General features: G+C 43.6%; 2 protein-coding genes across 6 annotated transcripts; both read right to left on the bottom strand.

Moving 5' to 3' along the window:
• Nucleotides 1–8,472: 8,472 nt before the first annotated feature.
• On the bottom strand, nucleotides 8,473–54,410 carry CCDC169 (coiled-coil domain containing 169). Of its 2 annotated transcripts, XM_090031729.1 has the most exons (8): nucleotides 54,311–54,410; nucleotides 44,625–44,707; nucleotides 44,006–44,116; nucleotides 43,873–43,913; nucleotides 23,060–23,158; nucleotides 22,782–22,835; nucleotides 14,857–14,933; nucleotides 8,473–11,790 (listed from the first exon to the last, which is right to left on the bottom strand). In XM_090031729.1, exons 1-8 carry the CDS (start codon nucleotides 54,379–54,381, stop codon nucleotides 11,688–11,690), a joined length of 639 nt encoding a protein of 212 aa, XP_089887855.1. In that variant the 5' UTR covers nucleotides 54,382–54,410; the 3' UTR covers nucleotides 8,473–11,687. The 2 variants fall into 2 exon arrangements, with proteins under 2 accessions (XP_089887855.1, XP_089887856.1); XM_090031730.1 differs by lacking the exon at nucleotides 44,006–44,116.
• A 2,055-nt stretch (nucleotides 54,411–56,465) lies between these two features.
• Nucleotides 56,466–78,522, bottom strand: SPART (spartin). 4 transcript variants are annotated; one of them, XM_090027456.1, is made up of 10 exons: nucleotides 78,434–78,522; nucleotides 71,690–72,522; nucleotides 68,955–69,152; nucleotides 67,979–68,074; nucleotides 64,006–64,135; nucleotides 63,016–63,210; nucleotides 61,921–62,079; nucleotides 61,727–61,817; nucleotides 59,409–59,469; nucleotides 56,729–56,868 (listed from the first exon to the last, which is right to left on the bottom strand). In XM_090027456.1, exons 2-9 carry the CDS (start codon nucleotides 72,518–72,520, stop codon nucleotides 59,409–59,411), a joined length of 1,761 nt encoding a protein of 586 aa, XP_089883582.1. In that variant the 5' UTR covers nucleotides 72,521–72,522; nucleotides 78,434–78,522; the 3' UTR covers nucleotides 56,729–56,868. The 4 variants fall into 4 exon arrangements, with proteins under 4 accessions (XP_089883552.1, XP_089883563.1, XP_089883582.1 ...); XM_090027426.1 differs by lacking the exon at nucleotides 59,409–59,469 and having other exon boundaries at nucleotides 56,466–56,868; XM_090027447.1 differs by having other exon boundaries at nucleotides 56,731–59,469.
• Nucleotides 78,523–129,660: the final 51,138 nt, after the last annotated feature.

Here is a 129,660-nt window from a genome sequence, read left to right as displayed (position 1 = left end):
ATTGCTCTGATGGATCTGCACTGATATTACGAAAACATACAGATTTTTTTAAAAACTAAACCTCAGTGAAGACACAAGCCTGAAGTTGTCTATGTGGTCAGAATTTGTAACCCATTATCATGTTTGTTGTTGACACGAATGATAGAAGTTGTAGAGTAGGCAAGGCCAAGAGTTTTTACTTTAATTGCTTTGTCTAATTCTCCATCACTCTTGTAAAAATGCCCACACAGCAGCTTCTAGTTTTGCTGCCATCAGTGGAGCTGCTGCTGGGGTGAATTATACATCTTATCTTTCCTAATGCAGATAAGGTCTCAAAAGGACAGGAGAAGCAGGAAGGCAGTGAACCACGTCACCCACTTGCTGATTTATACTCTGAGCCCATCTTCAAATTAAGTGCACAAACAATCAAATACCTTGACTCTTACTAATAATATCCTGAATATGTGCATACTTATCATCAGGGCCCCCTGGATTCTGTGTTAATGCTACCTGATTGCACGCTAATCAAATATGCAATCAATACTTAACTACTTTAATGAGCTGAGACGCTCATCATATTTCAAAAAATAATATAGTAGAGTCTTCCTCTTTTCTGTGTTTAGATCTTTTCTTCACATTGTCAAGCTTCCCTCAGCAGACTAAATTTTTGTAAAGCTACACACAATGTGATTTCACTGAAGTCATTGGAGATATATCTATGTAACAATGTCCTAAAGATACTTAGGTCCCAAGAATCAGGAGAGCTGGCTCTTGTGTTATACCTGTTGTTAACTTATGCTATGAATTAATGATGCTTACACTAGTTCCACCATACCTGGGTTCTAATTACTGCACGGTTCCATTTTGCAGTGCAGACACAACCTTGACCACAGTCAAGACTGAATTGTGATCCTGTTTTCCCCTGACCCTCAGTTCGACTCCCTACCTACTAGCAGTTATCAGTAACAATTCAGATTCCACATCCAGTGGCCAGTTCTGAATCGCAAAGATTTGGTATGTTCAGATAGTATAGTCATGGAACAAATCTTAAAGCATTCAGTTACACCACAAAATTGAACCATGCAGCAGCTCAGCTCACGGGAATGGCTGTGTTGTAAACCAGACTTTATCAGTTCTATCATTAGTGTAAATGGGCCCTAAATCTGTCTTTTGCAGTGCCTTCTTTGTAAAACAGAGAAGTATCACTGCTTGTATTGTCAGAAATAATTACTGCTAACGCTTTGAAATTCTCACATGGAAGATACTCATGAGGCGTGTTTTCCTTATATTGCATATAAATGCGAGCAATGTAAATCCCACTTAAAAAAGGAAAACTCTTGTAAATGAGTGGAAGAGTAAAGAGAAAACAGCCAGACAAATTAACCACCCCCCCACCCCCATTCAGGAAAAGTATTAGAAAAATAAAATGGTACAAAGATCAAATAAAAAAACAAAACCATATTTGCTGCCAGATTTAAAAGGAATCTGTAGTTTGATTTCAAGGTGTTCTTGTAGCAAAACCCCCAGTGTTTCTTTTTTAAAAAAATTTAAAATGCATTCCCTCCCCTTCCCCAACCATTTCTGACTTTTTCTCTCCCTCTCTATTCCCTATAGATAAGTCAGCTAAGACATAGGATAAGCTTCAGCATTTTATTTTGATAGCAAGCTGTATTTGTTTACTTTTTTCTCCTTCTTTATACGGTATAATTATTATTTTTATATTGATTGTTACTGTTCTATATTATTGTTTTACTGATACTATATGCTAACTTACATATACCTAAATCATAAGTCACGTCAAGTTTCCGTTTTGTTTGTCAAGTCTGCATCTTGTCCCCAGGCCTGGTTGTGTAAGTATGTTGTAACCTATGACTCACACCTACCCCTCTTATGTAACTTGGTTCCTGAATGAATGGGGATGAATGAGGGTACTTGAGAAACAAGGGCAGTAGGTCTAAAAATAGCTCCCTCTGAATGACCGAACCATCAACATCAATACTTGGACCAACGACCCAACCATTGGACCTACCCTTGGCATTTAAGAAACAAAAAATGAGGCAACCCACCATTGTGCCAAGGCTGTACATGCTCAGTAAGAACACCTGGAACCCTCTGGAACAGGACTGACATTGCCTGGACAGGCCCACCCATAGGAGATCAGAGGTAGTCTGCCCCATAAAAAGATGGACTCCTTGGGATGCCCTCTCCATCTGGACCAGCACCACGCCACATCACCTATCCACCCAGAGGCCCTGGCGGCAACTTCCCTCCGGACAATACCTGCTGGACAAAGACCCCTTTCCAGCCTGGATAGGTAGCTATCACCCCCCACCCTCTCTTCAACCAAGGACTTGGACTCTGTTTCTCTTCCCTACCTGGACTCCAGCCCTTCCACTGAGTGTCTTTCTCCTGCTGCCATTGTGAGTGCTTGTGTGTGTGTGTGTGTGAACCAATAACTTCATGGGGCTGTGTAGTGTGTTGTCTGTTTAATAAACCTGTTATTTGGAAACCCCGAGTTGGGTTTTTGCCTGTTTTCGGACTGTTTCCTCCTTGCCGCCACTTACCTGCCCCCCCCCCCCCAAGCTCCCAGCTTCCTGCTTCAGTTTCCAGCCCCAAGCTCCCAGGTTTCTGCCTCAGTTTCTTTCCTGGCTGTCTCCTTCTTGCCACTGGGCTTTTTCCCTTGCACCAGTGATCTCGAGTAACCTCACTTCTTCAGCCCAGCTTCTCTCTAGTCTACCATTTCTAATCCTGGTTCCAGCAACTTTCACTCTTTACACTCTCTCTCTCACCTTAACCTTCCGCCAGGTATCCCAAGTACCCCAAACACACACATACATACCGTACCATCCAAGTTAGGAACTCACCTGTGTGTATTTGTAGGTGGGTGGTATGTGTGTGAACTGGTGAATATACATACACACACACACATACACGTCATTGTGTGCGTCATATATGAATTAGTGATCTGCATATGTGTATGGAGTGCATGGGTACTGACAACTGACTGTTATTTAATTTTTGGTGTGTGTAGTATGAATGTGCTTGAATTGGTGATAGGTATGCATGTGCCTAGGCTGGTTTGGATGTGTATATGCCTGAGTTGGTAGTGTGTGTGTATGCATCTAACTGATTTGTGTGTTTGTATATGTGCAATTGTGTCACACCCTCCTGTCTAACAGAGCAATACTGAGATCCTGAGAGTTGGCCTGACCCCACAGGACAACATTTTTAGGTCCAAAAAGGCTGGGAAAAGAAAAAGAACTTGAAGAAACTTCTCTGCATTTTAGAAACCAGATTAAAAAAACAATCAGAATGTGCAAGCTCCAATGATTTAATGCTTAAAAAACAGCTTAATCTTAGACAACCTTTCTGTTTTAAACCTTTGTTCCCTGGATAGCTGTGGCAGAGACTGAGACCCCCTGGCAGATGTTATATTTAGCACGTGATTAACATGACCAGGGAATACATCAACCAGTTTATCACACCAGAAAATGGCAAACCATCCACAAAGATGTTAACAGGGAACATCTTTGTAGATAGCGTATATAGTGCTTTAAATTGAATGTGTGACAGAGATGATGGGCTCCTACCATGTGAAACAATGTGTGCAGGGTTAGAGGTGCTGTGTGGGTGGAGTCGCTGGGCTCCTTCACTTGCTAAGTTGAAATCCATGTGCTAGGAAGCCCTGCATGTGTGGCAGGAAAGAAGCACAGTTGTTGGGATCAGAGCTCACTGTGCCATTAAATTAACTGGTCCAAGAGCGTTCTACACGGCTTCTCCTCCTACATCATCAGAAAAGACAGAAAGCTAAACTCAGTAATTGGCAGAACCCTTAAACTTCAAACATCTGTTCTCAGTGGGTGTGTCTACATATGCATTTGATGTGGGACCCGTTTACTTGTGAGTAAACTACTTGGAAGTAAACGCTCCCAGGCAGGTGTCTACATGTGCAGAGATGTGGGAGCAGACTTGTTGCTCCTAGCAGCCAACTGCTCCTGCTTCCCGAGGCCCTGCAGTGGGCCCCTACCACTACCAGGGGGAACTGGAGGCTTCAGCTGCAGCTGCCTGGATCCAGAGGGCATCTTTCAAAGGCAGCTCTGCCCCTGCTCCCTGGTCAGCTACACTTCTGGCCAGGAGCAGCATGCAGAGCACAGGGGCAGCATGCAACAGCTCTTGCACCACAGCCCCTGCATTCACATTCCAGGGCCAGGAGCTGCGCCCTGAACTCCTGGTCCATCCAGTCCTGTGTGTCCTTGCACCACTCCTGTGTGTCCTTATGGGCCATGTCCTCCGCACACCACCTGTCCTGCTAGGCAACATTCTCTACCCACCACATCCACGTGTCTGCCTGCCAACCCTCTGAAGTCATTACCAGCCAGTCCAGGAGGAGGGTCTGACCCTGGATCCTCCTCCCCAGCGCTCCAGCTGTGGGTGGTGGTGACCTTGAGGCTGTATTCTGGCTGCCAACTGTGGCCTCTCCCTGACTTACAGCTGTAGGGCCTTCAGATCCATGACAAAGAAGCTTTGTGAGAATTTGCAGCATTTCTGAGATAAGAAATGCTGCAACCCCTGTACCAGGGCCTGTGTGCTGCCCAGGCTCACAGTGGAGGTCAGGCATGCATAGGTGCCTAGAGACCATGGTAAGTTGGCCGGGTCCCTGCTCACTCCCCAAGACCAGGTGGGCTGCTAGGTTCCCCGTTCCCAGGATTGGACAGGCCAGGCTCCTGGCAGCACCTCCTGCCATGGCTCTAGACCCCACTACCTTGTCTCCTCACAGAGGCCTGCCAGTCTTCTGTGCTGCTGCCCAGCCTATAATGCCCAGGCTCGGGGGGGGGGGGGGCGTGCAGGGCTGCCATACAACTCCATACAACTCCTCCTCCAGCAGGCTTTAAACTAGGCTTGTGGGGGGAAGGGGAAGATGAGTGCGGAGGAAACACCAGACTGCCAGACCAAACAGCACCCACAACTATAGCCCAGCCCAGACCAACGAGTGAAGCGAATAAACAGGTAACAGATAGGGGCGAGGGTAACGCTGGGACTAGGGGGTCAGTACACACACCCACAGGAGGCCTCAAATGCCTCTACACAAACGCTCCTAGTATGGGTAACAAGCAGGAGAAACTCACCCTCCTGCTGGCTGACACCAGCCCGGACATAGTGGGGTTTATGGAAACATGGTGGGACACTACGCATGATTGGGCGGTGAATGTCAAGGGCTATAGGCTGTACAGGAGGGACAGGATAGGAAAGAGAGGTAGGGGCGTGGCACTCTATATTAAGGAGGAATACACATCCTCGTCATTTAGCAAGGAGTCAGGGGAGGGCACTCTGAAGTGCTTTGGGTTAGAGTACAAGGCAGTCGAGGGGAAAGAGACTTAATGGTGGGAGTCTACTATAGACCTCCCAACCAGGGAGAAGAGCTTGACCAGGAATTCTTGGGTCAGCTCACAGAGGTAGTGAAGGCTAAGGATGTGGTAGTCATGGGGGACCTGAACTTCCCAGACATCTGCTGGGAAGAGCAGTCAGCCAGGTCTGACCGCTCACGTAGGTTCTTGGCCAGAGTGCAGGACCTCCATCTAACCCAGGAGGTGCACAGCCCCACCAGGGGGGACGCCTCGTTGGACCTAGTGCTGGCCACGGGTGATGACCTGGTGAGGGGGCTGCGGGTGCTCGACCACCTGGGCGACAACGATCATCGCCTGCTGGAATTCACCATCCAGCGCAAGGTGGCAAAGGCATGAAGTAAGGCAGCGGCCCTAGATTTTAGGAGGGCAAACTTCAACGAGCTAAGGAGGATAGTTGGAGAAGCGCTGAGGTCCCGGAGGGGAGGGGAGCCAGGTGTCCAAGGAGAGTGGTCGCTCCTTAAGGAGACGATCCTCCAAGCCTAAAGGAAGGTAATCCCAACGAGGATCAAAGGGAGCAGGAGAGCACACAAGCCTCCGTGGCTTACCAAAAGCATCCAGGAATGTCTCCTTGCTGAAAAGGAGGCTTACACTCAATGGAAAAAGGGGTCATCACCAGGGAGGACTATTCTGTAGTTGCTCAGGGATGTAGGGGAGTAGTTAGGAAGGCCAAGGCAGAGATGGAACTGGGACTAGCTTCTCAGATTAAGGACAACAAGAAGTCCTTTTTTAAATACACAGGGGGCAAAAAGAAGGTCCCAGGTAATGTGGGGCCCTCGCAGGACGCGATGGGAAACTTGGTCGTCACACCAGATGGCAAAGCTAACATGTTCAACGATTTCTTCGCCTCCGTCTTCCTAAGTAGGGACCAGAACAGCCACCTCCCTGCTGGGTCCCCCTCGGGCCCCGGGGGAGGCACACCTGGGCCACGGGTTAGCGAGGATTTAGTTAGGGAGCTTCTGGAGGGGTTGGACGTATTCAAATCAGCCGGTCCGGATGATCTCCACCCTAGAGTTCTAAAGGAACTGGCCGAGGTCATTGCAAGTCCCCTGGCATGGCTTTACGAGCACTCATGGTGCTCTGGTGAGGTACCGGAGGACTGGAAGAGGGCCAACGTGGTCCCCATCTTCAAAAAAGGCAGGAAGGAGGACCCGGGAAACTATAGGCCTTTTAGTCTTACCTCGATCCCAGGCAAGCTGTTCGAGAAAATTATGCTGCCACACTTCCAGGAGGGGCCAGCAGGGGACTGCATGCTTAGGGGCAACCAACATGGGTTCATCAGTGGCAGGTCCTGTCAGACCAACCTGGTGGCCTTTTACGATCAGATCACCAGATCATTAGATGCAGGGGTAGCAGTGGATATAGTCTTCCTGGACTTCCGGAAGGCTTTCGACACTGTCTCTCACCCCGTTCTCATTAAGAAACTGGGGGGCTGTGGTGTAGACACCCGCACAGTCAAATGGGTCGCCAACTGGCTGGAGGGCTGCACACAAAGGGTGGTAGTGGATGGGTCCTTCTCAACCTGGAAGGACGTGGGCGGTGGGGTTCCGCAGGGCTCGGTCCTCGGGCCCGCACTGTTCACCATCTTCATCAGTGATTTGGAGGGGGTAAAAAGCACCCTGTTCAAATTTGCTGATGACACTAAGATGTGGGGGGACGTGGGCACACTGGAAGGATGCAACAGGCTACAATCAGACCTAGACAGGTTACAAGGGTGGGCGGACGAGAATAGGATGGGTTTTAACACAGACAAGTGGAAGGTGATGCACCTTGGGAGGAACAACCGGCACCATACCTACAGGTTAGGGAACTCCCCTCTTGTCAGCACAGAGGCGGAAAAGGATCTGGGGGTCATCATTGACTCCAAGATGAACATGGGTCAGCAGTGTGGGGAGGCAGTCAAGAAGGCCAACCGCACCTTGGCATGCATCCACAGATGCATCTCGAGCAGGTCCAAAGAGGTGATCCTCCCCCTCTATGCGGCACTGGTCAGGCCGCAGCTGGAGTATCACGTCCAGTTCTGGGCGCCGGACTTCAAGAGGGATGTCGACAACATGGAGAGGGTCCAGAGGAGGGCCACTCGCATGATCGGGGGACAACAGGGCAGGCCCTAGGAGGAGAGGCTACAGGACCTGAATCTGTTCAGCCTCCAAAAGAGAAGGCTGAGGGGGGATCTTGTGGCCTGTTATAAACTAGTCAGCGGGGATCAGCAGGCATTGGGGGAGTCACTGTTCCCATGAGCACTGCCAGGAGTGACCAGGAATAACAGTCACAAGCTGGCAGAGGGTAGGTTTAGGCTAGATATCAGGAGGCGCTACTTCACGGTCAGGGCAGCTAGGATCTGGAACCAACTTCCAAGAGAAGTGGTGCAGGCTTCTACCCTGGGGGTGTTTAAGAGGAGGTTAGATGAACATCTTGCTGGGGTCATCTGACCCCAGTATTCTTTCCTGCCATGGCAGGGGGTCGGACTAGATGATCTGCTCAGGTCCCTTCCGACCCTAGAAACTATGAAACTAGGATGAAGAGTTGTCCATGACCCTGCCCTCCCCACAAGGGTCTTTTCCCCAGAGGCACGCCAAGGTCAGCCCTCCACCCCCCACCCCACACTGGCTGTGCCATGCCCCAAACAAGCCACTGATGTCTCAGGTCCTGAATGAGAAGCTTTTTGCATGGACCAAAGAACACCTAAATACTACACTCTGCCGCTGCTGATTGCCATGGTGCCCCAGGAAAACCTGGGCACCTAGCATGGGATGCTGAGCGTTAATGGTACAAGCAGCAAGCCCGGGCTGTCTTACTACACCTGCTGCCACCTGAAGGGCTACCTGTGACTGCATTAGACATCCATGCCCCCTGCATCAGAGGGCATCAACATGTTTCTTGGTGTGTGAGGCCTGTGCCTGCCTACCTGTGGGGACATGGGCTGCTTAATAGAGGTTTGCACTGACTCCTGCTCCCTGCATGGTATAGGGGGCAGAAACTGGGGCCCAGGGGAGTACGGGTGGGGTGGGGCAAGGCCCTCCCTCCTCCAGTGCAGGGCTTACCATATGGGTGGGGCTGGTACGAACAGTGGCTCCAGTCAGTGCATTGTGTAGGGGCAGCAGAGGCCAAGAGTCCCCCCCAGGCTCCCTGCTGTTATGCTCCAGGGCTCAAAATGCCTGCAGACTTTTAAGAGGCCTGGGGCTGCCATAAAGGTGGCCCAGCCCTGGGGCTGAGCTTAGGCTGCCTCCCTAGTGGCAGGGCTTACCAGGAGCAAATCTGCTCCTGGTTTGCATCTACACGTGCATTACTGTGCTGTAAGTACTTGCAAGTAAATTTGTTACTTGCATTTGCAGGTAGCAAATTTATTCATAAGTAGAGTGGTTTATTGCGTACTAAGTGTAGTAGTAGTGTTCGCAAGTAGGAAAGTTTACTGCACAGTAAAGTGTCTCGTGTAGATGCACCCACTGTGGACCAGTTGCAAACTTGGTGTGGAAAAAGTCTGTTGCTGAGAATAATTAAGTGATTAGTAACTGCCTTACCTGCATCAATATACAAGGTTCTAATTGTTTCAAGCCTGTTAGAATGATTGCCCTTGACTACATCAATAAAAGCCTGATATTGCAGAGACGCCTATCTTCTGTGAAGATCCAAGAATTGAATCATCCTTACTAATACGGATGTTCTTTGTCTTTTGTGCCAATGGGAGCATTATGGGGATTTTTTCTCACACTTGGCAATGAGACATAGCAACACTATGAAAATCTGGACTGTTTCCATACAAAAACCAAGAACAGACTAGTGCTAGCCTAATCAGCAGTACTAGGTTTTTAACTACTGTTATGGGCAAGAATGCTCAAACAGACTGCTCTGCTTATTTAAAAAGACCATACCAGCTGTATCATGGAAAAAATATAAGTATGTCCTACATACTTCAGCCAAGATAATAGAAGATGGTGTTTCTATAGTGACCACGCTGTACATCATTACAATTCTTGTTTTCTTGCATTACTGCAATGACATCATTGTTTTTGGTAAGAGTTTAATTGCAACTTTTAGTGCTGGCGGTAATAAGGCATTACTGTATTAGTATTGTTCTTAACGAGACGAAGAGCTTTACTAAATAATGTGAAGAGCTACAGAAGCTCTTAAAATAATAAAAGACAGCATATCAATCACAGTTACTCTGGAGAGTGCTTTTGAAATGTAACCTAAAGGGCTTTAAGTTTAAATACCAAAACATTCTCCCCATTGCTCTCCAGTTAAAAGAAAAGCCTGCCAAAGTTTAATTACTGAAATACTGTTAGTAATGAAATTGCAGGAGTAATTGCAATTCTTAAGATTAAAGATACAATTCAAAATAGCTCAAATGATTCCTCAGAGGTACATTAAAGTTCAAGAGTAAGAGGTTGGTGCTACCTCAATCCACAGGTCTGCAAGGAGCATGGGTAGAGTCCTACCACAGAACACAGACAAGTTTTTGTAGGATCAGGATCTTAGATGACAGCATCAATTTGTGAGTTCAGATTTCAGATACTAAAATACACACACTAGGAATCAATCTATGTACAGAGGAGTTTAAAATAACATTTCCTATACAGTATTCTCTCATAGTGAGATATTCTGTGAAAAGTCAGTCTGGAAGGTCCATCAGGCTACTGCTGGTAAGATGCACCAGTTTCCATAGCCAATGGCACGCAAGGGAACCTTCAGCTGCCTCCAACCATGTACCCATTTACAGGTGGGTTGAATACGGGCAGCCTGCAGCACAAGTCATGAGTAAGGCTTGAACTTATGCAGGTGGAGCTGTAGCAAGATGCCTTATTGACTCTAACACTTCACCCTTACATGCAGAATATAATATTTTTCTAAACCAAATTTTAGTTTTAGTTTCTCTGCACAGTAAAGGAGAACTGCAGCTGGAAATAACTATGGAGTCCCAAGGCATGCAAATAACAGAAGCAAAGAATGACAAAACTGCAACAAGGCAATGTTTGGGTGCTGACAGACATACAGCTTCCCACTGTAATTCATGGCACTTCACAGAAAGCACCATGAATTCCAGTGACACCCCCCACCCCCCCAGAATTTCTCTGGAGAGATCTAGTTTGGAGCCAATTTAGGGGAGAAAGACTACAGACACACATCCTTTCTCCCCCAGTCGGGCCATCCTGCCCCCCTGCCCCAGCTCAGGTGCTGTCTATAGGATGGGAGTGGGGATGTGGGGAGAGGAAGGAGCTCTAGTCTGGGGTTTACCCAGCCTGCACTGAAAGGCAGGGGGGTGGACTGGAGTCCTTCACCTCAGGAGGGTTCCAATCCAAACACCCCCCCACCAGTGCAAGATGGGTAAACCCCATACCAGAGCTCCTTCACCTCCAACATCCCCCTGCTCCCATGCTGCAGAAAGCACTGGGGTGGGGCTGGGCTATATCAACCCAGCTCTGCTCACGCACACAAACAGAAGTTAATGAAGGTGTTCTGCTTTGGGGCACCTTCATCTGTACCTATGTTAAATGAAGGTCAATTTGTCAAGCTATCAGGCACTTTTAAAGCATTCAGCAACCATACGTTTCTGTCAAAGCCTCTACAGCCATGCCATCAAGGGGCCAAATGTGCAACAAATATCACTTCTTTCAGTGCCCTTTAGTGTGGCCAGTGACAGTCCTAGAGTCAATCCGAAAGAACCAGGCAGCTTGGAAAATCTAACACAACCTGACAGAAAAACTCTTCTTTGAGGCTGTAGGTGGAATGACAGACTGGCTCCAACCTTGATCTCACTTAAGTAGTGCTCAGTTAAGAGCTACAAGGGCTGTGAAGGAAACTTCTGCCATCCTATGACTAAGATAGAGGGGACACACTCTGATTACTCCTATGCAAAATAAGGATTCTTCTCATAGGCTAACTGGGTTTAGGTGGTAAAATTATTCTTTGAAGCCCCATAGATCCTCTTAATCTCCCTAACAGAGAGCTCAGAAAGGAGCTATTTTTTGTAACTGACTGTACAGTCAAGGGGAGAAAAATCTACTGTTCTTATGATGATTAACTGATTCTCTGAGCCACCTGACTTGATTTTGTAGGAGCTAACTTTTCATGTACAGCAATCAGTTTGTCAAGGGCCACAGCTGAGAATTCAGAGATATACTACTACACAGGGAGCACTTTTTCCTTAGAACAGCAACTGATGAAGTTACTGGGAAACATAAAGATCCATTAGTGGCTATTTTAGTTTGAATTTGCCCAAAATAATTCTGTTCAGTTTCAATGACGGTAGTTTCAGATTAAAAGCAACAAAAGAAGCAATTGGAAGTTCTTATTAAGAATATCTGTTCACTGTTTTAGTTTTGGAAGTTTCTTCACTCCTGCTGTCTTTTTAATTGGTCCTTTCTTAGGATCCAATATTCTCTTGTTTCCTTGAACATTGTATCTTCCTCTGAAATAAAAAGTTAAAGAATTTAAGTCATTAAATGTCAGTTACCTTTGATGCTGTAAAAATTTTTGCTGCTGGAAATGTGTGTGCTTTTTATATCACCATAACTGATTATCATGTTTAATTAATAAATCTGAGGGGAAAAATAACAGTCTCTTGGTGTATGGTTGTTTATTCTGTGTACAAAACCCAATCCTCATCTCATCATTTCTGAATGACTTCATGTCATTTAAATGATGAAATTTAAAGCAGCACAAACAGAATACTAAATGTTTGTAAAAACAGAAAAACAGACAGAGAAGACCCTTTCACCAAGTATACTCTCCATATCAAGGCACTGAAAAATGATTCTTGTACCTGTAATTATAGTTCTCCTCAGGTAGCTTCCTCCAAGAGCCATGCTCTTAAGTCCCATGCTTTTACACATGAAACTTGGGCACCTGGCTAGGGAGTTTATATTCACTTCATGGGAATACATAGCATTTGTACATAAAGCCTAGGAGAGTTATTATATTTGGATCTGAAAGGCAACATCAGTGGAAGTACAGAACAGAATTTACAAGGGAAGAAGGGGGAAATCCCCGAAGTAGGAGAGTCGGTCTCAGGAGAATGCAGTTTGTATTATGCAAAATGGCTACATCTATCTTGGTGTTCATCAGTTCAGTACATGGGCACTTTACATATTCTAGCAGAGATATATAGGTGTCTAGTTTCTCTCTTACCCAGTTGGAAGGCAGAGGAAAAGAGACTATACCAAAATTTACATGTTTATTTGCATACTGACAGATGAAGGAATATTTTGCATTTTGCTTTATAGTGAAAGTTGTGGTCATCTGATACATTCTGGGAACACATTTCGGGTTTCTGGGTAAGTTGCCAAGAAAGCTATCTCCACCCTTGAGATTGACAGCTCCATTGTTCCTGCTATCACAATCAGTCATGGTCATGAGGGGAGTTTTGACCCCTGAGGTATGTAGGGCTGCTTCCTCTGAAGGCTTTGAAAATCAGGACCAAAGCCTTTACTTTACTCAGTAATCAATAAAAAGCCATTGTAGAGCCAAGCTGAGTGGACAGGCACATCAATATCCCTCCTTTTCTCAACCGCCAGTTCTTACTGTCCCGCAGGCCCCATCTGATCTGGTGCAGAAACCATGATAAGGGAGTTTATATAAGCTGGTGGACACATTCAAATGGTCAGTGAAGACAAACTGTGTTAGGTCAGTGTTTTAAAAAGTCTTTATCGACTTGCTTATACAAACATAATTATACCATGGCTTGGGCTATCCACACCTACAGCAGCAATTATATCAAAATGTAAGTATTGTTTCTTAACTTGACTGGAACCCAGAGAAGACAAGAGCTCTTGAAGTGCAAGCTAAAGTAAGATGGAATAACTAGCAGGAAATTACAAGGTTATTTTCAGGGCCCAGTCTCATTTTACTACATAGAATTTACTGCACTGACCGAAATAAAGCTATTTTGATTAGTATTAATGTAAGTAGGAACAGAATTAGGCCCTCTGTCTTCAGAGCATTAGGTGAGTATTCATGCAGGAATACTGTGACAACTACCCTCTGTGTAACTTGGCATACGCTGGAAAAGACAGACAATTCCTTATGTGTGCTTGTTTTTCCCCAAAGATACAGATTGTGACAGATGACCATGCTAAAGTCTGTGATGCCATCTTAGACTAAGGTAGAAAACTCACCAGACTCAAAGCTCTAAGCTACTGGCTGTGGAAGCTAATGAAACACAACCTACTTGTTCCCTAGTGACTCCAAATGCCAGTTTGAAAAGTGAAGAGTTCCCATCATGCACAACATACAGAAATTTTGAGAACAGCAATTACAAGCAAATAATTCTTTTTCCTAATAAGAAAATCAGATCAACTATCATTCCACTCAACGAGACACACTGGTCTCACAAAACAAAAACTGAGTGATTAATAACTATAGAGCAGGGCTCCTGTACAGCCAATATTCAATATCTGGCTGTGGATACTTGCTTCTTTAGTCCTCCACTGGAAACAAGGCAAAAGTACATTAACTCTGACAGCCCAGCTCCTACACCTGAACTGTGTAAAACATAGCAAGGGCCAGAAGCAGCCTCTGGGTTGTCTACTGAGTACTGAAGACCCAAGCAATGCTAATCTTAACTTAAGAACACACATTAAACTTCACTGTAATAAAGTTATCTCCTGAACTCTCATCAGGAGACCCAAGAATGACAATTTATGGTATAACATTCCAAAAATTTACAAATGTATAGGATGAAGTTAAAATAGAAAATAAATGGGGGAAATTGTATGTTTCATATCAGTTCACTTTTATAATCTATTAATGGGTTAGCTGTTCTCAATTTCTATCTTGTGTCAACGGTAATAATATACTGGCAGTTAGTATTCTATTAGTATTTAGTTCTGTTTCTAGTTCAGTTTAAAATAGTGCTCCAATATGAAACATGGCTTAACAACTTCCCAGAAATACATCATTATTTCTAAATTACACAAAAATCTTATGTTCTCTTCAGACTGAAACAGTTCGAGGAAATATGTTTACACTCATATAACTACGAGGTGGCTTTGATTTAAGCACAGAAAATTTTAAAGAAACAGGTCTTGATAGTCTGTCATCTATAATGATTCATATTATCTTACATCAAACAGCTCTACTGACTGAAAAGAATCAGGCTGAGTATTAAAACTCATTACTTTTAATCTATCGGAAAATGTAAGAACTATTGAAACAGCTCAGTGTTTCAGGAAAAAAGGCCTAATTTTAACAGGTTTAAATGAGAGGGATCCCAAATCATCAAGGTTTCTCAAAGACCACTCAAAATCAGTAGGTACTGTACATTCATTTGGTAATATTCATAATATTAGGTTATGAACTGATCCGAATCCCAACATCAAGAGCGAGAGAGAGAGAGAGAGAGAGAGGCATCAATATTTTGTTAGTGGATTATAAGTAGTGATATTTATCATAAATAGAGAACAAAGTACTCAAGAAACAATATTTAGCAAAATAATATATTAAGTCAGAAAACACAGGGCACATGAAAAATATTTACCTTAGGATCTGATTCTCTCTTTTGCTGGGTACTGCATCCAGTTTCTGTCTTTCAGCAACTTTAAGTACAGCTGATGTCTGCAATTGTCAATTTTTTATAAAGTTAGGCCTTAATTATATTCACATCTAAGAGAGGAAATGTTCATACATTAATTTGGAAATGCATCAGTATGACCCTGATGCAACCAGGTGCTCTAAATGCATGTTTAATATTAAGCAAATACTCTGTTTCTGTCTTACTGATTTCAATGACATAAACATATGTATATATGTTTTGCTGAACAAGGATATCATTACGCATATTCACTACCATTTAGGACAGGAATCCTATATCACCAATGTGTGAGCAGTTCTTTCCCATATACTATCCTGTATGGAGGAGTTGGCAACACACAGTCCATGGGATGAATTCAGCCTGGGAAGTGATTTCATCCAGCCTGCAAGTGCATGTGCATTGGCACATCAACAGAAGAGGGAATTAGCAGCAAAAGCAGCAGTAGTGACGGCACTTGACAGCTTCCTCTAAGAGCACCAAAGATGAAGCAGCATAACATTCTGCAGGCCTATGACTTCTGTGGCCTGGGGCCTGTGTGTGGAGTTAGTCTGTGTGTGTCAAAAGTTGACAGGATCCTCTTGTCTTCCTGCCTTCACTGGTCTCAAGCGTAGCATGCCCCATGGAGGGGGGTTATGGAAACATGAGGCATAGCTATGCTTAAGGAGGCAATGGTGATATTTTATGAGCTGTATCTTTAAGATCATTTAAACAAATTACACCAATCTACTGTGCCTATGGGACAAATGCTACTTTTGTGAGACCTTTTATTTTAAAATATATTGTAAGAATTATTAGCTTCTTATAGACCTAAACAATACAAATATATCAGAACACTTGGAAGATAAATATATCCTTAAAAAATACATGATAACAAGAAAGATATTTGAAAAGACAAACAAACCAAAACAACTCTTGCTTCACATAATTGTTTCATCTTTGTTTCTACCAAAGACTTCAGGAATGACTCCAAAAAAAAAAAAAGAAAAAGAAAGAAAGAAAAGCGTTCTTCACAGTGATAATTTAAATATCAATAAGAAAAAAGCCCTATTGCATTTGATTTACTAAGCACTACTAAAGATAGAATGAGAAAATGTACATAAAAGTAGGGGTGCACCAATATACTGGTCCACATCATACTGGCACTGATAATAGGAAAATTGACTTTATCAGCAATTGGCTTTTTTTGGCCAGTGTAGCTGATAATGTCTCCAATAAATGCCGCATGCATGCATGCAGGCACTGCATGCACACGGCCAGGAATGTAGCCTGGTAGCTTGGAGAGCAGCATCCAGCTGGTAAGTCTGTGGGGGGGAAGGGGCAAGGGGGAGCAGGACAGCGAGGGAGGGAGTGGGGCTGGAGAAGAGGTAGGTGCTGCCCAGCTGGGGGAGGCGGAGTGGCGTGGGGGCAGGGCATGGGACAGAGGTGCTGGATCAGGCACTGGGCCAGGCAGCAGACAGCTTGTCTGTAGGGTGTGGGGACAGAGGTGGCTCCCACTGCTACGTGCACCCCCAGGGGAGGTATGGGGAGCATGTGACCCCCCAGATTTGTGTGTGGGGTGAGGACAGACTGGGGCCATAGGCTGTACCAGCTTATTCCTGGCAGGGGGGTGGACCAGGGCTGTGCTTGGGGCAGGCAGTGGCAGTGCTGGAAGGGCTACAGCCTCCCAAAATTCCCCATAGCCCCCCCTCCCAGTGCCACTGCATGCTTCAAATGCAGCCCTGGCCCAGCCCCTGCCAGGAAGATGCCAGCACTGCCCCCAGCCTCAGCCCACAGTGGGCAGCCTGCCCATGCCCTGCACACAAATCTGGGAGGCACGTACCCCATCCCCCTTGCCTCCCCAGGAATTCATATAGTGGCATGAGCCGCCCCCCTTCCCACACCCCAGACAAGCCACCTGCAGCTCCATCCCATGCCCTACCCCTGTCCCAGCTGGGCAGTGCCTGTCCCTGCCCCTGCCCCAGGCCCATTCTCTCCCTCACCATGGGGGCCTCAATCTGCCTCCCTCCATAGCCCTTTCCTCCCGTGCGCTCCTTCCCCTCCTGCAGACTTACCAGCCAGACACTGCTCTCAAATCTGCCAGGCTGCATATCAGCAATCAGATTGGTATATCAGCAAAATATCTTTATTGGTGCACCCATACATAAAAATAGAAATATGCATATCCATATACTGCAATTAAGAGCTACTATAAATGGAACAGATTGTTGTCATAGGATAATGGTCTCCTGTTGCTATATTTGCCTTGGTATATATGGAAAATACAAGCCATGAGTGGTATAGCTTCCCTTTCATGGCAGGCTCTGTCAATTTAATGTAGTAGACTTTAATATTGTGGGTTTTTAATAAAGTTGAAAAAAGTGTGCTAAACATAAATGTACTTTTGCCTCCAGTATTCAATTAATATTCTACTGGAGATGGCTTGCACATGCAGATTTTGGGAGGGAGGAGAAAAAAAAAACATCAAACTGCATGTTGCAGTATCCCATAAGGCCATATAGTCTTCTGTTTGAGAGTAGTTTTGAAATTGGTTGGATTACTTAAGTATGTACTATTCTCTGTGAGTAGCAAAAACCAAGACCCAATGCAATGTGTTTAAAGCATATATATCTAAAGCATCATCTTCCTTACCATATGCAAAAAACAGAGCAATGGGCTGTTCATGGTCTTAAAGTTGGAAATATCTTAAGCATGTTGCTTTACTATAGACTAAGTGTTTTAAGTACAAAAGACTATTTAAGTCATCAGCTGAACTCAGTCATAACACTTATATTATAATTTCCTGCTCTCCTCTTCCCACATAACATTCATATTACTGGTGATTGTCTGCCTTCATTGGTATAACATTGCAAACTTCTGCCCATCAATTTTCCCTGATCACTTACAGCAACAATGACCACACACCATGAGCCACCTACCCACTGTGCAAGCAAATGGAAACATTGCTAATTACAACCTCTCACCCCAGTTAGCTATACCAGGGATTCTATGACAGTCACTCCATTATAGAGTTCATAGGATCATAGGAAAGTTCTTATGTGTCATGCTAAGCTACTACTTTTACACAATTAGAAAATTAAGAGTGCTTTCAGAATAAGAAGTGCTATAATAAAATGCTTTAAAAGTGCTATATTTTCAACTGATTTATATGATCCCGTTCATTACACAATTTCACAGTGACAAAATAAACCCAAGAGTGCCATAAAAATTAATAATTCATTTTATTAAAAAAAGATATTTAGGCCAGGACTCAAATTGCTTCCTAAAGTGCTGCAAGGCCTAAATATTAGGCTTCTTGTTCTAGGTGACTTGGTCTGACCTGGTTAGATACCTATATAGTCTATCAAGAGACTCTGGGGGCACCAACAACCTCAAGTTTCAGTGCTCTACACAAAGAATAGGGAGCACTGTGTGCCTCCAAAGAGCAATTTAAAAGGGCTCGAGGGCAGATCATGCCTAACAAACCTGGTGTCCTTTTATGACCAGGTAACTAACTAATCAGCTGGACAAGGGGCATGAGGTTGACATTCTTTACCTAGACTTCAGCAAGGCCTTTGATACCGTTTCCCATGAGATCCTTTCAATTAAGCTGGAGGGTACTGGCCTAGACCAGTCTACAGTGAGGTGGGTAGACAACTGGTTCAGAGGTTGATCCCAGAGAGTTGTAACTGATGGGATGGCCTCATCCTGGAAGGCTCTCTACAGTAGTGTCCCCCAGGGATCAGTGCTTGGGCTCATGCTTTTTAACATCTTTATCAATGACTTGGATGAGGGGTGGAAAACGCAATGATTAAGTTTGCAGATGACACCAAGCTGCGGGGAAAAGTGGACACATCTGAGGACAGGGTAAGGATTCAAGATGACCTCGACAGACTGGTCCTGTGGGCTGAATGCAATCAGATGAGGTTCAACAGGGACAAGTGCCGAGTCCTTCATCTAGGTAGGAAGAACCTTCACCATATCTATACAATGGGTGGTGGTCCACTGGCTGGCACAGCATCTGAAAGCGACCTGGGGGTGACAATCAACCAGAAGTTGAATATGACCCAACAGCGCAATGAAGTCACTAGCAGGGCAAATAGGACTCTGGCATGTATCAGCCAATGTGTTGCAAACAAATACAGGTGCTCCTCCCACTCTATTCGGCATTGGTGAGGCCACAGCTGGAGTACTGTGTCTAGTTCTGGGCACTGCACTTCAGGAAGGATGTGTATAAACTCAAAAGGGTGCAGAGAAGGGCCACCCAGATGATCGGGGCCTGGAGGATAGGCCTCCTGAGGAGAGACTCCAGGAACTGGGTTTGTTCAGTCTGAACAAGAGAAGACTGAAAGGTGACTTGATAGCCACCTACAAGTATGTTAAGGGTGAACACCAAGATCTAGGGGAGCAACTCCTCAGAAAGGCACCTCCAGGGAGGACGAGGACCAGTAGGGACAAGCTAACCGAGGAAAGATTTAAGTTAGACATTAGGAAAAACTTCTTTCCCATAAGGGTATCTAGAATCTGGAACATGCTCCCAGAAGCGGTGGTGCAGTCACCATCCTTGGAATTGTTCAAGAGGAGGCTGGACAAGCACCTCGTTGAGCTCATTTGAGCCCAATAACTTCCTACCCAGAACAGGGTATCAAACTTGATCTTACAGGTCCCTTCTAGTCCTTTGATTCTATGTCCTCATGGTAAAATTGGGGAATTGTGGCCTCGACAACCTTACGGTCTGATGGCTGGGGAACTGGTTCATGGTTGGACCCAGAGAGTGACAGTTGATGGAACTGAGTCAATATGGCGCATGGTGACCAGTAGCATTCCCCAAGCCTCAGTACTCGGACCAGTACTCTTTAATATATTCATAAATTATCTGGATTTGGGTGTCAGAAGTGGATTGGCCAAGTTTGCAGATGACATCGAATTCTGGGGAAGTGCAGTCATGCCAGATAATAGGCTGGCAATTCAGGGTGACCTGGACAGGCTTGTAAGGTGGGCAGATCAAAACCAGATTCAACATGGAGAAATGCAAGATGCCCCGCCTTGGGATAAAAAAACCCCCATATCATACTTACAGGCTCAGCAGTGCTACACTCACTAGCATCATGACTGAAAGAGACTTGGGGGTCATAACTGACCACAAGATGAGCATGAGCCACCAATGCAATGCCGCAGCCAGAAAAGCAAATAAGTCATCCTCCCACTTTACTTGGCCTTGGTGAGACCACAGCTGGAGTACTGCATCCAATTCTGGGCTCCACACTTTAGAAAGGATGTAGAGAAGCTTGGTCCAGAGGAGAGTCATACGCATGATCAGAGGGCAAGAGAACAGGCCTTATGAGGAGAGGCTGAGAGGCATGGGACTCTAGCCTGGAGAAGTAAAGGCTCAAGGGTGAGTTGGTAGCAGCCTATAAGTATATAAGGGATGTGCATCAGGAACTGAGAGAATGTCTGTTCACCAGGGCACGCCAAAAGAAGACAAGGTCTAATGGTCACAAACTGCTGGAAGATTGTTTTACACTGTACATAAGGAAAAGCTTTTTTACTGCCCAAGTCTCCAGATTCTGGAATAGACTCCTCCCAGAAGTGGTGCAAGCACCTATTCTGGATACCTGTAAGAAACACTTGGATGCTTATCTTGAGGGGGGATCTGACCCCAGCTGACTTCCTGCCCCTTGGGCAGGGGGTTGGACCTGATGATCTCGTGAGGTCCCTTCTAGCCCTTATGTCTATGAAATCTATGAATGCACTTCTGGTTAGACTTAAGGCATCCTCAGATGATACCAGCTCTTAGTTTTCACTTTTTTTTTTTATTACAAAAAATAATAAAGCAATTCTTCTGTTGCAACAAATTCAGAAAGACCACAACAAATCAGAAGGTTTTTAGCACTATGGATTCCTATTTGAAATCCCTGCGGCTATCTTAGGATCATAGGAAAGCAGAGCTGGAAGTAGGGCTGGACTAGATAACCTTATGAGGCCCTAATCAGGGTAGGATTGTCCCTGACTAAACCATCCCACCCAAATGCCCATCTAACCTTGAAAAGTTTCCAAGGATGGAGATTCCACAATCCCTTTATAGATAGCCAGCTCCAATGTTTGATGATCCTCATTGTCAGAAAGTTCCTCCTACTCTCCAATCTAAATTTCCTCTGCTGCAGCTTGAAGTCATTGCTTCTAGTCCTGTCCCTCACGGACAAAGAGAAAAGCCCATCTCAATCCTCTCTATAAACTGCTTTTCAGGTATTTAAATCAAATCCCCCCTCAGATTTCTCTTCTCCACAATAAATAACCCTAGTCCTCCATAAGTCTTGCTTCCCAGGATCCTAATCATTTTTGTTTCTCTCTGATGGAATCTTTCCAATCTGTCCACATCTTTCTTGAAGTGTGGGGCCCAAAACTGAACACAGTACTCCAGGTGACATCTCACCATGCTGGATAGAATGGAAGACTCATTTCTTGTGATGTACAATTGACACTCCTGGAAATACAACAGAGGATGCTGTTGGCATTTTTTGCTACAAGAGCATACTGTTGACCCATATTCAGCTTATGGTGCACCATAACCACCAAATCCCTCACTGTAGTACTGCAGCCTACCCAGTCATTCCTCAGTCTTTATTTGTGCGTGTGGTTATTCTGTCCCAAGAGCAGTACTTTGCACTTGTCTTTATTGAATTTCATCTGGTTAATCATGGATCATTTTTCCAGTCTATCCAGGCCATTCCAGATCCCAGCTCTGCCCTCTGGAGTGTTTACAATTCCACTCAACTTGGTGTCATCTGCAAATTAGCTAAACATGCACTTGGATCCCATCATCCAAATGCTGTAAATCACATTTGTACACCTAACAGTGCTAACATTGTATGGCACTCCATAGCCTCTTAAAAGGATCTCAAAGCATCCCAGGGTACAACAGCACCATAGCTGAGAAACACTGCCCTGTAGGAACCCAACAGCAATATGTAGCCAAATTACACCACATTTTTACTCTAATGAAAACACACTTAACAGTGGCTTCACATGCCTTTATATAAATTAAATCAACAGATCAACACCTTCAACTGTACCACATTTCTTTTAGGTAAGTTATTTTGCTTTTAAGATGCTGAGGCCATCTCCTGCACAGATAAAGGCAGTGGTTTTAATAATACATTAACTGAATCTAGTCACAGTTAACCACTCTAATGCTCTAACAGAGTTAGGTGGCACAGTGGTCTTTCTAGTGTTGACTATAACTAACAAACATGGCATAGTCTCTAAAAACTGCAGCTTAGTGATATTTTCCTTCTAAAGGTTGAAACAAGTCTCAATCCCATTTCCTTACTTACTCAATTCACCACACACGGGGAAATTTTCCTATGGTGTTAACAACACAGGTGGTCACATGGTAGTGGGGATCTCAGTTTTTCTGTGCAAAGTGACAAACCTTTGGCCAAAACAATGCTTTGGCTGAATATGCAGTAATAGTTTAAGGAAAAAAACAGTCAGACAGTTATTTTAGGAACAGCATGAGCTGCAGCAATGCAGACTATAAAACTCGAGTTAGGTTCTTACATTTGGACCACCAGGGACCAGCAGCTATGCAGGGACAGTGCTGCCTGTCCTTTAAGGCAGCATGTCTGCTGGACTTTTATTCCTAAGACTTTCCACCATTGCTTCTCACAGCATAATTTTTGGTAGCAATAATGGATGTGTTAGCACGGACTGTGTCATTCAGCTCTGCCCAAAACAAAGATTAGATGATACAGTATCAATGGCTTTTTAAGGAAATTTTAACTTAAAAAGTGTATTATAAAGACAGAGATAGGATTGGCTTGCTTTGCTTTTCAGCAATTGCTTCACCTGACTCAGACCTGGAGCTGAACTAGGTCAAAGTTTTTGTTGCTTACCTGTGAAATCTCTGCTATGTATTTACGTCTCTCATCATTGGCCTTGTGGTAAGCCTGCATTTGAAATAATGGATAAGCAGTTACAATTAAAATATTTAGCAAGGTTCCACCAAAAAGCAAGAGGAAACAAGTATATCCCAAAATTTTTTACCTTTAAATTTTACAGAACCATTACATTCCCTACATCAGTACTGGAGAAAGTATGTCAGATGCCACAGTGGCATTTAAAAAAATACAAAAATCAAAAAACTTGCTAGATAGATACAGCAGTAACCAACCTTTGCTTCTTGTTCCAGTCTGAGCTCATAATCTTTCAGTTGGCTTTGGAGACTTTTCTTCTCTTTTTCTAGTTGTTTAACAAACTGATTTAAGGAGCCCTGCAGTTGTATATAAAATAAATCAATGCATTACAAATATTCCCACTCTGTCCAAAGATAGTTAGAAATGTTTATTACAATCTGGAATCTGAGTTACATGCTTCAAGATCTGTGTGATTATCTTTGCTGTTTGTTTCCTTGTTGTTTACATAGCTCCTGCTGATTTACTCAGAGAGACAGACATTATGGACCATATGTTGTAATCATTTATGCAGAGCAAATTTTCTCCATCCTTAAATGAGACACAGTTATTGCTGGCTTAGCTTGTCTCCGCAGTGAAGCAGAATGGAATTGCTAGTGACCACAGAGAGCTGACCTTTACATGTACCTTTCTAATTCTCCTCCTCCAAGCTGCTATTCAATAGGCTGGACATTCTAAGTCTTCACTGGACTCATACGTGGACACTAAATGCGAAGGCAGCATTTAGCTTACTTGAAGAACTGCACAGCATGATTGAGGTCAGAACAACCTCACTGTGAAGGCGATAGTGCAGGGGGAAGGCTGTCTCTTTTTCCTGAACTTGAAATTACTTTCTACCATCTAAGAATAGGATGAAGTGGGGGCTGATGGTTTCATCTCAATTAGCTGACATTTACTAGTTATTTTTCACTCTGTGCTGCCTGTGAAACATGGGACTAGAAGGGACCTCCTGAGTCAGCAAGTCCATCCCCCTGCTACTGCAGGCAAACATGTCATATTGTCCCTTTCTGGAAAATTGTTCCAAAACTGCTCTCATGATTAGAAACCATGTAATTTCCAGCTTTATTTCATTCATGGCTAGTTTTATCTATTTATTCTTATGCCAATACTGTCTTTAATCTGAAATAGTCCTTGTCCTTCCTTGATAGGAACCCTCCCTTTCCATATTTCTACAAAACAATTAGATCCACTCTCAGCCTCTGTTTGTCTAGGCTAAGCAAGCCAAGCTTTTTTAGCCTACTTTCCATATGAGAAGCTTCCATTTCTATGACCATCCCAGGAGTCCTTCTCTACTCTTATTACAGTCTGAGTTTACCTTCTTTGAATCTGGCTGACCAGAACTGTACACATTGTTTCAGATGAGGACTGATGAGTATGTTGTACAAAGGAATAAACATTTTCCTGTCTCTACTGGAAAGTTCACAGAAAATACATCCTAGAATCCCACTTCTTTCTTTCACAGCTATACAAAATGGAAAGTTTCTCTTCACTGTGTGATCAACTAATACATTAAGGTCTTTCTTATTGCTGTTTCTAAAAAACTTGCTCTCCGTTTATAGCAGAAATTCTTGTTACTAGTCCCTAGCTCTATGGCCTTGTACTTCCTAGGATTACATTTCATACCTTTTCAATTTAAATAGTCCTCAACATCATCCAACTTTTCCTGCATAGCATTCCAACCCTCTTCTGTATTAGCATACTTCCTAATTTTGTGTCATCAAAGTTCCTTAGCACACTCCAATTTTCCATGCTCAGTCTATTAGTGAAAACATGAAATATTATGGATTTTAACACTGATCCTGTCAGGTACTTCACAAATAGTCCCTCCCCACCCCAGTTCTCTCTTTCAAATCTTGTTCTTTTTGCCCCTTTAACCAGCTCCTTACCTACCTAACAATTCTTCTATTAATCCACTCTTCTTCAGTTTAATTAATAATTTCCTATGTGTCACTTTACCAAATGCACAGATATTAGATCCAAGGCATTTCCTTTGTCTAGAAAATTAGCTGTCTTCTCAAAGAGAGATATTGTGTAAGTCTAGCATAGATCATCTTTGGTAAACCCATGATGCATTTTATCCCATTGTTCATTTACCTCCTTCTGTGGACCGAATTGCATTTCCCCTTCTTAAATATAGGTACCAACATTAGCTATTCTCCAGTCACAGGACAGTATCCTAAACACTACCCTCAATTCATTAAACTTTTTTGCTATTGGACCTGTGATTTCATGTGCCAGATCCTTCAGAATTCTAGGATAACTTTAACGTAGGTGAATTTACCTCTTTGAGTTTAGCTTCCACAACAGTTGTGGTAATTTTCATTTTCATTTCCTCATCCCATCACCCAACCAGCCTTTGTCTATTTGTTGAACATAAACTGTCATTAATGAAACATAGGGCAAAATATTATTTTATACCTGGATTATCTTTAATGACTACATCATCATCACTGTGCAGTAGCCCAACTACTTCTTTCCTTGTCCTCTTTCCACGTATATGTCTAAAGAACCATGTTGCTATGTAGGAACACACAACTAAAATGGACCTTCTGAGCCATCCAGTCCTCTTCTCTGTATTCACAGGCAACTATTTACCCAGAGAAGACTAAATCTGGCCCACTCCAAACCCACACACACAGCCACAAGGCTCATAACTAGAAACAGCCAGAACATGCTATAAACACATCATAGATAAAACCAGATTAGATGAGGATGCTGCCAAAGCCCTGTCACAGCAAAAACAGAGAAGCAGTTGATTTAGATAAACTCAGAGGAAGAGAACCACTGCCACATGAAAACCCCCCACAGTCTGTGCCAACCTGACCCAGGGAAAAAAATCCTTCCTGACCCCAATTTGGTGATTGGTCTGACTGAGTAGAAGAGCAAACCCTTAATCAGGAAACTATGCATTTTCTAAATATTGGAAGGAACACTGGCACACCCCAGTCAAAACTTCCCGGCCTCAGCTGTAGCCAATATCTAATGCTTCAGAAAGAGAAAAATAAACCCCTCCGAAGTCAGTAGCAGTCACAAGGGGAAAATAAATCCTTCCTGGGAATACAAAGATTTAATCCTACTATCGTGTTTATTAAAGAACTCCCTATCCTAGAATATTATCCTTTCTATAAATTTTATCAAGTTCAATGTTAAAACAAAGTTATTTGCCCAAGCTCCTTTCTGCAGATGCCCACTTTAAAACTTCATTCTTTTGATGGTTAGAAATCTTCTCATTTCCAATCTAAATTTGTTCAATACTAGTTTATGCCAGTACTATTCTTTAGCCTGTTCTCCTCCTGCCCCAAATTTTAATTTCCTTTGCAAGCATAACTCAGTTTGACTTCTGATAATTTTCACTCTATCCCAAGAGTGATCTTGACTTCTATGACAACTTTCTTCACTGATCAGTACTATTATATTAGTGTTATTTGATCTCAGATCTGTATCTGGGAAATTAAATCCTCCAAAATGACACATAACTCATATTACACAGAAAGATCTATAGGGCTAGGGACAGACATTCAAAAAGCCCGAGCCTGAATTGATTCAGTCTCGGCAGGTGAGTCTAACCTGCAGAGAGTGAACTGGTTTGCGAGTGGATAGACATTTGGCACATGCCTGCAGTGACTCAACCCGAAGCCTGGGGGCGCTAGAGCAGCCCCTGAGCTGAGGGGAGGGCGGTGTGGCCAGGCCCCGGCAGACGCCCCAGCAGCTCCCTGACAGCTGGGAGCAAGCCCGGCACACAGGGCTGGCCAGCACCAGAGGGGAACTCTTCCCCCTTCCCCCTCTCCCTTACAACCATGGGGCCAGGAGGGGGGCCCTGTTAGGCGCTGTGGGGACTCTACCTCCTCCTCTCCCTCCTGCAGCAGGGTGGGGAGGGATGCTCTGTTAGGCTGCCTGGCCCCAGGTGGGACTCTTCCAGTCTTCCCTCTGCTTCTCCCCCATTGCTGTGGGGTGGGGAGGGGAGGCTCTATGAAACTGTGCCCAGCCCCAGAGGAAGACTCTTCCCCCCACTCCTCCCTCTCCCCCGCCCAGGCTCTGTTCCATGCTGGGGGGAACTCTTTCCCCTCCTCCTCCTCCCCCCAGAGGGGCAGTGAGAGCACGGAGCTCAGCTGGGGGCACGGTGTGGGTGTGTGGGGACCTCCACACACTCCCAGCATAGCACGCAGCCCCCACTGCCTGGCAGCAGCAGCAGGCAGGGAGGTCAGGGCACTTGTGCCTGGCGCAGGCATGATTCTGGCTAGTGCTGCACAGGGGGATGGGGTGGAGCCTGCCTTATCCCGCGACTGCTCCCTGAGCCTGAGCCTGCAGCAGGAGAAGCCCTACACTGGAGCTAGCTGCTTCCCCCACTCCCTGCTATGCAGGGGGTTGCACTCTGTCAGGAGTGGAGGAAGCCCTGCCCCCTGCTTTCCTGCAGAGTCCAGCATGGGGCTTCCCCATCAAGTACCTCACAGAGTCCTTCTCCCCACCCTGGAAGGAGGAAGAGGGGGAAGAGTCCCCCCCCAGCATGGAACAGAGTCCCTCTCCCCACCCTGTGGGACGACCAACGCAGCATAGCCCCATTAAGGAGAAGGGGAAGGGTTAATTTCTCCCTCTGTCCCTTCCCTGCTGCCAGCTCCAGGAGCCACCACTGCAGCCCCCTCCCCTCTGCTTCCCGGCAGACAGGCTGACCCAGGTTGTGGTGGGGGAAGAGAGGAAGGAAGGAAGAATTAACCCCCTCCCTGCCCAGTTTGCCTTAAGGGGTCATGCCAGCTGTTGTCTCTGCTAGGGGTGGTCCCTGCTCTGGCTAGAGAGTAGAGGTGCAGGGTCAGCCCTGTGGCTGGAGCAGAGACCCCAGTCCAGAGAGCATGCCAGGATGCTGGGGGTGTCTAGTTTATCTTAAACCAGCAAGGGGTCTAGGACAGACGTTGAATAAACTGGTTTGAGCCAAATCAGTTAAGTCTGATACTACATTCAACCAGGTTTATCTCATACCAGTTTTGGGCATTTTGAAACTGGTTTATTTGCACTGAATGTCTGTTCTGTTACAGGTTTAAACCAGATCCCGATCACTTAAACCAGTTTGTGTGTAATGTCTGTCCCTAGCCAAATAGACTCTTAGCTGTACTCCACTAAAACCTCTTTTACCAACCTTCCCAAGAGTGATTCTGGGCCACACAGATTCTATTTTATCCATACCATCCCTTTTAATGCTCTTACAGTCTAGTACGTCTTAAATATAAAAGGTTGCCCTATCACCTTTATATTTATTTCTGTTTCCTGAAGGGTACATGCTCTCTAATAATTGTATCCCTGTCATGTTTGCTTTTCACTCGATTTCTGTTCAGGATATATCTGGCTTTACCTTCTGCAGCAGCAGTTCAATTTCCTCCATTCTGCTGTGCAGTCTCCTTGCATTAATATGCAAATAGTTTTTTTTAATTAACCACACCTTTATTATTAAGTAATCTTCCTACTTGCTATTCATTTAGCAGATTTTGTTATTTCTGTGTACTAAAACCAGCTCTGCATTTCACACAAGTCTCTCTCAACCTTCTTCCTTCATTTATTAGTTTAAAACTCTTATCGGTCAAGCCAGTCTTGACCTCAGAAGACCAGCGCCTTAGCTACAGTCTTCTGTCAAGGGGAGTCCTTTTTCTGAGAATGCCTCCCACTGGTTGAACAGCCCCAAAGTTTCCCACTACCTCAGTCCTTGAGAATGATTGTAATGATGTTGTCATATTTTCACTCTCTTTCTCTAAGGACCAGAAGAATTTTTTTAAAACCAGGACCCCCCATGTCTTCTAGTGTTTTCCCCAGCATGGTACAAGTTTCTGTTTCTATCCCACACAGAATCTTTCAGCGTTATCTTTAAATGAAGTTTGATCACTATTCTTCTTTAAATGAAGTTTGATCCTTTCAGGATCCCTTTCAAGCTCATATCTACATCTTGTTTGCTCCTCTGGCCAACAACACACCCTTCAATTGTCTGTATCTTCTCTGGGAACTGGCCCATTGATTCATCTTAACAAAGAATCCCCTGTCACTTCGATCTACCTCTTTCTGGTGACAGTGTGACTTTCCAATCCTTTCTCTTCTATTGTTCCTTCTTTTCTGCCTTCTGTTCTCTCTCACTACCCCCTTCATATTATCCTCATTCTTTCTAAAGCTCTGGTTCTGTGCCTTCTCCATTGCCTTTTCTTCTCTTTTTGCATGTTAGCTGTTACCCCTTCTTCCCTGTGGTTTCATCATCGATTCCTGTTCGTTTCTCTTGCCAATGCAGCAGACATGTTTATCAATTCTATTTCTCCTCTACAATTCAACTTCTTTTTCTGGCTATCCTCTGGCTCTCCATTCCTCCTCAAAGCCCATATGAACTCCAACACCATCTCCGGCCTTAGCCTTTGAAATTTCTTTTACTTGAGCTCAGTCAAGTGACCCTGCATGCATAAAAAAGTTCTGGAAGGTAACCACTCAAGGTCAAGAAAGTACTCCAACTCCTGCATCCAATAATCCTCCTTGCCTGTACAATACATTGTCCCCACTATGTAAGAAGCCACCCTTATGTCCCTTTTTAAAAAAATGTAGAGACATGGAGGAAAGAAGACCCCTCCCACTGCATTGGTAAGCTTTCCTGACCTCTCTGAGCTCTGTTAAATCATTGGCTGCCTCTTCACTACTCACAACAAAAAAGCCCTGCAAACAGATCCCGCAAACTCCAAAATTTAATCCAAGACACAAAGCAATAGAGAAACAAAGCAGGCTCATGGTGGGAAGGGGTTAACTCCTCGCTCCCTGGGAGGAGGCCGCTGCCTGGAGCCGGCCGGGTCAAGCCCCCGCCCAGGCCCCTACTTGGTCCAGCCCCCCAGGGAGCCCCGCGACCGGAGCCGCGCGAACAGGCTGCGTAAACAGGCGCTCGAGTTAGCGCGGAGTTGGTGCAGGAGAGGGTGTGGGAGGGCATGAGACCCTGCCTGCGACCCCCCCAGAGTAGTCAGCCCCAGCCGTAGCCAGCCTACCAGAGGCATGACATGGATGGGCACACGCCGCACCCCTCGGGTCCCCTCGGGCTCTGCGGCCCCCCCCATTGGGCACCTCAGAGACAGCCAGCCAGACGGAGCTCATGGTCCCGGGCTCCACGCAGACGGAGCCCCTGGCTCTTGGCTGCGGGGGCTGCCTGTCCCTTTTTCAGGCACTGGGGCCCAGGAGCATGGCCCCCTCCCCTTGCGGGGTCTGCTCCCTACTGGGGTCTCTGGCGCACCAGCTGGAGGAGCTCCAGGCCACAGTCCAGAGACTGCGTGCCATCAGGGACTGCGAGCAGGAGATAGACTCCTACTGCCAGGCCCTTCTCCCCTAGGAGCCGCAGGGTAGAGCACCGTCTCCCTCCACAACTAAGGAGGACTCTGGGACTTCCTGCTCTGCCCAGTCAGGGGCATGGACCAAGGTGGTCAAGGGCCCGAAGGCCCGCCGCACCAAGGCCCCTCTCTCGCCAGAGCTTAGCAACAGGTTCGCACCTCTTGCAGCCCCAGCAGAGCCTGCTCAGTTGCCGGCTCCCGCAGGCAACCCAGGCTCAACCACAGCTACTGGCCCCGCTCTCCCTAAGTCAAAGCGAAAGGTGTTTGTTGTGGGAGACTCCATCCTGCGGGGCACTGAGGGGGCAATCTGCCGCCCCGACCCCTTAGCCTGGGAAGTCTGCTGCTTCCCGGGGGCCCGCATCCGAGACATTGCAGAGAGGATCCCGCAGCTCCTCCAGCCCACAGACCACTACCCCATGCTCCTTATTCACATGGGCACCAATGACATGGCTCAGGGCACCCCCAGCCAGGTCATGAGGCACTACAGAGAGTTGGGAGCGGGGCTTAGGGGTCTGGGAGCTCAGGTGGTGTTTTCCTCGATCCTCCCAGTCTTGGGCTGTGGGCTGAGGAGGGAGAGGATGATCCACGCAGTGAACCAAAGACTGCGGAGCTGGTGTCATCGGGAAGGCTTTGGCTTCTATGACCACAGCCCGCTCTTTGGCGAGAGAGGCAGCGAGCTGCTGGGAAGAGATGGCCTCCACCTCTCTCCCCTGGGGAGGAGGCTCTTCTCAGCCAGGCTGGCTGACCTGCTCCACTGGGCTTTAAACTAAGCCCGCTGGGGGATGGGGGGACTACTGCCACTGCTGGCCCGCTGAGCGACCCTTGCAAAGCCAGCAGACCAAGGCACTTAAGGGAGCCCACCCCTGCCCCAGCCCTGGCACAATCTGTGGGCAAGGCAAGAGCCCCTAAGGGCACACTTGCCTGCCTGTACACTAATGCCAGGAGCCTGGGTAACAAGCAGGAGGAGCTTGTCCTCCTGCTCAGTGCAAAGAATTATGATGTCATTGGGATAACGGAGACCTGGTGGGACTCCACCCATGACTGGACCACGGGTATAGAGGGCTATACCCTGTACAGGAGGGGTCGTGTTGACAAAAGGGGTGGGGGTGTAGCTCTCTACGTGAAGGAAAGCTACATGTCCCTGCAAGCTGATGTTGGCGACCGGCATGGACAGCTAGAGACCCTCTGGGTAAAAATTCGTGGGAAAAACAGCACAGGGGACACAACGGTGGGAGTCTACTACAGACCTCCCACTCAAAGTCCTGAGCTTGACCAGGAGTTCGCCCGGGAACTGACTGAGGCCGTTTGCTCCAGGACCTTGGTTGTCATGGGTGACTTCAATTACCTGGACATCTCCTGGGAAGATCCCTCAGCAAAATCCGAGTGGTCGGAAAGCTTTCTCTCGTGCGTGGATGACCTCTACCTGACTCAAGAAGTCTATGGGCCAACGAGAGGCAAAGCGCTGCTCGACCTGGTACTGGCTACGGGGGACGACCTAATCGGCGACCTAGTGATCGATGGGAAGCTGGGTGACAGTGACCACGAGCTGATCACCATCAGCATCCGCCATAAAGCTGGCAAGTCAGTCAGCAACACAGAAGTCCTTGACTTCAGAAAAGCCGACTTGGACAAGCTCAAGAGGCTTGTCGGTCAGGCCCTCAGGGACCATGACCCCAGGGAGATGGGAGTTCAAGAAGAGTGGTTGCTTCTCAAGGAAGTGATCCTCAATGCACAAGCGAAATCTATTCCAACACGGAGGAAAGGCAGCAAGAAGGCACAGCAGCCCTCCTGGCTCTCCAGGGACCTAGCGGACTTCCTGCGGCTAAAAAGGAAAGCCTACAAAGGATGGAGGACGGGATTCACCTCCAAGGAGGATTATTCTGCACTGGTCCGGTCCTGCAGGGACCAAACCAGGAAAGCCAAGGCTGCAACTGAACTCCAACTAGCTTCAGGCATCAAGGACAACAAAAAGTCCTTTTTCAGATATGTGGGGAGCCGGAGGAAAAGCAAGGGCAACGTTGGACCCCTGCTAAACCAGATGGGGCAACTGACAACTGACGCCCAGGAAAAAGCCAGCCTATTAAATAGGTACTTTGCGTCAGTCTTTCATCAGTCACACGGGATGCCCATGCCTGCTATGGGACAGGGAAATCTGGGTGAGGGGGATCCCCTACCCTCCATCAATTCTGACCTCGTGAAGGAACACCTTGAGAAGCTGGATACCTTCAAGTCAGCTGGCCCTGACAACCTGCACCCCAGGGTACTCAAGGAGCTGGCGAGCGTCATAGCCCAGCCCCTGGCACGGATCTTTGAAAACTCCTGGCGCTCTGGTGTAGTGCCCGAAGACTGGAAGAAGGCCAATGTGGTGCCGATCTTCAAGAAAGGGAGGAGAGTGGATCCAGCTAACTACAGGCCCATTAGCCTGACTTCTATCCTGGGGAAGATCTTAGAAAAGTCTATAAAGGAGGCCATCCTTGAGGGACTGGCCCAGGCTAACATCCTAAGGGATAGCCAGCACGGGTTTGTTGCGGGTAGGTCTTGCTTGACCAATCTCATTTCCTTCTATGACCAGGTGACCTATCACCTGGACAAGGGAGAAGAGATTGATGTCATATATCTTGACTTCAAAAAAGCCTTTGATCTGGTATCCCATGATCACTTCTTGGCCAAACTGGCCAGTTGTGGCCTTGGCTCCACCACGATCCGCTGGCTGGGAAATTGGCTCCGTAGTCAGACCCAGGGGGTTGTAATTAATGGCAGTCACTCATCGTGGTGCCCTGTGACCAGTGGGGTCCCTTAAGGCTCTGTCCTTGGACCCATATTGTTCAACATCTTCATTAACGATGTGGACATTGGAGTCAGGAGTGGACTGGCCAAGTTCGCCGATGACACCAAACTTTGGGGCAAAGCATCCACGCCAGAAGATAGGCGGGTGATCCAGGCTGACCTGGACAAGCTCAGCAAATGGGCGGACGAGAACCTGATGGTGTTTAACACCGAAAAATGCAAGGTTCTCCAGCTTGGGAGGAAACACCTGCAGCTTCCTTATAGGCTCGGCAGTGCTATGTTGGATAGCACTACAGAAGAAAGAGACTTGGGGGTCGTCATTGACCACAAGACGAACATGAGCCTGCAATGCGATGCTGCGGCTAGTAAAGCGACCAAAACGCTGGCTTGCATCCATAGATGCTTCTTGAGCAAATCCCGGGACGTCATTCTCCCCTTGTACTCGGCCTTGGTGAGGCCCCAGCTGGAGTACTGCATCCAGTTTTGGGCTCCACAATTCAAAAAGGATGTGGAGAAGCTTGAGAGAGTCCAGAGGAGAGCCACGTGCATAATCAGGGGTCAGGAAAACAGATCTTACGATGATAGGCTGAGAGCCATGGGTCTCTTTAGCCTGGAAAAGCGCAGGCTCGGGGTGATCTGATGGCCACCTATAAGTTTATCAAGGGTGACCACCAGGATCTGGGGGAACGTCTGTTCACCAGAGCGCCCCAAGGGATGACGAGGTCGAACGGTCACAAACTCCTGCAAGTCCGTTTCAGGCTGGACATAAGGAAGAATTTCTTTACTGTCCGAGCCCCCAAGGTCTGGAACAGTCTGCCAGCAGAGGTGGTTCAAGCACCTACATTGAACACCTTCAAGAGTAAATTGGATGCTTATCTTGCTGGGATCCTATGACCCCAGCTGACTTCCCGCCCTTTGGGCAGGGGCCTGGATTTGATGATCTCCCGAGGTCCCTTCCAGCCCTAATGTCTATGAAATCTATGAAATAAATTCACTTATCCCAACAAACATGGATTTGCTCCTTCCTCACCAAAGGGTAAATCCCATGTAAATTCTCCTGTTTACTGTCCTTGATTCACTGGGCTGCTTCTGCAATATAATTCTGATACAGTGGATAAGTCATTGGACTAGGGATCAGAAGACTTTGGTTCTATTTTCAGTCTTACAACCAACCTGCAATATGACCTAGGGAGAGTCACTTTGGGCATCTATACGTGGCTCCAAGAGCCACTCTAAAGAGCCCGCAGTGTCACATGTATTGTCCCATGCTTCAAAATGGTGGTGGGGGTGCTTTAACTAAAGCTTGTTCAACTAATTGAATCTGCTCCCACATATGTCAATTAGCACACATCGCAGCAGACATCCTTCATGTGTATAGGTGCCTTTATTTCTCTCTACTTCCTTTTACATACTTTGTCTGTCTCACCTACCTAGTCCATAAAGCACTTATGTGCACATACTATGTTTATGGGGCCCCAATCTCAGTTAGGTCTTCTTGTTGTTACTGTAATACACAAAATACTGATAAAATTTCCTATATTTTGCATATCGTTAGCTGTGTGTCTTCCTTGCTAGTGGCACCCTTTGCTGTCCTTGCAGCAGATAGTCCTGAGGATTTCAAGGGAACAGAAACATTGGTATAGGTTACTCCTCTCTGTATTCATAGAGCAGGCAGCTTAAAGGTACAATTAAAGCCTCATAATTTCCAAAGGACATGATAATGATTAAATTTAACACAAGGCTGACCTATGGAAGAGAAAAAATAAGAACTGATGGAGAGCCAACTCCTAGTACCTGACAAACACAGCCCACAGGTCAAGCCACTACAGGAAGCAAAGTTATAGATAATGAATAAAAAAATTCTCCTATAATTTGGTCAGTTCTGTTTTGAGGTTGTGGTAGAGGTATCAACTTTACTGCCCCCGCAGGCTATAGATGGACTGCAAAGCTACTTACAGGCCAGATCTTGGCCCAGCTGCAAGTAGGACAAGAGGTAAACACAGATGTCACTTGCTCCCCTGCCTATCACGGTTCCATTGCTGCACCCAAATTTCCAGTCCTCTACCAGTCCTGTAGGCCAGAGTATCTTTTGACATCCCTGGCTTATGGCACTTAAGCAGGCAACTGGCTTAGATTGACAAAGACTTCTGGGCCTCATGATATTGTTAATAAAGCTGTGTTCTTTGTTTTTCCTTGTATTTCTGGCTGTTACTGAGCTCTCCCTGCAAATGATTTTCATTGCAGTAAAGAATTTACAGTGTGGTGGCAAAGGTGAAGTGCTATTAAAAGCTGCTGGCAAGCTGGAAAGCCCCCCATGCTGACTTAAAAACCAGAAACTGACAGCACAGTCTTGACTCTCAACAATGCTTCACCCATGGATGAGCTGCTATTAACTTTAATTTTCTGTTATAACAGATGCACAGGAGACATGAAAAGCATCGTTTCTGCTGTGTGAAATGAAATGGAAAGCAAAAATACATGAGATGCCACTGGAGCTCTGTTGCTTATTACAAAGCTCTCCCCTATTGTTCGGATGTAAGAGCTGCTCATTTTGAAGAGAAAAAGAAAACTGCAGAATGTGTCTTGCATTCAAAAGCTTGTTTAACTCTATCCAAACTATGCAAGTGGTCCAATAAAAGATATCACCCAAAGAAATCTTTGTCTTCAGAATAAGAAGGTAACTTGACAAATCCTACTAGTGGCCAAGTGGGCTCTGCAGGACAAACGGTCTGGGTGTGGGGGCACCCCACTGAAAGTGCTATCCTGCACAACCAAGGGCTTGTGCTACATTGTCAACATTGTCGCTGAAGTTACAGAATGTGCAGTCTCAAGCAAAGGCCAATCTGATTCTCACCCTGAATCCATCACTTGCATAGGCACTGAAGAGCACTCTCTCCATCTCCTTGATATGACAGCTGTGAAACTCAGTAGCTTGCCCTCATCCAAACTCTCACAGCATAACCAGACCCCACAATTTTAGCAGCGGTTATTACTAAGCACGGTCCACATCCAAGTTACCATCATGGGGACATGGATTCTGACAGCCTCCCAAGAGGTGCAGAATAAAGTTCAGAGGCTCTGTTCCTACTCTTTAGTGACCTTCATGCTCTAATGAAGTAGCAGCCACTGCTATCTCCACAGCAGACAACTGGCTCTGCATTCTCAAGCACACATTTGGCTCTCTGGACAAAGATACAATTCTCTCATCCTCTACTGTGCTCTCTATTTTAGGGTCAGATGCTGTTATATATACAGAGGCAACTACAAAATATTGCAGTTGCTGTGAACGAAGAGATTTGGCCCCATCTCTTATAATTCTCATTCCTAATGCCTTGCATAGATGGCCATAATCTTTCACTGCAGAGAGCTGTGGAATGGGGGCCTCAAACGATGCCTATACATGAGCAGTGAGGCTGCTCCGATATGCTGTAATTATAGCATGTCAGAGCAGAATCGATTAATCCAGTCTGCCGGTGTGTGGGTAATTACTGCGCTCCAGCAGACTCCAGTGTTTTGTGTATCAGCACCCTACGTTGAAAAATGGTGGTGGGGTGCTTCAACTAAGGCTCATCAATCGAGCTTTAGTTAAAGCACCCCCATTGCCATTTTTCACCATGGAGACACTAATACATGAGATGCACCAGGTGCTTTAATTACAGAGGCTCTTGGAGCCACTCTAATTAAAGCATGTTCCCCCCTCCCCTTCCCACACCCACACACCCCCAGAGCACGTGTATAAATGCCCAAAGAAGTGTCATAGTTTCACGGTTTCTAGAGTTGGAAGGGACCTGAGCAGATCATCAAGTCTGACCCCCTGTCATGGCAGGAAAGATTACTTGGGTCAAACGACCCCAACAAGGTGTACATCTAGCCTCCTCTTAAACACCCCCAGGGTAGGAGCCAGCACCACTTCTCTTGGAAGTTGGTTGCAGATCCTAGCTGCCCTGACTGTGAAGTAGCGCCTCCTGATATCTAGCCTAAATCTACCCTCTGCCAGCTTGTGATTGTTATGCCTGGTCACTCCTGGTAGTGCACGGGGGAACAGGGACTTCCCCAGTGCCTGCTGGTCCCCTCTGAATAATGTGTAACAGGCCACTAGATCCCCCCTCAGCCTTCTCTTGTGGAGACTGAACAGTACCATGTAGATGTTGGGTGGCACTGCATCCACATTGGCATAGTGCAGTACCAGCAGTCCGCCATGTGTCAAGCAGACTTAATGATTCATAAACAAACTTAAAATTTGGCATTTCTGACTTTTGGGTAAGTAAATTTGCTTTGCAAAGCTGACATTTGTTTAACGTGCTCGGAAAGAGCAGCATTTGAAAGACTTCTCCCAGCATTCAAACACTGAGGTGAGTGAAATAATATTTCAGACAATGGACTGAGGGAAATGTTAACTGGCAAGACTTCAAAGAACTTCTAAATGGCCATGTTTGCTAGGAAGGTAACTTATGACCTGTCAACTCCTACTGGAAAGATAGTAACTGAAGATGGAGACCTTATCTACCATGGGTATTTGCCTCTAGTATAGCTGAACCCATCAAGAAGCAAGAAGCAAGAAGCGGTATTTGAATCTAATCAAATCCCTGAGGGGCTTGTTCACCTTCAGAGAACTCTGTGAGACACACAGATAAAACTTCACTGGAATCCATTTGAGATTCTCAAAGCAACAGGTATATTTTATAATAAAAGGAAACAGCCCCAAAATAGAAGCTGCCAGAAAGCCGAGCTCAGAGAATACAGGAGGGCAGACAGCCAACAGAAAGCTAACTGCACAGAATTGTCTTAGCAGAAGAACCAGCAAGAGACCAAAGAGCTGAAGGGGTCCCCTCTGTTGTTCAGTACTGGCCTGGTTGAAGATGCTTCCACCAAGTCTCAGGACTAAGGTGGTAGAATAAATTCTGACCTATGGAATGAAAGAAGTGAGGGTAGCTTTGTTACTGCAGTTGGTTTAATTGAATATTGAAATATTGTTCTAAGTTAATGTTTATTAACAGCATCTTCTGCTAAGCCCTGAATAGCTGCACAATGTATTCCCGGAAAGGAGACATAAGCTGACTAAGGGATTTAACTCAAATTTAAGATTCTTAGTTTTCATTAAACGGTCTGTGTCAAGCCACTCTGAGCGAGCTGGTGAGTGAAAGACGCACTGAGATTTCAAATGAATACTTTCAGCAGCAGCTTTATGTAACTGAATTTCACAGGCCTTGGCAAGATACAGTCGGCTCAATGATCCATCATGTCTGGTTTCCAGCAGTGACCAATGCCCAGTTTCCAAGAGAAAGGGAAACCCTCTATAATTAATCATTTCTTCTCTTATTTACATGCTTTTTCTCTCTCCCCTCCCCAAATTACACTAACTTAACACCTGCTAGCAAATTAAATTATGCAGATTTATATTGCAGCTGAATTTTAAACCCCCCCACATAAGCTGGATCACAACTGGATTTTTCCATGCATTTCTGTTATTGGCAATGCCACTGACAATTTCTATCAAACCCTTCTTAGTATCCCAGGTGACAAATTGATGACATCATGAAGCACGCCAAACTTGCTTTTCACTAGAGCCTGACTTGTAGTGCCCATTGATCTCATGGCAATTCACTCCCACTCTAATCCTCTTTGATTTTTCTCCATGAAGTAGCCACAGAAACAATGCAATTGTCTGGGATGTAAAACAAACAAGAACGCCTTTGCAATTCATTCTATTTGACATTTGAAATAAAATAGCTTCATGTAAAAAATAAATTGCTTCCCACCCATTTCAACGCAAGGCGTTGGTGTCTATCAAGTGATTTAATTAAATGCTTAATGTCATTTTAGGTTCAGCGTGTGCAAAAAGTAATGCTATGTTTTTACAGGTACTGAAATCAAGGTCCATTTTTAACTAACTGATAAACTGTCTCTAATTTCATACTGCAATAATTACAGAAACAAACCCTAAAATTCTTTAGCAAAGCATGTTTCTACCTATCTTGTCTATTTGAATCTTGTCCATTTAAATCTTGTGCTATAAACACCATAAAGGTTTCAGTACACAAATGAACCCAGAAGCACTATATATGTTTTAATACCAAGTGCCCCCTTGTGGCTGATGTAATCATTCATTTAAAATCTATATTGAAAAAGGGTGTGAACATTGTGAGTCAGGCTGCTTGTTAAGTTTGTTTGGACTAGATGCTGATACAGATCTTGGTAACAGGACAACTCCGCTTGAAAGTTCAGGGCCATCTGGTATCACTTACTGCCCCTGAAGTCTTGCAGATTCTTCAGCAGAAGTGCATATAATTAATCCCAAAGCAGTAGATAGGGAGCCCCCAGATTTTCTGTCCAGTCACAAACTAGGAAACAGAAGATCCATAAAACCTAGTTTCTGACAATAAAGCAAGCTGCTTGCAGGCTTTCCCTTTGGTATTATTGCTTTACTGGCAAAAGGCAAGAGCACCCTACCCCACTGATAACCAAAAAAAAAAAGATGAGGGAAACAGTCATTTGGTGAGTCTGAAGATACCAGAAAGAACTGTCCAGACCTGGGTGGCAATGAAGAGGGGAAAGGCAGATCAACAAAATGTCTAGAGACATCTAAGGTATGTTATGCGAGTCAAGAATAGCTAAGAGAACCTGTGAGGAAGACAGAGTGAGGGATAGGGCTGCAGGACAAACAACATCAGTCCAGATGGCAGACTGTTGTCCATGCCAACAGCAACATTCCCTAAATTGACTCGGACCCATTTTTCAAGCACCCCTATTTGTGACTTATGCCAAGGAATGCATCTGTTTCAATTAAAGGTCACTAGCTAAGGGAACTGTCAACTTTTCTACTGCCTTAGTAAAATGTTGATGTCCCCTGTGGACAAGCTCATAGAAACCTTCAACATGTATTACAAAAATTCCCACCTATCTGCCTTCCTAAAGACCGGATATCCTGTCATTGTTGTGTTGCCAGCTTCTTCTACAATGTGACATTGTCACAGGCAATGGGTGGTATGTATAACCATCAAACCTTAAACCCCAAAGAGCTGATGTGGTGGTGCTCAAGACAGAGCCCAATGTTGTCACTATTTTGCAAAGCAAATGCCTGAACCTTAATTTCAAAATCTCCTCAATCATGTTGCTGGGTAATCTTGAACACAGTGGTTTATAATAGAAACTCTGGTTCCTCAGCTAATCTTAACTAGAGCGTTGCTAAGGCAATGCTATCAGAAGTGTGCTCCCCTGAACTGATTCTACAGTATGCCTCCCTGTATTTGCATACTAAAGCCTCTATTTGGGAATGGCTTCTTGCAGTAACTATAAGGAGAAAAGGAAAAAAAGGATTACGATTTCTCTCAGCTATTACAGGGAAATGATAATTAGGAGACAACCTATATGTTTCACACAATATTGCTTAATGAAAAAAGATGTGAATAAATGCTGGCAGGTTTACTGAAAAATAAATAAAATTCACACCAGACTAGCTTTTATAAAGACTGAATTTCAGTTTCCTCATAAGTACTGAATGAATTACAGTGCAGCATGTATATTATTCACTGGTACACAAAGGACATTATCCACTAAGCATTCTTCACTGTAGGAGTTTTCTATCTGCAAGACCTTCTATCCAATCTCAACATGCAAAACTGATTTTTTTTAATCTTTAATGGTAAAGATGTAAATATTTGTATTACTGGTTCCACACTGTTGTGCTTTCTGAAGGGTAAAACATCACCCACATTTCTGGAAACAAAAAGAAATACAGATCTCAGGTATGAATGAGAACCTGAGATTAAATACCTCTTTGTTTAAATATGAATGGTCTATATGTTTTTCACAGCAAGGCACAATTCCTCAGCATGATTCTACTTCTATGGGGCAAAAGGTACTAACTTTCTCCAACAATTCTTTCAGTTTCTGGGAACACAAATTCCTATGCTTCCTTATAAATCATTAAAGATCTCATTGGAGTAAATTATGTTCGGTTCAGGCCCTTATCATGTCTATTGCCCTGGTAACTGAATGCTTACGTATTTTCCATTGCCACATTGGTGAAATCAAGACCTTTCACTTGTAATGCTATATAGTGCAATACAGAGAAAGTAGCCTTTCCCCAAACATCTTCTTGGTTGTCTGGAAAGCATCCATTTTCAGACATCAATTTATCCTTTGAATCTTTTTGTCCTGTGTTTATACAGTGTACAGCACAACAAAGTCCTGATCAATAACTGGGCTTGCAGATCCTATCAAATACTATTAAGAAATAAAAACAGTAATATGAAATAAAGGTAATTTGTCCCTTTGTCTCTTCATTCTCTCCATCTTCTATATCCACAATGTTAATTCTTACACTGACTTCCAGCTCGAAATGTGCTGAGTTGGAGGACAGACTTATGCAACTAAGAAATAGCAAGAATTTGCAGAGACAAAATCAGGAAGGCAAGACAAAGAATGAACTGCACCTACCAAAGGAGGTCAAGCACAACAAGAAGAGGTTTTTTTAAGTATGTCAGCCAGAACAGAAGGAGCAAGGAAGCTGTGGCTCCTCTGTTAACAAACCAGGGGGAACTCTTCACAGAAGATGCAAAGGTGAATCTACTCAACAGCTACTTTGCCTCAGCCTTCCCCAAAAAATTAATCTGCAGCCAGACACTTAATAAGGATAATCTGGAGGTAAGCTTGGGGAAGAGATAACAAAAGAGATGGTCAGAGAGCTTTTGTTGGGTCTGAATGAATTCAAGTCAGCAGGACTGGATTAACTTCATCCCATGGTCCTAACAAAACTGGCAGAGGAGATCTCAAAGCCCTTAGCAATGATCTTTATTAAGCTGTGAGAGACAGACCAGGTACCAGAGGACTGGAAAAGAAGCAGGGTAGTGCCCCTCTCTAAAAAGGTGAAAAGTATGATCTGGGGACCAGTTATCCTCACCTCAATACCTGGTAAATCACTGAAGTGTATCCTAAGGAAGGCCATTTGCAAGCATCTGGAGAAAAGGCTGACTGCAAGCAGCCAGCATGAATTTATGAAAAACAAATTGTGTCAAACAAACCTGATCTCCTTCTTTGACAAAGCATTCCCTGCATTGGGTGGATGAAGGGAATGGTGTGGGTATAGTGAATCTCAACTTCAGCAATGCTTTTGACAAGGGCCTGCATAACCTTCTCATCATAAACAAATTGGAGAAACTATTTGGGCAAGACAAAACTATTATAAGGTGAACAGATAACTGGCTCAATGGCCATAAATAAAGGGTAATTATTAACAGGTCCATGTCAGAATGGCAGGAGGTGTTGAGTGGAGTCCCACAAAGGTCTGTCCTGGGCCTGGTGCTGTTCAGTGTATTTATTACTGATTTAGATGCTAACATAGAAAGCTTCTTGAGCAATTCTACAGATGACACAAAACTGGGAAGGACTGCAAACAGGTTGGAGGATATGAGCACAATTCAAAAAGATCTTGATAGGTTGGAAAACTGGGCTAGAGCTAATAGGATGAAGTTCAATGTGCACAAATGCAAGGTGCTACACCTCAGGAGGAATACATAAAAAATACATATATAAAATGGGTTATACCTAACTGGATGGCAGTGCTATGGAAAATGACTTGGGAGTCTTTGTAGATCACAGACTCAATATGAGCCTGCAGTGTGATGCAGCTGCACAAAAGGTGAATGCAGTTTTGGGATGCATCAATAGAAGCATCAGGTGCAAGACACAGGTGGTCTTTAAATACCTGAAGGACTGCCATAAAGAAAGAAATCTCCTTTTCTCTCTTGTTGCAGAGAGGAAGACATGGAGCAATGGCTTGAAGTTGCAGCAAAATAAGTTTAGACTGTATATCCGGAAAAGGTTCTTCACTGTTGGAATAGTGAACAGTGGAACAGACTGCCTAGGGAAGTTGTGGCAGACAAGGTTCTTTGGGTAAATATGATACCTTTTATTAGACCAACTCAAATAGTTGGGAAAAATCTCCTTATTTGAGTTGGTCTAATAAAAGATATCAGATTTACCCAAAGAACCTTGTATGCCTAAGTCCACAGACCAATACACTTACAATTTATACCTCTGTAATAGGGAAGCTGTGGACTCTCCATCGCTGGAGGTGTTCAAGAAGCTGGACAGTTACTGGAGATGATCTGGGCATAGCTATACCTATGTTCTGCTATGGGTACTTCCCATGCTTCTGTGCTTTACTGGTTGCTCCCACCTCCCTTTTCTACTACATGTATCAGGGTGCTTTTAAGCCTCCCTCAGAGGTACGGGGTGTTGGCTACAACCAAGAATGGGGACTCTGACTGGGGTGTGCTAATGTTCCTGCTGGGAACAAAGCCAGAGGTTCCTAACTAGAGCACTCCACTCCCCCCCACCTCCCAGTTACACTAATCCCCATATTTGGGATTAGGAAGGAGTTTTACTCCATGGTCAGATTGGTATGGACTTGGGGCGGTGGGGGAGGGTTGCCTTCCTCTACAGTGTGGGGAGCATGGCCCTCTACCCAAGATTTGTTAAGCATATACTGACAACATTTCATAGAAGTAGGACCTTGGCTGCCATGGTTCCCCTGTGGCAGGTTAGGGTGTTAGGTCTGTGTTGTGTCAGGGTTGACAGATGTCTTATATAGAGTTTATATTATGAATTGTATAGGATGTTTTGAATAGGGCTGATCCTGCCTCAGGCAGAGGGTTGACCTCTGGAGGTCCCTTCCAGCCCTACTTTTCTAGGATTCTATTTACCCATTTTGTTAAATGCCTTAAGTTTTTAAACAGCTGCATAGGTAACACAATTAAAAAACTAAAGCAGGTAACAGTTACAGATTATGGAATAGGCCACTGTTTTTTCTGACTGGCACTGGCTAACATTATTATATATGTTTTAGTTGCAGTGCTTTTCTAGATGCTTGTGCAATTAAATGAGACTGTACTCACCACAGGCATTTGATCAAAGAAGCGAATGGAGGACAATCTATCTACAAACAAACAAAATATGTAACTCAGTGATATAATTTAATATAGAATGATGAAAACTAGAGAGAGAAAATCAATGAATGCCTATTTCTACCTGTTGGATTTCCATGAATATGGTCCATCTTTTCCTGAAGGAGACCAATTTGCCTTTCTAGCTGTCCATTTAGTTCAACTTGTGTTTCATATCTAGTTTTCCATTCATTGCCTTCAAAGAAATACAGGATTATTATATTTCATTCTAAATGTAATTAATGATTCTGATATTAGAACCTTGCTAATTCAAATAAACTCCAACTTTCTTCAAAAAAATATCCTTTTACATGCAAAAGAATGAGAAAAAGGTAACAGGTGAAATCCTCCTGTGAAATCTCACTACCTTCAATGGGCTTCAGGTTGAGATTCACCAAGGAACTCTAACAAATGTTTTATATGAATTCCATCAGTAATAAATATATGAAAAAAGTACAAAATAAGTGACTAAAGGATTTCCACAGCTTTTATTGCTATTTTTTCCAATGTTAAATGCTAAAACAACACTAAAAACAGGTTAGCTCTATGTGAAAAGTATTCTGTTTTATGTGACAAAGCCTAAATCTGTATACAAGAATTTATAGTACTGAGTCTGTCCCTCGGCATTTGGTTGGCAGCACACCGAGCAGGTCACTGCCTGTGTTTTCTACTGTTTTAACAGGAGTTTGCTATAATTTACTTACCTTCATCCTCAACACTGCCAAGTTGTTTTTCCAGCTCCATTACTGTGTTTTTCAATTCAAATATTGAGAGTTCCAGCATTTCCCTGTGATATTTAGAGAAATGAGTGAAATAGTTATATGAGTCGTTATTAACAGTAAGAAATAATTTGGATTGTATGCACCAATGAAATGTCCTTTATGTCTCTATTATTATATTATATTCTCTAGGAGTGCATGCCCCAACCTTCACTTATCCATAGAGAACAATCCTGAGCAAAAATTGTGCTGCTGGTAACCTACCACTTTGCTTTTTCTGTCAACCTCAGCTTTAATTTCCTGTGGCCGTAAGCAACAGCAAAGGGTCTCATAGGTAATGTGCGAGTCATGGGTTGGAGATCACTAATGTAGACTGTGATATTACTGTACGTGTTCTGTAGGGTTTCTACAGTGTTTGGGAAAGGAGTGAGGTAGTTCTGAAATTCTGTGAACCAAATCACTTTCATAGTAAAACAACATACACTAAACATCAGTATCTGGCAGAACATCAGGTGTTAAGCTCATGCAGGGGTTTTCAACCTTTTTTAAGGAATGTACCCCTTTTGGTGTCAGTGGCCAGATGTGGAGCAGTGGGGAGGTGGGGGTGGCGGTGGATGGACGCACAGCCGGCGGGTGTGGGGAGGCAGGGCTTGCATGTAGTGGCATGGGGTGGTGGATGGAGGCAGCAGCCGCCACGTGAGAGCTACACCCCCACCCCCCCCAGCCAGATGGCCAGATGGCACCTGTGCAGCACTCAGAAGGGAGCCGCTACCGTTGCCTCCTCCTGGCCCTGCTCCTGGGAGCCAGTGGCATGGGGTGGTGGGTGGCAGTGCTCCGTACCTGCCAACCCATGTGTATCCCCTAGCATCTCTTCTACAGCATTACCCTAAGCTAATGGACAAATGATGACCATAGTTTTGGATGCTTAAGAGAACACCCGAGAAATGTGCTGCTGGAAATTCTCTTATTTTTAATTTAGGACTCAATGCTTAGTGACTAATCACTCTTTCAGAAGCTTTTTTTTGGCCACAATGACTCAGATTTCATTCAGAAATGTATTGTTGTAGTATATCATAACTGTTATCTCAAGCCATTGATTAAAATAACATGAGGAATAGAAAACTTCCCCTGGAAAAAATTCTGGAGATAAGCAAACATTTTTTCCCCATGACCTACAGCTTTAATTGGGGGAAGAATGTTTTACACACTAATGGCAAAGGTAAATTTCAGAACCTCTGGTAGGCAACAATGAAACTGCCAGGTACCACCACAATTTCAATCTCCTGCTACCTTGGAGAGAGACTAGAACTATTCACAGGGGAGGAGGACTCATCTGCATCCACCAAATAAAAAAAATGGAAGTCTGGGAAAGGGGAAGACCCTATGCCCTTGTAGGTGACCAGAAGGATGGAGAGCAGTAACAGATGGGAAAGGGCAACATACATTCCCTCCTACTCCACAAAAAAGTCCAACAGTCACAATGCTGTGAAGTGGGATAGAGGAAAAGAAATCTTCTCTCTAGAAGTCATGAGCATTGTAGATGGGGAACATTATATGTGATCAATAAGCATATTCAAAAGGTATAGAAGCATGGTTTAAAGGCAGCACTCTGACAGAAATGCAAGAAGATGGGAGTTGGGAGTTAGCTGGAATGCTTCCCAGTGCTTTCTAGCATCATGAACTAACTAGTAAATAACCATCCATGCTTATGACAGCAGCCTGATTGTTCCTGGAGATTTCCTTTGATCTGATGAGGAAGTCTGACCTGCTTTGTTTTACAAGAATTAAGATCATAATCTAAAACAATACAACTGCAAACACAAAACTGGGTACCACAACATGAGCATGCTATTTTGTCCTGCTACTGACTAAGAATTTACAGTGTTTGTTTTTGTGACCAGTTTGAGGAGGACATTCTAATGGCCACATGAGTATTTAGATGAGATTTCAGGAAGGTAGAATAAAAAACCCCCTCCATACTCCAAAACATGTATAGCAAAAGCTCCAGTTGAAATTAGTTAGAACCAGAGCTGAACTGGTAAAGCCTACAAAGTCTAGTTTCCCTTCTATGACAAATCCCAACTTCAGCATTCATATCACTAGGAGAACGATAACTATAACTAAAACGGATATGCTTGCAGCTTGCAATCAAAGTAATTTTTATGCCTGTTAATATGCAAAAATCATATACAGTAGCTCCTAAAGGTCAAATAAGATCACATTCTTCCTTTTGCAACATTAGCAAAAATGCTAGCCAAGTCGCAGTTACATTTACTCTTGACGAGAATACGCACAGAAAAAGCAGGTGGCATTGGGTGTTAAGGCTGAATTTGCTACACTGGTAGTTAGAGAAAAAAGTCTTCCTTCTCACTTGTCAGCTGAAATTGACAGCAATTTTGAAAAACAAAAATCATATTGTTATTAAACATTTCCACTGCCAACAGACATGTCGGGCTCGCATTATGTATGACTATCACTGGTGTGTGAACATCTGCAAAACACAGTCCCTGCTCTGGAGGAGAGAAAATACGGAATTAAATCATTCTACTTGACTGTATAAATACTGCAAGTATTTCATCACATTGGAGTACTTAGTATTTTTTACTTGGATTTATTTGTGCTAAGAATTAATGTCACAGGCCACATCTGAGCTCCATGCTGTACAGGTACCTGACCATGTAGAACAGCTTGTGGGATCAGTGTCTTGGTTTTCACTTGGAGGGATTGTGGTGTGCTTTAACATGGTCTTAATCTCAAAGTATTTAAGGTTTTGAAATTTCCCCACATCAGAGGACAATTTAGAACCCTTACAGTGGAAACACTTAAACGTGTGCTTAAATCTCATGGATTTCAGTGGAAAATAACCATATCTTTAGTGGTCCTGAATAAGAAAGCTTTCCTGAATCACAGCCTCTATGCAAAAAACACCACTCAGATAACCAAGTGCTGGCTGAAAGCATGAAAAGATGAAAACTGGCTGGGTTTCTGGTTTAAGATTGTCCTTTCTTTTCTTTCTTTTTTTTTTTTTAAGTTACTTGTCTCTGATCTTTAGTGGCAGCCCTACAACACCTTGCCCTGATCGTGGGCACAATAACTGTCACTAAAACCATAACAAGTCTTACTAGACATTTATTCTTACTAGACATTAGACAAGTACAAACATGACTTTTAAGCCTTCTTAGTCGTATACCATTATACACACTTCTCTCCCTTTCAAAAACATTTCACGTGATATTTGCCAGACAAGCATTTTGCTGACTTCTGTCTATAGTAACATAACCGTTAACATAACAAGTTAAGTTCTTCTTCTTTAACTTCTTTGAATTTGTTTAAACATTTCACGGCAATATATCAACAATCATCCAAAATGAGTAGGTACTGTCTGGCAGGTGAGAGTGTAAATCCCTTGCTTAAAGGAGAAGCCTCTTCGGTAGACTCATACAAGTAGAAGTCATGGTTCATCAGTGTAAGAGGCAGTCAATGTCTGGTCTATTGGGCTTGATCCAAAGCCCATTAAATTAAGTTTGTGGAGAAACTCCCATTGATTTCAGTGGGTTTTGGATCAATTCCTAAGTGAACAGTATGTACAGCAATGGTATACACATATAAAAATGATGTGGAATGGCCTATGAGTATACTATATAGATAGCATACACAGGGAAATCATTGTTTAAGATTCCAGATGGTAACACAAGATTTATACTTGACCGTGTCATATGACATCATTGATAAAGTTAAATTTACATGCAGTATCTTCCATTGGTCAGCAAAAGAACAAAAAAACCTAGGGAATAGCACGTATATTCTAACTGTGAATGTTGCTGTCAGAGAAGCAGGTAAAGTGCATTATACATTAGAATAGACAATAAATGTTAATTACAGCATGAAAAGGAGACCGCCTGTCTTGGTTCAAATAAGAAGGTCTACTGGTACCAGACACAACCTGTGTTAAAGCTCATGCCTGGTACAAACGGGAAGAATAGAAAATCAATGGACTGATGGATTAGAGTCAGAAATTAGACCTGGTAGGTGAATGAAACAATGAGATATAATTTTTGATGTTCCAATGTTCCTTTTTTGGTTTCAGGTTCCACTTTTCCCTCTTTTACCCCTCTCAAGAGCTTTAGAAAGAGAAGCTATGGGGTCTAAAATGGCCTATCTCAAGTACTTACCCTGGGTAAAACCAACAGACTTCAGTTTCTCTCCAAACAATCATTTGCTGGTAAGCCTTAATGGGATTTGCAAACAATGTCTTTTGACCAATAATTTTCTGACCAAATATATCTGCATCATATAGAACTAGCAGGAATGGACCACCTACCTCACACTGGCTTGAGAAAGACTGGACCAGACAAGCTAAATGGCATCACAACAGCAAGAAATACAGCAGGGTCCAGAGCAAAAGCTGTCATGGCCAAATTCCCAGCCCAGAGCATCCACTCATGACTGACAATGAAATCTTTGCTGAGACCATCTACAAAAGCCATACTTCAGCTGCGTGCATACATCGTTGTCCAGCACTACAAAGCACCTTTTGTGGAATCAGCATTTTGAAGCATTACAAAAATAGAGTGCTACAGTGTACATACATTCATAAAACTGTGGCTGGAGTGCTACAAAGTCCCACCAAAGTCACACTTTCTAGCAACAAGGTAGCAACAGCTAATCTGGGCAGCAACAGCTGCTTGGGCTGCCTCATCTACTTCATTAGCTGTTGCCACCATCACTAAGGAGCAAGGCAGCAGAGACCTGTGACAGCCCCTGAAGCAAGCAGAGACGCAGCTCTGCTCCCCACAGGTTGCTAGGGATCCAGTTGCTCTCGCTCCCTCCCTTTTGGGTGTGTGTGGGGAAAGCAGAGCACTCAAGAATGCTAAAGAACTAAGAAATCCCGAGTAGCACTAAGGTAACCGTCTACACATTAAGTGTGGCACTACAAAAGGTGCTATAAACAGCCTGAACACATAGACATTATTTTTTGTAGTGCTACAAGGGCATATATAGTACAAAAGTAAAGCATGCACATAGTCTTGTCCCCCCCTGCCCCTTTACTATCCTATCACTTCTTGCCCTTGCATCTCTCTGATTTGTCAGACACAGAAAAGGTAACTATCATGCACAGCAGTCCACTTGAAATTCAACAATAGGACTAATCCTTCTTAATCCTTTCCTCGCCTCTAAGAAGGATTTATTTGACAAAACGAGAGACTTTAGCTCTTCTCTCTATCCTCTCTTTGACAAAGGGATTTTGATCAATTCTGATTAAGTATGTTTTGCATAACCAACCTAATCAAATTTCATAATGTTGTATATGTATTTTTTTATTCTGTCTCACACACATCCTAATGATACAATCCCATGCCTTGGTACAACTTTTCTAAGATGTCTCTCATGGGACTAAGTAGACTGAAATCTACTCAAAACCATAAATGATGCTTAACTATTTAGCATAAGGTAACAGGGTCATGTCAAACACCTTTGACTCTGGGAGTGCTCATTCCATCCAAATTAGCAAACCAGTGTCAGTTTTCTAAGCTGATGCCCAGTTCTTTGAAAGATAAAACTCTAGTGGAGTTGGAGCAGTATATGGGGCACTGCTGTAAATAAATTAAATGCTAGGTAACAAATACATTACATAGCAACAAAGCTTTAGTGGAATAAACAAACCGTGAAAGATAACTGCCTTTGCATCTCCTTTCTTATTTAGAACCACACACACACACACAGGTAAAAGTAGCCCTGTAAGTTTATATCAGTGGATCTCTTTTTCCTTCCTCTCTCTAATTCTAATTCTCGATAACACTGAAAGACTGGGGCGTGGGGGGGAGGATTGTATTCTACAGACCAGATTTTGAGAGGTGCTAAGCACAATGTTACTGTTCATCCTCTGTGCCTTTGAAGATCACGTTTTTAATTAAAACTAGCATCCAATATCACTCAATAGCCTATCCCATTTTGACCTGCACTTCTGTTACGTACTAATACTTCCCCCAACTTTGCCCAACCAAATGGAATGACTTAAAAGCAACTTGCCAGGAGCTGGATGGCCACAGCTCATTAGCACAAAACAAAGCAGGTTCTAGTGATCTTCATCTTGGATATAGTGCAGAAATATGAATGTGCAGGGGTAAGCAAGATGGAAGAATTCATGGCCACTCAGAGAGAAGTTTCCAGCATGAGCTGTGCCCTTTGAACCTCAGAGAAAGTCATCAGAAGCCATCTGGGTTCTACAAAAAGAAGAGGTCAAATCTGGCAAGTTACTTCTAAATCAGAAGTGCCATGCTCCAACCCACATGGTGCAGGGATGGAAAGAATAATGCGTCTTCTATATGCCGCAAAGAGAAACATTATGTATAGGGACCTACCTAATTTGCGGGGGCTGCCCTCTGATTTTACAGGCACAACTCAGACCTGGGCCGCCATTTCGTGGGTGGAGTGTGCCCCCTTTGATTGGCCAAAAGGCCCTGGTGGCCCTGCCCCTGGGCACTGATTGGCTGTGGAGGCTGCCTGTCATGTGGTCCCACCCCTCCCCGCTGACTGGTTGCAAGGGCTGCGTGCTATGTAGCCCCGCCTCTTGCCGCCAATTGGTGGAGAAGGATGGGGCCACATGACAGGCAGCCCTTGCAGCACATCAGTGGCAAAGGGCAGGGGTGGCAGCCGCCTTGCCGGCAATCCTTAGAGCAGGCAGCCCACCCTCGCTACCAAGCTGCTGCAGCACTCAATAAATTTGAGGGTTTTTTCCATGGATTTCGTGGGCATTGCCTGGATTTTCTGGAATCTGCGAAAACATAAATTTGGTATGTTCCTAATTGTGCCACACCACAGCATTCCACTGTCATTCCTTCCTACAAAACGAATGTGTATATAACATGTATACATTAGACACACTACTGTATTTTCTTATATATAATATGCCCCAAAATAAGATACATGCCTGAATTTTAAAGGGTAGAATGAAAAAAAAGATCTTTCCTTATAGTAACTGAGTAGCAGCAGCTAGGGAGCTGAACCTGCTCACTGCTATGCTCTCTTTAGATCAGTGTTTCTCAACTGGTGGGTTGCAACCCAAACGTGGGTCACAAGAATATGTGAACAGGTTGCGAGGAAGTCCCAGAAAAACCTGTGGAAGTGCGGGTTTTCCCTTGCAGGCTGGATGTGTTGCAGCCTGCAAGCGCTGCTTGAGATGACTGGTGGTTGCAGGCACAAGTGCATCAGCGTGCAAATGCACATGGCCAGCATACAGCAAGGCCAAGTTGTGGGAGCAGTCCCAGCCACTGGACATAGGTAAGTGTATGGGGAGCGGGGGATGGAAGTCCAGGGGACTGTCTGGAGTGCTGGGGGGGATGTGTGTCTGTATGCACAGGTGCTGGGGACTGTGGCCAGGCATAGGGCTGTGGCAGGGCAGGGGAAGTCGGGGGGAGTAGATGCCTGGCCCTTTAGCTGGGGAAGAAGGCAGGAGAGCTCCTTCACAGTGGGGAGCTGCATGCCTGGGCCAGTGGCACAGGGCCAGTGCCCATATACACAGGGGCTTGCACTCGCTGCTTGTGCTCTGGCCCAAGCAGGACAGAGGCGGCTGGGGGTCCCCGCCAGCAGAACTGGGGGGTGGGGGGGCAGGGGACTGTGGATCAGGAATGAGGGAAACCAACATGGCCAAAAAATCAGGGGGCTGTGGCTTGGGGATGAGGGGCACTGGCAGGGGACTGTGGGTTGGGCACTGGCAGGGCCAGGGGGTTGCGGGTCTGGACAAGCCAAGGTCGGAATAAAAAAGGTTGAGAACCCCGCTTTAGATCATAGATTTTACTTTTCCTTTTGCTCAGTAAGCGGCAAATTGCTCTTACTGTATTTGTCACATATAATGCACACTTCAGATTCACTTCAGTGTTTTGAAGAGGTCCGTGTGTATACAATATGTGAGCATACTGTGGCCACGTACTTACATTCTCACAGACATTCAACTCCATTAAAAGAAAAGTCCTAAGATTCCAAAGTCAAACATTCAAGTTAGGAAACGTCAGTAATCTCTGACATCCTAACTCAGCTCCCTGGTATGTATGCTTTACAACAAAGGGTTTAATTACATGATCACATACTTCTCACTACTCTTTCCCCCAGGACCCCGTCTCAGTGCACAGAAAGGATGGCGCATACTGAATCAGGCTTAACCAGGAGACCATCCTATCTCTGTCACTGCACATTTTCCAATTTCTGCAACAAATTAAATGGGGGTCCTGCATATGCTGCTCTCCTTCACCAACCATCTCCAATTCACCTTCAACCGAAATACTGAATGCAACAAAGGTCCTACAGAAAAAAACATAGTACGTGCTCATGTAATCAAAAGACTGTAGTGTAACGCACCAGCACACAGGAGGCACATTCAATTGCACAGACGTTTTGGGCATTTCCTGACTCCTAAATGCTTGGTTTCCAGAGTCCACCAATGATTTTTTTAAATACAGCTTCTCATGTTCTTAGTTCTTGATATATATGATGTTTGAGAGCAGGCCCAAAAGCCAACAAAGAAAAATACTGCTGAGAGGCCATAAACAGGATAATCATGAACTCTCGGTATGCAGGATGACATTTGGAATATGAGTTGATAAATAGGGATGGTACAAACTAAACCTACCTTGAACTCACTAGCATAAGTAACAGTGCTGAAAAGAAGTTGCATGTTTGATGATAAGGAAGATGCTTATGCGTAAGAACTGCTCAAAGCCTATTATTGTGTAGCTGTAGAAATTAACAAGACCACAGATAAATCTACAAAGCAGACTCAGTGCTTCAAAGACACAGCTGAAACAATCAGGGATGCAATCCTCCTCCCTGATTTAACATATCAAAACCAGTATGTAGCCAAAAGACAGTTTGAACTAATTAGTTTTCTCACACTAACCTGATATCTTGCTTTCTCTTACAGTGGGAAATTCCCACCTACTGTATCGTGTCATGCGCACTAAAAGTTTTTAACTAGCCATAGAGGTTGAGTCAATTAAGTGTAGAATTTGTGACGCAAAACTGTCTATATAAACTTGCTTACTTCTTATCAAGGGGGGCTGGTTCTTAGAGGAGACGGGCTGCTCTTTGTTGTTGTATGCATGCTTCAATAAAGAGCTTTGAGATAAGACCTTGCTGGTGTTGCCTGTCTCTTGCAGTCAGACAACGGACCTGGGAAGTTGGGGTTTGAGTCCCTGACATTCTTAAAAGTTTTCGAGGGGGAGGGGGGCGTTATTTATCCTTCTCCTTTGGGCAAACTGAAAACCCAGCGAGCCTCATCTTGGGCCTGAACGGTGACCTCTACGTGGGCCGGTGGCAGGTCACAACTGTGAGATGGCTCACAGGGGCCTCTGCTGAGAGAGTTGCTGACACAAGTGGCAGGATGCACCCCCTGGGAGTGAGCACGCTTCCCAGGAAGGTCCCCAGCCAGTGGCTGCAGAGGAAGAAGGCCGGGCGCTGGGTGTTGCTGGAGGAGGCCATATCCCGCAGGCAGTGATGCTCCCTGCCCCTTTCCTGTGCGCCCAGCAGGGCGGCCCCCCTCTGCCCCTCCCTGGCTCCCACTGCCTGCCCTTGCCTCCTGGCCCAGCCAGGCACCTCCCCCTCCTGCCCCCCGGCTCCTGGCTCAGCCTGACCCCGCCCACAGGACCCTCAGCCTGAGGCTCCGCCCTGCCACTTACGTCATCCGCTCCTCCTGCCCCAGCTCCAGCCGCAGGTGTTCGGGGTCGCGCTCGCCGCCCGCCTCCCCCATGGCCCCGCCCGCCGGCCGTCGCCCTTGGAGACGCGAACGCCGTCGCCCGGAGTGACGCTCACGTGACGCGCCACCAGCAACAGCAGGTGTCGGGTCACGTGACTACCCTCCAGTGCGGCAGGCCGGCTGGCCACGTGACAGCTCCGTCAGGTTCCTCTCCCCTGCGAGTCAAGCTGCAGGACCAGGGCTGCTCACCCTCTACCGTATTTGCATGCATACCCACGCGGCTACCCCCGCCCCCACAAGAATCGGCTGCTGGGGACAGTAACAGCGGAGTACGCTGTAAACAAGGAAACACGGTCTGAGCAGCTTCCGCGGGATGCGCCAGTGCAGGCGCTGTGGGGAGCAGAGCTGCAGAATTTGCAGGCACGAGCTGCAGAAGCAGACCGGGCCTGTGCTCCTCTATACCTGAAGAAAAGCATTCGTGCCCAGAACAATCTTTGCAGAGCCTTAGTTGGTCTGATAAAAGATGTCACATCTTCCCAAGGAACCTGGTGTTATACTTTCTGCGGCACCCTAATCGCATCCACTCCCCAGCTTTCTCTAGTATAAAAATGTCAGGGAAAAAACCTTGCTGAACAGATGTTGTACGAGCCAGGGCTCCTGGGGACACGACTGAAGATAGAGGTCTAGTCTGTCACGGAGGAAGCTGCCCACATTTTCTCTTTGACTCCCAACTGAAAGCTTGTCCCTAGCTCTGAATCATAAATCAAGCCAAACACACAAGTCTCTGACCAATTTTATTTCAATTCAATAAGACACTCCATAAATTGGGCTTCATGTGGTGATGAGGAGCTGAGGACAAAGGAGTAACCACCAGGTGCATGCATGCAACAGACACCCAAAAATGCTCCACTTCTTCCTTCTGTATATATATATTATTTATTTTTTTAATAGCTGTATATGTTGAAGTCTGATCAGTATGTATCACTTAACAGCCAGTTATGTATAAAAGTCGCAGCTCCCATTAGGATGGACTGTTGATGGATTATAAACACGGCACTTTTGTTCGCAGTGCAGACTCAGTCAAGGTTAGAGCATATCAGGGTTGTGAAACCCACCACACAACTTTTAAGCCAGTAGCTGTGCACAGTCTCTCATAGATTGTTCACAAAACCCAATGTATGGAGTTGCCATACAGCAAACTGTACAAGAAATGTCAATTTCTTCTCCCATTAGAAACCTGGCAAAATAAAGCAAGTTACTTTTCCTGTGTTTCTCTCCCTCCTCCAGCGCTTAAATTGTGTGGTCATGTCCTAACCCTGTACTCTTAACAAGACTGAAAAGTTCCCTGTTAGTAAGGATACTGCCCTTCAGTATTTGCTTCAGTATCTAGCACTAAACAATTTAAATGAAATTCATTTACATTCCATTAGAGGGCAACACTATCCATTGTTACACTATTACAGATCCTTCTGAAGACACTGCCATTATAGTAGCTTAATTGTAAAGCAGAGCGTGTATAAGGTCAATCAAAGCCTTTATTCAGAACAGTTTTCTAGCTGGAGTCTACAGTCTTATGATCAAAGGAAATATAGTCTGGTTTATATAGGACTGAATTTGAAAAGGAAACAAAAATTCAGCTGTCACAAAATGATTAATGTTCCTTCTATTGACTATTTCTGGGTTTTCAAGTATTTCTCTTTCAAAGGTGACTTGTAACTTTAAACAATGTAGTCAAATCTTTGGTTTGTAAATCTGATAAGCTTTTAATTCAAAAAGGGGTGGCTACAGTTACCTGAGCCTCATCTTTCATTTCCTTATGAGTTTTGGTCTTATATAAATATATGTACTGCTGAAATTAGCTCTGGATTCTATTCCTTGGGTTCTAGAGAATAGTCTTTTGTCCTGCTAATACTCATGTAATTGTTGATCTTATGCCCTTTCTGGCTTGCTGAAATTAATTAAAACCAAAATGAAAAATATAATTATAAACTCTAATAGCTTTAACTCAGTGCCATCTCTGCAACTATGAATTTACAAAAATAGTCAGAATAAATTAAGATTATATTATTTATCTTAGTGCTGCATTTTAATATTTTGAAAAAAGTGCATCTGGAAATTTCTTTTTAAAGGTAGCACAATTCACTGCAAATATATAGTCTTCTAGTGGTTAGACTGCCACATCACTGGAGGAAAGGCTAAAGAAAGAGAAAAGTACTACATCTCAAGTGCAAGTTTCAATAACAGTTAAAAAAATAAAAAGATAAATTTATGTTAAATTACAGGTTAGCAATATTTAAGTAAGTTAACTCTATACTGTAAGGCTTTAAGAAATTAATTCGGTGCTTTCATGTTTCATCCTTTTTTTCCTTCTTTTCCTTTTCCAGTACTTTATATTCATCCAACACAGCATGGCCAGTCTCCTTTGCAGTTTTTTTCACCATAGCCTTGATGCCAATGTTGTCAATGTTAAATGCTGTCACTCCTACGTTGATTGCAGAATTCACAGCGTTATCTGTAGCATGGCCGGCATCATCTCCATACCTTAAAAATACAGTGGTTGTATAGGTGAGAAAAGTAGTCCAATTCATTTTAAGGAAAGGAGAACTGAGCTCATTCCAAAGAATATGCACACAAAAGAATATGAAAGAACATAGCCTTGGTTCTTTAATGAGCTTTGTTAAAATATTTAAGACAGGAATACTGAAAGTTGCTAAAATTAATTTATCGTAGTGCTCATTAATTTCAGAACATTTACCAGTGTCAGAATATCAATGATTCCTCAATCCTGTTCCATACATTCTTCAGGACCTAGACATAAATGATGCTGGGGGATGGAAAACTTGCCAGTACTCCCCCTCTCCTTTTTATTTTTATTTACAACTGTAGGAAACAATGGGAAATGAGACCTCATACAAATCCCTGGGAAAACTTAGTGTGTAGCTCCCTCTGCACTTCCTTGTTGCATTAGGGCAGGGATGGCCAACCTCTGGCATTCATGTCTGGTGGCACAGGCAGTCTGTGTAGTATGCAGCAGATCAGAGAGAGACCAGGGAACACAGCAACAGACAGGGCTGACACCATAAAGCAAAAGAACAGATCAGGAAGCACAGGGCAGAGAGAAGGAAACAAAGCAACAAGTCAAGCAGGGAACGTACAGTACAGTGCAGCAGACTAAGCTGAAATCAAAGCGGTACTCAGGGAGCATGTGGAGCTTACCTGTGGCACACCTGCCAGAAAAGGTGGCCCCCACTGTATTAAAAGACTTGCACAAGAGGCGAGATTAGCCAAATATTAAGGCATAGGCCCCGATGATGGTCTGTGGTCTGCCCTATTTATATTAATGTGATAGCTTAAACAGGTAGGCAAGTTAGATCTTTCCATTCAGAAGTTTCCCTAGCATGTAGGGTCAGCTAGTTTACAGAAGAGTTTGATATGGTTAAAGAACACCGCAGTCCACATAAGGCAAGCTGCTAGACAGTGCTTTAGCAAACTCTGGAATTTCACCTAGCTGACTACTGGAATTACAGCCTATAAGCCATGCTCGCTGCTGCCTCCTTTGAGGCCTGGCTCATCAGGGACAGAATTTTTTGCTGCCTTTAGTAATTTGATCAAAAGTTATATTTCTCATCATACTCCTGAGTACCAGAGAAGCATACCTGCTACCCAACCTGGTAGTTGGACAGTGAAGCTGTGTTAAGGGTGCCCTCCCATCACTGCTCTTGATAACTTTCTCTAATGTACCTGGCAAAAATGGCAGGGGTTTATTTTTAATCCATAAATATACCCTTAGGATATCAGGGTCAGGTTTGTTTTTTTTTTTTGCTCGTTTGTTTTGAGAATAAAAGGTAAATGTGTGTCAAATACAAAAATCCAGGTCCTTATTTAATATTAGCGGATCAGCCCTTGGAGCTGAAAGCTGAAACCAACATTAAAATTCAATAGGAAAAGCCTGTAGTATGTTTCTTTCAAATTCTTTGTTGATACAGTAGCAGCCTTAATTATGAAGGCAGATCACAGAATTAGTTTCACAGCAAAAAGCAATACATATTCACCAGCTTGATTAGTTATTTCCACCTTTGAAACATTAAGTCAGTTTGCTAGAGCTTCAACAGTCATAGCTGCACTTACATCATCATCCAGTGCACAAGATTATAATTGATTTATTTTTGTTCCTAAGCCTTACTATTTGAAGTACTGAATATTCACCCCGCTCAAATAAAAAAAATAAACAAAAAAAGCACTGAAAAAAGCACACTAGTATATAGTGTAGTGATATCCAAACAGCTACTACTTCTGTAGGTATACTTGAACGTATTGTAAATTTAATTCCAATGTCAGAATTATTAATTCACCTACATAATGATTTTGCCTTTATGGAATTACAGTGGCAAGTGAAGTGCTAGATGCAAGTTAAGGTCATTTTCCCACTAACCTGCAGGCTTTCTGGACTTAACATTCCAAGATCTCTCCCTTTTTTTAAAAAAGGGTTCTAGAGAATGGGGTACCAAGGGAGTATTACAGTCCAAGATGCTAAATCCAATGTTTTAGCTGAGTGGAAACATGGTTTTCTCTTAACTTTGCATCGATTATGCTTAATTTGCCCAATTTAGCAATGAAATTAACTGAATTTATCATGGCCTTAAAAATAAAATAAAAAACTCCTGAAGGGTGATACAAAAGAAAAATAATCTGTTCTGCCATCTAAATCACTGGTGCACAACCTTTTGGCCTCTGGGCTGAATGAGTGGTGTGGGGCTGGTCTGCAGGATCAGGCATTGCAAACCCTCAATGCCAGGCCAGCGCTGCAATATAGCACGAAGAGCCAGGTTATGCAGCATATGGGAGTCCTCCAGGGGTCTGGAATTTTGATACTAGGACTCCTAATTAATATTAGCTCCCCTGCTGCCAAATTTTCAGACCTGCTGGGAGCCCAAAGGTCTGGATGACCGCTCCACTGGCCAGGGTTGAGGACCCCTCATCTACACTGAAACTCCACGAAGTGTTTTAAAAGTCCTGTAGAAGAAATAATCTTCAATCATCAAATAATGCAAGCTGTAGCTAACCGCAAGATTTAAAGTTACTTAGTGCTTTTCACTCTTAGTAGCCGTTGATTGTTGATCTCCATGTTTCCTATTTTTATATCTAAAATAGAAACAAACATTAGTATGATTTTAAAGGGCAACAGGATACAACCCCTCTAGCCATTTCTTGTTAGAAATAATTATCATTCCATTTGGAGCAAGTGGAGTGATTACCACTCCATTAGATTGGCAGAGATGAGAGATGAAGTTTTGATAGGTCAGACTCTTCTAGTGATATATGGAAGAGAAACAGACCTCAGTGAGAAGCAGGATGGTTACTCTCACATTTATATAATGTTACTTGGACATGTCTAGTTCACAAAGGGACAAAGAACCAGTTTGCCCACTGCCAATATTTTAAGTATACCTACTACAGATGCTTCCTATACAGAGGGAGGCCAACAAAACATCTTTTAAAACTAAGTACCCTAGACATAAGGATATTACAAAGACATCAATTATTTTCTTTCCAGGCCACTTACAAGTATTCTACCCAGCTTTCCACTGGGTATTCTTGGGTCTACTTATAAAAAGAGACCTGTCGCTATGAAGTAGCACTCCCAGCAATGCAGGAGTACCTTTTCAGTCATCAGTCTGTAATGCATCACAACAGAAACTTCCCACTTTCAATCTTATCCACTGCACCTGGATACCTCCTGCATGCTTTCATCTCTGCCATCTGCTCAAACAGTTCTCTTCAATATCTCCTCATCTCCAATTTCTACCATCTGTCTTCCCATCAGTTTAGTAAGCAATGCTCCCAAATCCTTCACCCTTCCCCACCACTCCATTCTATTTGCTTCTGCAATATCTATTTCTATGCCCAACATAAATGAAAAAGCTCTAGTCACACTCTCCCTTGTTCACCCAACTGCTACTGCCTATAATTGAAGTTTCCTCCTTCAAAACCCTTCCAAGGTTTTCTTTAACACTTCCAAGTACAGGTAGGTGGGAAAAGGAATACCCTTCCTTATATAGTCATATTATTTCTACTTCCTCAGAACTTCGGTAGCTTTACGAAACTGAAGCGGTAACTAGAGTTAAGTAATTAAAAAAACAGTGAAGTATTTGTGGACTAAGTACTTTAAAAAAAGAAAGAAAAGAAAAATGATGCTATGTTGTAACATCCAGATCAAAATCTGAATAGGATTTCTAACACCTCGTGAAAATATTTTAGAACACAGCAGTAATGACAACTGTTGCAAAACCATCACAAGACTCAGGATTTCAAAGTCAAAATAACTCCAGCTCACAATCTCTCAATCCAACCCTCAAATCTCAGGATTTTCTCAGCTAGTAAGTGGAGGGAAAGGGCTTGGGGGAGTGGGGAAGAGGAAACAGATCGGGCCTCTGCAGTGAAGGAGGGAGTGGGGTAGGGCTGAATGAAGCCTTGGGTCAGGACAGGTCCTCCAGAGGCACAGAGGAAGGGTGCGGCTCCCTCACAGCAATGCACACCCCTGGGGGAGACATGGAGGTATGTGCCCCCCACAGGGCAGAGACGGGTTGCCCACTACAGGCTGGGGCTCTACACCCTGCTGCCCTGCCCCGGTAACTCAGCCATGCAACCCTAGTGTGCCTCCTGCCACCAGGTGGGCAGGGGATGTGCTGCGCAGCCAGCACGCCTCATGTCCCCTGCCTGTCTGGTAGGCAGCAATGGCACTGCATGGCTGAGCTCAGGGGCTTGATCTTCCCCCTCCTACCCTCTTCCCCCATCCTTTTCCCTCCACTTACCAGCTATATTTCTGTCAATGTTTCTGTGTGTAATTGTCAGTCTGCCACTCACCCCCAAGCCACAGCCATCCAGCCCTGCTGCAGCTTCTCACTCCTGCCCCACAGTACCCCACATCCTGCCAGTGTGTGGGGACCCCCCTCTCCAGGCTCCAACCCCACCCCCACAGCCCCCAACACTTTCACAAATAACATCCCCCCCACACACACTTCAAAAATAGCATCTCAATATTTACGTGCCAGTCTCCTGATTTTTTTAAAAGTTTCTCTCATGATTTCTGGCATGGTGGAACAGAAATATTGACACAGGGATTAAAATAAAACAAAACACCATCCAACAGGAACATTTGTTCAGTTTCATGATTTAGGTAAAGGGCATGTCTGCTACTATTCACACACTAGGGGGGACAAAAAACAAAACAAGCAAAAAAAACCACAACCAACCATTCACTGCATGGCTAAAGCAAAGTACAGCGAGGCTTCCTAAACTACTAGCCTGTGAGAAGTCTGTGTATTTGCCAAGATCCTTATATAAACCATAGCGTAATCCAGGGTATAGACCAATTTTAAACCTGATAGAACCAACTTACTTGTGTTTGACAGTGTCTACAGTCTCAGAAGAAACACTTTTAGCAATGCATTTTGCTGCAGATTCCAAACCTTGCCACACCGTTGAAAATCCTGTAAGAGTAAGCAAACATCTTACTTTAGGCTAGCACACTGATAAATTAAAGTTAGTTATATAGTTTATGATACGTATTTAGGAAAATTCTTTTCTTGTTACCTTGAATTCCACTTGCTGCTACCACCAAGGCACCATCAAAAGTGGATTTCCCATCTTTGTCCTTCTTAAGGGACTCTGGAACTAATTTGCTTCCGTGTTTCTTCACATGTGGGGCTAACTCTTTTCCAACACAACTTGCTATAGAACACACCCCTTCAACTAACAAAATATACAAATACATTTTCAAATTAAGTCTCTTTAAAGCTCTTATAAAACTTTAGGGAAAACTGTTGGTTCACTGGAGTTCTATTGAGCCCCCCAAACCTACTGCACTCTTATTCCATTTAAGTTAATGATAGCCTTCTACATTCAAATTTAAGTACAGAAATAGCCTACTTTCCAGAGTTTCCAAGCAATCCCCTCTTTTAAAAAAAAAATAAATAAAAGCTGACCTTGTACTTAAGGAACTAGGCATAAAATAGAAGTCAAAAATGAACCTGGATATCTAATACAGATTTTTCTGCATCTTTTCTATGTAAATGCAATGCCATATGTTGTCTCTTACTAGGACTGACTCCTCCAGGTGCACCACAAGGTATATCAGTTTGGCCCCAGGAGACTACTAAGTTACAAACAAACAAAGAGAATGAAATTACTGGCAGCTAGGGTTGCTCAGCACTTCTAAATACCAGGCCCTTTCTTACCAAGATGTCTAAATACTGACATATTGGTCTAATTTTAAATAGCAAGATTTGAAGACATTTTCTACACTGGTCCAGATGTGTTGACAGCTACAGGCTAAATGCTGCATTATGACTATAACCTTTAAAATGCAGGTAATTGCCAAATAAGTAAAACTTGACAACTTTCAACAATAATGAGACTAGTCAGTTTTTGAATTCAATGCAGCCAAGTTGATTCCAACCTGTATATTTGAAAGTGAATTTAAGGCTGCATGAAATATCAGAGCAACATGCTTGACCTATGGGTTTAGAAGAGACCATCTAAGGGCCAGATACAGTAAAAAAAATAGGGATAACTGATCTAACAGGTGATAGACAGGAACAACTAGCTGACCTGCAAATCAGGTCATTTCTGTCCCTCATCTAGTTCCTGCAAAAAGTCCATGTTTTATTCAAATGCAGAATGAATTACCTAAAAATTGGCTGACTTTCACAGCTCCCCCAGTAGCTTGCTTTGCCACATGAAGCCCTTTTGCTACAGTTGGATTGATTTCCAGAGGTTTTTCTTCTGGTTGAATGTGTTCTCGCAATTTAGAAGCTCCTTTGTGGATGGCTTTGCCAGTGTATTCAGCTCCTTTTATTAGGCCCCAGCTTACCCAGGATGCCCCTTCAAAACAAAAATAAATTTGTTTAAGATATGTAATATTTATAGGCTTGTCAAAAAAGCTTTTGACAAGCTCTTTTCTCTCTCTCCTTCCAGCCCTTGATCTAGTAACATTAAGTTATATACCTATACTACAGATGGAAGTTATACTCCCTCTCAGAGGTGCTAATACAAATTAGTTACAGCAGTACTATTTTCTGGTTCCTCTCACCCACTTCCCCTCCAGCCCATCTTCATCTTGTTTGATTTAAGACAGAACTAGCAAGTCCTCATCCAGCTTAATTTTCATACAGATCCAGGTTACTCATTTCACTGTATTAGCAAGGTCAAGGATAATAGCGACACATTCCTAGGTGTTAGTTGCTTTCCAAATGTCACATTCCAGTCTCCTTATATACACAGCAACAAGGTATGATCAGTTGGAGAAAGCTCTTGAGAAAGAAGAGCATTTGCACACAAGCAGTGTTGGTCTAAATATTACTTTTCTGATAACCCATTCAAATTGAACCCCATTAAGACCCATGGTCACAACACAGGCAACACAGGCCTTAAGGTTGTGCTGGAGGTGTAAATCTGACAAATTCGTGCTTTTGCCATGACAAATTAAGGACCGAATCAAGGATATTTATCTTTAAGAAAAAACAGGACAGACATTTTTCATTAACATAAGCATCTCACAGGGACTATAACAAGTGGCCTGAATTAGGGCTTATTAGCAGCTGTGAGTTTAAACAATATGGTTTAAAACACTACTGGAAGGAAGTTTACAAAAACAGGAATCCTTTATTTTGGCAATACCTGATAAGATTCCATGGGCTACTTTCTCACTCCATTCTGGCAATACTCTCTCTCTCTCCCCACTTTCAGGCTGTGGTTGAATATGGACAGTTTGGGCCAGGTTAATCACATCACTTGAAGCTTCCGAAGGCTGAAGGAAAAAAAATACATCAAATTAGTTAGCGCAACCTACTGGTATGCTATGTAGCTGGATACAGAGTATATTATTTTTCAGGTAAATTGACTGAGGGCCTTGTTGTACGAGACAGTCCATCTTAAATCTATACAGTATTAAATTTAGAATGCATTCTGAACAGTCATACAGTAATGTTTACTACAATCTCCAACATGCACAACTTGCTGATTATTGGTCCCAGCCCTGGCATTGCATCAGAGACTTGGACTGGTTCTGGCGTGATCCCATGGCTGTGGGCAGCCGGCTTTCAACTTGATCCTGGAGGATCCTGAAAAGTGAAAGATCCCAGATCTTTCTTCCTGACATGCATGGCTTTCCTTGTCCTATGTAGGATGTGATACAGCAGAGGGAACCCTGGCTGATGTCACAATTGCGTGAAGACCACAAATTGTTCAAATTATTTCCATGGAACAGCTACATGACAGCTGAACACATTACTCAATACAAACTAGACAAACTGCTTATATCAGAGTTTTAACTTTCTGCACGAGTACACTTAGCATGCATTATTGCTTAAGCGAGTGGCTGCTTGCATTTTAAATGCCCATAACACATACTAAGTGTAATGTGCAGCAAGAGATTCAGTGGCTTTCGCACAGAAAGACGGCTTTAAAAAAAATAAAGAGTTTTACAAACAATTTAAAACAATGTTTCCTGCAGAATTACTTGGTCCAGCAGCAAGGTAAACAATTTACTTCCCAACAGAAGTAACTCAGCTTAACTACTTTATCAAATGCATCTCAGCACATATTAAAAAGCATGAAAAATGAGAAACATGTCCACCTATTCATTTTGTTTTCTAAGAGCAGAACTAAATTTTTGCTGATGTCCAGTATGTAAGCAGAAGTCTCCGATATTCTATCTTTATTCAGAAAGTCCAGCTGCAACAAAAGAATGCAGCTTTTTCTAGGAAGTTGCTCTCATCCTCCCCACTCAAATTTATTTATAAGAGGAGTTATTCACACCATGTTCTCCTGATGTTTTTATAGCCAGAAAATCTCCACAGTTGTGCATGATGGTGCCTTCCTTTTCAGGCTGAGTAGGTTAACCATTTGCCTTCATCCCCAATTTGCTAAAGCCCTTGGATTAGAGAGCAATGCCCATCACTCAAAGGTAGCAGTTACCAACTCGATGACTGTTTTTCATAGAAGCAACTTTGCTGCATTTATTAAGGGTACATACGCACTGTATAATGGACTCTAGTTCCAAGTAGAGGACAGAGGAATGCTCTCCTGGACTAATTTGCCAGTCCCAAGAGAAAAATCATACTAGTACAACTTAAGTACCCAGAAGGTCAAATACAAGTAGCTGAAAAGTGGATTGGTTGATGTTGTGAAAGAAGATTTGTCTAGGAGAAATGGAAAAGAGCCAATATAGTTATCATCTAGAAATGCAAACATAAATAAAGAGTCAAAAATACAGAACAGCACAAGGAAATTAATTTCAATACCTAGAGCCACTTAAGTACTTTTAGAAAAAAGAAAAAGGGGGAGAAGAGAGAAGGCCACAAACAGGACTGTTTATTAAAGAAATATGACAGAGAGGGATTAAAAAAAAAAATAGATGAGACCCTATTTATTGCCATTCAACAACTCGAGACATTAAGTAACACGCTACAGACAGTTAACAAGACATCTATAATGATTTGTAGGCAGAGATTTACCCAGTCTTGCCACACTATTTTGATGTCAGTAAATTCAGCATATTAATTAGTACAGTAACAGAATGACCAAAGGTCCAAGTTTTTTATTATTTAACAATATAGGTTTCTACTCAATTTTCCCCTAAAAAGGTATATACACAAACCTTAATATATACATAGTTGGATGCCTTATTTGTATCACCAACTAATTTTCAATGCTATAAACTGCTTAAGGTGATTTGCTATGCAGCAAAAGTAGGTTATTTTGCAATGTAAAATAAAATGTATGTCACTATCAGTCAAGTCACTATGTACAACTAGTAAATGGATTTTTACCAGCACTATATAAAAAATGGGATTAGCTGAACAACTGTAGGCCAACAAATAATGTTTCTATATGGCTTTCCACCATCTCTTGCTAAACACGTGTTCGGAGAATTAGTTAGTTCTGATGAAGTAGGCTGTCACATCTAAAATCTATCACATCTAAAACCTTATACCTCACTGAATGAATTAAATCTCTGGTGCCACTCTGCCCTTCATTCTGCCTTAATACCTGTTAAAGTAGCATGAATACCTGGCTGCCAGAGTGCAACTTTAAAAGAAAAAAAAAATCAGAATTCTTGAAACTGAAAAAGCAATCTTTTATCAGTAAAAGAAACAACACAGAACTTTAAAAATTGGTGTCATCAGCCAATCACTTGTAAAGAATGGAACATCTACAACTTTTGCAAAATTGACCATGATCATGTGGCAAGTGTAATCTCAACAGAAATATTAACGACAATATATACAAAGGGTTTAATTCCTACTGCTTTCTGGCTAACAGTTAAAAAAAAAAAAAAGCCATGTATTTCTACTATTTAAAAATACCACCAGAATTCATATTGATTTAAAACAGAAAACTATACTCTCCTAGTAAATACTGACAAAGTTAGTTTTCAACTAAAATGAAGTTACTGAACCATAAGTGGACATGTATGATTCTAAGAGGAAATGTCCTATTAGAAGTGTGCCCACGCGTCAGGTCGCTTTTTGTTCCCACGTGACTTTCAAACCCAAGATGCACATCAGTTTTCTCAATTATTCGTTTCCTTCCCTTCTTCCCCTTCCTTTTCAATAAATTTCCTAACATTACTTTCTGTAAAGTGAAACAAATCACTGCACCTACAACTTCATAAAAAGTCTCCAAGGCTCACAGAAGTTGACATTTCTAATTTTAACCCCCCCCCCCAAAGAAAAAAATGGCATGTTATATTTTATCTTTGAAGTTACCCTCATCTCTGGACTTCTCAGAACCTATCATATTCTGCAAAGCATTCTGTTAGATCATTATGGCATTTTGTTAGATCACAGCTCTTCAAAGCTGTGACTGATGACTTGTATGCATTGCACAGGGCTGAGTATATAGTAGGCACTAAACACTATGCAACTTTTTCCACAGTAATATTGCCAATTTGGTAACTGATTTTTTTTTAAAGATATAGTCTTTTCAGTTTGTATTACAAACATTAAAACCTAGTACAAGTTCTAAAGAGAATATTGCCTATAAAAGAAACACTTTTAGAAGATAGGCATTTTGGAAACAACAATAATAATAATAATTTTAAAAAACTTGAATAGGATTATCCTTTAATTCATAGGTGTGTTTTTGTTCCATTTAATCTCTCTCACGATAAATACTTTCAATATGAAAGTCTAAAATTTAGAAGTCTTAAAAAAATTCCCCATTATTCCTTCAGTGGCCTTCTGTACCCATCATGGCCAACTCGCTGTTAGCACCAAACAGAAAAAAATACATTGCAGAACCTTGGGGATTTCCAGTGTTTTGAAATACTACTACTAAAATGCTTAGACTGTGTTTAATAGTGCCCCATCATCACATGGAGACAGATTATGGCAGAGAGGTTCCCCCACCACCACCACAGAGTAGAAGATTCTCCTTTCCAAATGCAAAACTGCAACATTTCATGCTGCCATTAGATTAGAGACAAGTCAAGATTCATATTTGGATTTTCTTTGTGGAAGAGCATGCCCCAACTACCAGTCTACTGCCAAAACCTGAGACACTTTTATAAAAGCTGTTTAAACAGCTGTTATTCAGTGACAATTTACATCTTTTACTTTAAATTTAAAATCATAACCCTGGAATTTACCTGAACTGTGAGGTCAGACATCTGTTTTAATATATCCTCAAAATGATCTGCTGGGAGCTCTGAAGATAACCCTACCCTCTCATGGGATCCTGGCACCTGCGACATTATATGAGGGAACAGTAAGAGATTTCTGGAATGTTTAAGCCACAAAGGGAAACTCCTGCAAAGAGTTTCACCCAGTAATTTATGTACTGGATGGAATTACTTTGCCTATTAAGTAAAATCAATCTTACAATCTGTTGGTAAACAATCTATTGTGCCAGCAAAGGTAATCCACTGTAGTCAAAACAGGATTCTTCCTGACTACAGGAGTCTGTCAATGCACAGTACATTACAAAACTGGGTTCTGCTTGAATAGTACTGAGCTCAGGTCAGGTCTTGGTGGTTAAAAAGGGCAGGTGGTCTTGTTTCCTTAAGATACTACTCCAATGCCCACTTGCTTCTGCAAGTTCAAATTATTCAACTTCAAATTTCCAATCCCCGGATACAGTTATATTTTTATCTGCTAGACAAGAGGACTTTCTAATATTAGACCTTCTGTCTCTACAAATTCTCACAGATCAGTCATGTCACCTTCTCTCCAATCAGCTAACAGATGGGAGTTCTTTATCTCTCTCATTTTAAAGGCATATTTTTAGACCAATCATTTTGGTTTATTTTCTGAACTCTTTCCATATTTTTAAAGCTGTAAACAGTAGTCCTGCAACAATACTACTTTTGAATCTGGTGTTGGCGAGACTGCTTTTCTATTCCATATCATTTAAATGATCATCTTAAAAAAAAGGCCTATGATCTGTGTTTCTAAATGTATGACCTGACCTTACATTTGGCTGTACTGAAATGAATATTCTTCTGTCCAGTTTACCAACCATTCAGATAACTTAGTAAGATAAGTCCCCCAAAGTCATACTTTTAGGCAGTGACAATATGTAACTTTCATTATTGGTTTAAAAAAAACCACAGCCCTAGAGTTTACCTGGATTCTTAGATCGGACATCTGTTTCAACAGATCTTCAAAGAGCTCTCTGTCAGCTGCTGGGAGCTCTGAAGACAACACTACTCCCACGTGCGATCCTGGCACCTGTGACATCATGTCAGGGAACATGTAGACTCCAGAACTGCAGCAGAGAACAGGAGACTGATCACACATAAGAGGATATAGCCAGTCACAAACCTGCAAGGGACAAGAACATAAAGGAATGTGTATACTGGTCCAGACCTTTTTCAATGAGTCAGGCGTAACAGTAAACTAAAATATATAAAACTAATTTTATGAAAGCAAGCTAGCAAAAATAGAAAGAGAGGAACAGAAAGAACCACATGAACCTAAAAACTGCATTGTTGGGGACATCATTCCTGATAAACAACCAAAGATGTATAGGGAAAAAGATCAAGATAGCTTTTACAGGACAATGTTTTAGCACTGCAGCCTTTTAAGTGAGACCCCCTCTACACAAGCAGGGAAAGGGACAGGGACAATTGAATCTAATGTGTGATCCAAGCAATTGTGCTTCCTCCCATGCCACATGCAAATCAAAGCTGGAGAGAGACCAGTTCAAGTCATTACTGGGGATCCTTGTTTTCTCCGATTTAAAAAAATCCCCAATTTTCAGTTAAAAAAAAAAAGAAATTACCCCAAATCCACATTTTTCTAGGACTAAAATGAAACACTATATACATATATAGATATTACTGGTGTTACATTTAAATCACAGAAAAAAATGTGGATTTGGGGTTACTTTTTTTAACCAAAAGTTGGGATTTAAAAAAAGAAAGATGGGGATCTCTGGTCATTACACATTTTTAAGCAATAACTTTAAGGTGCAATAGTTAATTTGCACATGTAGCCAGTTTACATTTATGATGCAATTACTAGGCCTGTGCAAAGTAGCAAATATTCACTTTAGATTCAGATTTGGCCAATTCAGAGGGACAGCGATTTGATTTGGCCAAATCAGATCCGACGATTCGGAGCCACTTCAGAGATTCAACAGATTCAACTACAGACTAAGCAGGCAGCAGTCCTTGACGATGGACACAACTGCTTCCACTGGCAAGTCTTTTGTGGTGGGCGGAGGGAAGCAGCGGGAGGGGGTGGGGGGGGAGGGGAGAGGGAGGGATTGGGGTTGAGGCTAGGACAAATTGCCCAGCTGGGGCAGTGGGGCATGGGATGTGGGCATGGCAGTGCTGGGAGCGGGGGCTATGCCCTGCTGCCGCTTGCCTAGCCAGGGCAGGAGCGTGTGATGCAGGTACGGCTTGGTCCGGGCAGAAGGGGGAAAAGCGACAGCGTAGCATAGCCTACACTCAGCACTGCCACACCCGCACCCCACTTTCCTCCCACCCTGGCTGGGCAAACAGAGGCTGCGCTCACATCCCGCTTCCTCCCTGACCCGGTGGCCAGGGTGGGGAAGCACGATGCAGGCACAGCTCACTGCAGGTAGAAGGGGGCAAGCAGCAGTAGGGCATAGCCCACTCCTAGTATTACCACGCCTGCATTCCACACCCCTCCCCACCCCCTTCCGCCCCGTTACCCGAGTCCCACACACCTCTACCCTGGCTGGGCAGCTTGTCCCAGTCCCTCCCTTCTCCACACTCCTTCCCTACCCCCCCCCCCCCCACTATAACAGATTTACCACTGGAGGCTGCCGTGTCCAATGTGGTGAGGACTGCTGCCTGTTTACTCTGTGGTTGAATCTTTGAAGCAGCGCCGAATCTTTTCCGAATCAATTTGGAGGCTTCTGATTCTATTCAAACCTTTTAAATTGGTCTCCCAATTCGATTCGGATTCAGAGATTCAGCTGCTGAAACTGGAATGAATCTTCTCCAAATCAAATCAGCTACCAAACTTCACACAGCCCTAGCAATTACCTTGTCAATGCACAACAAATGTAACCCATGGGGGGGTCTGAGATACAGAAACCCAGCTCTGCAAGTAGATTGAGTCTAGTGCCAAACAGGTGTTGGATTTATAATGCTTTTACCTTTCTACTCCACTCAGAGCAGTTCACATGACAAACACTGGGCATGTCTGCCAATGGACCATCTAATCCCCTTACACAGACTCCCCACTACCAGTGTAACTGAAGGCAGAGAGTTGTTTTGTTTTGTTTTTTTTACAAAGTTTCTCACTTATAGACAAGGCTGTAAAACATACAGAATTTCCCAACAAGACAAGAGTGAAGTTGGAAACTACACTGGAACATACAATATGAAATAATCCTTCATTGATGGGGGAGGGAGTATCCCTTTTTTAAGTAACTGAGACAAATGTATATACGTTTTAAAACTTTGCAGTTATCCAAATTAATGGTTTGAGTGTTTAAGTCTACTGCCTCTTTATCTACACCAATTTAATTCATCGCAAACGTGCATTCAATAGGTCAAATTTGAGGGATGAGAAAGCTAAATCTGTAACACTAAAATGCTGTTAACAGCCAACTCTTTCAAAAGCAGCAATTTTTCAAAATGTTGGGTGCTCTGGAATTTTCAAAGTGGGCCATTTCTCCGCTAAAACAATACCTTGCATTAGTGACATCTAAGAATATAATATTTTTATTGATAAACCATTTCTTTACAATAACACAAAGTAGATTTTGGCTCGGAAGTAAAAAAACCTGTAAATTGCTTAACTTGCAAAGCCCTACCACTTTTTCAAGAATGGATGACAGGCACAGAATTTATTTTCGAGTTAAGCAACAAGCCAAACATTACCTGGAGAAATGCAGGTGGACGATTCCGGGCCATCTCACTGTCAGTATCCAAAAATTTGATGATGCGTAGATATCCAGGGTATGACGGGGCGCTAACCTGCCCATCAGGAGTCACAAAGAAAATCTGTACTCCTTGGGGAATCAAAATCAACTCATCTGCATCTACCCCTAAACTTTCAAGTGAAGGAGGCTGAGTACACTTTTTATAGTATTCTTCTCCTACGGAGGAAAACTCTCCAGAATCTGTGCCATAAGATACAGTGTAATGTCCATCAGTAGCTTGAGGAGTATATGCAGGAGGTGCTTCACTTGGCAAAGAGTAAGTGTTTGGAGATGAAGGACTCACAGCTGGAAGTTGCCCCTGGCCTGCAGTTGTAGTGTTTTCAGCTGCTACAGGGAGCCGAGATGGTGGAATAGGAGAGGTAGGTGCAGGGGGCCTTTCTGGCTTTTCTTTAGCAGGAATAACTGGGTATAATTTGGGCACCTCCACAGAGGCACTTACTGCACTGGGGTTAATTTGCATAGCAGGGATATTCTGGTCTAGAAGATTCAATCGAGTGTGAACGTTTTGTAAAGTCTCCTGCATCTTTTCCTGCTTTTTTCTGGCAGACTGCCACTCTGATCCTGTACATTCAGGACCTTGGGATGGAATGCTAACTCCTCTGAGCAAGTGGTCAAGACTTTGTTTGTAATAGTTTCTTGCCTCTTCCTTTTGACCCAGTTCATCTATATTCAGTCCCTTATTGACAAAATAAAAGGCTTTCTTGTACTCTTCTTCAATAGCTTTAATATTTTCATTTTCTTGCACAGCTGGATCCTGTGCTTGTTCCATTACTGTAAATTGAAATACAGTGTTAGCATAACTGTAATTATAAGCATAGCTTCCTGCTTCTTATAGTCATACAGAAGGAACTGCTTGCAGTCAATTAAAAGACACTTTAAGATGAATAGTTTTTGCAAAGCAATCCAAAGCAATGTACATTTTACAGTGTATCTTACATCTTCTAGTGCCAGATATGTAGTTGCACGGTACAAAGTCTAATATTACTGTTACACATTGCTAGTTAACTTTTAGATTTAGAAAAGGTGATTCCAACTTATTGAGGACTCTGCTCTGTACCAATCAGACTTTACACTACAGCAGACCACAGTGCATTCATTTTTAAAGACAAAAAAGCTGGTAAAATAGCTGAAGTTCCAGAATACTTTAAAATGACAGAAATGTATTTCCAGTACACCTTTTAGAAGGGGTTTCTCCTCACTAATATATTATGTAATCTGACCAAAAAATATGTGCAAATCTATTATTCATCTAGAATGCTACTGTACATGTAATACTACATGTTACTGTACATGCAGTAATATATTCATTTACATTACTCAGAACTTCTTGAGAAAGAAAGTTAGAGCCAGTTAAGGAACTTGAACCTGAACATATGTTGCGTCACCTGCAGCCATATTTGAAAAACTAGCCAACTGCCTGCCAGGAATGACGGGGTGGGGGGCAGGGGGTAGCACGCGGGGATGGAGCCCTGTGCTCCACTCCATCCGAGCCCACTCCCCCTTTACCTCCTGCAGCACCAGGGAGAGGGAAGGATCGGGCCTGAGGGTGGGGAGAAGCTGGGCTGCCATGGTGGGGGGAAGGGGAAGGGGGCAGTGGGAGAGAGGAAGCAGCGGTTTGCTTCTCCCCTCCCCTCCCCTCCCCCTGCGACATCAGGCTGGGCCCACTGCTCTCCACCCCCCACTGCCACATTGGGTCAGCTTCTCCCCCAGGCCCAGGCCCACTGCTTCCCTCCCCCCATTGCCACCACAGCACGCCCGCTATTCCCCCACCCCACATTGGGTCCATTCCTCCCCACACCACCGCTGCTTCAGCCCTGTAGGCAACAACAGAAGCGGGGAGGGGCAGGCCAAGGCCAGAGCCCCTGGCTTCTCCCCCCCCGCACCATCTTGACCCCACTCCCTCCCCTCCACACTACCACTGCCATCACCTGCAAGGAATAAGGGGGGGCAAAGCCAGAGGCTCCCCCCCCCCATCTCCTGTGTCCCCACCATCATGGCAGTGCTCCACCGCTGCCAGCTCCTGTTTGAATGCTTGTTCACACGCTGATTGGCTGTTTGGCAGCATTACCAACAGACAGATGGACAGACTTAGGCTTTTATAATATTAGAATACATACATTTCCTAAAATTATAGCTTGGATCAAGCTTACTGTTTTAATAAAAGAAGAGTTGTGTGTCCAGTCCCTATATGCTTGTTCAGAATGTTAAGCTGGTAGCTTTGTATTTCATGTTTAAATGTTTTTTATTGTACTCTTCTTTGATAGTGTAAAAGAGTATCTAGTTACAACTATTTAAGTTACAAAGCACAAGATGCTAGCATGCCTTAAGTTTAGTGGACTCAAGGATTCAGAGGCTCTTCCTGGGTTTTGGTTCCTGAAATTGTAAAGAGGCTACTACAACTATTATTATTAATCTAAAGAACAAGGAGTATGTAGACTTCTGGTACTGCAACTGCATCTTAAAAGCCTTTAAACAAAAACAACCAGGTCCAATAATAATCAATTACCTTGACATTAAATAAAGCTGATGTTAAAACAGTCTATTATATATTTTTAAGTATTTTTACAAGAAAGAGTAGATTCATAGATTGTAAGGGCTGGAGGGGACCTTGCAAGATCATCGGGTCCAGCCCTCCTGCACTAGGCAGGAAAGACTATTCCTCTTGAAGAAAGAGTCGTCTCCTCCTCCTCCTCTTGAAGATTTCCAGGTAGGTGACTGCATCACCTCTGGAAGGAGTTTCTCTCACAGTGTGGACACTAACTGTGAAGAAGTTTTTCCTAGTGTTAATCTTGAAACCATTTTCCAGGAGCTTGTGGCCATTATGGATAGCTCTTCTCTGGATTCTCTCAAGCTTTTCTATGTTCTTGCTGAAGTGCGGCACCCACTTAATACACAGCAACTTATGAGAAATGTGCTACATGAATAGTTTTCTGAATTAATAAGCCCCCAAAAAAATTCTACTAACATGCTAAATTATGCTTTTTTATACACAGAATCAGGGTAATCTTTAACTCGTGGAGCCAGACTTTCTAAAAACAGCACAAGAAGTCACACACTGCATTAAGGTAAGCATTTATTTTATTTTCAGTCTTTGCAAGGAATGGGATGCTGGCTATTTATTTTTCTAAATATCAATACTTTTAGTCTGTTGCCCAAAAAAGGCTTGGCTTTATTACTTTTTACTTTTGTTTTGCAGCAGTCATCCAACATTTCTCAGAGTGTAGCTTCTCAGGTTAATTTCAACAACTGGAAAACTGAAAACATTCTATAGGTTTAATCAACTAATAAAAATAACATTACTGTAAGAATGCCATCTGCACATTTTGAGTGAATTCTATTTTTCATGTAAATGGGGTCCAAGAATGTGTCAGGCTACATCTAATAAATGTTGCAGCACAAAAATCAAAAGCGTCTCAATGAAATCTATTGATAATGAAGTCTGTTCAGGTTACTAAGAGAGGTTGTGGATTCTCCATCCTTGGAGGTATTTAAAGCCTGGATAGACAAAGCTTTGGCTGGGATGATGTAGTTGGGGCTGATCCTGCTTTGAGCAGGGGGCTGGACTAGATGACCTCTTGGGTTCCTTCCAACCCTAATTTTCTATGACAACACAAAGTTGGGAACATTCTCAATAAAGTCAAGAGTAAGACTATCATGCTGGAAGAACTAAACCACCCTAAGGACTGAAGTAATAGAAATGGGAAATAACGGTACAATTGCAAAGTTGTGCATTTTAAAGTCTAATAATAAGAGTTTCTAGTTTTTCATTTGGAAATGAGAGAAAAGGAGAAAGACCTGGAAATACTAGTTTATCACAGGAAAAAGAGAGACCACCACTGCAATGGGGTTGTGAAAAGGCAAATAGAATCTTAAAGGGTATCCAACAAGAAAACTCCAGTAGACATAGGAAGATATTAATGTCACTGTCCGAGGTACTAGTGAGACCCCCACCTGGAACACTATACAACTCTGGTCTCTGTGTTCAGGAAATATAAATTCAGATTGGAACAGTGTATAAGAAGGGTTATTAGGTGATCTGGGGAAGACAAAACTAAAAGACCTTGGCTTGTTCAGCATAGCAAAAATCAAGGCTGAGTGGATACGAATGCTCATATGCTCTCTTTTATGAAAGCATGTGGGTAGTCATCCTATTCCTTCTTCAGATATGAGCCCTCCATTTTGCTACAGTAAACAAGCTAGAAATAAAAATAAACCAGAGGAGTATATATCAAGGAGGGAAAAGAGCTATGTAAACTAAATGGCAAATCTTGACACAAGAACAAATAGGCATAAACTGGCCAAGGATAAACTTAGACTTGGAAATGAGAAGATTCTAATCCTCAGAGCAGTGACGATCTGGAACAGTCTTCCAATGAAAGTACAGTGAGCCAACAACAGGACTAGTTTTAAGACCATTCAACCAGTTTATGAAAGGAACGATACACGATGGCTGAATGCAACAGCCTGGGTCCCAACTCAGCATCCCAAGAGATCCTGTACTCCTGTGAATAAGACTTATTATCTAGTAAAAAAAGAAAGAAAATAAATACATTGTTCACTACTGCTAACCCAAGGAAATAATATAGATGTTAAGAATCTGAATAAAATTTAAGCAATTAGGTTAAATTAAAATTTGCATAATTATATTTCATTCTCCCTAGTTAGCAAATGAGAGTACTAAATCTAGTATTAGGGTTATAGTTAGTTGTAAATAATGATAAAATTGTTTCAGTGAAAATTAACTGTTGGGGGAGGAGGGGGAGGGAAGAGAGAATCAGTGCAAACAGAGAACAATTACAGTCAATTATTTAAATCAAGGTTTTCACCTTGATGATTTTAATCAATCCTCCACAAACAAAGGAAGGAATCATGAAACTAAAAGCAGGTGAAAGGGGGTCCCCCAAAACTTGAGTGGTGAGATAAAGGAAGACAGGAAAGATAAGTAAACACCCTACTCTGCTTCCTTTTGGCTATGATTTAACATTTCTTTCGAAAAGTTTGGCATACATGAATAATTTTGCAATAAGATTCACAATGGGAAGGATGGAGCTCCATGTGAGCAAAGGGGTCTTTCTGAATGGATCCGATTATACAACCAGGATTATTGTTGTTACTATTAGGTCTCTTTCATGCTTTACTTTTCTATTTTTTTCTAGAAATGTTCACGGAGTGAGAAGACATCCTGAATAAAATAAAACCCCATAACAGCAGTTAAACTGAAATAAAAACAACATATTGCCGTATTATCCATTATCAACTTGTGTAACTAAAGCACTGGTGGCCATATTGCTGGCTTGAATCCTCAACTTCCATCAGCAGTAAAAAAAAAAAATCTAGGAAAAACTGAGATGTCAGCCCAAGCGCTGTTGACATAGCAATTAATGCACAGACGTGTGCAACCAGAGTGCAACAACTGGGTCAGTGATTCCAGACAGTGCTAGCATCAAAGCTGATGCCCAAGTTAAGCACAGCAATTCCAGCAAGTGGTGCTAAAGTGTAAAGTATAGTCAGTCAGTTTTATAATCTGCATCCATGGCCAATGCAATGCATTCTGGGGGACAAAGCTTCAAAAGTTGGAATAAAAAACAATGAGATCCTTCTGCGGGACTCCTCTGTACTGCTAGTAGCCTGTAGGATTTCATGTCTGTGCTTCTAGATTAATGCACATGCTGTGTAGATCTGAACAACACCCACTGTGCCTTTAAGAGTCATTCACAAAATTCTTCCTGTGATGACCAGCTCAGTATGTCATTTCACAACTGTTTATAGAGTTTAGCTTCTCAAAACATATATTCCTTATTCAAGACTAAATACAAGACCAAAAAACAATGTCAATTTCCTTTAAGTTGTTCAGAAGTGCATAAACTACATGGATTTTTTGTGTGTGCCTTTTAGCATCAAGAGAGCAGATTAGATTTTAAAAGCAGCCTGAGGGCTGACCAAAATCAGTTTTGAAGAGGGGGACACATTTGTACTTCACTCAGGGTGAACTGTGGCTTCAAGAAGGCCTTTTTTCAGCAGTCAATGGCCAGCTGGCACAGAGGAAAACAAGCACAGGCTTCATGCTTTTTTCATGAGGACAAATGAAAAATAAAAATCCATATGAGGAGGAACCAGAGAGCCAAGGCAAGCTAGGCTGAGAGATAACGTCAGAGTCTGGATTAGAGGAGTGGTTAGTCCAATCGACCGGGTTATTCCTGAGCTCCTCCGAGTGCCGAGAAACCACCCAGGCACATGGGACAGTTTGTGACCCAGCTCCTGCCTACACCAGCGCCTGCTCGTAGGAAACAAAGATCCGAAGGGACCTCAGCAGGGCATCCAGTCCAGCCCCCAGATCCACCCACACCTTGGGCTGTGATGAACCCCTTTCATGTCGCTGCCTCCTGTTTCCAGCCCCCACAAATCCGTGGACCCAGCCAGGGAACGGGCCCTCCCCGCGCCTCCAGGAGACCCCGCTCCCAAACCGGCCACGCCCGGCCTCAGCTGCAACGGGGAGCTCTCCCGAGGGAGGGGCAGCAGCGGCCTCGACCCTTCCAGCCCGAGCCTCACAACGCTGGCGCCGGCCTCGGAGCTGCCCGCGCCCCGTCCCTGTCCCTGTCCCTGTCCCAGCCGCCGCGTCCCGCCCGCCGGCTAAAGCTGCGGAGCCCCAGCGGGCCCAGCCGGCGCTCACGCTGCAGCTCACCGCCAGCTCCAGCCGCCGCCGCGATCACGTGACCCTTCCCGTCGGGCGGTCTATGACGGCTGAGCCCGGCGCGTCACTGCGCCTGGTCTGTGACGTGGCAGCGGGGCCGGGGGATTACGCGTCACGACGGGATTCTGCGCGCGGATTTTGACGTCCCGCGGAGCAGCAGCGGTGGATAGTCCCTCTCTCTACCGCCCCCTCCCCCCCACAAACACGCACACAATCCCCTAGCGCGCGCACACAATCCCCACTCCCCCACAGTAGGGCTGCCAACCCTCCAGGCTTGTCCTGGAGTCTCCAGGAATTAGATATAAATCTCCAGGAGACTGCTGAGGGTCACAGAATGATAAATGGTAGAGCATTCATTAAAATAAACATTACATGTTGAATCCAAGTTACACCCTCCCCCCCCCCAAGCTGCACTTCAGGGGCACATCCAGGTTGGGGAGTCCCCATCCCTCGGGGGTTTTGCACCAGGGAGAATCCTGCCTTGGGCAGGCGGCTTGCCTGGATGAGCTTGAGGGAGCAGAGCTGGTTTTCCACTTGAGGGGCCGGGCAGAGACCTATCGGGTTGGGGACAAAGAATCAATTTGGCTGGGTAAAACGCATCTTTGCTGGCCTACGTTGCACCCACAGCAGGGATGCTTTGCTGGTACAAGGCTGGGATGGTTCTGCTGGCAGTGTTCCTCCCTGGGGCTCGGCCACAGTCTAGAAGCTGCACTGGGCTTGTTTCATAGTTGTTAGGGCTGGAAGGGACCTTATAAATCATCAGGTCCAGCCCCACTGCAGTTGGGCAGAAAAGACTGCTGGGATGAGATGACCCCAGCAAGACAGGCATCAAGATGTTTTTTGAAGATCGCCAGGGTAGATAGATGTACCACCTCTGGGGGGAACCTGTTCCAAAACCTCGGGACTCGACTTGTAAAAGAAGATTTTTCCTTATGTCTGGCCTGAAGCAATCCTCAACCAGCTTCTGCCCTGGAGCTGCACAGTTAACTGTACAGAAGCTCGATGCACCCATCTAACCTAGATCAGTTACGTCTAGGTCTATCTTAAACCGGATTCTGCCCTTTTTGGACTAGTCTGTTGAATGGTGGAACAGGGAGGCTGCAGCCAGCTGGGCCTTTGGCTGCCCAGACCCTGGCAGCCTGGAAGTTCCCCTGCAGAGGTGCAAGGCGAAGAAAGGTACCACCTATGAGGCTGAATTCAAAACTCATGAGATTTAAAACATCTCATTTCTCTTTGAGCTTGTGCTTAAGTCTTGTAGTGAGGGAAATTGCCCCTCATAAAGACACTCACAGAGGAATGGATGGTGCTGTCCTCCTCCCAGACACGTGGAAGAGCCACATTCTCCCCTGCATTGCCCCATGCACATGAAACCCCTCTGCACACCACTGTCAGCTCCCCCACAGGGTGATTCTCTGCCCAGCAATGTTATGTGTTGTCCCTGAACAGCATCTCTGGCCCTTGTGTCCTGCATTTTACTTTATAACCCTTTGCCCCCATAACCCATTATCCATGTATCCTCTCATTATGTCCCACTCCAAAGAAAACCTACCTATCTGCATGTCAGATCTGAAAACCTTCTCCTGCCCAGCTGGACACTCCTTACTTACTTCATGGGCACTTGCCTCCTTCCTCTGACCTTGTGACTACTGCTGTGCCCTCATCCCAAATCCTTGGCCATATTTGGATGGACTTTAATGGGGAAGCTGGAGAATTGGGGATGGAGAATGGGGATATGCATTCCTGACGTAAGGGCAGCCTTTCTGCTGTATTTCAAGGCCCTGGTCCTAAGCACCAAAAAAAAAAAAAGGCAGGCTCAGTGGGGACCCCAGCATAGGAACTTACATGTGGTGAAGCCTTATAAATTAACATACAGCTAAAAGCAGGGTCTTCCACTGGAAAGTGATGGGTAACCTTAACTTTATCAGTGCTGGCCATACTGCTTACTATATACATGTGTGTATATATTTAGTATATTAGGATAATGGTGGGAGAGTGGGAAGAGTGTCTTGCTCTAGAGGCATGCATTCAAACCTCATGTTGGACTTGTTTCAGTTGGCCCAGCTGTAAGTTTGTAGGTAAATGTAGCGGCAGATCCAGGAGGGGTGCACAGATGCACTTGCCCTTTGATTTTTGATCCACCCAAAGTTTAAAACCAACTGCCCGGCAATGGCAAGCATTTCTAGTCAGGCAGTGCTGAGGGAGGGACTCAACTGACTTGGCGGCTCATTATAATGTCCCTGATCCCTTCTAAATGCTTCATTCCACAGGTATTAATAACCCTCTCTTGATCTTCCACCAGTCCAACTATCCTTTGTTCTGCCATTCTGCTGTCTGTTAGCTGCACCTGGTAATGAAGCTCCTATTTCACAGCCCTGCAAACTGATTTTAATTCATTCCAAAGTTATATTTGTTTTTGCTTCAATCTTAAACTGAATAATATAACACGAGACCTCTAGCACATTAGTAAAGCTTCTAGTTGATTTTTAACTGGAGAAAATTATGTGTTGTTTTATATATGATGATGCACTTCACCATCTGCCACCACCAGGATCCCCTTTTCAAAATTCTGGATCTGTCCTGGGTAAATAGTCATTCAGGCCAGGGAGTCAAAACAGGTTAGATGTGATACTAGCCACATCACTCCTTTGTGTTGTTGATGTCCTTTTACTACACCTGCTGGATGGGTTGAATGGAACTTTACTCCTTTACATGGTTTGTATATAGTTAGTATGTCTAAAGAAAATAAATATACAGGCCAGTTCTATTCATGCATCAGTGGTCAGCTTGCTGGCCCTCTTCTTTTTGCATAGTATCTGATCAGGGCTGTTGATGCTGCTGACGCTGTTGGAAAGTCTAAGGTTGCCAGCTAGTAGAGGATTACTCTTAGCTAAAAGTGGTCAGCATTTTCAGGAGAAGCTCAGCATCTTGCAGAGAAAAGTTTTACATAGTCATCACTTTCAAACAGTGACACAACTTGCCATGACCTTTATCTTCAGTGATTTTAATCTATCACAATCCTGTGACCTTGCTTCATTTTTTAATTCTGCTTTCACAGAAATTTGTTTTCAGACAAATAGCTAATTTTTTTCATTTAAATTTATTAGAACAATTTATAGTATTTTGAATGAAATGTCATGCATAGAATAAAATATGTCTTGGATTCCCAAATTGATTTTCTAGATGACTGTGACATTTGGAGACTAAAAATTAATTTTCCACCTACCACATTGATCATGCTGTTCTTCTACAAGAATTGGTTGGTATCTTTTAAGTACTGTAGTTTGTGTGTCTTTTGGCTTTGACAAGCTCAAGAGGCTAGTCAGTCAGGCCCTCAGGGACCATGACCCCAGGGAGATGGGAGTTCAAGAAGAGTGGTTGCGTCTCAAGGAAGCGATCCTCAGTGCACAAGCTAAATCTATTCCAACACGGAGGAAAGGCAGCAAGAAGGCACAGCAGCTCCCCTGGCTCTCCAGAGACCTAGTGGACCTACTGTGGCTAAAAAGGAAAGCCTACAAAGGATGGAGGACGGGATTCACTTCCAAGGAGGATTACTCCACGCTGGTCCGGTCCTGCCGGGAGCAAACCAGGAAAGCCAAGGCTGCAACTGAACTCCAACTAGCTTCAGGCATCAAGGACAACAAAAAGTCCTTTTTCAGATATGTGGGGAGCCGGAGGAAAAGCAAGGGCAATGTTGGACCCCTGCTAAACCCGATGAGGCAACTGACAACTGACACCCAGGAAAAAGCCAACCTATTAAATAGGTACTTTGCATCAGTCTTTCATCAGTGACATGGGATGCCCATGCCTGCTATGGGACAAGGAAATCTGGGTGATGGGGATCCCCTACCCTCCATCAATGCTGACCTCGTGAAGGAACACCTTGAGAAGCTGGATACCTTCAAGTCAGCTGGCCCTGACAACCTGCACCCCAGGGTACTCAAGGAGCTGGCGAGCGTCATAGCCCAGTCCCTGGCACGGATCTTTGAAAACTCCTGGCGCTCTGGTGTAGTGCCCAAAGACTGGAAGAAGGCCAATGTGGTGCCGATCTTCAAGAAAGGGAGGAGAGTGGATCCGGCTAACTACAGGCCCATTAGCCTGACTTCTATCCTGGGGAAGATCTTAGAAAAGTTTATTAAGGAGGCCATCCTTGATGGACTGGCCCAGGCTAACATCCTAAGGGATAGCCAGCACGGGTTTGTTGCGGGTAGGTCTTGTTTGACCAATCTCATTTCCTTCTATGACCAGGTGACCTATCACCTGGACGAGGGAGAAGAGATTGATGTCATATATCTTGACTTCAAAAAAGCTTTTGATCTGGTATCCCATGATCACCTCTTGGCCAAACTGGCTAGTTGTGGCCTTGGCTCCACCACGATCCGCTGGCTGGGAAACTGGCTTCGTGGTCGGACCCAGAGGGTTGTGATTGATGGCAGTCACTCATCATGGTGCCCTGTGACCAGTGGGGTCCCTCAAGGCTCTGTCCTTGGACCCATACTGTTCAACATCTTCATTAACGATGTGGACATTGGAGTCAGGAGCGGACTGGCCAAGTTCGCCGATGACACCAAACTTTGGGGCAAAGCATCCACGCCAGAAGATAGGCGGGTGATCCAGGCTGACCTGGACAAGCTCAGCAAATGGGCAGACGAGAACCTCATGGTGTTTAACACCGAAAAATGCAAGGTTCTCCACCTTGGGAGGAAAAACCTGCAGCACCCTTATAGGCTCGGCAGTGCTACGTTGGTTAGCACTACAGAAGAAAGAGACTTGGGGGTCATCATTGACCACAAGATGAACATGAGCCTCCAATGCGATGCTGCGGCTAGTAAAGCGACCACAATTCAAAAAGGATGTGGAGAAGCTTGAGAGAGTCCAGAGGAGAGCCACGCGCATGATCAGAGGTCAGGAAAACAGATCTTACGATGATAGGCTGAGAGCCATGGGACTCTTTAGCCTGGAAAAGCGCAGGCTCAGGGGTGATCTGATGGCCACCTATAAGTTTATCGGGGTGACCACCAGGATCTGGGGGAACGTCTGTTCACCAGAGTGCCCGAAGGGATGACTAGGTCGAATGGTCACAAACTCCTGCAAGACCGATTCAGGCTGGACATAAGGAAGAATTTCTTTACTGTCTGAGCCCCCAAGGTCTGGAACAGTCTGCCAGCAGAGGTGGTTCAAGCACCTACATTGAACACCTTCAAGAGTAAATTGGATGCTTATCTTGCTGGGATCCTATGACCCCAGCTGACTTCCTGCCCTTTGGGCAGGGGGCTGGACTCGATGATCTCCCGAGGTCCCTTCCAGCCCTAATGTCTATGAAATCTATGAAATCCTCAATGTCTTCTGTATTTCAGAAGCCACCAAAATCCCGCCACAACAGGAATGCAGTATGCTCATGTTGGTAGGCCTTGCATATTGTATATAGTTAATATATTATAACAATTAAAGTCTATTTTTCTCACAAAATAACTTCAAAAACTCCACTTGACTTATATGTGGGGTTGAACTATAATTGGTCCTTCTACAATCTTGACTGTTGTACCTACATTATTTTTACATGTGCAATATTTTTTTCAGGGCCATTTTTATTTCAACAGATTTAATGCATTTAATCCTTTGGGTCCTTTTCTTGGTGATTTGATTTTCTTATGGGATTATGTAATAGCAGTTCAAGGTCTTGTGTAACCATAGCATTTATCGTGAGGGAAAAAGCTGTTTTTCCTAACATTTAACCTGAAATATTACACTCAATGTATATGCAGGGTTAACATATAACAACAATAATACAGTATTTAGACTCTTCTGTAATTGTTTATAAAAAGTGTCATTAGAAGGGCAAAAGATGTGCTTGTTCTCCAGATCCTTAGTACTTTTTCTTGTGATTGTGATTCTGTTGTGACCAGCTGTAGATCCAGAATCACAGGGGCAGGGGACAGCCACAGCCCCTTTGGCTGGGTGTCACATGTACTGAAGAATGCTCAGTGAAGAGAAGAGGGAAGAGGGAGAAGAAGAGCAAATAGAAACAGCACTCACTCTCTGTGCTCTGGAGCTGTTTGCAAACAAGGACTCCTTGCAGACCCCATGTGGACTGACTGGGGAACTCATAGAGCTCCCAGCAGGAACTGCACTGACATGTCAGTAAGTTCAGAGAGATCCTCCTCAGTTTGTTCCTGATTGTGACTATCATCTAAATAAACATTTTTTTGCTGCACATACAGAATTGGTTTTAGTCAATAGCGTCCCCAGACATTGATAGTATCACAATGAATGGCTGCTGCAGGGAAGTTCCTGACAGTGCATAAATGAATGAAATAGATAATAATAACATTTTTAAATGGAAGAGTGGAAAATCTTTACAATGATGATTTCCTCTTTCAGGCATAGAGCAACAGTCAAACCGTGTAATCATTTCCAGATTATTTGCCCTAAAGCAAAGTGAGGAAATTGCAAGAATACCTGTCTGGCAACTGGCAGCATCCCAGGGTTTAGAAATGCCACCTGTTATTGAACTTAGAATGAATTAGCAGTTTGCTAAGGTGCAGAAAACTACAGCAAAACAGATTTAGATCAAACCTCAGGAAAAACTTTCTACCTGTAACAACAGCAGGATAATAGAAGAAGCTGCTGAAGGAAACTGTGTAAATTCAGAGGCTGCTTAGGTGTCTGTCTAGAGCAGAGGCCAGCACCCATGGAGCTGAGGGGCTTTGGTGGCATTTTAGTGATGGGAGAAGGGCTTTACCCACATCCATACCAGGGACAGACATCCAGGAGCTGTTCCCAGGCTGCAACTAGGGGCAGGGGTACAGCCACAAGAAAAGGCTGCAGGCATGGTTCTAAAAGGTTTCTGGCTGCTGCTCTACACTGATTTAGGAATTGAGAATCCTGTATTGGCATGTGGCATTAAACTAGATGAGCCTCAAGGTCTCCATGATTCTGTAACTCTAAGAATATATACCGGATAGGTTTGAACTACAAAGTAGAGTTAACATTTAAGAAGACAGGATGAAGCATGGCATTTGGAAATCTGCACCTGGCTACTGAAAGAACCTCTCTTTTATCCTAATGTATTCTTGAACAGTGAAACATGCCTGTTAAAGGTTTTACATCTTGCCCCTGGCAGAAAAACACTATACCTTGTCAAAGATCTAACCTACTTATAGTGATTGTGAATGTTTGCCAGGCTTCAGACATCTTAGATCTGTTTTTCCACTGTCTTACACTCTGAGTAATCATTTAGGTGTGTTCACACTGAGTGTTATATGTTCCTTTTATGATTTATTTTACACTCATTTATGGCAGATGTAAACGACTACCCACAAGGTAAAGAGTGGAGAATAAGGCCTATATCCTGTAACCTCAGCCTCAGAATATCAAAATGCTATTAACATAAAGGAATAAAAGTTAGACGCCATAGGCAGGCCTACAACTGAGAGATGGCCCTCTTACTAAAGAATGAGAGGCACATCATTAGATTGGGTAAGGAAATTCCAGTTACTGCATGTATTCTAGCAATCTTGCAGTCAAGAGACAGTTGTCTTAGAAATACTATAGACACATTAGATTAGATCAGCTGAAAGTTTATTTCAGTTAGCCAGTTGTATGTAAGAGAAATCAAGAACAATGTTGAGGGAAAATTCTGCCAAGAAATGCATATCTCCTTAAAAAACAACTCTGACAGGAATATTTTATTGGTTCACTGTAGAAAGACAGATCCCTGGGGTGATATCCACAACAAGGCTGAATATCACTGAACTGTTTTTAGTCACACTTCTTGGTTATAGCAGCAGGACGCTTCTCATTCAGCTTAGGAGCAAAAGAAATTCAAATGCTAATGGAGTACTATACTGTGCATCTGTGTGACAATTAGAAAAGAAGTTGCTTCATTAAAAATACACAATGCGTTTTCCAGAGTCAGAAAACTGGGCTATAACAGATAGAGGAAAAGCAACAACAGAAGAAAGCCATGAATTTGTACTCCAGTTCAGTTATGGAGGCTCACTGTGGAGGTTAGTTATTTTCCTGCTTAACTGAGAACTCTAGTGGCTGGCTGGTCACAGAAACTCTAGTATGTATGGTGAAAAAATATAAGAGAAAAGCAGCAAGCCAGGAATGACTGCCAACCTTTGGGCTATATTACTCTTGATTCCAGGCAGAAGGCAGGGTAGATTTGCATCAGACCAGTGGTTCTCAGCCTTTTCGGACTCAAAGCATACCTCTATACCTTTTTGGAATTTAGTGGCACCCCATTGAAAGACTACATTGTTTTTCACAGTGCTTACCCACCCCTTGCACCCTACAGCATCCTAAAAAGATCTTAAAGGGTGGCAGGATAAGCAGAGTACCCCTGGCTCCCTGGCTGGGAGCATGGTGGGGCTAGTGCGTGGTACTCAGCATCAACAGGGGCTACTCAATAGGGCAGATTAGGAAGTTTGAGGATAGGTCATTAAACACTTAAGGTGTTCCTGCAGGAGGTGGGGGAGGTGACAAATGGCAAGAATGGTAAGAAAAATAGCAGATATAACATGTCTTTCATGAATCACAAAGCTCTCTTTACATTAGTTACGTCTCACCACACTCATTACAGTTAGAGAAACTGAGGCAGAGAGATTAAACTACTTGCTTTAGCTATCCAATGGGGTAGGAACTGAGGAAAACTAGTTTCCCTTCTCTAGCAATTAACCAATGGGCCACACTGCAAACTTGTATATTGTGTAATCTGAAGTGATATGATTTAAGCATCTAAGGTGCAAAGGCTAATGATATCAGAACAGATAGACCTTTTAGAGGGGAATGATCTTTGCACTTCAGTAACCTAGAGGTACTCCTACAACCTTTGTTCAGTGTGCATAGTTCTTAATTATGTTAGTAATCCTATTAATTTCAGTGGAGTACTCATGTGAATAAAAAAATGAAGGACTAGAAAGTAGCTATATATAGCTATAGCTGTAATCAAAAACTGCTTCTCCATCACTCTAGATTGTTGAAAGATATGCATGTCTGTGTGGTGACTTCATTTTGCCATAAACTATATTCTCTGAGAACTTGAAATATCAGCACTTTTTTCAATTCTCATTTTGCCTCCTGGATTACTCTAGCTGATTCCCAGCTCCATCAGGCAACCACTAGAAAATAAAATTGATCAGTATGTATAGTCCCAGTGATGTGACGGATTGCCTTTTATTCTCACTGTTTCTGAATGATGTAAATAATTTCAGCAGTTGTGATAAATTGGATTAGACATTCTCTTTTATTAGGGTGCTCTCTCCTTTTATTAGGATTCAACATGAACACAAACACTCCTTTTCCACACACCCCTTCAAGATATGCTATTACAGAAATGATGTTGGAAGATGTAGTACCTCCTGGTAAATGATAAATAAGTACTAAGCAAGAATACTCTCAAAGATTTTTATTTGAGAGGTTTAGAGAAGAAGGAAAGAAGGAATTTCTGTTTTCCTTATTGTTTGAAAGCAACAGGTTTATTGTGGGAGTTCCATTCTTTATCTACTATCATTTTTGTGGGTGTAGATAATCCCAAACCCTCACATTTTACAATATAAACTACCTGCTGCCTAGGTTAAGATGACCCTGTGCGCAGGTTATTCCCAAGGAGGGAGAAAGATTGCAGAAGGACAGAACTGAAAGCTGCTGAAAGAAGATCACACAAAAAGCAGCTTAAACCTAGCAGGGAAGGGTGGTCACCTTTGTCTTAGACTGAACCACTGAAGGATACTGGGACTGTGTGATGCTGGTCAAGGTGACTGCAAGGGACAAAGCCAAGAGTTTGTTACTGTTAATGGTTTTGGAATGATTTCTGGGTGGATGCCAAAGGCGGTGAGACGTGGGAAGAGAAGTTCAAAATTCTAATAAGGGTTCTAACAAGGGAAACCCTCACATGATGATAACAGCAGAAACAAAGAGCAATTCAGCAGCGTCTTATGAGTGCAGAATGTGGCTGAGTGTGCTGCTGTAAATAAGTTGGCTGTGTACAATAAGTGGCACAATTCAAACTGGAATGAAAGCCAGACAATCCCTGTTTTCTTTCTAGCTCTGGCACATTTGCTTTCTGACATTGGACAAGATATGTCTGTCTGACATTGGACAGCCTGTTCTTGCTGTAAAGCATGTTTGTAAAGACTATACTATCACTGATAGTGTGTACAGTTCCATTCTGAGTTTTTAACTTGATTCCATGAATACTCGGTATGAAATAAAATAATTGTTGTGTGGCTGGGGCACAAGGGTGCTTCAGAGCAGGGGCTACTTGCTGCACACTGAGCTGGGTTGGAGAAGCACTGGACTGGTCTGCTGACTCCCCCCGCCTTGCCAGCTGGGGCTGCTCTGATCTGGTTCACGTGCTGCAGTCCTGGGTGCATGTGTTGTGAGTTACCCAGACTACTATGAGATGGATCCATCCTTTGCACTTCTGTTGCTTCTTGTTTTGTAGATGGGCAGTCTCTACTACATGTTATGTGTACTATGAAGAAAACAGGCTTTACTCCACAGTAAAAGTAGAAAGGACATGCAATGCACAGACTTACCATGGTGTAAGTTGTTCCACTTCTGGGTAAAGTGACCCTGCAGAACATGATGGGTAACAGTACATTGGTGTAATTACATATGCTCCTCTAGCATGATTGGTAATAGACAATTAGGGCAGAAGCCCTAGATGCTAATGTAAAGGGGGTACCATAATGGACATAAAGGAAGCACTGCCCTACCGCACCTCCAAATCCATAGTTATCTGTTGCCACTAGCCACTAGATGGATCTGAAAATTTGGTGGTGGGGCAGTGGGCACTGCTCCCCTGCTGCCAGATTTCTGGACGCATGGTGAGCCCTGCAGACAAGATAGCATGGCCATGTATGCTGGGTCAGGCACACAGGGCAGCACAGAAAGAAATCTACTACCACAAAGACTCACAAGTATGCTAGCACAATAGAATGGCCATTTCCACAGGGCCTTGGAACAATCATTGAAAAGGTGCCAGTGTGTTATAGTGAGAACTGCAGATACCTTTTCTAGAGGCAGAAGTGATTCTGGGTACCCATTGACAATGGAGAAAGTACTTTAAGGATTGGAGACTTTGCATGAAACAAATAATGTACTTGGCTTATTGGGTAGACATAGAAAATGGATTTGAAGCAAGGCAGAAAACAGGCACTGTCGTTATCAACTTTAAAGCTACCAGGTCTGAAATATAAAGTTCACTCTATGATACCTGACCATAAGCTATACGCTTTCATCATGAACTAGATCATTCAAACTCACTACCAGCCAAGGAGAAAAAAGTAGAGTTTGAACTCTGAAAAATGTAGTCCTCCAAAGCTCAGTTCTCTCACCAATACTTTTCAACATATATACCTCAGACTTTCCTCACACAATATCTAAGCGATATATGTATGCTGACAATGACATCTAGTAGCCCAAGGAATAGACATGACAGAACCAGAAAAGACACTGAGTACTGACATGGAACTCATTGCTGACTGCTTCCATAAGCAGCGCTTAAAGTTGAGCATCAGTAAATCCCTTTTCCACCTGGACAATCATTGAGTCAAGGGCATGCTGAATAACAGAGTAAGCAACTATATCCTTCCCCATGAGCATACCCCAATCTACCTAGGAGTCACATTAGATTGTTCCCTTACCTATAAACACCCCATTCAGAAGGTCAGCAGGAGTCTCTGCACAGGCAGCTGTCTTAAGATGTTTAGCCAGCACAACATGGGGTGCCAACTTTAAAGTGTTCAGAACCACCACACTTGCAATGGTATATGCCCCAGCAGAATATTGTGCTCCTGTATGGCCTAGAAGTTGTCACACTTAGAAGCTTGACCCTGCACTTAGCAGCGTGCTGAGACTCATAACAGGCTGCACAGCTTATACACATACAGATGTACAGGCATTAGATCAAGTGATATAAGAAGACAGATCCTAACATCATATTAGCAACAGAGGCAAAAAATGATGAAAATTACCTGCTCCATCAACTGTTAACTGAAGACCTGAACAGATGGAGGTTTAAGAAGCTTAAAAGTTGTAAACTGTTTGTGCATGAAGCCCACAAGGTCCTGGAAGAGATTGGGGGTGCCAAACCTATGGGCACTGCTGGGAAAGGTCAGGCCTATTCCTACATCATTTTATACTAACACCAAATGAGTCCCCCATTGGGCATGACCTCAACAGAGAAGTGTGGGTCAAGCTGAACAAACTGAGATCTGGATATGGGTGCTTCGAAACAACACTTCACAACATGAGCATCTTGGACAGCCCCCTGTGCAAATGCAGTGTCCAACAAAAAGCACAGCACTTAGTCAAAATTTGCAATCTTTACAAATGCCCATAAAGCATTGAATGATACCAGGTGGTTGTTCATAGACTTGGAAGTTGGTATCTGATGTCATACGAAAGAAGGAGAAGGCGATTCACTCTGTGGCAGACTAAGTTGGAGTCATAGTCCCCCAGATCACTACTGATCTGCAAGCATATTTTGGCATGTTACATTTGAAAGAAATATGACATTCTATCATCTCTGTCAGTGTGTGTCTATAAGAAGAATTATTTCTGGGCAGAAGAGTTCTTTATGGTGTTAGGATTATATCATTTTGGCTGTGCCAAATGGAGAACCAAGGACTCCAGGCAGAGCGTACTTAATTAAATACTTAATTAAAATATATGTTATACTACAGGGTCTTGAATAAAGCCCACTCCAAAATGACAAGGTAGAGGTAAACAATTCCTCCTTCTACGTTCTTACCATATTTGCTTCACAAAATTGTTCCAGTGTTTCAGTGAAAGGAACACATAGCACTGACATTCACATTTGCTGGGACATTCTGTATCAAGGCAGACAATACCTCTGTTCAAACTGCATTGTATGTCTGATCTGATTCCATTGTTAATTGCCCTAAGCCTCCTACAATTCACTCTGGGAGCTGGACTGGCACCTGGATAAACTAGGATTAAAGCCAGTTTTATGTGCGCACGCGCACATAAGTGTATGGATATTTGTAACACACACACAGCTTGAGATCTAGATTTTTTCTTTCTTGAGCTCCATTTTGAGCTGACTTCTGAGCCAGTTCTATCGCATGTGTTATTTTTCCAGCTGATTTTATAGCTGCACAAATTACAGGGAATATGTTGTTCCAGAGGTGTAATGACATAGCTGGGTGCCTGAGGCAGCTGCCACACACAAGGGCAACAGCAACTTCCAGCCTGCAAAGGCCAGTCATATAGCCCATGATGCTGCGTGCTGCATATGGTGTGTGGTGCTGGTCTGACACATGCTGGAAGTAGCATGAGTCTGGTCCAGGACATGCACTGCATGTGAGGTGCTGGCTGGTCCAGGCATGTGCTGTATGCAATTCCTGTGCCGAACGCAATTCCTGTGCTGAACCAGTCCTGTGTGCGGGCTTCCATGCTGGTTCAGATTGAGCCCACACACCATGCATGCTGGATCCAGCACACAGGGCCAGTACACTGCAGGCACTTCAGGTGTCATGTACCTGAAACTTGCCTTCCTGGGCCCAGTGTATTCTGCATGCAGCATGCAGAGCTAGTGCCAGGGCATATGCTGCATGCAAACGTGGGCCCACACTGGCTCTGATGCATGGGGCCAGTCTGTGGACCTGAACTGGCCCTATCCCACCCTCTGGCCCATGAGGCTTGATGAGTTTGATACCTCTGAGTTATCTAAGTGCAAGATGAACAGCCAATGTAAGTTGTGTATGGTATAAATGAGAGCAGTGGTGACGAAATTCAACTGTTTTAACAATCCAGAAAATAATTGAAACAACCAAACCATAAGTTTGTACTGATGTTGTATATATATTATATATGTACAACAGGTCAGGAAGGAATTTTACCCCATGGCCAGATTGATATGAACTGCAGGGGGTTTTGCCTTCCTCTGTAGCAGGAAAAATCTTTAGTGTATTTTAACAATCTTTGCAGCAGCAAAACCTTGGCCACCGTGGTCCCCCTGGCTCTACGTGTGATAGGTTGGGGTGTTATACCTTGTGGCTGTGATTTGTATAGGATGGTTTGGATAGAGATGATCCAGCCTCAGGCAGGGGGTTGAAGTAAATGACCTCTAGAGGTCCCTTCTAGCCCTCCTTTTCTAGCTTTCTATGATTCTAAAAATGTTCACTTAATACATTTTTCATTAACCAAACAAATTGAATTAATGAATAGATTTGGGTCCCAATTAGTTCATACAACTGATACCACTGTAGAATTTTAGTGTGGAACTCGCCTTCTGTGGAGGGATCCCTCTTTCTCGAAATTTAGATATTAGAAGTGGCTGGATCAGTTTATGAGCATCTAATTAAATCAGAGACTGGGATTTGAATGATTTTGTTCGTACATTTTTAAGATTTGCTGTTTGTGAACATCCATACCAAAGTCCTATTCAATCATGAACAGAATTTTTTTTTAGGCTTGTAGTAAGATTAATTAAGAGTCAAAGTGTGTTTTATGGCTAAATTAACTTTGATTTGGACAAAAATGGACATAGGTCCTGAGAACTACATCACCCAGTAAAGAAACAGACAAAACCATGTGACATGTGTAGCAAAGTTCAGATAGTGCGAGTCCTTGTTCCAGTTTTTGAACCACCCATTCCACAAATATATTTATAAGTGTGTTTGTCAAACAGACTCCTTTGGAGATGACTCTTGAGATGAATCTTGAATAGAAGACAAGGAAATGAGGTTCAGTCTAACCTGCAACATTATGCTATGAGGCAGAGCTGTCTTTAGGGAAAATAGCACCCTAGGCTAACTTGTATTTTGATGCCCCCACTCCTAGCTTCCCAGATCCCCTCCTGGTCCACTACCAAATCACAGGTGCTGCAGCCCTGCTACAGAGGGGCTCCATCCCATGGGCTGGGGAGCTGGGCAAGGTGCTTGCCTGTGGCAGGGACTACAGCCCTATGGAGCCAAAGCAGAGGGAGCAGGAGCCTGCAGTGAATGGCTGGCAAGTACTGACACGGGGGCTCTAGTGCATTGCAGCTGTCACAGGGTTTGTCTAGGGCCCGACACACAGCCAGCCATGTGCAGGTGAGATTCAGTTGGAGCCTTCTGCTGCTTCCCTCTGCAGGCTCCTGGCTCTAGCCTGGGGCTCCCTGCATGTCCCACCCCACTCTGCCCCACTGGGGGAGGAGCAGGTGCTACTGCTGTTGCTATTCCTGAGCACAGAATCCCAGACCACCTACCCCACTGAGGCCCCCTCCTGCCCACCCTCCCAGCCCAATATTGCTAGGAACCCCAAGCATTGTCCCAGGCTGCACCACTACTTGCTGCTTACAGTGCCTATATATATGTATGTGTAGTGCCACTCTGACCATGGCACCCTGGGAAGTTGCTTACATCACCCACTCTTAACACTGGCTCTGCAGTGAGGCATCCATTGAAATAAAGACTTACAAAAATCTTGGCAGGATAAGGGCAGAAAATAGTGATGTAAATAATTTTCAAAGACTATCTTGACAATTTCTAGAATTACTGTACAATCCTGACCTTTTGCATCAACTATCACATTTTTCCTCCATACATTTTGTTTGGACTTTTTTTTATATAATTGACAAATATATATCATTGTAATTGGTGTGACTATTTTTTACAAGCCAGGGCCTTAACTCTGCTTATCACACAGCTGGAGTGGAGATATAATATTTCTTCATAGCTAGATGGCAGTGCTTGCATTGCTTTGAGTGCAGCTAGAACTATTGGCTATGTTTTCAAGAGACTGTAGCTCCTAACTAGGTACTTAAGTGATAGGGCCACATTTTGAGAAGTGCTCAGTGAGGATTTCTGGGTGCTGAACCCTTCCAAAAGTCTGATCCTTTCACTGGAATGGTTACACAGGAGTAAGCCAATTTTGATCATTTGAACCAATTATCATAAAAGTGGAAAGACTCGATATTCTTTAAGAATACCATGTCTATTGTCCAGTTAAGGAATGAAACCATTCAAAATAAATTGTACACATGCGTCACGTTTTTCAGTTTATGATCAAATAAAGATGATCTTAAGTAAAAAATAACATAAGGTATAAATAAAAATCTCTCTCAAGTATGCTTTTTATTCTCTGAAGTCTTGATCCAACACTTATTGAAGTCAATAGGACCCTTTTCATTTATCTCACCAGGCTTTGTATGAGGCTTTAAGGTGACATCTAATGGTTATTTCTTTAGTGAGAAAGTATATTTTCACCACCTTCTTTTAATTTTAATAATAACTGATAATAAAGTAGCCTATAGAAGCAACCTAATATCCTAGAATAGCAAAGCAGCCAGTCAGCACAATAGACAAAAAGAATTAAAAAGACCCAGGCCCCCAGATCTAAAATAGATTTGTTCGAAGTTTCCAAAGGCTTATTATAAACAGTAGTGAACAATCTGTTTCTATAAGAGAACAATGTTATAAAATAGAACAAAGAATCTATTTTGAGGATAAGAGCATTTTCTGCTTTTCAGTTTTATAAAAATATTTTGCTTTTCTATGATCTTTTGCCATTGTAGAGCATATTTTTGTATTTCTATAGTTAGAATGTAATTGCACTTTGCTTATTATGCCATATTGTCCTCATACTCTAGCAGGAAAATCAATTTCTGGTGGCAGAGAGACTGGAGAATTTTTCATGAATTCAAAGAGACCAAGGATAAACCTTTCAAAATTGATTAAGTGACTCAGTGACACAGAAATCCCATTGACTTTAAATGAGATTTAGGTGCTTTTGAAAATTCAATGTTATATCACAAATGTCCATTTAAGAGCTCTTTTTGCATGTTGGGCTAGGTTATGACTTTACTGCTAGCTCCTCACCAGTACAAGTAAGGGGTTCACAATCTGATTGTAAATGCCTTAGCAGATTTATTGCTATTAATTACTATACCTTCTAGGAACCCCAGTCTTGGAGAAAGACCTTATTTCGCTGGAGGCTGTCAGAGAACAGAAAGATGGACCCTTCCCAGAGAACTTTCAATTACTAAGACAAACAATACCAGACTGATGCAGACAGACAAGAGAGTACAGGGAACAACAAGACTGTAAGGTCAGATTTAGCCAATGTGCAGTATCTTAAATGACAGTTACTCCCTCTGAAGTTAAGGGATGAGAGCTTCTGACAACTGGCTTGACAATACCCTAGCATACCTGCAGGTCTGGGGCTATAATCATGCATCCAAGCCCTCATATTAATTAGCTCACCTTATGCCTGCACCATTCTCTGCCACATTTCCTGTTGTCCTTTTTTTAAGATTGCAGATCTTTGGTTTTCCAGTAAATAGCTATGATGTTACTTCACTCCTTGGTCAACCTTCCTTATTGTCAGATGTCCAGTTCCTGATCTTGAAAGTGTCCAGCTGTTGCTCCAACTTACCAGTCACTGTATCTAAGTAACTGAAGACTATATAAAGCTTAGACTTACATGAAAGCTTTATTCTTTTTGACTTTGTGTACCACCCTGTTTTCAACTGTTGAATGAAGTGATGAGGTGCCCTATTTTTAGAATAATGTCTGGCTGAAAGATGGGAAAATTCTAGTTCTCATTCTTCATCCCACTTCTTACACAAAATAGCAATTTGGATAAAAAAATTGCCAGCATGGAGTTCTTGATATGAACTAGAGGGTTGTTTTTTCCCCAACTCTGTAACTCTCCTATTAGATTTTAAATTTATTTTTAGTTAATAATTTTATGGCATTCAGGAACTAATAGGGAAGCCCTCCTGAAGCTAATTTAATACACATAAGTCCTCATAGTTAGTACTCAAAAACTCCTTTAGCTTGCTGGATAAAATGTCTATATTATATTAAAATTACAAGCAGCAGCATCAAATCCCAAAGGTTGTATTTTTATGAGACATCCATCTTAGCTTTCATTCTTTTTGTGCCTGGCACATTATTCCAATCAAGGGCAATTGCTTTCATCCAGTCCAGATATTCCGTGTTTATTCAAATATTTAAGTAATATAATATGCATAATCATTACATCTATTTTTTTCATGCATGTAGATCTCAGCAGTGCTGGTAGGAAATGCTCTGTGTTTGAAATATACAGCTCTGGGGACAAGTTATATTCTTTACATGCTGCAACCCCCAGGAAATGTGGGTTTTTTGTTTACTATTCAACACCCTAACGTAACTAAGGGTGGGTGAGCATGGCACCAGTTCCAGGAGCTGATTTGGACCCATGCTGGGACACTGTGCCACTACTGTAGCAGCAGCAACAACTAAGGTGGGCAGACCACTCTGTGGCAGCAGCAGTTGGGGACTTTGCCCCCCAAGGCAGGTAAAACTGACCCCCAGCTTTCTAGACTCAGCAGTCTCACTCTCCAGCAGGGTTTTGCTGAGGGCATAAAACCGGAAAATTACACTTCCAATTCCACACATACAAATCCCAAGCTATTCAGGCTCTGTGTGAGCCCAGTGGCTGAGAAGCTGAAATCCACTCTTTAAGCTGCTTAGTATCCTTTCTCTTGACGGTTGCTTATAGAGTAGCAGTCTCTAAATTCTCTCAGTATAAGGTGCTGAACTACAGCTTCTCCATAAACACTGATCTACCATCTCTTTCCTGGCCCATTCCAGGACCACTGTGTGCTTACCCTTCCATAGTGATCTCTTTCTTGCAGGACAGGTACAAAGACTTCAGGTCTTCCAGGGAGGGCATGCACGTGCTCATATGAAGCTACTGACTTCCCTGTATAGGTCCTTGTTAAACCTGGGGAGCTGGGAAGCTATCAGAGGCTGGAACAGAAGTGAGTAAAATATTCCCAACAAAAGGCAAAGGCCCTTATAATTCAACTTTCTTTACATTTTGTTATGAATTAAAAAATGAGCATATTCCCTCAGTAAGTGCAGCTCTCATTTGTATCAGGCACAAGAAGCCCTATGTGGGATTAGGGGCTGCACAAAAAGCTTTGCCTTGAAGCTTCTGTGCTAATTTTGTTGTGCAGTATTTATCCTTTCAAAAACAGCTGTATTTTGTCATGACAGTGAGCCACTCTGGAGAATAAAATAGGCCCATTTTTCAACATAGATGATGTTTAAGATAGGAAACATGGAAAAATAGCAACAAAAATAGCAACCTGGTTGAAACTGCACATAGACTTTTACTTAAGGAACACAGGCTTATGAACAATGAATGAAAAGGAAAAACAATTTCAAATTTCTGGACTGTAAAATTTTTAATTTTACATTGGTCTTGGTTGGAAGGAGTAGCCGTAAATACAGCAGGGATTTTTTGGCTTAGAGACAGATCAAGAGGAGAATGTCATAGAAGGTGTGCCTATCAGATGGTGGATGAAGTCTGATTCTAGGTGGGGCCACTGAGGTTGTGTACATACATTCAAATAATCCAGGAGAATTCACTCAGGTTTGTTCTCCTGGTAGGAAAACTTACTCAGAGTCATGTGTACAGACATTTGAATGCAAAGGCCTGCAGGCCACCAGTTGAACAGCCCTGACTAGATTATAGACAGTTTTTAAAAACTGTTTGAATAAAATATTACAGATGCTTAATAACAGAATGTTGTTTTCAGATGAGGAATTCATCAAATAGCTTATGTATCTCTTGTGCTCTTTGAAACCTTTTAAAAGACTAATATTGTTTAGGCATTTTTATCTGATGGAGATCACATGCTATTGTATACATAATGCAAAATAACATTAGGTAGAAATGAATGCACCAAATTCAACTCAAATTTGAGTTAGTTCACATGGCTCAATATATTGTTTTTAAAGTCACAAATCATACAAATTACAAGCAAGGAAGTCTTCATCAGTGCTTTTCAAGCCTGATTTTAGATATTCCAATTCATGACACTTTTACCTCCTACCTTAGTTTTCTTCATAGCATAATGGGTCTCACCGAGAACATTCTATTCCTGATATGATTCATATTCAAGCTGGCCCCATTTCTGTATATCAGACAGATGTAGCATCATCCAAGAATGTCAATTACTGTCCTGTCTCTTTGGAAAGAGGATTGAGAAAGTTGTAGCCAGCAAAATCTGGCAATAGCTTAAATATTCAGATGTACTTTACCCACTTCCATCTTGTTTTAACTCCAACACGGATGCAGACTATACTAGTCTCATCAGTCAATGATCTCATGGAAATGGATGAAGACTGAAAATCCATGTAGATGGTTCTGATTTGGCAGCTGCCTTTGTTACCATATCAAAGTTTCCTTTTATCTGACCACTTCAGATAGTCTGCGATTGGTTTAGAAATCAACCAGAAGAGGCAGAAGTGACATCTGTTTCTCTGACTGAAGAGTTGTATGCGTCTGTCTTACTCAAGCTCTGAATTTACGGTACTATTTAGCCTGCATTTCTTAAGCCTGTATTCCTTCCTCTTTTTGACCCTCTTGGGCAGGCAGCTTGTCAGAGACAACCTCATGTGTCTTTGGTCACTGGCTTTTTCTATCTGACATTATAGCTCTTGGTGGTCTAGGACTCTTTGGGCACATCTACACAAGACTTTCATTGAAGAGTTGACTAATTAACTTTGCAGTAAAACATTACTTTCTACACATGTGACTATTAGGTTGCAGTAGACTAATAAATGCTCCTGCAGGGTACTATAGCAGCATTGTTTGTATGCCATAGTGCACATGTAGATGGTAATGGGGCTGGTTGGGGCATGAGGGTGCTTCAGTGCAGGACTAGCCAGCAGGCAGCCCCTGCAGTGAAGCACACTCGTGCCTCAGCCAGCTCCTCTGCAGCATGTGGAGCCCTGGGGCTGCTCTGATGGGTTCATGTGCTGTGGAGTGGCTGGCTGAGGCACGACCAGCATCTGCACTGAAGTACCCTTGTGCCTCAGCCAGCTGTCCCACAGCACATGCAGCCTAGTTGGAGCAGCTTTGGGCTAGCAGGGCGCCCAGGGAGTCAGGCTGCCAACCCAGTGTTGCTCCAATGAGGCTCCATGTGCAGGCAGGGGGGCTGGCTGGGGCATGGGGGTGCTTCAGTGCAGGGGCTGCCTTGTGCCCCAGTCAGCCCCTCCACAGCAGAGGAGCCCAACAGGAGCAGCCCTGTGCTGGCAGGCTGACCTCCTGGGTTCCCTGCCAGCCTGGGCTGCTCCCACCAGGCTCCATATGTTGCACATGAATATACTCCAGAGTTTTTTGCTCCTGGGGTGCAAGTTCAAACAGCAAGTATTAATGGCACATGTAGACTTGCCCTTTGATACTACAATAACAACAGGATTGAAGATAATATCAGGAGCAATTATCAAGTATATTTTTTTAAACAAAATAATAGGCAGCTGATGAGTCATGACCACTGCTGATCATAGTGATCACAGCAGTCTCACTGATACTCTTGACTGTAGGACAACATCTGCTCATATAGCTCTGGGGTTTTCCTCAGTTTCTTAAATCAAAATTTGGTATTACAACTGCTCCTTGGTTTTGCCTGTTCCTTAGCACCTTATTTTCAAATGAGCATCCCTAAGGGAAAATTTTTGCAGCCATATTGCAGGGACAGACTGTGAGGACTAGGAATCATTTTAAAGTAGCATACAAACAAGCCTTGTGTCTAGAAGCTGATTGAAAGAGCTTTTGGAAGAACAAAGGCATGACAGGAGTAAAGCAGATTTAGATTAGATTGGAGGAAAATCTTCCTTACTGCTAGCACAGTGAGCCAGTGGAATAAACTGCCCAGAGAATTTGTAGAATTGTCTTCACTGGAGGTTGTCAAGAAGAGGCTGGGTAAGCACTGGATAGGAATGATTTAGAAGTAGCATGAATACACTGTATTTGTGCAGGCAGTTGGACCATCACCCTTAAAGCTCTCATTCTATGATTCTATATCTGGAAGTGGTAATTCCACATAAGGATTACCCCAAAGGGGACAAAAACTGGGGAGTCACTACACTAGAAGTGGAGTATTTATGTTAGAACAGTTCTGTGATATCTGTCCAAATGACCTTAGAACGTGGCTAATAAAAGCCCACATACTGACATTCAGCTGCATATATAGACATAGTACACATGTGCAGAAGCCCAAAGTGGAGTGGCAATCCAGAAAATGTGGGAAGGACATTTTGGTAAGCTTTACCCAAGGTCACGGAATCACTGGTAGAAATGGAAATGGAAATGGAAATCTTGTCTGCTAACAATTAAGAAAGAGCCCAGACTGGATCTTATTATTGTATTTGTAAAATAAGTATAACAAGCAACTTCTAGTAGGGCATTTTCCTTGGAGGGACACTTCAAGGATGAAGATTCATTGTTCACTTTAGACAATAGCCTAGGATATTTGTTAGAAGCTTAAGCAGTTTCTAGGGGATACTTTATCATTCTGTAGACTAGAGTCAAATAAAAATCCAAAGTCTCAAGAAGTTGTGTATGAAGGAATCAATAGCTACCATCATGCTGTAAATTCTGAGCTGGACTGAGCTGACCATTATACAATCAAGGCCCTGGTATGCAGAATCTCAGAGTCATTTATTGCAAAGGCTTTAAACGATTGTGTGTCCAAGTGCAGTGGTCATAAAATGCAAATAATTTATATTGTACCCTTAAGTATCTCTGGTTTTCCACTGCACAGACAACCAGTTTAGAATGATATTGGCTTTGTATTGCATGGGTGAAAAACTCAATAATATTGTCACACAAAGCTCTGGTAGTTAAGATATCAGAGGGAACAGTTTGTGATGAAAGAACACCCATCTATTTCAGCTTGTTTGCCAGCTACAGTACGAGAGCTTTTTAAAAACGCTTCTGGTGAAAACTTTGACTGGAGGGTTAAACCAAAAATTATTCCCCCTTCCCAGGATGAGAGTTATATAGCATGGACCCAGGGGAATTGCTTACTAAAGGGTGCTATTTTGCTTAAACTAGAAGGGGTAAGAGAGGTCAATGTATTTTCTGTATTTACACAGCAATTTCCATTCAGGAAAGGTGCTCCTTCATTAGGATACCAGCTAGTGAGAAGAGACACACAGTACATGTATGGTCTCTCTTTGGGCTTGTTTTTGCAGCTCTTACTTACACTGAATAGTACGTATTCATTGAGTCCAATAGGAATAGCAACATGAGACCTGACAAGCATGAAATCCTGACCTTTACAGAACTCTCCCCAGACGGGCAGCACCTGCCATGTTTAACAGCGCAGAGTCCTACTGGATTCCTATCTAAAGGACTGACTCAGTGGCCTTTTCTTTATGCTCTCTACCTGGAGAGCAACAGAAACAGCAGAGAGGATCCTTCACAGCTTTTTTCTGACATAGTTATTTCTTTATATTGCTCCCCAGTCTGGAACAAAAGCATGCACATAAAGATTGTTGATACACAGTTAAATGCTTATGTGGATTATATCAGGAATACTAAAAAGTACGGTATTGCCATGGCTTCCAGTCCTAGCAAACATAGCTCTGCAAGAGGGAATACCTTAAAGTCATCAGTAACCCAAACTTCCCAATCAACAAGGACATCACCACATCACCACCAGATAGGCTCAAATCTAGAAAACCCTTCTGGAAATACACCAAGAAGCTCTATGATAATAACAAGAGCACCAAAAAACAATGGAGGGAAGCCTGGGAAAATATCAACCTGCCGCAGAAATACATTGTCAGTGACCCTACCATCCCCCAGTCAGGATTTGACTTACTGAGAAAGATTTGGTCCTCCCTGAACTGAATCTGGATAGTATGGAAAATGTGGACACCTACTCCATAAATGGAGAATCAAAGAGAGTCCAGGTTGCGATTGTGGTGTGATTTTTCAGACAATGCAATACATTGTGAACGACTGCCCAATTAGATCATTTAATGATGATCTAAAATCAATGCAGCTACCCCGAAGCAGTCCATTGCTTATCAAATTTAGAGACTAATCTGTGAATGTTGTAATCCTAAAATGTCATACAAAAGAAGAAGATTATTCCTTTAACTCAAACTTGGACTCTGAATGTTTTCCTGATTGGCTGTATCAGTTGTTGGCTCCTCTTCATCCCAGCCCTTTCATATAGTTTCATAGTTTCTAGGGTCAGAAGGGACCTGAGCAGATCATCTAGTCCAACCCCCTGCCATGGCAGGAAAGAGTACTGGGGTCAAACGACCCCAGCAAGATGTGCATCTAACCTCCTCTTAAACCCCCCCAGGGTAGGAGCCAGCACCACTTCTCTTGGAAGTTGGTTCCAGATCCTAGCTGCCCTGACCGTGAAGTAGCGCCTCCTGATGTCTAACCTAAACCTACCCTCTGCCAGCTTGTGACCGTTATTCCTGGTCACTCCTGGCGGTGCTCAGGGGAACAGTGACTCCCCTAATGCCTGCTGATCCCCCCTGACTAGTTTATAACAGGCCATAAGATCCCCCCTCAGCCTTCTCTTTTGGAGGCTGAACAGGTTCAGCCTTTCAACTGTCCACAGACTTTCCCTGCTCTCTGTATTTCATCCTCTTTCCCATCTCCCTTCTCCTCACTCTACCTTCCTCTTCCTTTGGTTTCCCCATTTGCTTGAGCTGATTGAAACTGAACATTTTTTGAAGAAAACTGGCTTTGACCAAACTGACAGTTTTCATTTTGCTTGTAATACACCCTTTTTTTTCCAAATAAATATTGGAAACTGAAAATTTTGAACAAAGTGTTTGGCTTTCACCATTTTTTTACAAAAACATTTCATTGAAAATATTTAACTGCAAAATGTCTTTTAAAACAGAATGTTACTTTTATCAGTTTCAGCAGTTTCATGAGGAAACTGATTAAAAAAATTCATGAAAAATAATTATGATTTTTTTCAACCAGCTTTACTCTTCATCCTTGCATCTAACAATGTCTTTGTCTTATTCCTCCTCCCTTCTTCTGCCCCAAAGACTGGTGTTTGCCAAGCAATTCCCCCACTGCCTCTATATGATGTATCTTTTCCCATAAATCATATATTTTTTAGATTGTACACTCCTTGGGTCAAGTTATTGTATAGCACTTAATTCATTTACAGTGCTCCTACAACAAAATAGTAATGTACTTCTGATTTCCTGTTCATGTATTCTGTCTGCAGGATTTGGCCATAATACAGTTAGGACATGGTCATATCCAATTGATACATAGGACCACAAGATATCAGGATAAAAGGAAACCTAGGGTAACCTAGGGCATAGCGACCTCCAATTGTTAGAATTCACTATCCGGAGAAAGGTGGGAAAGATAACTAGTAGGGCAGAAGTGCTAGATTTCAGAAAGACTAACTTTGATGAGCTCAGGAGACTAGTAAGTGAGGCACTGAAGGGCAAGAGCATTGGTGAGATGGGAGTCCAGGAAGGTTTGGTGTTCCTCAGGGGAATGATCCTTCAGGCACAAAAGAGGACCATCCCAGTGCACATAAAGGGAGGCAAAAGAGTCAAGAGTCATCGGTGACTTGGATGAGGGTGTGGAAAGCACTTTGTCCAAATTTGTGGACAAACCAAATTATGGGGCAAAATAAACATGCTGGAAGGCAAGGAGTGGATTCAGGCAGGTTCGGACAGGTTGGGAATGTGGGCATAACAGAATAGAATGTAGTTTAACAAGGATAAGGGCAAAGTGCTGCATCTAGGGAGAAAAAATCACCAACACACCAACAGGCTGGGGGGTGACTTTCTAAACAGCATAGCACCAGAAAGGGATCTCAGAGTCATAGTTGACTCCAAAATGAACATGAGTTGTCAATGTGACAAACTGATAAGGAAAGCCAACCGCACTCTTTCACACATTAGTAGGTGCATCACGAACAGGTCTAAGGAGGTGATACTTCCCCTCTATGCGGCACTGGTAAGACCACAGTTGGAGTACTGCATCCAGTTCTGGGCACTGCACTTCAAGAGGGATGTGGATAACCTTGAGAGGGTACAGAGGAAGGCTATTTGTATGGTTATAGGCCTACAGGTAAGATGCTACGAGGAGAGCTTGAAGAACCTGAGTCTCTTTAGCCTCCACGAAAGAAGGATGAAAGGGGATCTTGTAGCCGTCTACAAATTTATTGACGGCGGGGAGAGGGAAGCAGCCAGAAATGGGGGATACTCTGTTTACCAGGTCGCCCCTTCAGGTTACTAAGAACAATGGCCATAAACTGACGGAGAGCAGATTTAGATTAGACATTAGGAAAAATTTCTTTACGGTAAGGGTTGCCAAAATCTGGAATGGGCTACCTTGGAGGTCTTTAAGAGGAAACTAGACAAGCACCTAGCTGGGGCCATCTGAGCCCAGCACTCTTTCCTGCCCAGGGCAGGGGATTGGACTCAATGATCTTTTGAGGTCCCTTCCAACCCTAAAAATCTATGAAATCTATGAAAGGTCCTCACCTTTTTATGCCATGTGAATCAGTAAGGTATGATCACAGCTGCTGTGTCACCCTTGGTACAAGAACTGCTCCCATTCTTGGGGTCACTAAAAGAGACAGTGTGGGGAGCTCCTGGTCTCTGATCTACTTTGCCATTCCCAAATCTCAGCTCTCCCCTTTTCCACATACAAGCCAGAAGGGGCACATGTGGAGTTGTATGTAAGAGTTAAGGATATTGGCCTTTAGCTTTCGTGTTCTTTACCCAACTTTTGTCCATACTAATTTCTCCTATTTATTTAATTAGAAAGGATGATTTAGACCTAGGTCACTGTAATGAGTATCTTTAAGATTTCAACAACTTTTAAAGTTATATACTAAGGATGGGTGAGTGGTTTAGGCTGCAGGATAATCATGCATCCTGGCTAGGGAAGATACCTGGAACAAAGTTGTCTCAACACAGAACTGATCTGGTACCTGCACATTCCCTGTTTTCTTCTGACTGAGGCCAACGAACAGCATAAGATACCTGAACTAGTTCAGGTTTCAGAAACAGGAAATTTATGCAGCTCTGGGCTGGCTAATTTACTGTACCCTGCTTGTGTATTGGAGACATAATCTGAGGCTCAGTTCTTTCCAGGACCCCTTCAGGGGCAGTATAACTTTGCAGTGACCTTAATGTAGGGCTGTGCCTATCAGACAATTTTAGTACTAATGGTTATGACTGGCAGGTTAATTCTAAAGTTATTTGCGAGAGCTGCACCATACACCTAGCCCACAGTATCAGCAGAACACCACCCTCTTTTCTTTCTCCAGTGAGTTTCTGACACTGTAATGCAGAGTTTCTCAGAAGTTACATCCAAGCCATCTGTGGTACTGCCAGCAGGTGGGGTTCTAACCCAATTGTGAACAGAATACTTAATTAAACACTGCATGTAGCTCCTTATTCATCTCTTATCTTGGGTTTATCAGTAACTCCCACAAGCGCCAAAACTGAACCTGGCAGACAAGGTTCTTTGGGTAAATGCAATATCTTTTATTAGACCAACTAATATTACTTAGTTGGCCTAATAAAAGATATCACATTTACCCAAAGAACCTTGTCTGCCTTTGTCCTTAGACCAACATGGCTACAGCCAACACCTCCAAAGACTGAACCTGAGCTTTTTACTCAAATACCTAAAGTTTTCCCTGCCGACTTCTCTAATCCAGCCTCGGTGCTTCTAAGAAACTTCAACTGCCTCTTGCATCCTGTTGCTATACTCTGTCCCATAACAGAGCAGGTCAAGGGCTTATGCAGGGGCTTAGAGTTGGCCAAGCAGAGGTGGTCTGAAGTTCTGTATTGTGAGCTTTACTATTTGTCATGTATTTTATAAGCAACCACAACAACTGTGGTTTTGCTCTCCCAACAACATAGCTCCTTCTAAAGAGATACAGACATTGGCTAAGACCCCTTGCTGTTCAGTAGTTACTATTGAGAGGATTCCACAGGATATACTGTTACTTCAAGCAGCAACTTGGGATTTCCATGGGGTCACCCTGAGCTCCTGGTCCCTGTTCTAGCTGAAAGGGGCAATACTTGGGGCCAGAAGGTATGTGACTACATGAGTGGATACCCCTCTAGAAGGAGCCCTGGGTGCTAGCCTAGATCCTTGCTTTTACATGAAGTAGAAACTTTTCCATTCAGATCTTTCCATTTTAGCCACAGGGGCTTGCAGTTAATAGTCACTAGATAAGTTTCAAGAGGAGTGCTGGTGGGCGGGGACTGTTTAATGCCTAACAACCTATGTCCTGGTGGGTAGAATGCTGTGCTCAGAAGATGTAGGTTCAAACCTATTATTGGTGAGGGGGAGGAGCTAGAACCTGAGTCTCCTACTTCCTGGGCAAGTGCTCTAACGACTAGGCAATTGTGGTAAAACATGAACAGGGTCCTCCATCTAATGAGTTTTTAACCGTCTACAATTTATGCTTATCATGTATGGAACCATGTATGGGCCCAGCCAGAATGCAGCCTACTGAACATATATAGTATCTGTGTGGCTGTTTCCATGTTCACACTGTATGTGGAACAGGATTGCAAACAGCCAAAACTGGCAGGTATCTGCCTAGATGTGCTATTTGGACACACAAAGTGAAATAGGGTTCTGCTTGAAGAGCATGAAAGGTTGAGTGCTGAGGTCCAAACACAGCAGCCTGATTAATATCCTGGTAAAGGAGCCCTGCCAAGGCTGAATGACAGGTGCTTCAATGCTTCCAGTTCACCCTGCCCCTCTGTCTACAGTTGTATACTCCTCCTTGCCTTTCCCTCCAGCTGGGGGTCAAATTACCTATGTATTAGCCCTGTGTGATTAAGCCCTTGGCTAGGGACAGACTTTTAAAAAGCCTGAGCCTGAATTGATTCAATCTTTGCAGGTTAGATTAACCTGCAACACTTGAACCAATTTGGAGGTGGATAAACATTCCCTTTACATTCCAGAAACGCAGGCACATGCCTGCAGTGGCTCAGGCTAGAAGCCAGGAGCTGCTAGAGCAGCCCTCCTTTCCCTTCCACAGTGCTGAGCTGAGGGGGGGCATGGCCAGGCCCTGGCAGGATGTTCTGATTAGGGAGAGGTGCAAACTCCCCCTCTCCTGCCGGCAGGCTTTTCCCTGCTGGCTACTCAAGGGGACGGAGCGTTGCCAGACCCTGCACGTGTTGATACTGAGTTTTCAATTTCCATCTCCCTGCTTCTTCAGACTGTTTGCAAACTAGATCATTTCTAACACCTTTCTCTGTCCCCTCTTGAAGACTGACAGATTGCAGCCTGTGAGGTTGCTTGTCAGAACAAAGTTTATTGGTTCATCAAGTCCTACAAAAGAAAATTTCTCATTAATTTCAAGCTCTTCTCATCTGCAAGGTGCATTTGCATTTGCAAGACACTAGCTGTCTTCCCTTTGTTCCAGTGAAATTGGAGACCCACGCAGACACCTGTCAGCATTAGGTAGCATGGGGGGAGCATGGCCAGATACCTGGTCCCTGCGCTGGGGTCCCTGCCATGGGAGAGGGGCAGGAGGGGGGATCCCTGCTTGAGCAGCCAGCAGGGAGGTGGGGTTGGAGCAGGGGTAACCTGGCAGCCACTGCAGTCCCTCAGCCAGCTGGAGCAGAGAGAGTGCTCTGGCTAGGAAGGAGAGGGGCGGGGCCAACCCTGCTCTGCTCCAGCAAAAAGCCCCATCTGGGATGCTGGTTTAATGGTTTAACTGGTGTTCAGTATTAGGGATATCTGTAACTTCAAACAGATAAGTCCAACCAATATTGTTGTATAGTGTTTTTTGTATGCTCGTTCCATCTTAAACCCTAGAGGTGGCTGTATTTCAGTGATTACTTTAAAGTCTGTGAATTTTATAAGAAACTTTGGGTGAAAAGTTCTATAGACATGCAAGTCATTATCATTACCAAAAGCTGTTTTAAAACCCTGTCTTGTTCTTGTTTTTCTCAGCTTGGTTTCTTTTGAAAAGGCATCAATTCCTAATGCATATTGCAATATTATATCATCTCATTCAATTCCTTTAGTTTTCTAGATGTGCCAGCACTATCTTTCTCAGTAGTCATCATCTCATTGAGCAGATACAAGCTCTTACTTGTAGTTTGCAATTACAGCTTAAGTCTGATATAGCAGTCACCTTGAAGCAGCTTGTTTGTCCTTCAAGTAATTTCTAAGCCAGAAAGCTGTTAGTAATACCTTAAAATACTTTATGAAGATCATCTTTACAAATGGTAAAGTGTTAATAAAGAAAAATCGTTAAATGTGAGAGTGCTTTTGCTAGATTTTTTCCTCTTGGAAATGAAAACAGATCCTATCATTTCCATGATAACTGAAGCATTGGGAGTTAGAAATCTCTCATGTGGGGAGTGGTGGAAACAAAAAGCTGCAATTCTATGCTGGTGAGACTATTTAGTGTAAAACCTTTTCTAATTAAAGCTGGACTAACACACTGCTGATAGATTTGGAGACTGCCAATAAAGAAACAATTTATATTACTTATTCACTTCCCACTTCTGAGACCAGTATCAGCTGGTAACTGTATATAAATAACCTATGCCATTCAACTTAAAAGTGGAAATATAATGTATATAGAGCGAGCCTCTTGGTAAACAGCCTTTTTATAGAGAAACTGTTACTAGTGGAAGTGACTGACATAAGCACATTTGCTTTAGGTATGGGTAGAAACAAGCTGATGTGTACATTAATCCTTTGCAAGCCAATTAGTGTGATTGCAGAGCTGCTTGCAGCTCTCTCCATAGCTAATTTAGGTGATGCAGTACACTAGTTATATGAACTGAAAGAGTGTGTTGATGTAGCTACACTAATGTAATTACAGAGAGGTTGCGGCCTCTCGGAACAAATTAGCTGAAGATCACAGATCAGGATTTCAGATGCTATGAATATGAAAGCTACTGGAGGACTTTCTATGTAGTTCTCAGTGCATTGAGAAGATCCTGGGAATTTGGTGCCAGAAATAAGGAGAAATATCTTCTTGTTTTAAAAACAAATACAAACATAAATTCTGCACCTCCAGAAATGTAATATATCTCATCCAATGCACCAAACCCCCTGATAGAAAATACATAGGAGAGACCAAACAACAAATGTGCACCAGAATGAACGCACACTGGAAATCTATTAAAGACAAGAATTGCAATTACCTGTGGGGAAACATTTCTCACAAGAAAACCACTCTCTCTCCAATCTCTCAATTCTAATCTTCAAAGGGAATTTACAAAACACTTCAGAGATGAGCCTATGAACTTCACTTCATCAATCTCTTGGATACAAACAGTCATGGACTAAATATAGACATTGTATTTATGACACATTATAACCTGTCTGAAATATAACTCTCCAGGTATCCCTCTACTATTTACCTGCTACATTCATCCTCCCAGCCTGGCTCTCACCCACTGACTCCTCAATTTATGTCTTCACTGACTGCCTTTTTTGCATGCATACCAGCCTTTGGTTTCTTTACTATTCATTCCATCCAGGAAGACCACGGACCAACTGCAGATGAGTCCTCAGCTGGACAAAGGGTTTTTAAACCCAAAAGCTTGCTAAGAAAAAAAAATATTCTAATTATTTAGTTAGTCTAATAAAAGATATCAGATTTACCCAAAGAACCTTGTCTACATAAATTCAGACTTTCAGCACTACAGAAGTTGCTTTCTGTCTGTCCAAAGGGCACTGAAGATAAAGTGTTTTTGTAACCCTATTGCTGCTGGCCCTCCCAATTCTCCTGCAATTACCATCTGGCAGCATTTGGTTAACAAGAATGTAATGAAAGGGTATGCAGCTCTGGTACTTGGGACATTCAGCAACCCTACGGATGTATTCAATTTGAACTTACCTTCAGTGCACAGAAGCAGCAATTCATAGTTTCCTCTTCAGGCCTGTGATTCAGAGGTCGTTCATAAATCCAGTGACTCATCATTTATTAAATAAGGATAAAACAAGCAGAAATATTTTTCCAAAGGCCTTAAGCTGTTAAAGGAGGAGACATACTCTTCTAACTCCTCTTGTCAGCAGAAACCTTCCTGTGTACTTTAAGCTTTATATGGTGGATGCAGTAGATGGATCAAGTACTAGGGTTGCTAGCTGTCCATAAATTTATGGATGCTCAGGCTAAAATGCCTGTCTGTAAAATCTGTAAAAAAAAAAATAAATAAAAAAAAAATCAAGCCATCCATAAAAACTCTAAGCAGTCAGAGCGGATTGAAATCTCCATAGTGGGGAAACAGCTTGAGAAAGTGTAGAAACACAGATGGAGTACAGCAACACCATCTCATGTCTAAGGAAGAAAGCAGCATCCTGAAGGGAGCTCTGATCAGGTTTTTGTAGACCTTTCTGCTCCCCTTCCCTCCCCTCCTGCCAGCCATATGTTGCTGCTGCCTAGTCTTATCAGCTGCCTATAACTCTTTTGAGTCTACAGATATGTAGGCTTTTGGAGGGGCCATGTCGGGGTGGGGGGAGGGGAACTGGCAGGGTAAAGCTGAGGGGTGGACTAGCACCTTTTATTCCTATAAAAATAAGGACACTTGGCCACATGGCTTCTGGTGGTGCCTGGGAAGTATGTGTACACATAAATCTCTTCTTCAGTTCATAATGTTAAACACTGGTTTACCAGCCATTTTGTATCCTCATATAAAACATGAATCTCAGTTTCTTTGCTGGTAATTCCACATATCTTCCTTGCTTCTAACTTTGATGCCTTGCTTTCTTTTATATGGCTCATTACATCTTTGCTGTTATTTCCTATGTGGTGTTATACCAAGGTTGCATCAGAGATGAATCTGGACCAACCATCACAGCTGCCAAGGTGATTAACAACTATTTGAATATAAGAAGTGAGAAAAATAAAAAATGTTACTCATATTAAAAAGTGTTATTTATCTTGTAAGTAGATTTTTATTGATGTATTTGCCCATGATTGTTTAAATGGCCTGAGTGTCTTTGGAACCTAATGTTTCAAATGACTATTCAGTTTAATTCTTATAATTAATAAAGAAAAACATATTCCTTCACAATACACTTTTTTTCCCCAAAGCTGCTATCAAAAACAGAGAAAAAAGAGTCTTTTTCCTTCTAAAGAAAATGAATCTTATTTTTGTTATGATCTGACTCTGCAGTGAAGAGCTGATTTTGCATTTGCAAGAAGATAACACTGAATATAGCACAATTTGTGTCGGCATTTTATGGTATTAGTGAAAAGCCAGAGGCAGGAGAAGAGAAAGTGTGTGAGGTTTATCTCATTATCTTTAGGAGCCTCTGGATAAAACTGTAAATGGATGTTTGCCTAATGCTTTACAATTCTCACACAGCGCTAATTAAAACTTTGTATAAATTTGCACTTACGACAAGCGCAAAGAAACTAAGTGAAAGTCTAAAATTCAAGCTGCGTTGGCATTCATGTGAGCTTTTTATTTTGCATAGTATCTTATTGTCTTTGTTCTGTACAAGGCAGTGAGACTTTTGCTAGAAAATGAGTGATGGGCTATTAGTAGAGTTTTAATTTATATTACAGTAATGTCCATGGTAGTATCAGGCTTGGAGCCTTACTTGGTGAAGTACCCTACAAATTAAGTCTCTGTCTCAGAAAGTTTCCATTTAAGACAAAATGTAAACATAGGCGGTAACAAGCAAATGAAAGGAATAAGAAAGATAGGATGAGGATGACATCGATAAGATCCAATGATGAATTAGTCCATTTTGTAACACAATTCATTTTTCTGTTGTAGACACGGCTTTACAATTGTCTTGTCATGGCTTCCTATGCATTTGGGGAAGTAGAGAAGAGCAGGCACTGAGGGAATGCATTCCAGACATGTTCCCAGTCTGACCCCTACATTTGGGTCCTCGGAAAGGTTGGCACAGAAACCATTTGCCAGCTCTGCAGCAGGTGAATATATAGCATAAAGGGGGTGTCAGTATATCTGAAAATGGGTTCCATTTTGGAATCTAACAGTATATCCCATTGCAATGTAGTAAACTCTTCGACATTCAATTTATTTTGCTTTGGTTTTCTGAAGTCTCTGTTACCAGTAATTGACCGTAGAAAGCCAGCTCAAGACAAATGCTGGTTTTATTCACCATAAGTGTCTGCACAGGCAATCCTAATATAAAATAATGTAAGAAATGCTCTGATAGTATTCCTAAGATAAATATGGACCCTTTGAACTCTCTAGGACTCTTCTGGGCTTTTTTTAAGACAAAGCAATTATTTTTTGCTATTATTTTGCTATTCGTTATTTGTCCTACTTTTTCCTGTTAACCTGTTTGAATGTGTATCATAAGGGCTTGACATGAAATTCTTAAAATCAACCAGACATAATCACTACAACAAGCCACTTTTGACATATTATGTCTTAGTTATTGTTATGTTATTAACATGGTTGATAAACATGGAATTTATAATGTATTCTTTATAGTGTTATGTTATGTGTGATATAATACATAATTTAAAAGTGGTAATCCACTAACAAGGAATGTAATGCCAATTGAATTGTAACAAACTTGGGACAAAGATGATCAGAAACCTGATGTATTTTCAGTAATTACAAATTTTATACTTGGATTCATGTGACTGACTTGACTGCGTTGAACCTTATATATTCATTCACACTTGGGGAAAGTGAGTGACAAGTAGGTGGAAAACTTTATCAAATCAGACTGGCAGCAATTTGCAACATGGGCAGTTGCAAATGACTAAAAAAGGAGAATCAGACATCTTATCTTTGAAAGTAGTGATAGAAGAGCAGGCTCAAATGCTAAAGTTAGATAGAGAAGATGTATTTAGTTTTTCAGAGAGAGATTGTATATGGACTTTATGGGAGCAAACATTGTATGTGCATATATGATCATTTTTATTAATGACTATACAGAAATTGAACAAAATAAAAAAAAACAAATTGCAATTTGGCAGGCACAACATTGGGCAGTCACACATTTAAACAGACTGTCGAAAGAGAATTTTATACCACTTAAAACCCAAGCACCTGACAAACAGAATATTCTGTAAAGAGATCCACTTATTTTACTTGACAGTTTTATTAATCATCTTCTCAGCACTTATACAGTCCTAGAACCTGCTGTTCCATGGCTCAAATAAGGGACTTAAAAACATGAATATTTATTTTTCAGTTTCTCCAACACAGTGCAATTCTGCTGTCTTTCACCATTACCAGTAAATCAGAGACAGAAACTGGTAAGATAAAGTGAGAGCAGTAAAACAGAAAATAAAGAGTTGTGTTAACACTAAAGTTTTGTCAAAAGTTTAATGAGGTGTTCAATGTAGGTGCTTGAACCACCTCCGCTGGCAGACTGTTCCAGACCTTGGGGGCTCGGACAGTAAAGAAATTCTTCCTTATGTCCAGCCTGAAACGGTCTTGCAGGAGTTTGTGACCGTTCAACCTCGTCATCCCATGGGGCGCTCTGGTGAACAGACGTTCCCCCAGATCCTGGTGGTCAGCCCTGATAAACTTGTAGGTGGTCATCAGATCACCCCTGAGCCTGCGCTTTTCCAGGCTAAAGAGTCCCATGGCTCTCAGCCTGCCATCGTAAGATCTGTTTTCCTGACCTCTGATCATGCGCGTGGCTCTCCTCTGGACTCTCTCAAGCTTCTCCACATCCTTTTTGAATTGTGGAGCCCAAAACTGGATGCAGTACTCCAGCTGCGGCCTCCCCAAGGCCGAGTACAAGGGGAGAATGATGACCCGGGATTTGCTCGAGAAGCATCTATGGATGCACGCCAGCATTTTGGTCGCTTTACTAGCCGCAGCATCGCATTGCAGGCTCATGTTCATCTTGTGGTCAATGATGACCCCCAAGTCTTTTTCTTCTGTAGTGCTAACCAACGTAGCACTGCCGAGCCTATAAGGGTGCTGCAGGTTTTTCCTCCCAAGGTGGAGAACCTTGCATTTTTCAGTGTTAAACACCATGAGGTTCTCGTCTGCCCATTTGCTGAGCTTGTCCAGGTCACCCTGGATCACCCGCCTATCTTCTGGCGTGGATGCTTTGCCCCAAAGTTTGGTGTCATCGGCGAACTTGGCCAGTCCACTCCTGACTCCAATGTCCACATCGTTAATGAAGATGTTGAACAGTATGGGTCCCAGGACAGAGCCTTGAGGGACCCCACTGGTCACAGGGCACCACGATGAGTGACTGCCATCAATCACAACCCTCTGGGTCTGACCACGAAGCCAATTTCCCAGCCAGCGGATCGTGGTGGAGCCAAGGCCACAACTGGCCAGTTTGGCCAAGAGGTGATCATGGGATACCAGATCAAAAGCTTTTTTGAAGTCAAGATATATGACATCAATCTCTTCTCCCTTGTCCAGGTGATAGGTCACCTGTCTGGTCATAGAAGGAAATGAGATTGGTCAAACAAGACCTACCCGCAACAAACCCGTGCTGGCTGTCCCTTAGAATGTTAGCCTGGGCCAGTCCCTCAAGGATGACCTCCTTAATAAACTTTTCTAAGATCTTCCCCAGGATAGAAGTCAGGCTAATGGGCCTGTAGTTAGCCGGATCCACTCTCCTCCCTTTCTTGAAGATCGGCACCACATTGGCCTTCTTCCAGTCTTCGGGCACTACACCAGAGCGCCAAGAGTTTTCAAAGATCCCTGCCAGGGGCTGGGCTATGACGCTCGCCAGCTCCTTGAGTACCCTGGGGTGCAGGTTGTCAGGGCCAGCTGACTTGAAGGTATCCAGCTTCTCAAGGTGTTCCTTTACGAGGTCAGCATTGATGGAGGGTAGGGGATCCCCCTCACCCAGATTTCCCTGTCCCATAGCAGGCATGGGCATCCCGTGTGACTGATGAAAGACTGACGCAAAGTACCTATTTAATAGGTTGGCTTTTTCCTGGGCGTCAGTTGTCAGTTGCCCCATCTGGTTTAGCAGGGCTCCAACATTGCCCTTGCTTTTCCTCCGGCTCCCCACATATCTGAAAAAGGACTTTTTGTTGTCCTTGATGCTTGAAGCTAGTTGGAGTTCAGTTGCAGCCTTGGCTTTCCTGGTTTGCTCCCTGCAGGACCGGACCAGCGTGGAGTAATCCTCCTTGGAGGTGAATCCCGTCCTCCATCCTTTGTAGGCTTTCCTTTTTAGCCACAGTAGGTCCGCTAGGTCTCTGGAGAGCCAGGGGGGCTGCTGTGCCTTCTTGCTGCCTTTCCTCCATGTTGGAATAGATTTAGCTTGTGCATTGAGGATCGCTTCCTTGAGAAGCAACCACTCTTCTTAAACTCCCAACTCCCTGGGGTCATGGTCCCTGAGGGCCTGACTGACTAGCCTCTTGAGCTTGTCAAAGTCGGCTTTTCTGAAGTCAAGGACTTCTGTGTTGCTGACTGACTTGCCAGCTTTACGGTGGATGGTGAAGGTGATCAGCTCGTGGTCGCTGTCACCCAACTTCCCATCAATCACTAGGTCACCGATTAGGTCGTCCCCCGTAGCCAGTACCAGGTCGAGTAGCGCTTTGCCTCTCATTGGCCCATAGACTTCTTGAGTCAAGTAGAGGTCATCCATGCACGAGAGAAAGCTTTGCGCCCGCTCAGATTTAGCTGAGTGATCTTCCCACGAGACGTCTGGGTAATTGAAGTCACCCATGACAACCAAGGTCCTGGAGCAAGCGGCCTCAGTCAATTCCTGGGCAAACTCCTGGTCAAGCTCGGGACTTTGAGTGGGAGGTCTGTAGTAGACTCCCACCGTTGTGTCCCCTGTGCCGAATTCCCCACGAATTTTTACCCAGAGGGTCTCTAGCTGTCCATGCCGGTCGCCAACATCAGCTTGCAGGGACATGTAGCTTTCCTTCACATAGAGAGCTACACCCCCGCGCCTTTTGTCAACACGATCCCTCCTGTACAGGGTATAGCCCTCTATACCCGTGGTCCAGTCATGGGTGGAGTCCCACCAGGTCTCCGTTACCCCAATGACATCATAATTCTTTGCACTGAGCAGGAGGACAAGCTCGTCCTGCTTGTTGCCCAGGCTCCTGGCATTAGTGTACAGGCAGGCAAGTGTGCCCTTGGGGGCTCTTGCCTTGCCCACAGATTGTGCCAGGGCTGGGGCAGGGGTGGGCTCCCTTAAGTGCCCCTTTAAGTGCCTTGGTCTGCTGGCTTTGCAAGGGCCGTTCAGCGGGCCAGCAGGGGCAGTAGTCCCCCCATCTCCCAGCGGGCTTAGTTTAAAGCCTGGTGGAGCAGGTCAGCCAGCCTGGCTGAGAAGAGCCTCCTCCCCAGGGGAGAGAGGTGGAGGCCATCTCTTCCCAGCAGCTCGCTGCCTCTCTCTCCAAAGAGCGGGCTGTGGTCATGGAAGCCAAAGCCTTCCCGATAACACCAGCGCTGCAGTCTTTGGTTCACCGCATGGATCCTCCTCTCCCTCCTCAGCCCATAGGCCGAGACTGGGAGGATCGACGAAAACACCACCTGAGCTCCCAGACCCCTAAGCCCCGCTCCCAACTCCCTGTAGCGCCTCATGACCTGGCTGGGGGTGCTCTGAGCCGTGTCATTGGTGCCCACATGAATCAGGAGCATGGGGTAGTGGTCTGTGGGCCGGAGGAGCTGCGGGATCCTCTCCGCAATGTCTCGGATGCGGGCCCCCAGGAAGCAGCAGACTTCCCGGGCTAAGGGGTTAGGGTGGCAGATTGCCCCCTCAGTGCCCCGCAGGATGGAGTCTCCCACAACAAACACCTTACGCTTTGTCTTGGGGAGAGCGGGGCCAGTAGCTGCGGTCGAGCCTGGGTTGCCTGCGGGAGCCGGCAACTGCGTGGGCTCTGCTGGGGCTGCAAGAGGTGCGAACCTGTTGCTAAGCTCTGGCGGGGCAGGGGCCTTGGTGCGGCGGGCCTTGGGGCCCTTGACCACCTTGGTCCATGCCCCTGACTGGGCAGAGCGGGAGGTCCCAGAGTCCTCCTTAGTCGCGGAGGGAGACGGAGCTCTCCCCTGCGGCTCCCGGGGGAGAAGGGCCTGGCAGTAGGAGTCTATCTCCTGCTCGCAGTCCCTGAGGGCACGCAGTCTCTGGACTGTGGCCTGGAGCTCCTCCAGCTGGTGCGCCAGAGACCCCAGTAGGGAGCAGACCCCGCAAGGGGAGGTGGCCATGCTCCCGGGCCCCAGAGCCTGAAAAAGGGACAGGCAGCCCCCGCAGCCAAGAGCCAGGGGCTCCGTCTGCGTGGAGCCCGGAACCATGAGCTCCGTCTGGGTGGCCGTCTCTGAGGTGCCCAGTGGAGGGGCCGCAGAGCCCGAGGGGACCCGAGGGGTGCGGCGTGTGCCCATCCGTGTCATGCCTCTGGTAGGCTGGCTACGGCTGGGGCTGACTACTCTGGGGGGGTCGCAGGCAGGGTCTCGTGCCCTCCCACGCCCTCCTCTGCGCAAACTCTGTGCTAACTAAAGCACCTGTTTACGCAGCCTGTTCGCGCGCCTCCGGTCGCAGGGCTCCCTGGGGGGCTGGACCAAGTAGGGGCCTGGGCGGGGGCTTGACCCGGCCCGGCACCAGGCAGCGGCCTCCTCCGAGCAAACGAGGAGTTAACCCCTTCCCACCACGAGCCCGCTTACCTCCGGCTGTGCTGGGGGTTGGCAGGGGGCTCGGCAGCTGCTGAGGGGGTGTCTGGGGGGCTTGGGGGGAGGGGAGGTGCAGCGGGCTTCACCCGCGCGTCTCTCACCGCTTCAGAGCCTACCTGAGTGTGGTTTTTTGTTTTTTGTTTTTTTTTCTTTTTTAATCCCCCTGTTTGGCAGGCCCTTTTAAACTATGCGCATGCGCAGTGGGCCTGCTGTCGGAGAACGCTGGCTTCTCAGGCCAGGGGGGCCCTGCCCGGGATTTGGGGGGCCCTGCCCTACAGGAGGGGGACTGGTGAGTACCCCCTCCTTCACATACCTCTTGAAGTGGACACAGTACTCCAGCTGCAGCCTGACCAGTGCCGCATAGAGGAGGAGGATCACCTCCTTGGATCTGCTTGAGATGCATCTGTGGATGCATGACAAGGTGCGGTTGGCCTTCCTGACTGCATCCCCACACTGACGGCCCATGTTTATCTTGGCATCAATGATGACTCCAAAATCCTTTTCTGCCTCTGTACTGACGAGAAGGGAGTTCCCCAGCCTGTAGGTATGGTGCTGGTTCTGCCTCCCCACGTGCATCACCTTGCACTTGTCGGTGTTGAATCTCATCCTATTCTCATCCGCCCACCCCTGTAACCTGTCTAGGTCTGATTGCAGCCTATTTCTTCCTTCTAGCGTGCCCACATCCCCCCACATCTTCGTGTCATCAGCAAATTTGAACAGGGTACTTTTTACCCCCTCATCCAAGTCACTGATGAAGCTGTTGAACAGTGTGGGCCCAAGGAATGAGCTCTGGGGGACGCCACTGCCCACATCCCTCCAGGTCGAAAATGACCCATCCACCACCACTCTCTGGGTATGGCCCTCGAGCCAGTTGGTGACCCATTTGACTTTGTGGGTGTCAACATCACAGTCCCCCAGTTTTTTAATGAGAACAGGGTGAGAGACAGGAAGACTATGTCCAGTGCTACCTCTGCATCTAAGGATTTGGTGATCTGGTCATAGAAGGCCACCAGGTTGGTCTGACAGGACCTGCCGCTAATTAACCCATGTTGGTTGTTCCTAAGCATGGCCTCCCCTGCTGGCCCCTCACGGACATGTGCCAGAATAATTCTCTCAAAAAGCTTACCCAGGATTGAGGTAAGACTAACTGGTCTATATTTTCCCGGGTCCTTCTTCCTCCCCCTTTTGAAGATGGGAACCACAATGGCCCTCTTCTAGTCCTCCGGCACCACACCAGAGCACCGTGAGTGCTCATAAAGCTGTGCCAGGGGTCCCGCAATGACCTCAGCTAATTCACTCAGTACTCTAGGGTGGAGATCGTCCAGACCAGTTGATTTGAATACATCCAGTCCCTCCAGAAGTTCCCTGACTAGTTTCTCACTAATCCTTGGCCTAGGTGCACCTCCCCTGAGGTCTAAATGGGGGGTGGTTGTTCCGGTCCCTGCTCAGAAAAATGGAGGCAAAGAAATTGTTAAATAGGTTAGCTTTGTTGTCTGGTGTGATGATCAAATTTCACCACTGTTTGCTACTGTTACTTTAAATTTTAATTATGAGTGAGACCTTATAAAGGGGGATAAGGCATAATGCCACATTTACTGATTATATGAATTAGACATAGAGGTTCGGACACACCACCCATATAGACACACACAAACACAAAACAACCATTCCTTTCAGACTTTATAGTTACCAGCAGCAGTTGTTCAATAATAGCACTGGGTGGACGGCCCCGGCCTTATTGAGAGAAGACGCAGATAGCAGGAAGGGTGGTTATTATGAGAGAAATATCCTGTAGAAAATAACTTGGAGCGGGGTGAAACAGTCATGTCTGTGCTCCGACGAAACAGGAGTTAAGAGAGAGACTCACCCAACTTGGCATTTCTGAAGTCTTCTTTTATAGGGATTGGCATCCTTTGTTTCAGCACTCTGGGGGGTTTCCATCCCCAGCTTTTTTTTCTGTGGTTGTTCTTCATTCATCTTCAGCTCATCTCAGCCTGAGGTCAGTTTGATTGTTAAAGTTGGTATTTCAGCCTTGGAGTGTTCTTGCTGCCTGTGTGGCAGGATGTGTGCCTCTCTCCTCCTTGTTATCTCGTGTTGTGTCTTAGGTCTCAAAAGGATTCTTCAGCCATCCATTAATTAGTTTACTGACTGGTAACTTACATTTGGTGCCTTGTTGCTTACATAAACAGTTAAATCTTCTTTTCCTGTCTCTATTCCATTCTCTCACTATTCACCCTTTCACATCCACTTATTCAAAACGGGCATGAAGAATTCATTCACTTACGTCAAGCAAAAGAGTACAAAAATGGAGTTTTCAAGTTACTTACAGGACAAAAGTAACACAGTTACATTTCACTACTATTACACTCTATGTTAACATCAGCTACCTTAGTTCAGTTCATGCTACACTACAATGAGTCAAGATTGTACACAGCAACTTTATGCAGGAGTCTACCTCTTGCTAATAGGACATCTTTCAGAGGGCTGAAGATTATGCTGGCTTCCTACAGATACTGTTGAATAGGGATGCTCAACCCCTAGCTCGCAGGCTGGATTCAGCCTGCTCAGCCATGTTATCTGGCCTGCAGGGTTCCCCTGCACTCTCAGGTCCAAACATTTGGTTGTCAGGGAGAAGTGGTAGTTAATTGCTCTTCCCAAATTTCTGGACCTGGGAATAGCTGGATAGCTTGGCTCTGCACACTAGACTGAGAGTGTGAAACTAGTCTGGGTGATGTAGGGTGGTGCGGGGCCTCATTGGGGCCAATCAGAGCAATGTAGGCATGGGGTGGGGCAGATGGCAGGATGGCATGGGGTGGCACTGTGTGGAGTAGCCCAGGGTTGAGCAGGGCAGTGTGGGGCTAGGTAGAGGCCACACTGGGCGCAATTTTGGTGTGCAGGTCCTGGTGTGGGCTGCAGACTGGGTCTGCACCACTTATCTGGCTTGTGGGTCCAAAAGATTGAGCACTGCTGCTCTAGACAAATGGGATGACAGTAATTTTCTTTTACTTTCATTAGTTCTACACTGGTATAGGTCTACTGGATTCAGTAGGTAATATCCACTTTATACTTGCATAGATAAGAAGATGAGTTTATCTAGATCTGTTGGGTTTGATTCTCATTTCATTTAGTTAAGTGTAAATTAGATGCGAAATCAGTGTAAACAAAAGAATAAATAGGATCTATCTGTCAGACATCATGGGTGTAATTTAATAGGTGTCTCTGATGTGCATGCTTAGATCCCATTATAGTTAAAGGGAATAAAAGGCCCATGGTATTTTGTAGGATAGAGTCCTTATGTATGGTTAGAATCCTCTTTAAAAGTCCATGGGCTAATGGTACTTTTCCATCAGCATAATCTCCATTTTTGGCACTTAACACACAGTTTGTGATCCTATTCCACGTGCATTGCATACACAAGTGTACATATAGCTACAGGCCACATGTGCAGTAGGCTACACACTCACTGGTCAGATATGTAGCTCTGTATGTACATATCTATGTGCAAGCCCCCAAATTTTGGGCTGGAAATGCTAAAAGGAGCTTTTTGTAGTATAGCCCAATAGTATGTTGTTAGGGCACCAACTCAGGAAACAGGGAGACCTGGGTTCTAGGCCTTTTCACCCAGATAGGGTTTGAACCTAAATTTCTATGTTTTTGTAACATAGTGGTATATAATCACCAGATCATAAATTAGGCATTATCCAGTCCCTTCTCAAAGCTGATTTACTGTACCTTGCATTTAATATCCATTGGATGAAACAGATGGAGAGCAGCAGGGAAATTGTTGACCCCTGGGAACAAGAGTCTAGACTAAAACACAGGACCCCCTCCCAGATAGCAATCATCTCACTGATCCACACACCTTCTAGCTTGCATTTTTTTTCTGGTCTCTCATGTCCCTGCCAGCTTCCAGAGGTCTGGAAAAGCCCCTGCCTAATACCTAACCAATGGCCTGGTGACTGAAGTTCTATACTAGGAAAAATTCCCTCTGGGTGAGGGGGGTTTTAGTATTTTAATCTTCTGCTTCTTAGGGAAGTTCCTCAGACACTAGGCTGCTGTGCTAAAATGTGGGATTGCTTTTCTACTCTCCCTCCTTCACAGATTTTTGCTCAGCTACAATTTCAAGACCTACGCTCACACAGGTTCATACATATGGGTCACGTCTAGACATTGCACTATGGTGATATTATTACTGTGCCATGCTTAGTATTTCCTTTAGGTAGCAACCTAAAGGTTGCGCTGTACACGTGGCATACAGTTATTTTTAGCAGCTACTTTGCTGGAGCAGCGTGGTATAACGGTGAAGTAGCTGTTGGTCACATGTAGACACCCATGAACTCATGTCACCATGGCAAAGTAGTATCATGTAGATGTGTCCATGGAGTTACATAGCTAGCTGGCCAGGGCACAATTTGTTGCAAAAACTCAGTAGCTTTATGAATGCTTATGCATCCACGTTCACACAGAATAAGATATTCAACTGTGTGCAAGTGGTAAAAATGGTGATTACTTGGTGAAGTAATTGACTGTTGGATACATGAAGTGAAGTAGAATAAGGTTGGGGGGGTGAGAGGGGCAAGTGCCCCAGGTGCCAAAGCAAAGGAGCACCAACAGTTGCTGCCCAGCCAGGACAAGGCACAGAATGGAGCCATGAGCAGCTCATTTGGGAGGGTGTGGGGACCGGGAAAGGCGGTTCCTGCCACTTCATGCACTCCTGGGCAAGTGGGAAGGGGGGGTTGCCCCCCAGATCTGTGTGTGAGGCGAGGCTGGGCTGCTGCTGCAGGCTTTGCCCTGAGTGCCAATCTTTGTTCCTACGGCACTGTGTAGGTATGCACACAATTCATTGTAGGATTGTTACTTCTGAGTTTCTAAATGGCTGTTTTTTGTATAAGGACAAGAATTTAGATAGCCAAGAAATGAAAGTTGCTTCTGCAAGTAATGGAACCTGCGGTTTTGTGCCCACAGGTATTTTTGCTTGTAGTTTGGGTGAACAAAAATGAAAGACAGGTTTGCAAAAATATCTGTCCTTTACATTAGGGGGTCTCTCATCAGGAGATCCAAACTAAGGTCAGATAGAGTAATTTTGGAGCCCAGAGCTGTGATAGCATGAGTCAATGTAGAAACCTCTTACTAAGATTTCCTGCTCACACGTGAACAGAACCTTGAAATCAAAGCCCAGCTCAGGTGAGTAAGGCATACCTGAATAAGGGTCAGCAGTACCAAGTTCAACATCTCTTAAGAGCCAATACATTTAAACTCAAAGTTATTCAGGTATAAGTGACAAGTCATTAATATGAACTAGGAGTTGATCCTTTATCTCTTTGTTTTGAAATCTAAAATATCAAGTATTCCTCAAAAATGTGTTAATTAAAGCACGGATAGATTAAAACTGCCTTCTGCCACTGAGTGTAACAATGTTATTAGCTCAACCTGTGGAAATATATGGAGCCGCATTGCTGGATATTTTAATGCTAACAAGAAAAAAATGCACATCTGTAGTTCAACACATGCAAGACCAATAACTTGCATTTTTTAAGTGCACACAAAACTATATTAAGAATTGATTGCTCAGAGTATTTGAAAAGGTCAGAGTGATGTGGACAGGACTTGAAGAATTTTCTTGGCTCCCAGAAAATGTCAGGGGTCTGTATTATTACTATTATTGTTGTTGTTGTTGTTGCAATATTATAATTATGTATTATTATTATTAGCAGCAGCAATGCCATGACTACCAGTAATAATAGCTTTTTCTAAATGTTGTAAATATATTTTGAATAATTATTGGTGTAGGTGGTCTCCTTTCCTTGGTGGGCTCATTGGAAACTTGTTTAAACATGATAAGGATCTGGTAATTCATAATCCAAGATACACCAAATTTAACAGAGAAATTTCTGTTGACTATATTGGGGGTTCAGTCTACATGAGACGCTTAATGCGCAGTAACATAAAAACACTGCACAGTAGCGTGCTGGGCAGAAACCATGATAATATGCTACTGCACAGTGGTATTAGGTTACTGTGTAGTAAGCATCACTAAAAAAGTGTGCACTGGCACTACTGTGCAGTAACTGTCATTACTGCGCATTTAGTTATTACTTAATTGATCAAGTACTAAATTAAATGTGCATTAACTACTGCACATTAATGAATGTGGACCTCCCAGTTAGGGCCTAAATCCTCTAGGATTCATTTGAGAATCCAAACTCTAGCAGTTCAGTCCAAAGTCCGGTATATTGGGAGTTTATTAAAATCAATACTGAGGAAGTTTTCTTTTCTGTCAGTTACCTTTTGATCTTAATAGCCTGTGGAAATAAACTTCTATATTGTCTTTCTCTTACTGCACAGAAATACGGCACAAGACAAATTCTGTTTAATATCTGTGTCAGTCCCAATGCCTATATCCTGACAGTGGTCTCTGATCAAAGTAACATAGAAATAAGCAAAACAAAGTCTCTGCCAGTGTGAAGGCTTCAGACATTATTGCCCTTAGTAACTTTCTTCTCTCAACTCATGTTTATCAAATATACACTTCCATTATGTGATTTGTTTAGACTTGTTTTTACTGACTGGGTAAATAACTCTCCTGATTACGGTAGTTACAGTTTTCCCTGTAGTTACGTTTGGCAACAAGCTGCTTTAAACTTCTTTCACTATGCTGTTAATTAGATCTACACTTCCCTTCTCGTTAGTCTCAACTAAGCTCCTTGTCACCAGAATTGCCTCTCCTGCCAACATGACTGAAAACTAGCAGCTTTTCTGGGACATCGCTCTGTCTATGACTGAGGTAGGTCATGTCTCATCTCAAGCTGTGCTTCACTTGGGTAGTCAGGTTTTTTGTAATAAATTTGCAATTAATTGTTCATGTCAGGTTTTCCTCCGTGTCTAAGTATATCTTCAAGACAATGTTTTCATGGCAGTAGCCAAACAAAAATAAATAAATGCAAAATCCCTAACTGTATTTCCTGCACAACTCTGGCATTTTTTATCCCAGTGTAATATTTTTGGTTGCCCAAGCAGCTGAAAAGGATGTAGTACAGGGGTGTCAAACTCATCTGAACTCATGGGCCAGTCCATGGGTTGGATCGAGCCCACAGACCCCTTCCTTCTCCTTACCCAGCACACCTGATCCAGCAGCTTCTCCAGTTCATCTGTGCCTTATGCTCTGTGTGGCACAGATTCTGGAATAGCTGAAACAGCATCACACCACACGCATGTCCCAGCTCACCCAGCACCGGGGACAACACACTCCACAGGTCTTACCAGCTGGAGCTGCGTGCTACAGGGGCTGTATTGGTGAGGGCCACGGACCCCCTAGGCTGTAAGCCATGTCTGCATGCAAGTGGATGCTTCCCACCCCTTGCACCACATAAGCAGGTGAATGGGCACTCTCTTACCCACTGCCCCTGTGCAGTGCAGGAAGCTGCAGGTGAGGTAGGGCACTGCAGGAACTGATAAGCCATATTTAAAAAATCAGCTAAAATATTCATCAGCTCTGCTCACAGGCTTTGTCTGGCCTTGCTTCAACAAAGCACTTCAGCATATGCATAACTGTAATCCTCTGAGTAATCCTAATGAAGTCAATAATGTTATTCATGTTCTCAAGTGCACACCCATGCTTAAGTATTTTCTTTAGTTGGGGTCTTTGTGAGCAGCATTTATTTTTTGTTTCCCACAAAATACTGTAGATGTCAGATCAATGCACTTTCTATTTTCAAAACAACAATGGTCAGGAATGTCCTTGTGAGATTTTTGTCAAAATTTTAGATGAATATTTAACAAAATACTCCACTCCCATAAAATGATATTATTTCCAGTGGCAAAAAATGCTCTGCCTCATTTATTTACAAGTCCCGTGCTAATTTTTGGATAGAACAAGCAGCACTGATGATGACGACAGTAAATAAATGTCAAGATGCTTCTCACAAAGAGAAAAGCTTGCCTGTGACTCATAACATAGACATCAAGCCCAAGAGGCAGTTTCTATAGGGCTATCAAGTTGAAACATGAATTCCTTTGTGACCTCTGAGTGGAGTGTAACAGCAGCTGTTAAAAAACAGTTGAGTAACAGATGCTGTGAATTTAGGATCTATAAATTAGGGTCCCAATTAAAGAAAGCATCACTCTTCAGCTTAAGGTGCTTAACTGACAAACAAAGCATCCAGTTCTAGGCCCTGAAACCAGAAGTTCCTTTCATTTTCTTTTCTTTCATACAGCATCAGATATCAACTTCCAAATCTATGAGCCACATTATCGTTCAATGTGTGGATGCCATCTACTTTGTCTGGGTATTTGTAAAGATTGCAGCTTTCAATTAACTGCTGTGTTGTTTGTTGGACACTGCATTCACACAGAGGGCTGTCCAATGTGTTCATCTTGTGAAGTGCTGTTTTGAAGAGTCCATATCCAGATCTCGGTCTGTTCAGCTTGGTCCATGCTTCTGTTGAGGTGATACCCAGTGGGTGACTTGTCTGGTGTTCACATAAGACAATGTAGGAATAGGCCTTTTGACTTCCCAATTTTGAGAAGTTCCTTAAAAACATGCTATTGTTATCAAACTAGGTAAATTAAGCAGTAGTTTCAGAATTACGTAAGATGGTTTCAAGGGTTTGTGAAGATATTTCCTGTGCTGTTCTGAACATAAACAATGTTTTTTTTAAGATGAATGTTCTTTAAAACATGGACTGAACTGATACACACAATCAGAAGACTTACAATTCAACAAAGCTTGTTAAGGGTTAAAGAAAGGACAGCAATGAAGTCTGAGATCCTCTCCTCTTGTACAACAGCGCATAAATGGGAACAACGTAAAGCAGTGGTTGCCTAGACCACAGTGGTTTAATCACTAAGCCACAGGTCACACATTAGCTAGGCACTGAGCCACTCCATTGGGTAAAAACCAGTGGAGAAATTTCTGTGATATAAGAAATAAGGGCCTGGAAGCTGTGGCAGAGCCAAACAAGGAATCAAAAGTGAGGAGTGCATTCCCACTCTTCTGCTTCAGGAAGGGCAAGAGGCCACATGATATTAGGTAATCTTAGGTACTGAATACAGTAAAGGCCAGCTCCTGTTCTACCTAGGTGCCTAAGTGGGTTTAGGTGCATATGTGTGATCCTATTCCCCCATTCTCATGTCCCTGGAAAACAATTAATACAGAAGGTAGATGGGTCCTTCTTCTGCTTACTGCTTTTTGTGACTTTGCCTTAAGATTAAGGCAATGGTCTGTTATAAAAGTAGGAATATTATTGGGTTCCAGGGACTTGAACAGGGTGGAATAAGCTTACACTTAGACACCTAACTTTAATTCAATACCTACTGGCTGGAATAAGTTCAGACCCTCAGGAAAGAAATTATGGCCTCAATGAAGTCCATAGGAATTTTGCCAGTGATGTCAATGAGACCAGGATTTCACCTTAGGATTTTGGACCTTTCATGATCAAGCACTAAGCCATGACCCAAAGATCAAGTGTGTTTAGAAGTCACTGCATTAGCTTGGCTTTATTTTATAAAGTAAGGGATGATGTTGGTTCTCACTGAGTGAAGCAGAAGCCCTAGACTACTCCCATGGAAATGAATGGCAAAACTCACGCTCACTCTAATGGGAGTAGACCAGGGCCTCAAATCAAATACAATAGTAGTGAGCCTGAAGCAGAAAGAACTAAGAAGAGATCCAGGCAAGGTCAGAGCCTTCTGCCTCTTTAATGACTTTCTCTTCTTGGGCCACTGGGGAGGCAGCTTAGCTGAGTCCAGCTTTGCTGTCGTTACTGAGCCACACTAGCAATTACGATGGAGCAGCATACAGCAGCAATTAGACAGGAGCCCCCATGGAGTTCACACTGAAGTTTAGATCATCTGATTAGTAACTACTTGAGGGATTTTTCAGATATAGTAATATATCACATCACTATAAATGAAATCCATACACTGCTTGTATGGAAAAATACATACATTTTGTGATGTGATTGAGATTTTTTTCAGTTATGTCTAAGTGGTATATATGGAATTAAGATGTATATATAAAGGATAGCTAAATGTAAAGATAAGGTAAAATAAGTAGCTAAAATAGGTAAAATAAATAGGTAAAAAAGTAAATATTGCTAAATGATAGTTTTACTTACAGAGGGAGGTAGAGATATGAGTGATATGTATGTACTATTTCAGTTAATAGGGGTTATGTTTTAAACCATAACTATCAACACACGCCCATTCCTGCAAAGCTGACAGATGTCAAAGGAGACAGTGAGTTGTTCAGCAATTAGGTTTTGGCAGAGCAATGAAAAGCTCATTTCTGCAATCTATAGATACTTTATTCAAACACTATTACCCATTCCTATAAACGGTGCTTGCCTAAGTTTCATATATCAGAATCGAATATTTGTATCAAAGCATTTTTTCAAAAATCTGGATCTCCAAAAAAATTTTCCTTCAAATAAAAATGTTTGAAAATTTCAAAGACAACTAAGTTTTGTAGTCAAGTTTTCAAAAGTGTCTAAGGTTATGTCCACAAAATAAACTTAACCATCTTCAGGACAGGCATTGTGCTGCTCCGCACATGGTACTTTTTAAACCAGAGGCAGCATAGTTACAACCACACAGTGTTAGGCTGCTTATAGCCTATTCTGTAAGCACTTAAGTATATACTTGACTTTACAATTACAACTAGTTCCAGTAAAGTCAAAATAATTCCTTTCTATGTAAGTCTGCACACATTTAATGTTTGCACAATTAGTGTCTCAGTTTGAATTTTCCCAAGGATTGAAATTTTTTGCATTGAAACGTTTAACAAACCTACACAAGATGGGATCTTGCATGTCACGAAAGTCTGCAGAAAATATATTAACATAGGGGTTCCTGATCACATCAACCAAAAAAGAGAGGACTGTACATCATAAATTTCTAGCCCTATCCTGCAGCATTGGTAACCTTCATGTGATCATTTCCTCTGGTCATTACAGTTCCCACATATTATTTTCCTAACCATCTAACTTCTCTAAAGAACACAGAGCTTCAAGGATCCATTCTGACTGAAAGAAAAACTGCACACTGATGATGTCAGATACTAACATCATGTCTTCTATTTGTGAGACATACCAGGAATTCTCTGTTGGTGGCATTCACATTTTAAATGCTATTATGCCATTTTTTAGAAAAGCAAAAGCTAAATTTACCTGGATCTGCTGATCTGTAACTCCAGGCTCCCAAATATCATCACAATTTAGATGTCTAGCTACTTTAACTGCACAAACATAAAATTAAGACCCTTTTGCATTCTAGAATATATGCACTGCAGAGAACCCAGGTCTGGCACTAGAAGCCTGGTGGATCCACCCAAATGTTGACCCAAGCCCCCAAACCAATGCCACCAAACAGAGAACACGTTTTGTAGCTTGTACTGCACAAAAGGATTCCAGACCCCAGTTATGCAAAAACCCATGAATCCCCCAAATAATGGGATGTAGCAAATCTAGCTAACATTTGCCTTTTTCCTATATTCCATACTGCATATAGAAGAATGAGTACAGCTACTTTTATTTGCCCACTTCTCCAAAATACTGTATCCTGATGCATCCAGACACACGAACACTGCAAAATTCTGCATCTGGCACCTCACTGCAGTCAGTGTGATGATTTTTGGCTTCAAGCTCCAATTTACATAAACATGTAGGGCTGCTTCTGTGTGTGGTGTGTGTATGGGGATGTGGGACGGGGGAAGACCTGGACCCTCTTTTGGAGACCAGTCCTATAGCACTAGAAAACACATATTTGTCAATGGAAGCCTGCCAATTTTTAACTACAGCCTCTCAAATTCTATTGCCTAAATCAAGAAGAAGATATGAGTTCCTAATGAACTACCAAATCCAGACTCTGTTGTAATGGCCAACATATGCA

The sequence above is a fragment of the Crocodylus siamensis genome, chromosome 1 (genome assembly GCF_052110815.1).
Source record: "Crocodylus siamensis isolate JL-2025a chromosome 1, ASM5211081v1, whole genome shotgun sequence".
NCBI lineage: Eukaryota > Metazoa > Chordata > Crocodylia > Crocodylidae > Crocodylus > Crocodylus siamensis.
Note: the sequence above shows the minus strand (reverse complement) of the source record. Positions and strands in the feature narration are given on the sequence as shown.

Coding starts and splice junctions, on each gene's coding strand:
- SPART (XM_090027426.1), bottom strand. CDS start 72,520: ATGGAACAAGCACAGGATCCAGCTGTGCAAGAAAATGAAAATATTAAA. Junction 64,136..67,978: donor TGTCTGACCTCACAGTTCAG/GTAAATTCCAGG, acceptor TTTTTCCTTCAG/CCTTCGGAAGCTTCAAGTGA. Junction 62,080..63,015: donor GAAAGTCAGCCAATTTTTAG/GTAATTCATTCT, acceptor ATATTTTGTTAG/TTGAAGGGGTGTGTTCTATA.
- CCDC169 (XM_090031729.1), bottom strand. CDS start 54,381: ATGGGGGAGGCGGGCGGCGAGCGCGACCCCGAACACCTGCGGCTGGAG. Junction 44,117..44,624: donor TGGCAGTGTTGAGGATGAAG/GTAAGTAAATTA, acceptor ATTTCTTTGAAG/GCAATGAATGGAAAACTAGA. Junction 22,836..23,059: donor GACTGGAACAAGAAGCAAAG/GTTGGTTACTGC, acceptor TTTCAAATGCAG/GCTTACCACAAGGCCAATGA.